The sequence below is a fragment of the Corapipo altera genome, unplaced genomic scaffold (assembly GCF_003945725.1).
Source record: "Corapipo altera isolate COAL_440 unplaced genomic scaffold, ASM394572v1 79, whole genome shotgun sequence".
Classification (NCBI taxonomy): domain Eukaryota; kingdom Metazoa; phylum Chordata; class Aves; order Passeriformes; family Pipridae; genus Corapipo; species Corapipo altera.
This window is the reverse complement of record NW_020884927.1, coordinates 442,851-582,166: the sequence shown is the minus strand read 5'-3', so window position 1 is coordinate 582,166 and position 139,316 is coordinate 442,851. Positions and strand designations below refer to the sequence as shown.

Sequence of the window (139,316 nt, the reverse complement as noted above, 5' to 3'; positions counted from 1 at the left end):
CTCACCCGCCCCTCGCGGGCGGGGCCCTGCTGGGGCCGCGGGCGGCCCTTCCCTCAGACCTTCCCCGAGGCGGGGCGAGGGTGACGCGCACCCCGTGGTGGCCTCGGCGGTGAGCTTCCCCCGGACGCCTCATCTTTTGCTGCTCCGACCATATAAAACCTCAGTGCTCTTGTTTCTTTCTAGCTCAGGGTGAGGCCGGCGCGTCCCAGCGCGCACTGCGGTGTATGCTAATCTCGGGCCGCCCATTCGTCGGGAGAGGAGCTGGGGGCGTGTCCCCGCGCGGCTCGTGACGGGGCTCCGCCCTTCCCATGAGGGGCTGAGGGGACAGGCCCCACCGGGGCGGGGACACGACCCACCGGGGCGGGGACACGACCCACCGGGGCGGGGACACGCCTGCGGCAGAGGTGTGGCCAGGACCGGCTTGCAGCCGGCGTGGGGCTGGGGCCCCTTTGTGATGGACCGCGGGGCCAAAACCTTCCTGTGACAGGCTTATGGGGTTGGGTCCCACTCGTGACGGGCTGTGGAGCTGGGACTGAAACCTGCCCTGTGATGGGCTGTGGGGTTGGGACCCACTCGTGACAGGCTTGGGGGGTCATGACCAGCCCGTGATGGACTGTGTAAGTCCAAGCCTTGTTTGCCACAGGCTGTGGGGGCGGGGGAGCCAAAACCTGCCTGTACAGATTACTGGGGTTGTGGGCCACTCGTGACAGCATGTGGGGTCGGGACCCACTGATGGCAGACTGTGGGGCTGGTGCCCCGTGGTGCCAGGCTGGGGTCCAAGCCCTGTAGGCTGCGGGGCTGCAGCCCACTGGTGATGGGCTGTGGGGCCAAACCCTGCCTGTGCCAGCCCGTGGGGTCGGGGGCAGCCCCGGGGAGGGCAGGGGGCAGCGGGTGAACGTGCAGGTGGCTTTAAAACTCCCCCAGACCCGCAGCCTCTGCAGCGCTGGGGCTGTTGGCTTTTAATAAAAACAGAGTATTGAGGTTGATGCAAACTCGGGGCACCTGCCTGGGTAGATATAGGTGCCCCCACCTGGTTTTCCCTCTTGCCAGGGTCGCTTGCCTCCAGGTTTGGCTCCCAGGACTGCAGAGCTGGGAGTGACCGGCTGAGCCCGGGATGCTGTGCTGGTGTGAGTCGGGCTGACTGCAACACACAATTCCGGTGAGTTTCCTGAGGATGGGGCTCTTAGTTCTGGGGTGCTTCTGCGCTGTGGGTGCAGGGAGAGGGACCCTCACCCTGCTGTGTGTCTCACAGCCCTGTGTGCTGCAGCCCTGCACCCACAAACCTCTGTGTCCCTCAGTCCCAGCTGCAGGATGCTTTGGGCAGCCCTTTGGAAGGGGGCAGTGTGTTGTTGCCTTTTGGCTTTGTACAGGCTTTTTGCAGCCCCCCAGGCCTTTGAGCTGATTTAAAGAGGCTGTGAGTGTGTAAATCTCTCACCTCGGGCTTTAAACATCCTGCTTTTCCAAGACTGAACATGGTTTGTCCTGTTCCTCAGGCAGTCTCTTTTTTGGAGGAAAATGGTAAATGCAGGGCTTTTTCTTGCTTGAGGAAGTTGCAGATCTGGCAAATAATTTTAGAAATAAATCCTGTGTTTTTAGGATTGCTCCTCAGATCTTTAGTTTCTGACTCTACACTTGATCCCCGAGGTTATAAGGAGTCAGATAGCAAAAGTTTTCTGGAGTAGAGTATAAGTAAGCAAATCCCCATAGAGGCAGCTTAGTGTGCAGCCATGCACACGGGGCTCAGGAGGTTCCTTGCTTGAACGTGGCCTGTTGCACTCTCCATTCCAGGGGGTTTGGAGATCAAGAGTCATAAAAGATTAGAGGCTAAATCAGCCTTACCTGGTGCACCCGAGTTGGGGATCAACATCAATGAAGGAACTAAAAAACAAAGAGGCTGTGGGTGATGGTGGTGTCTCGGTTTTTTGTGAGAGGTGATCTTCCATTAGGTTTTTCCTGTGGAAACGTGGAGGTAGTCTGTCTGCTTGGACTAGGGGGGCTGGAGGAGCAGATTTTTTTCCTGTGGGGCTTTGGTTTATTTGGAGGAATCCTGGGGGAACCTGGGTGCCTGGAAGGTTTGCCCGTGAGTTGCTTTCTCATGGCCTCCCGGTGAACTCGAGGTAAACCGGGACTAAGATTCCCTTTTTCTTCCCCGTCCTCTCCTGAGAGCTGTGGAAATGCATTAACCTGATGCTAATTGTTACCGTGACTGATGGCAGCAATTAGGGTCTGTAATCCGAGATCCAGTCTCTGCACGTGGAGTGCTGCAGTGCTGCCTGGGGAAGCTCTCTGCTCAACACCCTGAGCTGGGATGCTTCCAGGAAGCCCTGGGGTGCTCCTAAACGCTACCGCCCTTAGAGGGAGGTGCGTGTGTTCCCTGGGCTGGGCTGACTGTGCCCAAAGCAGTGATTTAATTCAGAATTACACACCTGGTCTGCTGGATTTTGCTTCCTCCGGCAGCATCCTGCTGTCAGGATAGCTGAGAGGAGGCACTGCCGTGCCCGGCATTGCAGTTCGGGCATCTCTGGGCGTGATGCTTCAGTCCCACGTGGGTCCCGCAGGGCATGGCAAGGCCACGCTCATTTAGAGCTGTTATTTATTAAAAGAAGTGCTGGGTGATGACCCTGTCTCTGTCCCTTCAGCTCCCGGTGACATCGGTGAGGCAGCTGGTCTTACGAGGTCACTCATTTCCCTCTGTTTAATGATGTGCCGGCGAAAACGAGCTTTCCTTGCTCGCTGGAGTGTCACTGGGACATGAATATTAATGAAACCCCGGTGGTCCTGTGGCGCTGTCACGGCCGTGGAGGGCTCATTTGGAGCTGCGGGGCAGCGCAGGGAACACCATGATGGAGTGATAATAAAGTGTTGGTGAACTCTAGTCCGAGGTGCTGCTCAGGACTCAGAACTTGCAGGCTCCTGTCACAGCAACACGAGGCTGGGCTGGTGTTTTCCAAAGCAGGGGCACAGCACCATGAGCATTAGCAAGGGAGGGATCCATCCCTCAGACATCCATGGGCATGTTTTGGGTGCTGCAGGTGCAGGAGAGTTTGGTGGTTGCAGCTTCAGGTGGCAAATGATCTGGTTAACAGAACTTAAGTTTTCCGAGGTGGAATTGGGGAGAGGGCAGATGCGATGCAACTTGTATTAAAAAAGGTCTTTTTGGGCTACTGGTATGGAAATCACCATTAGGAATGGGATGTGGCTGTTATATATGTACAAGTGAAGAGCATGATCTTAAATCTCAAGGCTGCTTTAGCCCAGGCAAGTCCTTTCCAGCTTCTGTTACCCTGTGTGGAAAAGTCAGGATAACTGAGCTTTTGGGAATAAAACAATTGTTTTTTTTGAAAAAAGAAGCTTTTTATGTGCAATTGTGGAATATATCACAGAGTACACTGTGCTTTTAAAAAGAGTATATTTAATATCTGTGCTCGAATGGCAGCAAAATTGCTCCCCAAAAGATAAACAGAGAGAGAGAGAGCCACAAATCTTGCTCTGAACCCTTCTGTGGCTCCTGCAGTGAGAGCCCAGGGTCAAGCTGTGTGGGGAAGAGGGTTGGTGACTCTTATTTTCCTGTCTGTGAAGAAGGATCTGCTTCTCTCCTGGCGTAATGCAGACCTGACTTGCCTCTGCTTTTGCTTAGAGCAGTATCTTCCCCTCCCGCCTCAGGTGTTCCCTGGCTATAGAGGTTGCAGGGGAGCCCTTTCTGCAGGGATTTCTGCTGAACTGAGGCCATAAGATTTTGGCAGTGCCTGGTTTTAGTAATGGGCACTCAAATATACACGTTTCCCTCAAAACCTTCAAATGCTGGTGCCTGTAGGAACTGCCCCTTCCTGACCATGTTATATTGCTGTGCAGCCCCTTGCTATGTTGGGAGACCATTCCAAACTCCTCTGAATCAAAAGGAGCACTGCCTTTCTGGCACATCCTGCTGGATGTGGCACAACTGAGCTCATTTAGGCTTAAAAAAAGGTGGGTGTTGGCCTGTGTGATCTCCAAGCCTACGGCCAGTGCAAGCTGTTGTGTCTTAGCAGTGTGGAAAACCTGCTGCAGTAGGAAGACTAATGGGGTGCATTAGGGAAGGATGCACATGGATACAGATACAGCTGGACTTGATGGTCTTAGAGGTCATTTTCAACCTTAGTGATTCTATGATTCATACTTTTCATCTTTGCTAGGGCACACTGGAGACCCTCAGCCCCCTAAGGATCTTAGGAAAAACTGACCTCCCAAATCCTCTCAAAGCTTTTGCCTGTGTTCTGGAGCATAATCCTTAGGAGTAAGAAGCGGGAGGGGCTGCTGTACCTGTGAGCCCTGAGGGATCTGTGCCACTGCTCTTGGAGATTTAAAGGTCTGAAGATGACTTTGAGGATGTGGATTATATTCATGGAGGGGAGAAAAAAGCAAAAAAAAAAAAATTACTAGAAACCTTTGGGTGCATAGGGTAAAAGCATCATCTTTCCTGTCATGCTTGTCTTGAGCAGAGATGGTATCTATTGGTAGGGTGAAGAGAAGTTGGATGCTGTCTGGTGTTAATTACAGAGGGAAAACCACATGAAAATCAAACGAAACCGAATCCTACTGCATTTGATATTCCCAGAGTTGAAGGCCTTGGTGTGTCTCATTAGTTTAAAACCCCTGATGGAGAGAGCTCAGCTTCGAACGGGGAAATTGATATGACACTGAGACCTGGGAGAGGATTAGCTGCCTGCCTCGGAACCTGTCCAGAGGAGTCGAACATGCAAATGTTCCCTGGGAGCAGCTCCCTGCGAGAAGGATGCTGGATAATTAAGGCCCCTGGGACCACGTAGTTGCAGTGAGGGAGGGATAAGGTCTGTGTGTGTGGAAAGGCCTGCCACTGTGTTCTCTCTGTGGGGGAAATACTGCATGGGCTGTACAGACAAGCCCAAAGCTTTGGGTGTGCTTGGCTGCTGGTAAAAGAGATGCTCTGTCTCACTTCTCAGTGGGATTTGTAGGTGCTGGATTAGGATTGAACTACACAGAAATGGCATTCTGGGCCTAATATGTTGTGCTGTCTGGCAGAGGTGTCTACAAGGTGTGTGGCTGAGGCATAAGCCTGGGTTTGGCCAACAGGTGACTTGAGCTTTTGTAGCAAAGAGTTTGGATCCATTCTGGGACCCTGCAGAGATGCTGAGGGCCTACAGCTCAGTGCCCAAACACATCTGGTTGCTGTGCCCCGGTGCCTTTACTCTAATAGTGTGGAAAACAGAGCACTGAGGCAACGTGTGTAGAAAACTGCAACTGCTTTTTTTCGAGCTGGTAGAAGGTGTTTGCCAGGGAATGCAGGCCACGGGATGTGCTGTGCCTGCCGGTTTGCACCTGTGAGCCCCGCTGCTTTGGGCCCTGCTGGGTTTCCCCTGCTGACAAAGCGTTCTGTAACAGCCGTGCGTGGAGAGAGAGGACATTTCCCGTTTGCTCCTGCGAGCCCCGGCTGTGCCGTGCGGGCTCTTTGACGAGGTGCTAATGATGAAGAATCCGCGACTCGGCGGCACGCCGGGGTTTTCAGCAGCACTTTGCTGCTTTTGAAAACAGTGTGTTCGTGGGCTGGCTGTGATCTCTGTGGCAGGTGGAGCTTGCAGACCGTACCAGCATCTCTGGTACTCGGAGGGCAGTCTGGGGCTGGAACATTGCAGTCCTCAGGCAGGATTACTGGAAGGGAAGGCAGGCAGGACCCACTGCTTCCAGCAGGGGGATGGAGGCTGTGGAAGCCTGCAGGGATCTGGCTATCAGCAGGATGCCTCTGCTTTGGACAGAAACCAAGTAGCCAGGAGGTGAGGATTTGTGTCCCTCCCTCGGAGGGAAATCTTATCTCTAGTTGAAGCAGTGACTTGGGGCAGGGATCCTCCTTGCCTGTCCTCTGCCTGGGCATGTCCCAAGCCCTGCTTAAAATAAACAGACCTTCAGGTTCTCTGTGGGAAGAGCAGCTCCAGTGAGGAGCCCCAGAGGAGAACACTTATCCCACCACAGGGCATCGCTCCCGCTGATGTTGCTGCTGGAGAAGAGACTGGCAAGAGCAAGGAGCTGTGCTTTATGTAACTTCATGGTGTCTCAGCTCCCATCTGAGGGTAGCCTAGGTCAGGACTCACCAACTTGGAAAAGATATCAATGAGGAGGACTTGAGACACCAATAAAATCACCCAAAAAGGTGATTAGGAGGAAATTGTCTGTTGTTTCCGACAGGGTAGGAAAATAATGGACTGCAGGTTTAAATCAAATAGCTTTACATGCTCTGTGTGTGTGGGAACTAATTCAGCCCTGGAAACTTGTCCTGAGATTTTGTGGCAGCCAGAAAAATATCATGAACCTTTAAAAAGGAACTTGGCAATTTCATGGCAGATAACTCTTGATGATGAGCCTAAAGACAGCCCTGAAGCGATTTACAGCTTGGGAGTTTGTAAGTGCTGGGCTGCTAGGAGCTGGAGAAATGTCCTGGGAAAACACCTCCACGTTCCACCTTCTGTTCAGCTCTTTGCATTAGCATCAACTCGGTTGCTGTGGGAGACAGGAGGGAGTTAGAGGGACCTACAGTCCCTTGGCTGACGGCTGTCACGAGTGGCCAAGGGTGGGTAAGTGACCTTACCACACTTCCTCTGAAGTGAGACACCACCCCCACCCCCCCTTTTTTGGGAGGCCAGGATCAAAAGAGCCGTTTCAGGTCTAAGACTGGTGCCATGTGTTCCTCAGTACAGGCAGATGCTCGAGTGACTCCTCCAGTGCCCACGCCTCCCTGTGCAGAAGTTGAGGCTGTGTTTAGGGAGTTGCTCGGTGACAGTTCTTCTGGGCAGGTTTAGAGAATTAAACAGTAAGTGGGATTAATAAAAATGCATCAAAATATGTAAACATATGTATGACATCTCTTTTTGATAATGAAGGAGCAGTTAATAAGTATTTGCAATCAATGTTCCTACCTGGAAGCTTTTTCTGAAAGCATTTCTGAGGCTGCTCAAACAACCCATTTATTTCTATCATTTTAACAACCTGTTTTCCCAAGGCAATTGAAATTACTAGCTCAAAGAGCTGTTTCCCCTCCTCTCCACCCACGACATGCTCCATTTTACAAAGCCATTGCTTGGTCTCTGGCTTCTCGCTGTATCCTGAAAGGCTGGGGAAGATCCTGGACCTGGTGCTGGCTGGGATCCTGCTCTGCTGGAGATACTGGCAGGGCAGGGGGGCAGCCTTGAGTGACAGTGATTAGCTGGGTTATAATCACTCATGTGGAGATCCCTACCTAAAAATCGGCTCAGATGGGAACCAGGAGTTGCCTTGATGCCCGACCTGGGTGTAGGTGTGCACTGGAAACACTTGTACTGGCTGAAGAAGCACGGGTTTGGCAGTTTTGGGAGCAAGGCGCTTCTGCTGTCTTCTTGAAGCAACACCTCCCACTGATGTGTCCTGAAGACTTGTAGTACACTTCTTAGTCATCCAACCTCTGTGCCTGGTGCTTTGAGTGCCTTGATGAGCTGTTGTATACATCCCAGTTCTCCTCTGGTGTAGAGAGAGCTCCATGTCCCTACCTGCTGCTTCCAGGGTGTGTGGGCATCATGTAGGTGTGGATGACTACTTCGGGCTGTTGGATCAATATTTCTTCCTCACAGCAGTGTGTGTGTGTGTGTGGGTGGCTGGTTCCCAGAACAATGCTGTGCCTTCTTGAAGACTAGGGTTAGTTTGGGCTGGTGCAGGAATAGTCTAGGTCTCCCAGCACATCCTGACCTGGGCACATCCCAGGACAGGGCTCGAAAAGGTCAGTGCCAAAGGTGTGGGATCATCCCTGCCCGTTAACAGAAGCAACTCACTCTTGGCTAAGGAAAGATGACAGGTGATGAGTGAAAGCTTCAGCTTCCAGAGCTCTTCCCCATGTACTAAGGATTTCAGTTCTCAGGCTGTACTGCTGCCTTGCCTTTCCCTGGGGAGATGGGAGCCCTGTGGCTTTGGTGTTCTGCTGTTCCTTGGGGTTATTCCCTGTCCCCCTCTCTGAGGATGTGTTCGGGCTCTGCTTTGCGAGATAACTAATAGGGCTGTCAGACTCCTTGTCCCAACAACCTGAGAAGACAAATAATCCAACATGTGCAGTCACCTTCCCGGGTCCTGCGGCCCCGTCGGGAGCCGGCGCGGTGACGGATGTGCTGACAAGAGGGGCTGACACAACTGGGTCGGTGTGAGTGTCGGAGGGGTGGAAGCTGTGCCTCCTTCTCCCCTCTGCTCGGCACCCCAGTGCCTCTGGGCCAGACAGTGGCCACTTATCACCCCCTCCTTCAGTGACTGCTCTAAGCTGGCAGCACCAGAGCCTTGTCTAGAGGAAAGACACTAGTCATGGTCCTAACACTCCGCTGTGGAGCTGCCATCTGTCCTCTCCTTGGATGTCGCTGCCAGGGCAGCCTGGGAACATAACCCAGCGCTGATGTTCTGGCAGGTAAACATCTGCTTAGACTGTGCTCTACGCCTCTGCCTTCCCAGCACACCGTGGTGCTGCCTTCCCTCCAAGAAGGTGAGCTTCGTGTACCGTGTATACAGATGTGTGTGTGTATATGTATATATTTTTAGAGAGCTCCAACTTTGTGCTTTGCATCTTAATGCCTCTTTCCTTGCCCAGCCTCCTACAGCCTCTCCTCTCTCATCTGAAGCCAGCCTGTGTGCTGTGGGAAGGGTTGCTTGTTTGGAGAGGGACCGTGCAAATAATCTCATGAGTTTCTCCCTTTGTGGATGGGCGAGGAAAATTTGGCAAAGCAGCTGCGAGTGGGTCTTGTGAGCATCCTGGAGCCATGAGCTGAGAGCCCTGAGCCAGTCTCACTGTGCAAAATCCATTAGCCACAAGCAGAGCTGCTTCTGAGCTCAGCATTCAGTACCTGTTACGGCCTGAATTAGTCCCTAATTTCTGTCCCTTACAGTTAAAATGACTCAGACATTTCTTTTTGAGACGAGGTATTGCTTCTGACTAAGTACCCTACGGTCATGGCTCTACTGACTATTAAATTGTTCTCAGGAATGCAGTGATCGTCTCGTCTCCGGGTCAGGGTGGGCTGGTGCCAGAACTGCGCCTTGCTGTGGGGCTGGAAGAGGCTCTTTGCTGTAGGAGAGCAAATGCTCAGATACATCTGAGGACTCAAAGGCTGCAGGTTTAATAAGATCAATACCACCTCTGCAAAAGATTACATGGTATACTAGGCAGCAAATAGACCACTTCTGCTGGATTTGGAAACCGTTTATGGAGTCTATTAGGGACGGTGAGGTAGAAGGGACGTATCCAGAGTGAATTGCACAGTCGCAGTAGTTGAGACCAAGGATTTTGCAGTCTGTTAAATAATGGAATTAAAATCAAAATAAATGAGAAAGTTGTGTCCAGGAAGCCATACCTGCAGCCACATCAACAGCAGAAGAACAGAGGAGAAAAATGCTGCCCGAAAGATGAGTGTTTGCTCCTGTATCCGTTGGCCAGTGCTGTCCTCTTTTTGTTGGGATGAAGAGAGAGTCAAGGGGGAAGCTTGGAGATCCTCACTGCTCCCACCCAGCAGGCTGTTGGGTCTTCCACCCCTCAGCTGGCAGGTCAGAGGGTGTCTTGTGCTGTGGAACATCCCCTTTTCCCTGACTCCATCCCACGTGGCACACCGTGTGTTCTGCAGCCAGGGTTAATGCTGCTGCCTATTGCAGTCCTCAGTGGGCTGGCTTGAGCTGAGAAGCAGCTTTTGGGAGCAGCCACTCTGTTGGCCTTGTTTGTGCTGCCCTTGTGCTGCCATCAGCTCCTGTGGTGTGCCCTCGGAATAATTAACTCTAATAACACATGAGCAATGGCCTGCCTGCTCACCCTCCCTGCTCCTGGGGAGCTCAGCTCCTGTCATTCCTCCAATGCTCTGTCCGGTCTCATTTGCAATGCCTTGCAGGATGAATTACAGTGCTCCAAGGGAATCTGCAAAATAGGATCACAGGCCAATTGAATCCATCCGCAAAATGCGGGAGGATGATACATGGCCCTACGGGTGGGTTCTGCCCCCTTCCTTTTTTTATTTTATTTTAAAGCTCTCAATAGTAAGAACAACACTACTTAAGGAACAAGCTCTGTGGTGTAACGAGGAGCTGGATTGGGCCTTGCTGACTGAAGGTGGGAGATGCAGAAGGGAAGTAGGGAAGCAAGGAGGGATTCATACTGCCTTCTGCCCAGTCTGGTCCCTCCAAAAGCAGAATAGTGCCTGGGAGTGTTCCATGGGGTAAAGTGTGCTGGATTTAATTCTGGGAGAGGCTGGAATTACCAGCCATGGGAGGGGCGGTGTTTACAGATAAATAACAACATGCCTGAGTCAGTCAAAGCAGCCTCAGTAGGAGCTATGCAGGAGCTGTGACCCACGTGGAGATCTTGGTACCCCACACCACCTAAGGGCACAGGGGCAGCTGAATGCAGCCCTCAGGGTCTCATTTAGCAATTCCTGGCTGCCTGACCCGGCCATACTCCCTGGGGAGCGTGGCCAAGGTTACCCACCCTGGCCCTTGGCCCTGATGTGGTCGGGCTGCCAAGGAAGAGGTTTGACCCCTTTGCATTTTGGGTGGGTTGAGGTTGGGCTGGTGTTACCGAGCCTCCCTTCTCCTCCTCTAGCTGGGATGCTCCAGCCATGGCCCGAGGGGGAAGGGAAATGAATTAAACCCATCTTCAGACACGTTTGTATTGATTCTGTCACATTCTTGCTGCTTGCTGACAGGTGATGGATGGCTCATAATGCGACCGGCACAGTACATTACGTTTCCCATCCAGGGACTCCTAAATCATTTCAAATTTTCAAATTCCCTAATCAATATTTTATCAGTAGCAGAAGAAAGCGGAACAGACCCATTTCTCAAGAGGTAGGAGAAGGAGCGTGTGTGGACGCGTGCCTGCACATACATAGGCATGGGAGTTGGGGTATTTATAATCACAGCTCCGCTGCCCTTAGTACAACAATTATATCTGCAACCAGAAAAAATAAATACACAAGTAGGACCTGAAGTGATGCTTACATTTAAGTGACTTCAGGATAAAGTAAATTAGAGATTTGGGTTTCTGATTTGAACGTGGAGGGTTAATGCTAAGTGGTGTTTGGGCTCATCTCTCGGCCAGTCGCTCCATCCTTACGTGGGGTAGAGGCAGGTGGAAACATGCCTAGTTTTTTGGGGAGGAAATTGGATTTGCAGCCACCTGTAAAGCAGTGGGGCTCAGATCTGTCACTTGGCTTTGAAGCAGTAATAGGGAAATATCCCTGGCAAGCCTGTCTGGAGGTGGATTGTGTGGCCCAGGTGGTTGGTTGCGTGGAATTTTATCTGAGCATGATGTTGCTTTCTTGGGACTGGAGTGCAGTGGGCAGGGAGGGATTCTATTGCTGCCATGATGTGTTGACTCCTGGTGCATGCTGGAACACTGGAAGACCAGGTGGGAATGTGCTTGCAGTCACGTGCTTGAGCTGGTGCCTTTCTACTGCTCTGCTGACACTTGCTGTTGCAATAGGATGTGATCCAGGTGGGACCTGGTGTGATGGGGCTGAATGAGGAGAGAGAGGGAAGTACTGGGGCATTTCAGAGGAGGTGCAGGTGGTCTCTGTGATGTTAGGCTGCTGTGGGAAGAGGCTGGTTCCAGACTGAGACTTGTTTTTGGTGACTTTGCATGTGTTCCACATTGGGCTACCTTCACCTGGAGCTCCTAGTTCCTGCCTGGCATCTGGCTTTCTGCTGGGCTTTGGGGTGGAAGAGTTCAGGGAAGAATGAAGCTGTTTCCCTCTGTTAGGGGGGGTGGGAGTGTCTGTGAGAAGTGGAAACAGCACAGGACTTCATTTCTTTCCCCTTCAGAAGATGACCCTGGTGAGAAAGCCAGGCAAGGGGTGCAGGGGCATGTCTGTCTGCCCCAAGGATGGCTGTTTTCCCCAAATCTTCCCTGTGCTGGTGGTCCTGCGTGTGCTCCCTGCATCCCCTGACCTCTCCTGTTCAACAATCTCTCTCCATTCAATTACTCATTCTCTTAGACTCTTGTTTTTTATTCCCAGGCTGGATGTTTTCCAAGTAAAAGATTTATTCTTAAGCTATTTTTTTTCCTCCCTGCGAAGACAGCCTCCGAACAGCACAGATGTGAGGCTAAACATAACCTTCCTTGTTACTGTCACCTCTCCTCAGTGTTTGCCTGGCTGATCTGGTGTTGTCTTTGCTTCCAAGTGTTGTTTCACAGCTTGGTTGTGGTTTGCTGCTGGAATACATGGGGTAAGCTGGCAGGAGGGAGCAGGGTCACTGGTCTTGGGAGCGTGCAGTGGAGGTCAAGGATGGCACTTCCAAACTTCTGCTGACTTCCTGGCCCTTTCCCAGGCTGTGTGGGGACCCTTGGCCCTTTTGGCTGGTGTGGTGGCATAGGTTGCACAACAGGAGAGTCAGAATCTGGTGGTAGAGGTAGTTTAAGTGAAAAGCTGTTTTTTATAGAAAAAACTTTGTGCCTTTCCAACCTCTGCACAGTTTAGGGGAGAAACACACGCTCTTTCCCCAAGGCAGTGACTGTTTCACCACCAGCAGCGAGGTCTGATGCTACTACGTTTTCTACCAACATTTTTCTCTCTATTCAGAGTTTTCTGTGGGCTCAGTTTCAGAGACTAGATCCCTGCTGTGCACATGTACAGGTGGAATTTGCTGCTATACCCTTTTCTCTCCCTATTGTGCTCAGGGTTTGGCAGGAACAGGAGGGCCTGTGGTTTGTGCTGTCCACACTGCTCCCTTCCCCAGAGGCGTTATGTGTTGCAGGAACCTGGTTGAGTGTTGCAAAAAGACGTGTGGAAATAACTGATTTTCCTCTTCTGAAAGCCTGTGCCTGATCTGCAGGAGCAGAAATCCTTTTGAAGAGCTCCTACCTACTTTGTGTGTACCGGTGGCAGGTTGTAAGGCTGTTCTCCTTTTTCCTTGGTTAAAGATAAGATTTAATTGAACCAGGGCCACGTCGCTGTTTGCTGTGTCATTTCCTGGTCTGATGGCTGTTTGGAGCTGGGTGTGAAAGGCCTGTGGTGCAGTGGAGCTCCTTCAGCCACGCTGTGCTGGGCAGTGTCTGCTGGAGCGGAGCAGGAGACGGGGAAAAAAGCTACTGAGCCTCCCAGAGAGACAAGGTATTTGTCACGGAGCTGTCACCAACCGCTCTTCAAAGCGAACTTGGTCACCCAGACTGCCTGCTGCCTTCCCTCTTTAATGTACAATAGCACAAATTGCTTTCAGCTCCCCACACTTTGGTGTTAACCTCTGCTTGTTCTGCTGCTTTTTGAGGATCCGTCACGTGTCTCAGTGTGAGCAGGACAAGAGTCAAACCCAGACCTTGATGCTTCACAGCTGCCACCTTTGCCATACAGGTCTGAGTCCCCATCAACAGCTGATCTAGACAGTGGCTGTATTCAGCTGATAAACTCAGTCCCTTCAGCACAGGAGATGAAGCCCATTGTTTGGGCACAGGTGGCCTTAAATACTGTTTCCCTGGATGAGAGATGTTCTGCAAAACTGTGTACTTGAGGGGGAAAAACAGGCACCTGAAAAAGTTTGCTATGGAATTGTGTGATTCAGTTCTCATCTTTACAGTCGTTGTGTCCACGAAAGAGCAGAGAGGCTGGGGAAACTTTCTGCAAGCAGTGTTGTGATGTGTAGCTCACACAGGAGAGGATGGGATGAACTGGCTCCCCAAAGGGCAGTGTTTAACCCTCATTTGTCCTTAGGACAAGGAATATGTTCAGCTCCGAAGCTCCAGGACACAGGTCCACCCTGTATCTTAGAGATCTCTTCTAACCTAAATGATGCCATATCTTGCATTGTTTAAAACATACTTTGGGTTCCTGGAGGGTTCTTAGGGTAGGAGTTGGGATTATGTCCCTCAGGATAAAACCCTGTGGCAAGCAGATCTCAGCTTGGCTTGTCATCTCCCTCCGCTGGCAGAGCCAAGGTTTTCTTGCGCCTTGTGCTTTGGGATGGAGCTGGTTGTGGTGGTAAGAACAAGGAGCTGCTTGGGCAAGGAGGACATGGGCTGAAGATACACAGAGACTTCGTGTCAGAGCTGTCACTTTTCAGCCTGACCAGAATACCTTGCAGGGAAGTGAATTTTGGGTAATTTAGCAAAGCAACACAAAGGCTCTGCGTGGTTTTCAAACAAGCTGTGATGGTGTGAAGGGGAAATGCCCAGGTGGTTTTAATATCTAGCTTAAGGGAAGTCCCTCTGTTCATTTGGTCTTGATTTAAAGTGTTCTGAGGAGGTGAAATCCTCCTGCCTCATCTGGGTCTAAGCTGGGTGCTGATAAGCAAAGAGCTGTTTTTCCCTGCCAGCCACTTCTGCCAAGCCAGAAATAGCCTGCCCGAGTAAGCTCACCATAGCAGCATTTCTCATTCAAAAGTTAATAAGCTTTGAAATTGGATTTTAATCAACTAATCTTTGATCCTAGACGCTGGAGCTCGATTAGGAGCGTCCAGTAAACCAAACATCTTTCTTCCCCGCTGTCTCTTTTTTTCCCCAATCTAGCAATGAAAAGGCTGGGAAATGTTTCAGCATTTGAGGACCTGCGTGGTTTTAAGGTTTGTGTTGCCCCTGTTCCTTTTCATCTGATCCATCCCATAAATGAATGGAAAAACTGATCTCTGGTGGACATCTACTCTTCCAAGGCTGTAAATGTCTTTTAACAGCTCCTTTTGGGGAAACTGCTGGAGCTCCTTTCTAACAAAGGTTTGGATTCAATCAGATGAGGTGGGACAAGTGATAGAGGATCTGCTGTGGCCCTAACCATATCCCTCCTATTCCCAGCATCAAAATAGGGTACCACGAATCCTGCATCCAACAGAATCACAGAGTAGCTGATGTTGGAGGGACCTCTGGGATTTTGCCAGGCTGCAAAGGAAATTGTAGCTGGACTTCAGGGTTATGTAGTTACACTTCCACTCAAGGGGATGGATTGGGTTCAGACCTCTCCAACTTGTTATTCCACCTCCCCATAAATCTAAGCAAGCACTCCTGTCTTGGTTTACCCTGCAAACACTTTTCTCTTGATCTGATAGAGTATGGGCTGATTTTATTTTTTTTGAAGCTATATTTAGACTCTGGTGCACAGACACCCGTTTCCCACAGCAATGCTGGCTTAGTGAGCTCCCTGGGGACCACACAGTTCCTCCTGTGCTCCTGGAGTGGTCAAATCAAATGGGAGAGCTTTCTTTTGTCAGCAGGGTAGTCTTGTTATCTTGAGCCACTCCAGACACTGCTGTTTTGTCCAGGGTCAGGGCTGGACTCTGTAATGAGCATCTCATTCCCTGACATCTCAGCACCTGAGCTGCTGGGAGAGTGGTTCAAAGGCTGTGGTGTGGGTTTGCTGCAGGTGGGTTTGGGTCTGACAGTGTACTGGTGCTGGGCAAGCTGATGGTGCTGCCTCTGAGCAGAGTCTCTGTGTGTCTCTGCTCTCCAATACTTCTCCCAGCTGTTCCAGAGGATGTATTTCCCTTGCCCTGGGCTATGAACATCCATCTAGACATTTATCTTCCTTCCTCTGAGGAAGGGCAGCGGAGGGGGTGTAATGGTCCTTCCAAACGCTATTTACAACATAGAACATCTATCCCATATAAAACTGCCCTAATGGCCAGGTTTTACTGTTTCCAATCCTGTTCTGGGGGTTTAAGCCCTGTGATGGTACTTGCCAGGAATATGAACTGTGGTATGTGAGCTTTAGGGGCTGTCCAGCCTGTGCTAGGTTGACGGGTAGCTTGAAGGGAAGCTGATCTACTGGACAGGACTGGCCCTATGGAAAACAGTGTGCTTAGGATGAGTCAGCCTCCCCTGGAGGTGTTGCTTCCAGCCTGCCACAGCCACGTGATAAATGAAAAGTGACATTAATCTACCAACCCCCAGGCCAGTGCAGTTAGAGAGCTGATCCTACCAAGTTATGAAGAGGGATGAAGTTACCCTCGTTGGTGTCCTCCAAAGGCTCCGGGTTTTACAGATCTGGGGGGTGCTGATCCCCAAACCTCCCCAGGCTGAAAGTGGCTTTCAGTGGCCCTCAGCTGGGCTGATCCTTAGAGGGAGTCCAGAGCAGGTTTGATGCCCCACAGAATGGCAGATGGGGTCCCAGAAGCTTTTCCCAGGGCATGCTCAAAATAGAGGGGGTCTTGCCTTATATAGCCCCAGCTGTGAAGAGACTGTCGCCTTGCACAAGGCAATCTGCTGAGCCTTTCTCAGGTTTCTTCCTCCCCTTTTTTCCCTTCTTAATTGCTGTGTCTAGCTAGGGCTAGTTTTCTGCTTCTTAAATTCAGATAAAGAGCTCCTCAATGAACCTCAGCCCTTTTCTGGGTTACCAAGGACCGAAGCGTCCTCACTCTGGTGGCATTTGGTGGTCAGTTATTTTGTGAAGCTTTTTGGAGTGAAGCTGCCCAACTCCATAACAGAGCAGCAGGTCTGGAGTGGCTAAACAGCATCACAGGCCTCAGCTTGTCCTCCAGGCTCTGTGAGATGTGTGAACAAGCTGCCAACAGCCATGGTGGGTGTGAAGACCAAATCCCATGCCTGCTTTGGGATGTGTGAACAGTTGCTTTGACCTTCTTAGGACTTCCCATTGCAGTGTTTCAAGGCCTGGTTTCTGACAGGGCTCTGCCTCTCCTGCCTTGTGTCCAACTCTCTTGCCTGCTTGACCCCAAATCTGAGCATGAAATCAGGTTTGGACACTTCTCCATGTGCTGTTATCATGTGTGTGAGGGAAGACAACAGGCATAGCTCAAAATAACTAGGAAAAGGGTACCAAGCTCTATCCCCTCTTCCTCATCCTCTTCTCCAGACGTTTCCTCCTCGTTACTGCCAACCACTGGAAGGACTGAGATCGCTGGAGACATCCCTTCTGGAGAGTGAACAGAGTCAGAGCCAGCTGGTGAGCTACAACTTTCAAATCTGAAACTTTTCAGATGGTGCTTGGATGGAAAGGCTCCATGTCCAGTGAGTGGTTTCCTTATTTTTTTTCAGGAGAAAGGGAAGGCTGAAGGAACTGTGTTGTGCAGTTAGAGGTAAGCAGCTCATGGTCATGGAATTTTGAGTTCCTGAGGGTCTGCATGAGTTGAGAATAGAGGAGACCCATTTTTTAGTCCTTGTTCCACATGATTTGGAGCAATCTTGAGCTTTTTCTCCTTGCTCGTGGCCTAAGAAACCTCTGATTTGATCTGTGCTCCATCTCACCTAACATTTTGGATACATCTCCTTGAGAAAGATTGGCAATATTGAAATAGAACTTTTAACTGTCTTTTTCGTGGTTGTGTTGTGTTGTGACAAGTTTGGATGTGGTTATGGGAACTAGTAGGAGGATGCTATAGAAATGTCGTGTGCTGTGATTGTGCAAGCCTGGGCAAGTGGGAGGAAGAAGGATGGAAATCTATTGTAAAACCATTGTTCCACGGGAAGGAGAGGGTGTTTCCCTGGGAATGTTTTGAAGGACTGGTGCTCTGTGGGCTGACAGAAGCCAGTCTGTCCGTTACTATGGTTTTGGGGTGGGTCCCAGGGGTCCAACTGGGATGAACCACTTGAAAGATTTGATTATGCTTAGAAGTTTAGACTGGGGACCCACCAGAGACATTATTCTTTATTTTTCTTTTAATGAGGGCAGAGCTTTTCTATATCCTTAAGGACCAGACCCTGGACTCCCTTGCGTATGGATGGCAGCTCCCAACTCTTCCCTGGAGGGCTGGGGCTGTCCTGGGTGAACTATACATTTTGATTGCCCTTCTCCCTGTCCTAGCACAGAGTCACCACCAGCTCGGCCCAGGATGTGTGGCTCATCCCTATCAAAGGACAGAACTCACTGGAAGGAAGTCATGTCCAGGTGGCAACCCCCAGGGACTGGTTTGCAAAGATTTGCCAGAGCTGTGGCAGCCCCAGAGTCACTTAGGTTCCAACGGCAAGCTCTTTGGTGCCAAATCCCATTTGTATCACTGAGAAAAATGGTAAAATCATTGTTAGGTGTTCACTAAAATACTCTAAATTTTACAGAACACGAAGCATGAGTCAGGCATTGAAACCAGCATCCAAAGGAAGGGAGGGAGTGGGGAGAGGCAGCAGGAGTGCTTATGAAATATTTTGTTTCACTGGCAAGAGGACAAGAAATAATTGGGCCCTAAATCAAGGAAATGGGAGAATAGGAACAGCAAATCAAGGGAAATGGTGGAAAATTAGGTCTTAGAGTAGAGAAATGTGTACACATGATCACCTGGTGGTTCTGGCAGAGATATATGCCCATAAATCTTCTCTTTTAACCTCTTCCCTGCTGCTTTAAGGGGAGTAGTGTCAGGCCTGCTGGCATCTTTTCTAGAGACTACTGGATATGGTTTCAACTTGCCTGGTGCTGAGCACCCACTGAGTGACCTGAACCCCCTTCAGAGCTGGAGAGGGAGCTCCCAGGGTGCCTGCAGTCCTTGGGGCAGCCTGGAGACTGTGACCCCCAAGAGAGGATCCGTTGTGCAGATCCATCCTGTGTCTGAGATGGTGTTGGATGGATGGGGTGAGCTATGGAGGACTGTCTTCTAGGGCTGTACTCTGTGTGTGTGTGTGTGAGCAGGTATGTTAGCAGGTATGGTTTACTCCTTGTACCCTGCAAGTTGGTGCAGGTCTTGATTCCTAGAAGGTGAGGTCTAAGCTTTCCCTGTCCAACCATGACTGCAGCTCCATCCCCAACAGGACCCACTAATATAGGATGAGGGGTGTCTTCCACATCTTGACTAGAAGAGCAAGGTAACCTCTGATGTCCTGCATGGAGCTCCTGCTATTAACCTCTGGGCACTGGACATCTCAGCAGGTTCTTCCAGCTGCAAATTCTGCTATTAAAAGAAAATAATTTAAAAAATCCCCTTTATGCCTCCCTTAAGATCCCTGGCTTATTTTTTCTTATAAAAATAATGAAATGTAGAAATAAAGCTTTCCCTGTTTGCTTTCTGCCAGCCCTCCCTCCCTCTGCACAGTGCTCATTAACTCCCCAAACGCTCCAGTCAGACGCGGCCTCCGGTTAAAAACAGCAACCGCCCTCGTGCCTTTGCCTGTTTCCCAGAAGCTGCAGCCAGACAATAACACCGATGGGATCATCTTCATCAGAAGATGTCAGCCCCTCTGTGAAATTTAAATAACTTGAACTTGGAGTCGGAGGGGGGGGGGGAAAACCCAACCCCAGATTAAAAATAAATAAAGAATTCTGGAAAAAAGAAGCCGAAAGAGGAAAGCTGGTGTTTGGAGGAGGGGGGCTGGAGAAGCTGCCTCTCTGCCTGTCCCTGCTGGGGGGCTGTTTTGGGCAGGCAGGAGTTTCTGCTCCTAGATCACAGGTGATGTGAGTTATGTTGCTGTGTTATTGGTTGGGCTCTGTGATCTTGGAGGTCTTTTCCACCCTTAATGAATCTGTGCTTGTATGATTTTCTGTTCGCTCTGGTACCTGGGGGTGAGAGTACTCAGCAAGAGCAGGGTGCTAAATTATTCTGTCGGAAACAAAAGCCTCAGCTGAATGTTGTTTTAAAATAGCCAGCCTGGGCCACGTGGTTTCCAGAGCTCGATTAGGCAGATGAAGACATTGTCTCCTGGATATTTAAGCAGAATGTCTTAAATACCTTAAGGAGTCTTATCTTAAATGTCATGAGGGGTGTCAAGAAATGTCTTAACATAAAAACTGCTCTTGCAAAGCCTTTAATCTGATTTTGTTTGGCTGTTGGTCTGTCTCAGTGGGAATCTGGTGTTGGCCCACCTCTGGCTGCCCTGGGGCAGCTGCTCAAGGAAGGCAAGCCCAAACCCAGGGACTATTAGGGTGGCACTGCTGATCCCCAAGTCCTGCTTGAAATGGATGTGTGCTCAGGGTCAGGCTTCCCCAGGGATGTTACTGCAGGGGAAAAAGCCATTGCTCACTGCTTTGGTGTGGGAGAGCTCTCATCCTATTTGGGCATCTGGGCTGAGGGTCCTGGAGGAATCTCTACTTGTCAGCATAGCTCGGTCTGGTGTTACATGGCCTCAGGGCTGAGAGTGCTTAACTCCATCCTGCATTCCCTTTCAAGGCCTGTACACTGGTTTTTGTTGTTTGGTTTTTTTTTTTCTTTTCTTTTCTTTTTAGTTATCATCACTCTGAAGTGATGCAGAGGAGTGAACATTTGTGCCAGCAGCAGCTGAGGGTGTCTGCAGCTGTCTGGGGCCATTATGCAGAGGTTCAAGCCCTGGCCAGCATGCTGCGTCCTAAGGACCCCCGACTGAAGGCGTGTCCAGGAGCTGTCAGGCAAGACCTTATTCTTTATTAGTTTATGCCCTTTTGAACGTGGAAGATGCTGTTTGGAATGTATGTCCAGGCACAACAGCGTAGCTATTCCCGCCTGCTTTTCCCATCACCTCGCTCTCAGCTCGTTTGTTTGCTGTTGTGCCTGTGTTTTTTTCTCTCCCCCCCCCCTTCTTCATTTCTAAAATACAGAAGTTATTTAGGCCCCGAGTGTGTGGGAGCCTATTGTGCACGGAGAGCTGCAGCACAAAGGATTCCAGAGGCAATCTCCTTCCCTCTCGCCACCACAGGCTGCCCAGCCAGACTCAGAAACACATCTGCAAGTCTTAAAAGGAGCTGTGCTCTGTTTGACTGCAGCTTAAAGCATTGGGAATAGGGGAGGGAGAGGCCTTTCAGGAGCCTGGTGGGTTTTATCAGCCCACTCATGGTCCTGTGGCACAGCTGCAGCCCGGCCCATGTAGATATGTTATGTCCATGAATGCCCATGTTTGAGCTGGGGCTTTAATTTGCAGCTGGTCTGTAGATTAGCAAGGGGCAGACTTTCCCCTTGGGAACCCCTGGTTTGTGGGGTGTGGAGGTGCCTCCCCAGGCAGGCTGCAATTTTAGCACAGGAATGGCTGCCCTGGTGGTGTGTGGACACCCATTGGTCCTGGTTTTCAGCAGGGCTCAGAAATCTGGGTGCAGACCTTAACGAACTAGTTCTGCTTTCCTGCAGTGGCAGCTCTCAATAGCACCGTGATGTAGGGACAGATCTGCTTTCTCAGCAGCAGCTTCAGGTTTTCCAATGCTCCCCTTGCCTGGAGAGGTGCCTCTGCAAGGACCCCATGGTGGCTGTCAAGGGGGTTGAAGAACCTGAGGTGAGTTCAGGAGATTGAACCCGGTATGGAACACTTCCAGGGATGGGACAGCCACAGCTTTTCTGGGCAGCCTGTGCCAGGGCCTCACCACCCTCACAGGGAAGAATTTCTTCCCAATATCTAATCTAACCTGTTCTCTTTCAGTTTGGAGCCACTCCCTCCTGTCCTGTCACTCCAGGCCCTTGTCCAAAGCCCCTCTTTGGCTCTCTTGTAGCCCCTTCAGGCACTGGAAGGGGCTTTAAAGTATCTCTGGAGCCCTTTCTTCTCCCAGCTGAACAACCCCAGCCTGTCTCCATAGCAGAGGTAGCAGAGGTATTCCATCCCTCTGAGCACCCCTGTGGCTTCCTCCAGACCTGCTCTGACAGGTTCACATAAACCTGTGGAAGACCAGGGAAACCCCTCCCAGATCTCATCTCTACATCTGCACAGTTGGTTAACCCCACGCCACAAACCATTCCTTCCAGTCGTGCGAGACAAAGCATTCCCAAGCCTACAGATCAACCTCCCAGCTGAGACGTGCTCTGAAATGTCAGAATTTGGGTGACCTCTTCCATTTCACCTTGGATACTGTTGGAGTTCAGGACTGCACCGAAGTGGGAGGAGGTGTCCAGCAAGTGGCAGGGACAAACAGCTTTAAAAAAGCTCTGTGTTTGCAGGGTGCTGTTTCTTTTAACCTTTAAAGACTCTGCCTTACTTCTTTTCAAAGCCTCCTGCTTTGATTTCCCGTTCACAGTTGTCTTTCTGGCAGCCCCTGGAAGAAAGGAGACATGGACGAGGGTTAAAGAACAGCTGCAGGAACATAATTAATGCTTTGCAACATTTCTGAAGGCCTTTAGCACCTTGCCGTGACCCAGCCTGTAACATCTGTGCGTTGGCAGCAGCCAAGCTGTAAAACTTCCCTCCTCCAAGTCCTGCACAAAGCAACTGTCGCCTGCCCGAGGCGTGCAATCAGGGCAAAATCTTAACAAATTAGTACAAAAGGCAGGCTGCAACACAGATGGCAGGTCCTTGGGTGCTGGGTTTGGCAGTGGTAAGGGGCTTCCAGCTGCTGATCCTTGTTGGGTGTCCAAGGGGGGAGGTGGAAAACCGCTGCTTTTGCGGAGATTTGATGGGAGAAATAGGACAGAGCCAAATCTGAGTGTAACACTAGTCCCTGTGCTTGTTCTTACCCATGCAATGGATGTGGGCTGAAGCCAGAGCCCAAGCCCTGCCTGGTGCTGTCAGGATGATTGCCTGCACAGCTGTCCTGTACCCTGAGGGATGCCAAATGTGTCCCCATTTGGATTGTGTTTTATCAAGGTCTGTCTTTTGCAGCACTTTTCCCTTTATGTGGCTAAAGGGCACCTTCAGGGCTTGCCACCCTCATTTTTATGTGAGCTGTAACTCTGTACAAAGAAGACACAGAAGTGACTCCAATTCCCAGGGGTTCCAGCTACCATTCTCCTTTCAGCCCCAGATCCACGCCACAGCTGGAGTTAACTTGGTGACCAAAGAGAAGATGAACAAAAACCACTTTGTTTTTGAAGATAAACTTTTTTCTTCTTCCGTATTTCCATTTTTTTCTCCCTGTTTCACTGCAGCCAACCCTGCTGAGTTTCCAACCTTCAAAGCCCATTGTATCCAGCTGGACAGGAGCGAGCTTGCCAAGGGGAAGTGTTCATCCTCTGCTCTTTCTGGTTTTCTGAGAGGCCCCTGACTGTAACGGATGCCAAGCAGCCCTGACCTTCACCTGCCTGGAGTTCCCAGCTGCTGCTGTGTTACTACAGCATCTCTGCCTGGTAGAAATTCAGCTTTGTTCCTCATACCTGGAAATTTTATATGACAAGTGTGTCTCATTTCTGATTCTAGCCTCCCTTTGGACTGGGCTGTCTGATACCTGGGAGAGGTTTGTAGATCCAAAAGGCCAGAAAGAAGCAGTAAGTTTCTCTCCTTTGCCTCCTGGTAGCAGTGTGCCAGAGACGCTAATCCAGCATTTGGATTTCAGCCAGGTGGCTGGAAGGGGCTGCACATCCTCAGCACCCTCCTCTGATGGACTATCCAGCATTGCTTCTCTTCATGCCTCCCTGTACTTCTCTTGCCTTTGGGCAGGAAAGAGGTGTTGCTGGAGAGACCAACTTGCTTTAGAGAAATCTCTTGTTTCACAGGTCAGATGAGGATGTTTTGCTGCATCTGTGATAAAATTTCTTCCCTTCATAAGGAAAAGTGGTTGGGTTTGCAGTTGGCTCCCTCCTGGTCATAAAAATGGTGGGATTACTTCAGGGGCAGAGGCTGGGGAATTAGGGCTGAGTAACAGTATGTTCTAACATCTCAGACATCTTTGTTTATGCAGCCTAAGCAATGCCTGGGCCATGACATCCCCGTGGGTTTGGTGAGCCCTACCAGCTGTATGGGCATCTAGGGCACCTCGGAGACAGAGCTCTGGTTTCGCAGCAGATCTGGGTTTGACTCCATGTCTGTTATTACATGCCTGTGTGCTGCTTTCCTTGATGGAGAAGAATGGGAATTACTGCCTTGCTGAGATTCAGTTTGGCTGTGTTTAGATTTCTGGTTCTGAATTGTTTTTTCTTTGCCTGGCATTGTGTTTTTTCTGGAGGTAGCACCTTAGGGTCCTAATTCTGGATCAACTCCTTTTGCTGGATGCTGTGGAAGTCACTTCTTCCTCACCCTACACTCAGTGTTTGTTTTTTTTCCAAGGGATTGGAAGAAGCAATAGAGTATTATTTTATTTTGGGAATTGCAGCTGAAATAGAAAGTGCCTTGCTCTGATGATCAGTCCAGTGTCAGGCATGTCCAGCTGTGCTGGCTGGAAAATGGTGAGCAAGTTGCTGCAGTCTGCATGAAGGTGAAAAGGAGAGAGAATAATCATGGGGGAGTGAAAGCTGAGAGGGCTCTGCAGGTCTGGTATCAGCAGTCAGGACTATGGGGAGACACTCTGGGCTCTGCAGCCACACCAGAGCTGAAGAGGAAATAAATGGGATGCCAGAGAAAAAAGGGTAGTGGATTAATAAGTTATACAAATCGGATTGCCATGACTCCTGCTCTTGGTCTTATTCCCCTAAGCTCCGAGACAGTGATATTAAACATAAAATGAGTGCTGAAACTGTGTGTGGAACGTACACAAAATCCCAAGTGTTTGGTGAGGAAGCTTCTCATTTCTCTCAAGAATATTCTTTCTCTCTGTGCAAATGTATATGCTCTGGGCAAATCCCCTTAAAGTTATCCAAGTTATCCTGTGGTGAAGGCCCCTGAATACTGGTGTTTGAAGGAGAACATATTTCATGTTTGCACTGGAATTTCTGATTGTGGGGGGAAAAAACTCGCGTTTCCAGCCAATTCTCCTGAAGCAAGAAAGCTTTACATTATTCTCCTTTCCATCCTATTAACAGGGTGCTGAGCTCCTGTGTGGCCTACTGACGTGAGCAGGGCAAAGAAACCCTGAAAATAAGGTGTGAGAGCTCTCCAAAGAGCTTCCTTGCTATTCCAGTGCATCCTGCAAAACCCCAGACAAGAGACTTGGAGTGTTTGCTGTGTGCAGGCTTGCCTTAGGAATTCGTACCTACTTTATATCCCTGTGTGGTGGGATCCTCAAGCCAGTGAGTCACTGATCAAACCAGATAATGGGGAACTGACCTGAGCACTATTACTTTTGGGTTGTAGTCATCTCCCTTTGACTGCTGGGCATAAGTGTCCCAGGGATTTCAGGAGGAGATAAATATGCCAGCGAGACCCTGGCTGTGGAGTCAGAGCGAGTGTCTGAGGCACTGCCCATGTGTTCATTCCCAGTCCCGTTGATGTGACAGGGTGCAAAGGACTAGTTAATCAAACTGGAGAAATTAGGTGCCACCAGGCCTGTTTTTCAGTTGTCACCTGGTGATCAGACAGAGCAGCTGCTCCGACAGCCCCAAGAACTCAACCTGTGGTGTTTGACAGTGAATTAAGCAGCAGGACCGTGTTTTCTGCTCCTTTGCTCTTACAAATTGGGACTGAGTCCTCAAAGCCACTATTTACCTGCGTGGGGGAGGAGGGAAAACCGGGGTTGTAAAATAAAATGAAACAGACCAGTCAGGTAATTTAATTCTTAAATCTTATCTCCCTTGGGCTAATCTCCTCCAAGCCATTCTTTGCTCAGGTCAACTGCTTTTAATTAGCAAGCTTCATTGATCAGGGCAGGAGTGGGAGCTGGTGGGTTGCTGTCCAGGTCTTTTTAATTAGAGGCTTTTCTTCCTTGCTGGAGGGATGGTATTACCCAGAGAGGAACCTGGCAAGAAGACCCTGGAATTGTTTGAAGAAGGCTGACCCACAATCACCTTTACTGCAACTCTCCTGGCAGTGTCAGGGGTTGGCGGATTTTCAAGTGGAGAAAGGGGGAGGAGAAAGAATCAAGCCTGAAAGCAGGTTGTGGTAACACTGGGAATTACTCTATAGATACATTTGCAGGCAGGGGTGTGGGAGTGTGGTTTTTTGTCCTTCCTAGGGAAAGGCAGAAAAAACAAGGGTCGTTGCAGACAGCACCAGCCTCCCCAGCATCTTTAGTCTGCTTTCTCAAATGTGCCCAACCACAGGAGGAGTACCTTTGTGAGAGGGAGAGTGGCTGCTGCTATCTCCTCCCTGCCTTGGGGAGGGATTCCCTGCAGTCTAACAAGGTAGAGGTTCCTACCGTGGTTTTTCAGCCTCTTACAGTGGTTCTCTGGGGCACTAATAGTAGGGATGGAGTTCACCATGTAACTGTGCCTTTGGGCAGGGGTGGTGCTGGTGCTGACTGGCTTCTCTAGCTGGTGTTCCCTTAGGGTACAAGGCTAAAAAATGAACCCCTAAACTCTTCCACCCTCCTGAAGGAAGACACTTTACTCTTCTGCCCTGTAAATAGATACTAAGCTGTCTTTACTCCATTGCCAGAAGTGGTTGGACCCCCCTGTATAAGAGTAGATGCCCATACTCAGAGGATGTGGATGCACCAGCATCTCTGCTCTCTGCCAGGTCCCCTTGTGGTACAGTTGTCCTGCATTTTGGATGAATTTGGCACTGGTAGTCAGTTGTGTGGGGACTGTAGATACAAATCCATGGCTGTGATAATGTGGTTGCTGGGTGATAGCACACCCCGCCTCTGGGTCTCCCACAATCCATAATTAAGGAAAATACATCTGATATTAATTAATTAGCACAAATTTGCCATTTTATTTATTTGATCAACTCGGCCATGAAAATTCTGAAATGCAGTTAAATCAAACAGAAAGGAAGTGGCTCGGTATCAAACTATTGAATTAATATAATTATCTTATTGATTAAATCATCAAATCAACCTGCAGCTCCTTTATCTGCTTCACTTGGCCATTTGGGAAGGCATCAGCTCTCAGTCCCTGAAGCACCAGTCTCAGTGCCAAGCCTGCCTTTATATTCCGGTCAGACAGCTGATCCAGCGGAGGTGAGCTCCAGATGAATATCCCACTGAGAGCAAGGCTCTGATGTCCATTACAGCTGTCAACCAAAATTATATATATTTGGGTAAGAGGTGATCTCTCACCCACTCCACTGTGAATCTTGGAATGGTTTGGACTTCAGGGGGCCTTAATGACCATCTAGGTTGTTATGCTTCAAATTCCAGGGGGGAAAATGCTGGTGAGTCGTGACTTTTCAGGGTTCCACAGGCAATAGGAATACAGGCACCTGTCTTTCAGGCCAAGGGCTACATCAGGGGCTGCTTTTGGAACTGAGGAGGTGCTCTTGAAATATCCAGTACATTGTGTGGCTCTTTCTCTGCAATGGGCTTTCTGTTCTTGCATCTTGAGGGAAAAGTGTGTGAGTGGAAAGGTATTAGTATTATTACGTATTATTATTAATAAATACTAACATGGGCTGTCTTAAGGAGACCTCCCCAAAAGACTGATGTTCTGCTGCAGGTACTTTTAACCAGCAGGTTTAGTTGCTCAGCTGTTTAGTGTATCACACTGGTTCACTGTCTGTCTTACACCTGTCAATTATGAGACCTTGCTAGTGATCCTGATTCTTAGTGGCTCACCAGAAGTGTGAGGAAAGAGCTATGTCACAAAGAAGGTATTTAAGGTAGAGACTGGCAGCTGCCATGTGAAACATGGGCTTGACTTTAAATTAGGGTCAGCTTCCCACTGGAGTAATCCAGGTCTTTAACCAGGCATCCAGCCTGGCTGTGATTAGTCAGAGCCATTGTGTTCTGTGAGTCCACCTCTGTTGACCCTGCAGGATTTCCAACTTGAAAACATTAAAAAATTGCTGCAATTTGGTGCTAAAATTATCATTGAGCCCCACAATATTTAATCCTCCTTAGGCAGTTGCAAGAGGCAGTTGCTGTCTCTGCAAGCAGATAAGTGTAAGTTGGTTTTAGGCTTTGAAGCAGTGCTGAGCTTGTGTAGGAGTTGGACAAAAGATTGAGGCTTTTGAGAATGTCCCTGTTCTGGGCTGTTTCCTAGTACCAGTTTTGGGCTGTCTCAGGGGTCCTGCAGCCACCTCATTGTTGATAAGCGATGCCATTTCATCCTTATCATTCCAGCTGCCAGCAGCGAGGATGACTCATCCACAGCTCTGTTGTTGGAGGGTGAGTTTAGCCTCCGACTGTGCTGTGAGGAGACAATAAGCAGGACGGGTTCCTGAAGAGGCTGTGTTGTTCCTGCCAGCTCAGGGCTGCTGGCTGGGGGCTCAGGCAGGGACAGTATTCACTGGGCTCTCTGAAATCTCACTCCTAACACGCCTCAGTGGGGGGGGGAAGCGGTAAAAACCAAGAGGCACAATCCAGGTTTGGCTGTATGCCGTGCTCAAACTTCTCCATGGTTCCTCCTTTCCCGGGAAACAGTCGCTCTGCAGGTGAGGCGTGAAATGCATCTACTGAAGAAATTGAAAGAGACTGGCTCAGCAGGGGAGGGATTCGAATTCTGTCAGATTTGGGGGGGAGGTTTCCAGCCTTCCTTGGATGCAGATTTCCCAGGGGTGATGCTTTTCGTCCTGCATGTGATTTTTTGCTTTTGGCAAGCTGCCCTTTGGCGCTGCGTGTTGCTTGAGATGAAAGGCTGGAATGAAGCATGTTCTTAACACTTAGGAAACCAGCTGTGTTGTCAGATTCACCTTGAAATGCTGATGAACAGCTTTGCAGGGGCCAACACTTGTGTTGCTCTGCATTGTCCAGGCTGCTGCCTTGGCTGCAGTCCATAGATGTGAGGAAGACCACGGCCTCTCCTCCTGGTGGAGAAAGCAGCAGGAGAGACAAGTTGGCTGAGGACGCAAAGAAGGAATGGTTTGGTTCTAGCCACAGTTTCTGGAAATCTGGTTTAGCATTTGAGCTTGCACCTTCTGTGACGTGCCAGTCCCACCTGGGCTGTCCCTGAGCAACACCATTTCTCCTGGTTCTCTGCTAGAGAGATTGGTGCCAACTGATGGGACCTTCCTGTTGTCTGTCAGGATTTGCCTTCCTCTGATGATGATGTGACATGGAAGCTTCACCATGAGGAGACTCTTTGGAGTGTCTAATTTCTAGGTGGATGGGAATGGCTGAAAAAAACATAATTTGGAAATGTGTGCAGGTCAGGGGCTGTGAGGATATCCTTGGCCTGTGTAAATGACATTAAGGTCAACATTTCTGGCTCTGTACCAGCAAAGTGATGATGGGTTGTTTATTCCAAGCATCTGCAGGGTGAAGACCTTTCTCCTGTGGAAGGTCTCTCTGTAGTGGGTGTGCATCACTCAGGTGCTGCCTGGTGTGATCCACAGAATCAGTCTGGTGTCAGCTCTCAGATTTATAACCCTGATGCTGTTATGGTACCCAGACTGCAGTGTTGTCATGAGATCTCACTGTACAGACCACCTCCCCTTCCTTGATGCCTCGCTTGCTTTCACTGGCAAATTTTAGGAGGTTTGTGTAAGGTCAGATGCCTCTTCTTACTCTTCCTCCTCCTCACTCTCAGTATACCTGAACAGCATGAATCTGACAGGTTGATCTGCCCCAAGAAGACCTGTCTGTTCCCTGTTGGACATCACAATCCTTTTCCCTCTTTGCTCCTATCAGCCAGTCAAGGTATGTGACAGGGGAACGCTCTGACTGCTGGACCGTGTTGGTGCTCAAGCATCGCTGGGATATGCATGAGTTGCAGGCAGGAAGGTCCCCCAGAATGCCCCTGCACATCCAAATGTGGCATCTCAGGAGGATGCAGTGGTATTCTGCTCCCTTTCCTCATCTGTATTCCCTCACCTGAGAGCAGATGCTCCAGCACAGCATTCAGTGTTGGTACTGGCACTGCTCGTGATATGGCACCTGGTAGTGGCTCTGAACTACTCCAGCCCTGCAGCATCTTCCTCCTCCTTCCCTTCCTCGCCCTCCTTGGGCTGCCCACGTGCCCGGACAGGGCCATGGCCGTTGGCCCTGGGAGAATGCTGAGGCTGGGCTGCTCTTTTTTGGCAGAACAACAATCTGTGCTTAGGTCAGCTGTAAATTTAATCGAGCGGTGCAAAGGATTTAGTGCACCTTGCAGATAGAAATTGCCTTGGGCTGGACAAAAGAAATACACATGCCATTCCCTTTCTCTCCTCCTGTGACAGCTTAGGCTGTGGTTGTTTTTTTCCCCTTCTTCTCCCCACTCCATGACATACAACTCAGATATTATTTGCATCTCAGTGTGTCTCAAAACACTGTGAGGCTTCTTACCTAGTGATGATGAATTCAGCGTATACAACCCAGCACTGTGATTTCCCTCAGGATCCTTTGTAATAATAATTTCTGTAAATAAAGGCTGGAATCAGGATCCCTGCTGTAATAGGATTTTGTTTGTGCAAGGGTTGGTAGCTGTGTCCCCCTGACGCTGCCCTGTGTTAGGATCGTGGGATGTGTCACAGTTTTGTGAGTTGGTTGGGAAGGGTGGGCTGGCACAGCCTTGCAGGGAGGGAGAGGAGTAGGACTCACCTTTGGGAAGTATTGGGAAGTTTGGAGACCGCAAAACTCTGTGCTGATGAGCAGCTTTCAAAGTGCTGGATCTTGCCAGTCTGGTTTGTATTCCTGACAAGGGTGCAGGCTCTCTGCAAAGACCCCATGGCCAAGGTAAAGTTCTCCCATTCCCTCTAACGTGCCAAAGCCTGCGAGCCTTGGAGGAGAGGGAAGCTCCTGGGAGGACAAGGTCTAAACTGGCTGTAGCCTCCCTTGCTGCTGCTGTGACTTCATTATCTGTGTGGAGCAATGCTGCAGCCTCTTCACTCACCTCTGGACTCATGGAACTCACAATTCCTTGTGCCAGTGACTGCAGTGACCCACACCCTGGAGCAGCTGCCTCGTCGAGAAGCTCACGTCTGTAAAACACAGACCGTTGCTGAGAGAGCAATTTGTCAGCCCCTTGAACGAAGGGTGCAAGAAAACGGTGCACTTAATTATACCTGCCTGGAGAGAGGTGGGTGAGAAACACGTGTGATCACAAGCCTCAGGGGCTGTGAGATCTTTTGTCGCTGTTCTAGCAGGGAGAAGCGCATGGGGGGAAGCACACACGTGTTCACACGTTCACTCTGCTACCCCTGCCAGGTGCAGTAGTTCTTCCTGTGCTGGTGGAGGGACGCTGATGGAAATTTCTCTTCATTAGTTGTGCTGGAAGTGACGGGGATCTTTGTGCCTGGGCTGCTGCAGAGCGTCATCGCCGCAGGATCCTGAGCGGCTGCGGGTGAACGCGGCATGTTTTCAAGATACACACCTTAGATATGACGGTAAATTAAGATTTCTAGTCTTGTGCTGGCTATATCTCATCCTGAACTGGTTCTGTACCCAGGTTAGGTGGGCTCAGTACCGCCCAGTGATGTGACGAGAGGCTGAACTGCTCCTACACCACGGAGGTGAGAGGCTTTTCCCCAGGCAATCATGGTGGCAAAGGATTTGTACGGAGCAGCAAGTTGTGTTGTTCTCAAAAATAACCAGGTGCCAGAACCGTTTGTCACCACTGCTTTGTGAAAGGTGTGCTGGCACTTCATCCCTCCTTGGTGTCACAGGGAAGGCTCAGTTAGCTCTGACAAAGCTAATGCACAATGCACACCATTCACAGTGTAATTAGCGCCACAAGTCTTGCTAATTGCTGAGGGTTTTTTGTCTTCCCCCCTCCCTTTCTCCAGCACAAAATTTCTCTAGTTATCTTGGGTTATCATCATGGTAGACAGTGTGCTAAGCCTGGATGCTCCTTCTGAGGGCTGGTGTCAGGAATAATTACTGCCATAGTAAGCTGATCAGCCCTTCGTTATTAGCTGCTGTTGTTGTTACCCGACATTGATTAGTAATTTGTAGCTGCCAGTGCTTTCCTCTGCCCTCAGAGCCGAGTGTTTGCTGGGGCTGCTCTGCTGTTTTGCCAGGGACAAGTGAGCATTTTCCCCCCCCCTCCCTTTCCACCCATCCCGGAGCTCCTCTACCTACAGTTTGGTTTTTGAGTGTACAGCTCATGGCTGGGAGAGCAGCACCAGCCCTGTCTGAATGCTGACTTTGCAGCTGAAAACTGCTGAGGGTCCCAGCTGGCTGCGGTGGTGGAAGATCTTGTGGTGAGTGACCCAGCGGTGGGACAGTGTTTGTAATTTCAGGTTGAGAGCCTTGCATTGATGCCCTCAACCCCCCCATCATCCCTGAGTCCTGCCACTTGGAGAGGACAGCAGGGACACCACCATAAATATTGACTGGCTCCAGAAACATTCCATGGTGTTTGTAGCTGGCTGCTCAACGTATGTTCATGTCTGGGCTGGTGAGCAGCAGCAGCAAAAGTGGGATTTGGAGGGGAAGAGGGAGAAAACACAGCTGTAGACTCTGTCCTGTTATGAGATATTCAGGGTTGTTTTAAAGTAAGGCCATTTAGTAACTCAAAAGTGCAAATGCTTCCCACTCTCGACCCGGGGTCAGGGGTCCTTGCTCACAGTGCTGGCTCCCTCTGTACTCTCCCTGTGCTGGGTCTCTCCTTTGTCTTTTGGCTGTTCCTCCCTGGCTTCGTGAGCCACGTGCCATCACTTGTTTGTCTGATCTGCTGATCTGTGGACCAGGTGTGCCTGTCCAAGCGGGGTCAGAGAGCAGAAGACAGGCTTGCAAGTCTGTGCTGGGGTGGAGAGGGAAGTTTTGGGAAAAGAATACAGGAATGCAAGTGCCTTTTGTGTGATCTGTGTCTCTTGTGCCGGTGTGATGCTGGCTCACATGTTGTCTCAGGACCTCAGCAGCAAATCTTTTGAGTGTTTTGGGTTGTCTCTTGCATGGTCTCACTCCAGGAGACGCTCTCCTGTTAAACACCGGCACGCAAACAAATGATAAAATAATGCAAATAATCTACCCTGGGCCAAGCCCAGCAGTGCTGGCAGGGGAAGGGAAAGGGGATTAGCTCTCCTCCATGGAGGGGATGTGGAGGAGGTCTTGGGCTGGCATAGAGCAGACCAATCTCCCCATCCCTCTCCGCCAGCCGTGCTGCCGGTGCCGGGAGGCAGCGAGTGCAGCCACGCCAAGGTCTGTAAATGTCCGTCTGACACAGCAGGTATAAATCAAGGATGGGCAGCCAGAGACGGCGGGGAACGCGCCTCCTCTAACCCCTACTCTCACTAGCATCCCTGGGATGCCAGGGGGGTGGCAAGGGGCAAAGCCTGATGTCACTTCTTGGCACTCCACGAAGACGTTATTCAAAGAGACGGTGACCTCTCCTGGCACGCAGAGCGCTGCCGGGGACCTCCAGCCCCGCGTCTGCGGCAAATCAAATGATGTGCTGTGGGAGGGGAGGGCTGGGACTCAGACATCCATCACCAGCCTGCTGACCGTGGAGGAGAGGAAGAGAAAGCTGCCAAGAAGCCTCCCCTCCGTCAGTCCTCGAAGGCGCTGGTTGCTTAAATCCCGGTATGTCTTCTTACTCATCCGTTACTAACCACGGCTCCCTGCACAAGCACCTTAATGGCTGCCTGGCCTGGACCAGCCCTAATTAAGGCTGAAGAGTGGTTTCTTTTCAAAACCTGTGCTCAAGTGTGTTTTTCTGGTTTCTCACCTCCCCAGATGAGATTTCCAGGGCTCAGGCTGGGCGATTTTTCTCTTCTTCAGTAGTTCCAGTGATTCACCAGTTTAAAAACGTGAGAGGACTGCAGGATACCCGATGAGACTTTCTTTCTGATCAATGCATTCAGGGGATTTTATTATCTTTTCTTTTCCTCCCCAGAGAGCTCAAGCTCTGAGGTGGCTCAGGTAGAAACCTGCAAACCACAGAAATTAATCTTTGCTGACAAAAGCTTCTCGACTAAGCACTGGTCTGGATTTGAGGATGTGCTTGATGCTCCCAGGTGAGCTTGCAAAGGTGGAGGGAGCACTGGAATGTGTCACACCACTGTAGTGGTGGATCCTACTCACCATGGGGCAGAGTTAGAGGGGTCCAGGTACTCTCTGGGTGTGACAGCGACTGCATAGTAATGCAGCCTTTGCTATTGCTGGGGATTTTGGAGGGTGAGACCAGCAGGTGAAGTGCCAGAGATCTGCACCTTGCTTTCAGGCTGCTCTGTAGAGCTGAGAGGTTTCTCCAGGTTGGAGGCTGCATGCTGCAGTTCTTGTTCTTTGCTGGTACAATCCAGTCTGCAGCTGATGGATTCAGTGGGCCAGCCTTGGTTTACCTGAAATGAGGATGTTGCCTTTGACCTCAGCGGAATTCCCTGGTGCATTCTCTCACCCGTGGTCCACCCACCTTCTTGTCCAGCTTGCCCCTGCTGTTGAGGCCACCATCTCAGCCACAGGAGCAATGCTGGGCCTTGGCTGCTGGTTAATGTGTCATTGGAAAGGACAGAGGCTGCTGTGCTTTCCCCCTTCCTTCTGCATTGGGGTAGATGTGATTTCTGCAGCACTGAACACACCAGTGGAGGACACTGCGGGCAACCCTGCAAGTGTCCCAGCTGTTTGCTGCCTGAACAGTGTTCCTCTCTGGAGAACCTGCCTCTCTCTGCTGATGAGGATGTGCTGGTTGGTGTGCCACTCTGGTCTTGTCTGATAGAGACAGCATGTGAGAGGCTGTTAACTTGGAGAGCAGTGTGGGCCAAAAAATGTTCTGGAGAATGTCTTCCTGTGGAGTATGGGCCTGATTCAAAGTGCTGAGCCAGGTGCTTTCACATCCATCTCCATTTCACAGGCATCTCCAGTGGTGTATCCCCACAGGACATCTTGGTCACCTCAGGATGGTCTGCCCGTGGGTTAGGGAAGATTCCCCAGCTCATGTCTCTCCAGGTGGGTTGCCAAGGGGCAAGACAAGCCTTCAAACACCCCAAAACAGGAGGAATGACTGTTACCTAAGCTCTGACCAAGTTCTCCTAAGGACAAAAGAAAGAGCTGAGTGTTTTAACATCCCTGAAAGCTCTCTAAGCAATGATGATTGAAATCTCATGGAGTCTGGCCCATGCTGCACTCCCAAACCTCAGGTTTCCTGTCCCTGCTAGCAGCTCTCTTCTACTGCACAGGTGCCTGGGGAGCATGGAAATTCCTCCCGGGTTCTCCCAAGCCCTTCCACAGGCAAGGCAAGGGGCCTCTAGATGGCAATGTTTCTGTTCAGGAGGCCAGCAGCTGCTTCTCAGGCGAGCTCTACCGTTCCCTTTCGTGCCAGGCTTTGGAGAAGCTCCGAGATTAACTCCAAGCTGAAGTGGACAGCTTAGCACCCCGCTGCCTCTTATTGCTTCTTCAGTGAAAGTGGCTGGGATTTTGTGACCCCAGGGGACCAGCGGTTTGAGCAGGCTGGACAGTAGTTTTCTGGCTGTCCTTCCCCTCCACTTGATGAAATTGGCTTGGGCTTGATCACTTGGAAAACTGCCTGTTGGTCGAGGAGGTACCAGGGATTTTGGAGGTGATGGGAGTCCCTTGCTGTGACTGGAAGCTGCTGGTAAAGGGCTTAGTGTTGTTGATGATCAGCTTGTTTCTCATGTGTGCTTGAGGATGTTGACAGAAAAGTCTGCTCCTCCCAGTGTGTGGAAACAGGGCCTTGTCTTTGGCTGGAGGAGAGCTGGGAGCTTAGGGAAGGAAAATGTTGCTGGAGAAGGGACTGAAATCGCTCCTGCACACTTGGAGCTGTCACTTGCTACCTCCTTCCTCCCTGCAACGAGCACTGCTGAGTGCCCAAGTGAGGGGGATGCTGGGCTCAATACCCTCCTCCTTTCTCAGGGTTTCTGCCGTGATGCTGGATGGAGACCATGCCTCAGGGCCTGCATTTATCTTCTCTCTGGGATGCCAACGTGACAGGTACTTTCCTTGTCCATCAGTGTCAAGGGAGAAAGGATGTAGGGAGCCAGAAGGCTGCTGTCCCTCACTGGCTGCACTGACAGCCTTGCTTCAAGCTTGGGACTGAGCTCACTTGGCATCTCCTGACCACATTTTATCATGGACTCAACCCAATTTGTTTTCAAGAAGAGGAAAGGAAGACCTGGAGAGCCAGGGATGTCTTCCTGCCTCTGGGCACTGTGAAATGCAGCATGTGTAGACTGGAATGCTGTAACTCTTCCCCTCTTACACCCCTTCCTGGGAGCTGGCAACAGAATCCAGCCCCTTGCCAAGGTTCCCCAGAGAGCCAAGCAGGGTGGAAGGAAAGAACCGTACTCAGCAAAGGTCTGAGCAGGGGATCAGGCCACCTGTTTGTACATGTTGTGGCTCCCCAGAGTTTTATGAATCCATGTACGCCCTCACCTTGTGAGGACTAGGTTTGGTTTGTGGACCAGAAATAGACCCAGATCTTGCTTGAACCGGTATGGTGGTAACAGCTGACCTAGGATCTGAGGCCTTTTGGTGGTGATTTGAGCTAATTCCTACTGCTTCAGCCAAGGGAAGTGTTGAGATGTGTGTCACAGTGTTTCCTACCTGCATGGCTCTCCTCTTGCTCTCTATCCCTTCCCTCTCCCCTATGCCTGCCTGGCCTGGCTCTCCCAGCCTGGCCCCTCACCCAGGGCTGCTCATGCTCCTCTTTGCCAGCGCTGTGGGGGAGCCTGGAGCTGGTCCTGAGCGGTGGAATGATTCTGGTGCTGCAGAGTATGGAATGGGTATGGGGTTTCAGGGGCTGCAGGAGATGCTGATAATTTCCCAGCTCTGCCACAGCAGAGGAAAAATCATTCCTATCTCCCTGTGCATATTTCCCTCAGTGTAAACCAGACAGTGATCCTTTTCTTGCCTCCTTGAACTGATGCCAAAGGAGAGAGGCTGGCTCCTCCTTGCTTTCCCCCCAGCATGGATAATAGTCTCTTTGAACTTGGCGTGCCTATGCCAGGGCTCTCCAATCCAGGAGACTTTAGACCCTGGCTTTCCAGGAGCGTGGCAGCAGAGGTGAGCTGCCTGTCTCAGCCTCTCCATGCGCTCAAGGCCATGTGAGAGCTCACTCCCTGCTCCAGCCTATGCAGAAGATTTCTCTGCCAGTCCTGCACCTGCAGCCTGGGAAAATGGCTCCAGTCATGCTGCAGCGGGCATGGACAATTGATTATAAGCGGTCATAGATTACCTGGAGCAATGCTATTAAATTTAATACACTTCTGCACCGGCTCTTGGGGCTCAGCCTTGGGTTGTGTAACTGACATCTTGTTGGAAAGCATTTTGGGGACATTGCTTAGGGGCGTGAGGCAGAGACAGTCCACTGCAAAAATCGAGGGAAGATGATGAGTTTCTGTAGAGATTTATTTCCTGCCCAATAATTGCCCAGAAAAGCTGTGTAAACCTTCTCTGTTTGTGGAACAAACACTGCAAGAGTTACTGCTCTGACCTTTTTTTTTTTTTTTTCCTTTTTCACTGGACAATTGTCTGTGCCCTTGCTGTTCTGAAGCCTTGATATGCTGCTGGCAGATTTATGCCATGTTGAAACCCACTTCTTATTGCCTCAGAGTTGATTGGAAGTAAGGAGACTTGTTTGCTGACAAATAAACCCACTGCCATGCACCCTGCATGCCAAGCTGGGGTTGAAGTTTAGAAGTCCTCTTTTCCATGTCAACTCCTTGTCTCCTGTCACTGTGTCACCTGTGAAGGGTGAGGGACCAGCTCTGAAGAGGATCAGCAGTGGATTTAGGCAGAACTGAGATACCTAATGAGCAACCAATACTGTGATGGAGCAAGGCCACTGCTTGCTGTGGGCTTGGTGCCTCCCAAGGGAAGGGCTGTTCAGTGTGCAAGTCCTGCCCTGGCTTAACGAAAGCTTGTGGCACATCCCCCTGTGAGCACTCTCACATTGATTTGGCAGCTGCTAAATTTGGGAATAAATCCACTCTCCTTGGCAGCAATAGTAAATCAGATGAGGCATGTCCAGCAAGGGTTTGGAGTCCACTGCAAAATGCACTCAGTCTGTTTGTGGTTCAGAGCTTGCCCATGGTGAAGAGGAGCTGGTGCTAAAGCTCTCTAGAACAAACCTCTGAGTTGAAATCCTGTCCTGGGTGAGATCCCAGGAGTTTGTTAGTGCTTTTGGAGTTTTCATCACTCTGAAAGCCTCTGATGGTGGTGCTAAGTGCCCCTTTTCCCACTGTATCAACAAAGAGTTGATATGCCAAGGGGGTTGTGTAGTAGCCAGACAGCTTGGAGAGGTTGTACAATGAAGGCCACTTAGAATCATTGATCCACCCCTTGGATGCCACACAAGAGCAGATGCCACTTGCAAACCAAGCCTCAGCTCCTCATATGTATTAGGTGACTGGGAGGTCCATCACTACTGGGACCATTTGGAGCCTGTGTCCACATTCACCCTGCTGTAAAACTGCCCTGGCCAAGCAGAGATGGTTCTGCCTGTAAGTTTTGCTCTTGGTAATGCAGGATTTTTGTGGTAGCTGGTAAATGTCAGCCCTCATTACAAAGTATACCATCTCGTGGGTGTGTTTCTCCTTGTGTACAAACCTGTTGGAGGCTCCTGGTGCCTCACGGAGTGTCTGGGCGGAGAATCACGCCCATATGTGTGTATATGTGTACGTACCCGTGCACTTCCTCCTGCAGGTGACAGGAGAGTGGAGGGTGTGGGTTTTAATCCGTGTGTGTGTGTGTGTGTGGGCAGCCCTGCTGAGGCTGTTTGTCAGCTGGAATCCCAGCACAGGGCTCTGCGGCATCAGCCGCGGCTTCCTCTTTGCCTTCTGTCACGTTTGGAAGGAGGGAAGATGTAGCTGAGTCTCGCAATAGTAGGTCAAAACATACTGCAGCACTAAAGATCAGAGCAAAAGCTTTCTTGTACAAACACATGGTTTTATTCATCCTGTTATTTTCTTTATCAAATGCTTACTTGCCTTTACAGAGCAGCTTTGAGCCCCAGGGAAAACAAGTGTCTTGCCAGAAGGGAAGCCGGGCTAGCGACTGGAGTGGGTGACAGTTGTGGAAAATGGGCAATCTGGAGTTTTATTCCTGATTCTGCTCTGGCTCCTGTACTCCAAATCTCTGTGAAGAGCTTAAGAAACGAGGAGCAGGGGCTGTCACCAGATGTGTATGCGACACACAGTGTGGTGGCACCCCCAGAGCACCCTGGGCACAGCAAGAAATGCCAGTCATGACTGCAGCTGTTTGTGGGTGGGTGCCAGTCTGGTTAGGGTATCTCCTGGTTAGGGGGCTGGAATGAGCTCTTTTATCCCGACAAAGCTCTGCCTGGGATTCTTCAACGTCCAGACGTGTAGACAGCTTATTTTTAAGGTCTCGTTTGAAAGATGTCAGCTCCCCCTCCCTGCTCTTCCCCAGGCAGCGAGAGCAGAAAACTAAATTTATCTGCATTGGGACAGAGAGAGCTGGAGTAAACCAGCCAGGCGCTGCTCCAGATCTGCTGGGTGGAACAACTGGCACAGAGCTGTCTGTCTGTCCGAGGCAGAGATGCTCGGGTGCTGCTGATCCTGGGCTGTGACATCTACACTGCATTTTCCATTCCAGCCCCAGGCTTTCAGAACTTACTGGAAAGTTTACCTTGTTGGGGTGGCATTTTGTCAGTCTCTGGGTTCACTTTTTTATATGTGAGGCAAAGCAGTCCCTCTGCTTTTTGAGGAGACAAGTGAGGAGCTACAATCCTTGCCTTCCTTCCCAAGACCTTGCGAGGACCCCAGGGTGAAAATGCTGCTGGAGAAGAGGTGAAATATTTTCAATTTGAGGGTAGCTGCTTTTTTGGGGTCATTACTGATTGGTGGAAGGGAACACAGGGCAGATGTTTAGATGTGTACTACACACTGCCTGAGAAAAAAGAGACTCTTCAGTGTATCCCTTCCTGGGGCTATCTGGGGCATGAGCAGGTGGAGAATCAGTGGGATCAGTTTTTATTTTTCACCTCCTAAAACTGGAGCATCCTTCTCTGTCAGACTGCTGCTAATGAGTTAGTTAAACAGCATCTCCTTACTGGAAACTCTTCTCAGTCCAATTAAGATGTTGCAACATGTCAGTTGTGACAATAAAAGTGAATTAAGGCTCATTTCTCCTTTTTTACGATGTTTATTAGAAGATGGGAATGCTCGTTTAGAGGAGCTAATCATGGTTATTTATTTGTCAGTGGTACCAAGAAGCCCCTGTGCAGGCTAAAGACCCAGTGCCAGATGCTGTGTGTGCTCACAGAAGGAGTGGGAGCCAGCCCTGGAGAAGGGATTACCACGTGGGAAAAGCCCAGGTGAGGTAGGGAGACTCCCATGGCCATTTAGCCGCAGCTGCAGGACTTGCTGCTGCTTGGAGATGCTGTGAAAGCTACTGAAGTCAAAGAAGGCAAGAGGAGAATTCATCTCCCCTCTCAAACTGTTTTGATTCCATGGCTCATCAAGACTTAAAGCAGGCTCTTCCAGGGGATGGGCTGCTTGTCAAGGTGCTTTCCAGCACATCTAACAGGGAAAAGGAGTTATGTTATTGCCTTGAGGAACCCAGGCAGAAGGATACAATAGAAAAGGCCTGTGGGAAGGTTCAGTGCATCAGCTTGTTTTCAAGGAGAGTTTGGTTTCTGCTTCTCAAAACCATTTAATTCCATCCTTAGCTGATAAGCTTAAAAGATCCAGCAATCAAGAGCAGAAATCCAAGGACCTGGAGGCATGGAAGGCTGAGAAGCAGGCCAGGAAGGAGAACTCCAAACTGGTGATCTTCCCATGCAGAGAGCCAAGAACAGAGTTGACCCTCAGTGCCTCTCCCTGTGAGGAAGACTCCGTGCCATCGCTGGAGGAAGGGGTAAGGGTCTAGCCCCCTTGCCCTGAGGTTTGGTGGGGCCCTGTGGGGAGGAGCTGCCATGAGCAGAATTTACTGAGGGTAAAGGGGAAGCATTGAGGACAGAGAGACAGATTTTCCTGCAGGTCACAGCAGTCCCATGCTGAGATCAGTTGTCACCGAGCTGTTGGCTGCTGGGCTCTGTCCCTGCCCTGTGTTTTGGGCCTCCAGGTGCTTGTCTTTCAGCCTGAGTTCCTGCCTGGCTTGTGGGCTCCTTCATCAGGACTTTTGGCTTTGTGCTGTTGATGCTCATGAGTGTCATCCAGACTCTGGATCCATCCTGGACTCCAGCTTTGCGTAGACACGGGTTGGGGTTATGAAGGTTATTGTGTAGAGGACAGAAACTGGGGGCTTTGAAGATCACACTAGAGGTGAGAATGGAGAAAGCTGAGGGGATGACTGGCTCCCAACTCCTTTGGCAGGATGGCCAGGCTGAGGTGAGCCAGCAGCAGCCAGCCCATGTTGGGGACTGAGACCTCCAGGCTGGGCTCCTGCTTGTGACCACACCAGCACAACACCCTGGGGCTCTTCTCTGTCCATGAACCCGCCGTGCTGTGTCACAGTGGGCTGAATCTCTGTCTGGATCAGTGTAAAAACATCATTCTTCTTCCTTCAGTCCTGCAGCTGTCCATGTTTTGAAGTTAAGAAAACATTTAAATGATTTAAAAAAAAAAAAATACCCAGTCTCGGTTTATCAAGGGAACTTCTAATGAGCAGAAGGGGAGGGGGAACAGACACAGGAAGGGCAACAGAGACTTAACAGCCTGGCAGAGCACTTGTCATCCTGACAACGCAGTAAGTTTCAAACTGGGCTCTCTCCTGACGTTTGCCTGAAGGTATATTTAACTAGTGCGGGAGATGCTGGAGCACAAGTGTGCACCTTTGAGCCCAAGGAAGCCTCAGCGGGGGTTAGCCGGCTTTGGGAAGGGGGGAAAGATGGGCTCCAAATGGAAAACGTGCCTCCTTCCCTCCCTCCCTCCCTGTCTGTCTGTGCGTAGCCAGACTGCAGGGCTGTGCTCGCAGCTTGGTGAGAGAGGATGCTAATGAAGCGTGAACCGGCAGCGCTCAGTGGCAGCTCCGTGTATCTGCCACCAGCCCACCTCTTCCTTTCATTCCTTCTGAATTTGCATGTTGTGTTTGACGAATGGAAATGTGGGCTTCGCTTTGAAGCGGGAGGGATGACAAATAAACAGATAGGATGGGAGCTCAAACTCTGCTTTCCCAGGGCTGGGCTGAATTGTCAGAGGATGCACAAGGCTTCTGGGAGAGATTTGCAGCCTTTGAGACTGATGGAAAACCCCAGGATTTGCAGGTTAAAAGGGGTGCAAAGATGGGGTCTTTGCACGGCTCCGTGCTCTGCCCAGAAATCTTTTCCGTGTTTGTTTTGTTTTGGTGGTTTTTTGTTTGTTTGCAGAATTTTTTTATTTTGGTTTGGGTCTGTTTGTTTTTTTTTGGTTGGTTGGTTGGTTTTTTTCCAACCCTGACTTTGAGAGCTGCTGTTCTTCTGTGTTGGGTCTGAAGCTCCCAACCCTTCTCTCCCAAGAGCTTCCAAAATGCACCTCCCACCTCCCTCAAACCCCTTTCAGCTCTCCCTGCTGCAGCAGGATCTGCTCCATCTCTCCTGTCCAGGTACCTCTGCTCTTCTTCCCCACAGCCCCTGGCACTCACCTCCCTTTTTTTCCTCAGCTTTCCCTGTTTCAGTCAGGCCTTTACTCACTTTCTGTCCCCATACCCTGTGCTGTGGGATTTTAGACACTGAGATATGATCTGCGTGCCCAAAAATCCCAAGATAGTGCCTACAGACCCCAGGCGTGTGTTGAATCCACATTACAGGCACTTGGGAATAGAAATCCTCCTCTTCCAAGACTCGCCAGCTACCAAAATCACAGAACTGATAATGTTGGAAAAGAGTTCTAAGATCATTGAGTCCAACTGTTATCCCAGTACTGCCGTGTTCACCACTAAATCATGTCCCCAGAGTAGTCCAGGCAGCCACAGGAGAGCAGGATGCTTTATGTCTGGCCCTGTGTTGTGAGAAGTTTCCGTGGCAGAGCTTAAGGCTGATGCACTGATATTAGATGCTGCTGAAAAGGGATGTGAGGTTTTTTTAAATTATTTTTATAGCGAGTGACTTTTTTGAGGAGCATTTTTGAGGAGCAGACTCCCAACTAGGAGGCAGAACAAGATGGGCATGTGAAATGGGGGTAATGCAATGAGCCAGAGCATCTGCTGCCTTGGAGGGTCTGAATTGTCCTCCTTGGAGGGTCTGAACTGTCCTCTTGTTGCTTTTATCACGTCCCCAGACGTCTCATGGCACCTCACCTGCCTGCAAAGGAACATCTGGAAGGGTGCAAATGCCAATCTGTGTTTTTACTGGCCCTGCAGAACAAAGCCAGCATCAGTTACAGCAGGAGGAGATGGAAAGAGAGTGTTAGACACTGGAGTGCCTGGGAGCCTTGCCTGGAAATAGGTGTCCGCAGCAGTATGGGAATGGGCTAAATCAGGGATGTTATTCCATGCCCTCCCTTGCAGCTGTATGGTTTTATCTTCCTTTCTAGATTGACTTTGAGATGTAGGAAAGTGTTGAGATCCTTCCCACAGGAGAGATTTGCTGAGGTCCTTAGCTGGTACAAATCAATCAAGCTCTAACTCACAAAGCACCCTGTGGGGACGCAACTTCGATAGGAACCTTCCCTCTGAAGTTTGATTTCCTTTTCTTCCAGCCACATATTTTCCTCTTTTCATCGCAAAAATAAAAGCTGTGAGAAAATCTGGCCAAGCCCCGGAGCTGGTCCCCACCTCCGTTGTCCCAGCCTTCGTGCCCTCCATCAGAAAACTGTGAGTCATCACCTCTTGGCTCCACCAGCTTTGTAATGTTTCTCTTTTTCTCCTCCTCATTCCCCCATCCCAGCTGGGGTGAAGAAGTGAGAAAGCAAATAGGAATAAATACCTCCAGCCATAAAAGTGAAATAAATCAATATCTCTTCTCTGAAGCCAGAGATGCTTAATAGGCAAGGATCACTGCCAGATTGTAAAAAATGTGTTTAGTGTGCGGCTGGGGCAAGTTTAACCCTTGGACATAAACAGCTGAGCAGCTTCTCACATCTCTGAATTAAATAACTTTAACTGCACAGGGCTGTGATTAATAGAGGTGCCTCTGCTTGGGATGCACCAGGTATTTGGTGCCTGAGGATTGTCTGGGAGGTTCGGAGGGAGAAGTTGTTGCCAGGTCACTTCTGCAGGCCCAGTGATACTTTTTTTCATGAAGGCACAGCTCTATTTGCAGGTAAGGGAGCTCCTGGGCAATGGGCTGAGCTGGTGGGATTTCAGCTGCCTTTCTCAGGAATTAAGGACTCTTTTATCTCTCCATACTGCCTTTCTGTGGTGGGAAAGCAGAGGAGCAAAGCTCAAATGAGGTAGTGATAGGATATGAGGGAATGGCATGAACATGTGCTAGGGGAGGGCTAGGTTGGGCATTAGGAAAAGGTTCTTCACCCAGAGGGAGCTTGGGTGCTGGAACAGGCTCCACATGGAAGTGATCAGAGCACCAAGCTTGACAGAGGGGAAGTGTTAGTCCTGCTGTTAGTCCAGCTGGTTTGGTGAGACCACCTCAGGAATAATGGGGGGTACTCTGGCCAATCTTTCTGAAGACCAGTGAAGTCAAACGAGAACAGGGTATAAAGAGCCCTGCTCAGAAATTCAGAGGTGTGAACATCCCATCACACAGAGTTTGGCTTCACAAAATCAAGGCTGAGAGGTGATGCACTTCAGGAGAAGAACTATTTAGAGATGCTGGCACCAGGACAGCTATTTATGGACTGTCCATGAGCTTGGGAGATTGGTGACAAGCCAGAAAGTACAGATCCCTTCCAGCAGTCATGGAACAGGGAAGTGCTGGGACTGATTTAAAGTGAAGTTGAGCAGGAGTGACTATTTGATATAACTGCAGCACTGCTCAGAGGCTGGATGCAGGGATGTGGGGTTTCTCACTGGTCTTATTTACCATAGTCTGTGTGCTTTTTGTTGGGGCTCGGAGCTCAAAGATAGCCAAGGTATTTCAGAAGAGGATTAGGGTCAGTTTTCCACAAACCCTTCTTGCACCTCTATAAGCCATTTGTTCTCCTGGCACAGTCTCACACTCACTTAAGTGAGTGCTGCCTGGCACACACGTGTTTTCCTGAACTACAGAAGAAGCCTTTTGCTGTGGAGACCCACATGATGGAAATTCACTTGGTATTCAGGAGCTGGGGACATCTGGCACAACTCTCAAAACCAGCTTGTTTCCATGCAGAAGGAAGGCAGGTTGAACTGGGAAAGGTGATCCTGGAAACAGTTGTGTTTGTTTTGATTTTTTTTCTCACAAGTAGAGGAAATTCCATCTCTTGCTAACATAGCCTCTGCTTGCCACAAGTTTGGGAGTTATTAAAGTAGCAGTGGAACAGGCAATTCCAAATGGACCCACTTTTGCTGTTCTCCCATGGAGAGTATTGCCCTTAGTTGGGACAGAACAAACACGTTGAGGTTGTGGTTCACATAAAGTGGGCAGGATTTGCTCCATCACTTGTGCCAGGCATTCTTTATGGGCAGGGGGGGAGAAACCTGGGTCTTAGGCCAAAAAAAGGGCTTTTACTGACTCTTGATATGTTGCCTCCACCTTGCTCCATGGTCTATTGGTGGCTCCTACTCCTCTCTGCCAGATTCCAGTTTGGACCTGGAAGTCCCTGTAGTTAGAGCAAGGGGGTGTCAGTGGTAGTTCTCCACACCTAAATCCACTTTAAATAATTAAGGCTGGGAAAGACTTTTCATATCAAGTCTAACCATTAACCCAGCACTGCAACTTCTTGTTCTCAGTCTCTTGATCCCCTCAAACAGGAAGAAAGGAGGGACAGCATTGCCTGAGTGAGGTCTGTAAGAGTCCACTGCCTCCAGGACTCCAGTGTTTTGGGTGAGGTGTCGTCCTGTGGGCACCAAACATCTGCGTGGCTTTGCGTGTGTCACTCCTTCCTTGCCCCCTCCTCCACCTCCAAACGTGGGAGAAAATCCTCTTGTTGGTGCCTGCAGAGCTGTCTGTGAGAGCCCAGCCACGGAAGAGCTGGTGGATTGCTTTTCTACCCAAGGCAGTCAAAGTGCTCCTGGTGGGATAATCAATCTCCCCAAGAGCTCCCCCAGCCTGAGGCGACCGCCCTGACTTTATGGAGTGTGGAGCATCTCCCCTGCAGTGGCCACGAGTCCCCCTTCCAGGCAGCAGCTCACCCGTGGGATGGGGAGCGTCTGTGTGTGTGTTTAAAGGTCGTAAAACGCTCCGAGGAGGAAAGCTCTGGCCGTTCCACGTGCCGACGGGACAGCTCCCGGCACTCCAGCTTCCCTGGCATAAAATTGCAGCAGGGAGTAAATCCTGGAGAAATAAAGCTGGTGGAATTAGCCCAGAACCTTGTGCAGGAGGTGGGAAGTGTTTTCACGGTGTTTCCTCCTCTCTTGTGGGTACTGAATCATTGTGGGTGATTTTTCATCTTGGCGCAGGTCAAACCAACCAGGGCTCCTTGTTGGTTGATCCCAATGAGGGAGGGAGGCCCCTCTTTGATGGTCTGACAGTACCACATTCCTCTTTTGTTTCCCAAAATGGTGAGAAAATGCCCTAGCAGTGGGTTTTTTTGGGGTGTCGTTTTGCTTCCTCTCTGGAGTTTCTGAGGCTGTGCCCGAAGGCAGGTGGGGTTTGGGGGAAGGATGTTCCCCAGTGTCAGCCAGCACTGGGCTGGGTATACTCTGCCTTGTTGGCTCCCCCAGGGCAGGAGCCATCACCCAGGCTGGGATTTCTCCCGAGGCTGGGAAGTAGCTGCCAGGCCAGATCTGGTATGGGGGAAGGGAAAGACTTGGTTTCTTTGAGTATCTGAGGGTGGATTAAGTGGAGCGTTCCTTGTTAGCTAATTGAAACAGTCAAAATGTCAAATGAGGCATTTCAATAATAGTGATGTTTAGGAGCTTTACGTTTTTATTTCTGTCCCTCTCTCCTTTGTATTGTGCCTTCAAGACATGGGGACCTAAGTCTCTGCCTTTACAGAAACCCTCTTAAAGAGGGGCTTCAGGGTGATGGGGCAAGGACTGAAGCCGTTTTAATCCCCTCCAATTCCAACATTATTGTGTTTCAGCAAATATTTTGCAAAAGGATTTTCAGGCTGAACTTCAAACAGGCAAATGCCTCACTCCAGTGACTCGGGGAGCTTTGCAAATTTAGAAAAGAAAATGAAGATTGTTTTAGCTGACATTTAAACCTCTTCTCTTTTCCCAGCCTGTCAGGAAGCTTCATACACTTCTGGTCAGATGCTCTTTCCCTGAAGAAGAAAAGGATATTTATAGCCAGGTAGGACCATAAAGGGGAAATCTCCAGGCTGCAGCACCTGTCAGAGGAGGTTACTTATGGCCCCAATAGCAACAGCCAACCTGGAACCCACTACAGGGAAGCAAAAAGGGAATGGTCCAGCCCTTGGCCCCGCAGGAGGGTTCTAGCCCAAGTGATTTGGGCTAATTCCTTGAGGGTGAAGGTAGGCTTGGCTGGAGTGTGGTATTTTCTAGGCAAATGTTTTCCTTATGGCTCACTGTGTTTTTTGCCCTTCTGAATCTTGGGGAGTGTTGATACAGGGAGACCTTGAAGTGTGGACCATTCCTGGGACTTGGAGAGGTAGGGAAGGGGTTAACTAGAGATGCCAAACCCAAAGAAAACCAGTTTATCCCACAGAGACGCTGTGGCTTCCTTGGCCTGCCTCATTAGGAGTTCCTGAGGGGCTGATGGAGCACCTGGCTGCAGGTCCTGGTTCCTCCTTGCTCGCTCTCAGCCAGAGCTGAAGCCGGGCCAGTGATGCCAAGCAGTGAGCAGCTGTCTGAGCTGTGTTTGGAGCAGTTTTCTCCCAGGGATTAGAGTGATTGGGGTTTCTTAAGGTAAAGACAGCGTGCAAAGAAAAAGCAGCATGTCTGGGGACAGCACAGCTCCTCTGCAACCTGCTCTTAACCGCAGCTTGTTCTACACAAAGAGTTTTTGTTGGCACGTCACCTCCGATCCAGCCACCGGTCCAGAAGGATGGGAGCTCGCCATGTGGGGCTGGAAGGTGGGGTTAGGGTTGTTTTTTGTGGCTGATGGGACTGCACAGGAGGTTTTGGCACAAGCATTTCTGCAACCCGAGCCCTGGGGCTTGCTCTGAGGCCCCAGGTAGGACACTGAGGGTATTTTGGTGTAGCACAGTGCAGCTGGATGAATGTTGGTGTCAGGCTGTTATTCCTGTGTGGTGTTGGCTCATTGGACTATAGTGTGGAAATCTGTGATGAGCTTAAACTAGACCTGGGAACATCTCCCATGGTGGAGGTCCCTCGCTTCTCTTTTTGACCAGTATGAGCTGATCTTTTTCTGTGTTTTGCCGTGTCTCCCTAGATTTTAAGGGAAAGGAATGCAGGTGCAGTGTCCTGAGAGGGAACCATGACGTGGTCTGGCCAAGAAGGGTATGGGGACCCATTCTCCATGGAATGCAGGTGTAGATACCACAAAGAGCTGTGTGAGATGCTGCAGGCACCCTTTTCTTCTAGGAAAGCCACCTGGGGTGAAGGAATAACAAAACCCCTCTCACAGACCGTGTCTCATGGAGGTGAGACCCAGAGGGATCTTCCCTGGAGATCACAGGCTGATGTTGCTCCTCTGGGCTGTGTAGAAGTGGGAGAGCCCAGGACACTGTGCAGGATTATGGTCTGGGGGACATCAGGTTTGCGCTGTTGGCTCTGCTTCTGTGTCCCTTCCGATCCCAGTGCAGTCCTAGAGCTGAGCTGCTCAGGTTTTCATGATCCCAGAAAGGAAAGAAACAAATCTCTTAAACATTGAGCTCTCTACTGGGGTTTTCCTGCCTTCTGCCCACCCTGGTGGATGTTAACAAGCTAGTAGATCTAGACCTGCTGTGCTTTGATAGAAAGATTTATTTTTAGGGCCTTGATATTTAAAATGATCTGTTATAATTTCATGCTTAAATAACACTAAATAATGTTCCCTGTTTGCACACTGTAATTGGAAGAGGCGAATAAACCAAACAAACCAGCTATGACTGAGCTTCCTTAGTATTTTCAGAGTGAAACAAAGAGTAAAAAACAAGGCCTTGGCCAATTTAACACTTTGGGGGTATTTTCTAGTTGGCATTTCACTTTTTCATTTTCACAGGCCAAGAAACACGAGAGTTCTAAAGAGCCAGTGGCTTCTTGCCAAAGAAAACTCAGTTGATCTTAGATTGAAAAAAAAAAAAAATGAAAAAAAATTAGAAGTGAACTTATTGTTTGTTTTTTAGGAACTGGCAGGGCTAATGACTCTGGAGGTGCCATGGGATTTTATGCGAGCGCAGAAAAGGCTTAGAAAATATTCAGCAAGTTCATTTAGGCTCCTTTCATGCTTCTCAAATCCTGAGGCTCCTTTTATTGCTGCTTTATGTCAATTTGGCACTGTTTGATTTCGCTGCTGCTCTCGACATTGCTGTGATGGCACTGCCATGCTGCATGTGGAGCAGGTCCTGCCCTGATCACATCCCTGGCATCCCACATAACCTGCCTGGGCTTTTAGGTGATTGAATTAAAACTCCTGCCTTCAGCTGACCAGGTTTGGGAATAGGAAGTTCAGGCCAAGCTGCCGTTACCTGTGTGCAAAGCCACAGGTGGGTCACTTAAGCAAAGAGACTTTGTGATTAGTCATGAATGGGTTGTGTTCCCTTCTGGAAAACTGCCATCAGCGAGGGAGTATAGCCCGGGCTGAGGAAGCTGCTGCACATCACCTCATTGGTGTGTCTTTATCTCCGTGCCAGAGTTCAAGAAGCATTTGGACAATGCTCTCAGGCACATGCTGGGATTCTGTGCAGGGCCAGGCATTGGACCCGATGGTCCTTATGGGTCCCTTCTAACTCAGGACTGATTCAGTGATTCTCCTGTTAAAAGGACGTGAGTAACTTTTCCCTCTCTGTCCCTGTGTGTAGATGCCCCTTGGAGTGTCGTTGCTGCAGGTTCAGGCTGTGGCAGTGAAGGTGCCGAGACTCCTTAGCAGCCCTGCAGCCTGCTCTCGTTTCTTCCCTTTCCCTCCAGCCCTCCCTCTGTCCCGCCTGTCTGGGTGTGAGCAGGCTTCCCCCAGCACCTCCCCTCCTTCCAGGCTGGCAAAATCCTTCCCCATCTTCCCCTCCCTCCTCTCCGCACAAGCCTCGGCTCTGTTTGTGCCCACATTAGCATTTCTGCTGACTGCAAGGATCGGTTTAATTTCATGGGTGTCATTTCCTTCAAGAAATCTCTCTCTGAGCAGCAGCCCGACGAATGCCTGATAAAACATATTTTCCTACGGTAATGATTTTATGGACCCATAAGTCATGAATTTATTATGATCTCAGCCCCTGCTGCTGATTGCTGTAAAATGCAAAGTAATTAACAGCGAGCGGTAGCAGCTATTCCCACCTGGTAGCGTGTTCTTGGGTACGCTGATGGCTTTGATTAAAGTAATGGCTAAAGTGTACAGCCCGGCTGTAAAATATTAGCATGATTAATGCCGTATCCCAAATAAGAAACAAAACTAATGGGCATGGTTTAAGGAATTAAATATATATATATATATATATGTACATTCCTCTCCCACCCTCCGGCTATTGTTCTGGCTCATTTGTGCTTTCTTTTCTGTTAAATAATGTATGGGCTGGAGGACCGGGGGCCAGGCTAGAGATGCATATTGCAGTTTCATAACATCTTAAGTGCTTGTGTTAATTTTTCACTCCTTCCTCCTCTTTCCCCTCAACCTGCCATCTCCCATCGTGCAGGGGGAGAAAGATAATCAAGTTTCCCGAACTTGGCCTGAAGTCAGATGTGATTTGATTTGGATTGCAGACAGCCCCGGGGAAGTGGCTGGGAGGCAACTTGGAGAGTTGGGCTCCCTCTGTGGCCTCGAAGGAGAGAAACCCTGACGCTGTGTTTGCATTCCCATGGCTGGGGGTGATCTCCGGTCTGTCTCAGCAGCCGGGAAGCCCGTAAGGTTTCTGTGCATGGAGGATAACCACATCTGTCCAAAGGCTGCAGTGCTTCTGCTGGGAAAAGAAGGCTTTTGCTTTTCTTTTTCTGAACAGCTTAAAAAACCACCAGTGACTGGATCTGAGTGGAAAAAAATTACTGAAAATAAGACCCGTGTCAGATTTCTCCCCGCCACCCTTCCCAAAGCCATGATAAATTTTACTTCTGCCATTTACCAGTGGGAAAGATTAGAAATTACTTGGGCTTGGGGATGAGAAGAGAAAAGAAAAGGAATTAGGCTTTTTTCTTTTTTCTTTTTTTTTTTTTAAAGACAAACACTTAAAAAATTTCATTTGGAAATGGAGAAAATACCCAATTGAAAAAAAAAAAAGGGAAAAAAAGACTTTTCTGACTTATCCATTTTGATCAGCTCTTCCAGTTTCTGAAGATGCATACACCAATGTCATCTAATTCCCTCTGATCTGCCTCTACCTTTTCAGGTGTATTGATCTACTCTAGTTTAAGAAGCTCCCGACTATTGGAAAGAAGAGTTTATAAATAACTACAGAGAAACAGGATTCTGTATCACAGGAGTTCCAGCTGGGCTGCTTTTGTTTATCGCACAACACACATTTTTTTTTGGAACTTTTCTTAACCAGGAGGTTGCAAAAGGAAGCTCAGCATGCCAATGTCACTGAGAATTGTTGTGTTGTGTTGTACTGTGCAAACGGTGTTTTCTCCCTCTTGGGATGGAGAGATTTCTGGGTTTGTTTTTGTAGATAAGATATAAACTCAGTGGTGGTTCTGCTAGTAAATACAAGTAGCCCCAAGCTCCGGAATGCATCTTGTTGGTCCCTCCAGTAATTTGACAAAGTATCCTTCCAGCAACCTCCTGAAAGTACAACACAAACAATTTTGTTGATCCTTCAGTATCTGAAACAGTTGTGGGAAGGGATGCTGGGCTCCATCAATGACTCTGCACAGCGGCCACTGCCCTGCCAGCATTGGTGTGGGTTTTGGATGTCTCACTTCTGTTCAGGAGTGGTCAAACCAAGGAATTAGATGTGGTACCAGGAGGGTGAGAATGAAGCTGTCTCTCTAAAATTGCCCCTGCTGGAGTTGTGACTGCCTTTATTGGGAAGAGTATAGGAAACCTGTGATCAAAGGGGGAGCTTCCATGCAGAGGGAAATTATTCAGATTGAGACGTGTTTGTTGAGTAGAGGGGCAGATGGGGATGAGTACAGAGGAGAGGGAGGTGATCAAACCATGTACAGTCCAGAGAGGAGTAGAAGAGGGGGCATGGATGGATTTGGGTTCTGAGGGTTACCCAGTGGACTCATTAGGCAAAAACTTTAAAGAAAATGAGGGGAAGTCCACTTTCCTGACATGCATAAGTACATATGTATTTCATCACCACGTCCTGCTGTGGAGTCCAAAAGGGGAGAATTAGAGGTGAAGCAGGACTAGATCATCATGGAAGGCAGATCCGTGGGGATGCTGGATGTAGCCAAAGGGTTTGCAACAAGAAGAGGGCCATAGATATCCCATCCCTCATTTCTTTTCCCCTCTCCTCCCCTCGGCAAGGCTGTGGCCATGTTTTTGTACCTGCTGTGTCCTCTTGTCTTGACGCCGGGGCTTGGAGGCTGGGAGCTGGAGGATGTGGTTTGACTGGCAGCACTTTCTTTCCTCAGGAATGGATGTCCCATTGTCTTCCCCCAGCACATCAGACTGGAGCCATGAGGGAGCACAGGGCAGGTGATGAAGGAAGGGCGATGATGCCACATCGTGATTCCCACCAGAAACATCCAGCCTCAGGGACGTGGAGGGCACCACCAGCCCTTGGGGCTGAGGCAGTGGCCTCGAGAGGTAAGAGCCATGTGTGTGAGTGTCATCCCAACTCTGAGATGTGAGGATGCTGTGTGGTGGCTGGGCAGGGGAGGCAGACCCTTTTCACCCCTCATTTGGGCACTGTTTGAGTCAGCTGCCGTGGTCGGGCAGTGTGGCTGCAGGGTCATATTTGGAAGGCTTTGTCAGCAGTGCAGACATGTTAATGATGTTTGAGGAGTCATTTCTGTGGGAGACCTGAGAGCCAGACAGCTCTGCAAATCAGCCCATTAGTATTTTTAAAAGAAAACCTCCATCCTATAGGAACTGCTTCGGCCTCTGGAGATGTGCTAGAACTGTATCCCAGACTGCACCGCATCCACTTCTATTACATCTTTCCCTCTCTTCTTTTATCTACCCCTGTTCCTTCCCTCCTGGCTACAGCTTTCTATTGCTATCCTATCCAAAACACACTTTAGCTATTGCTTTGGAAGTTTGCACAAGGATAGGTTGGCTTTTACTTTTTCCACCCCCCCTCCGCTCTCCTTACTCTTTTTTGAAGATAATCACCCTGGTGAAATTGAGCTGTAATTCAGTTGGCAGTGGTCAGATTGAGCTGAACGTGTGTGCTCCAGCACATCCCCGGATTCTTTGCATCAACAAAAATGAGCACAGACAGGCACAGAGAGAAGGAGAGATCGCGTGGCCTTGTTTAAAACACACTCGCGCAGCAGCGTCAGCTGCCTGAACAAAAGCTGCCTGTCTCCTCTTTGGAGGTGGGTGAAAGAAGAGGTTATTTGGCTTGATGTGCACAGAGAGAGGGGGAGATGGCGTTCCCCCCCTCCTCCCCCTGCCATCTGCAGCTGTGTGGCAGGTAGAGCTTGGTTTGGTAGGGAGGATTTATAGCTGTCGTGAGTCAGTCAGTGTGTCAGGGTAAATCAAGCCTGACGTTTTTAACATCTTCCCCACACAAAGGGAGGGGCGAGGGGAAATGGAGGAAGCAGTTGTAATTTTATGTCTATATCCTGCTCGACTAATCAAGGTGAGCAAGAGACATGCCAGCCAGGGGAGATTTTCCTCTTGTTAGCGTGAACATTTCTTTGCTTTGGCTTTCCCCTTCCTTTCCTGGGCTACCGTAGCAATCTCCTCTGTCAGGAAAGAAAGATCCAGCTGATCGATGCTAGAGGCTCATAGACAAATGATTCTTGCTCCTCCAGACTGTCTCTTGTAGTATGTCTCTAATTAGGTAAGTGAAAACTCATGGTAAAACATGTTTTGGCAGAGGTTTGGCTACCTTTGACCCTGCGTGCTGCCTCCTCACTCCTACTGAGACCCCAAACCCTGATGGCAGTGCTGTAGTGTACCATATCCTCTCCTGCCCTTCTCAGGAGCACCTTGCTCAGGTTGGACAGGCCTACAGGTGGGCTATGGAGAGAAGGAATATCTGCATCATACCTGGAAGGTAATTCCAGGGGATTTCCAGCAGCAGCATGGAAGAGTTTAAGGAAGAGTTGTCTTGGTATGCCTCTTGTCTTGCCTCAGGCATGTGCTGCTGCAAGGCCTCCCAGTGCCTTTTACCTTGCTGCCAGCACAGGCTGCCTGCTCCCATACCAGGTGGGCTAATTTCCTCTGGTGAGCAAGGAGAGGAAAGGAGGCAAGACAAACACATAAGTAGGTGCTGCCCTTCCTCTGCCACAGTCCAGAGTACTGGTGTAACATACTAGGAGCATCCTGGTTTGAATACTGGGGTTAGCAGAATGCTCTACCTTTTGCCAGAAGTGATGATCCAGTAGGCTGGAATGCCTCATAGCAGGGAGCAGGGTCTCTCTGCAGGGAAGGACCTGCGCAGCCAGCCCATGGCACAGGTTGTCCTGAAGGTGAGTGAGGCGGATCATGCACAGTCCTGAGCTGGAGCTGTTGAGCAGCATTAAAACCTGCACGCTGGGTCCATGTGCCATCTAGGCAGGGCAGCATTGTTAAAATTCCTCCTGTGCACAGAAGTGGACTAAGTCATCAGCATAGGGCAGGGAGCCTCCGAGTTCTGTGGGCTTGTGCTGATTTACACCAGCTGGGGAACTGGGCCAAATCTGTCTCGTTCAGTGAATGATCATTCAATTTTTCTCTCTGCTATCAAGCCCTTAAACAAAAGCCAATTGAAATCAATGGGAGACTTCCATCATTTTCAGGGTTATAGGCCTAAAAAAATTGGATGCTTGGGGAAAAAGCAGGCAGGGGAAGAGAAAGGGAAGAAGGAATAAATGCTGCTGTAACATTATGGCTTACAACGGAAACAGATGGGAGTGAGAAATGCTTTCGTTACGATTCTCCAGCAGCATCAATTCAGCAAAGCTGTACATGGAGATGTGAACACTGCAGAGCATCCTTCATTATGTAAACAGCTCTATGGGTGCAAAGGGAGCCCGTCCCTCTGTGAATCCTGTCTCTGCGTGTCCTATTTCTATATGTGATTAAGTTCTCTGCTCTTCCATTGCAGTTAGGGTTGTTATTAGTGGCAAGCACATGTTCCACAGGCTGGCTGTTCCACACAGAAATGCAGGAAGAAGCGCTGCCTTCTGCTCCCAGAAACCAGCAGGATTTTTTTTCGCCGTAGCTGGAAGAGGGGGAGGTTAATATCTCAGCAGCCTCTGGCTGTGTTTTGATAAAATCCTTTGTCCAATGACTGCAAAGCGTTTTGCACATACAGCAGGGTAAAGCCCCTTCAGACAGGTATTATCTGGCCTATTTTTACAGCTGAGAATTCGCAGCCTTCGGAGCCATCTGAAGGCACTGCCTTCACCTTGTGATCTGCTCGGCTGAATGAATGTGTCAGGATCGGTCCTTTCAAACCCGGCCCCAGTTCGAACACAGCCCTCCAGTCCGCCTGGGCACGGTTAGATCCTTCCTCCCTCAGCCTCCCCATCCGTATAACAGGTATGACAATCATCCTTCCCCCTGGGTAAACATTTCATTATGCGGTGCTGCCGAAGTACCTCGGAGGAGAGAGGACCTACAGATAAGTCTGCATTCTCATTTTGGCTGTATTTGTGTGCGTGTTTTCTGCTTTAGCTGCTCTTCTCTTTCTTTGCCTGCTCATTAGTTCTGCCTGAGTGCAGGACCTCTCCAAAAAATGCAGTGTTGGCAGCGGGCATGAATTCTTAACGACTGCTGTCTCTAATGACAGAATCTGGGGCCAGGCAGTCAGTTTGCTTGCTGGGAGAAAGGAGAGGCAGATGAGACAGTGGCTCTTCCCCTCATTGCAGGGTGAGTCTGCAAAATCACAGGAGGATCTGCAAAATATGCTCAGGTCTTGGCCTGCTTCTCATGCTGCAAGGAGAATTGCTTGGGATGGCAGACGGAAAGAGATGCCTCTCAGGCTGTTGAATTTGTTTTTAAAGCTCACTCTGGCCTCTCTCTCCCTACTCTTCTACCCGAGCAATCAACAACAGATTTTGGATTTTCAGCCAAAGCTGAAAATCTTGAGCCTGACTTGCCCAGTGCCCTTTCGTGTGGTCCAGCTTAATGCAGAGGGAAGTATTAAACGGGGGAAAAAACCCACACAAAACAGCACAACAATCAATTCAAAGAAAAAAAATGCCAAGGGTTCAATTTTACCAAACAGGAGAAGGACTTCTCCTAATGAGGAGCTTAAAATTTATTTTTAGTAGTGGTTTTGTTGCCTTTCATTCCTATTCTGTCCTTGATTCAAAGTTTCCTCGACTTTTTTGCAAATGCAGCTTGTAACATGAGTTAGCTTCTCTTTTCACTTTATTTTTTGTTTAGAGCAGAAGGAAGTCTTGGCAAGTTATAAGAGGTAGAGGAAGGGAAAGGCATGTGAACCCTGCCTGGGTGCCATTCTTTCTTTTTCATTTAATGTCAGGATTAAGAAGCAAGAAAGAAGAAAAAACATTCAAAATCCTGAGAGTTCTTTGAGTTTTGATTCTTAAAAGCCAAACCAAGGAAAACTAAATTTTTTAGTGGAGGTGAAATCCTGAATTTTCAGTTTGGTGGATTTGCGCTGCAGTGTCATCTGGTGGAATTGTTTTGTTCCTGATGAAATCTCAGTATGTGCTGAGAAAATGTCAAGTTAATTCTGTGCTGTCCAATCCCTCTGAAACGCTCTGGTTATTTCTTTCAACTTGTCCTGGTTTCTGCTTTCCACCACCATCCTTGCAGATGCCTTTTCCCACTCCTACTCTGCTACATTAAAATTGCCACAAGAAGACAGTTTAAATGCCCATGAGGTGTTTCCTTCCTGGATGGACTAGTTGGGGTTGAGATCTTTGTGATTCCCAGAGCTGTTATCTCAAGCTGCCTTCCATTTCACATGCTGTTGCTGGAAAGTTTGCACGGTTTAGCTCAGGGTACCTCTCTCCACTTATTATATGTGGAAGGGTAGATTCTGGCACTGGGATATTCCATGTGGCCCATGGAGGTCGGTCAGGTAGATTGGATCCCTTCCTGTGGCTTTGCAATAATGGAAGTTCAGCTTCCTTGGTGGCTTACTGTTCCTTGTAGCTCAGATCAGTTAAATAAATAAGTAAATAAATAAAATTAATGGGATCCATTTGGGGAATCTTCAGAACCACAGGTAGATCTTTGATTTGGAGGAAAGAGAAAGCTGGGAGGTGTCTTGCCCATGGATTTTGCTTTCTCTCTCAGTCCCTTCTGTGCCCATGGGCCCAGGGAAGTGAACTGGTGTTCAGCCTGGTTCTGATAGACGAGAGCACGCTGAAACACCAGTGTCTTGTACTTCTGCTGATGGTCTTGACAGAGCTGTCTGAAAATCAAAGGATCTCTGCAATCTGGAGCTCCCTTCAGAGCTCTGGGAAGGCTTCTTCTACATAAAGTCTGTGATGGAACTGTGGAGATGTGACTTGCCCATCCCTGGACCAGAATGTTCTGCAGAAATGTGAAGCACCCTTGATGCTGCAGACCAGCTCTGGGATGAAATATCCAATATCCATTTGTAACGAGGTCTTTGGGGATCCCTTCTCTGTGTCTTGCTGGCAGGCAGAAGTTCCCTTCTTGTCTGTGTACCTCCAGCCCCTCGAGCAGATATGTTGATTCCACATTCCTCCTGTTCTGGAGGGCAGGTTTTGATATCCTGTCATAATTATTCACGAGCTATGATTGGAGCCCACGCTCAGAAACACTATTTGCATCCAGGGAGGATCTGATTATAATTGTCACAGGGAAGTTTGTTTGAGATTGATCCTGTGGCAGCCTGAAATTTCTTGGCGATGCTCCTTGGGCAGGAGAACTTGGCAGGCACAAGGTCCACAGAAGGGTAAGGAAAGGGACTGGGACTGTCAGGTTTGGGGATGGAAACTGCTTTTTCTTCAGAGAAGATGGATGTGGTAGGACTGCTCAGATGGAGAAGGAGCAGAGCAGTAGAAACTGGAATTACCTGACTGATCTTCAGGGTACCACTGTCTTCTCCACTTGAAAGGCTTGAGAAGGAGGCATGTTTTGTTCAGGGTGGTTGATTTAAATCACCCATTTTAATCATGTTTAAATCAGCAAGCAGGAAATCTTGATTTAAAAACCACGTTTTAATCTTGTATTTTAAAGTTCATTTCCTAATGAAACCTGGTTTCTCATTGGTTGGCATAATTTGGTACTATTTTTGGCAAAGCAAAAGGGGACGCGACACCCATGCATATTTATTGGCATAACTGTATAGCTTAACATATAACTGTTCTCACTTTTACATCTTTTTATTACATTGAAGAAATGGAAAACATGTAATTTCTGATTTATTAGCCACGGCTTCGTTTTTTACACTTGTCTCAAGCTATACAAGGACAAAAATTAAAATGTAATTAAAAATGCATGAAGAAGGCAGTTAGAAAGTTTGTTGTTGGTATCACAGAGGGCTGAAATGAGCCTCTGCAGATAATCTACTCCGTGTGTTGGCATTGAGGAAAGATCAATTGCCTCTCTCCCCCCACGCAGGTGTTTGTTTAACCTTTACGTAGAAGTCTCTGATGAAAAGTTCTGCAACTTCCCTGTATCTGTTCTAGGGAGAAAGTTTTTAGTCTTTTTTTTTTTTTTTTTAAATGTCTAAGCTTAAGCTTTCTTTGCTCCGAGTTAAATTGTTTCTTCTTCTGCCACTGAACACAGAGAACAATCGACTGCTGTCTTAATAACCTGCAAGCTACTGGAGGATTGTTATGCCTCTGTGCCTTAGTCTTCTCCTTTTTTCTTTTTTTTTTTTTTCCCAGGCTGAATGAACCTAGTTCATTTAACCTTTCCTTGCCAGCTCTTCCTAAAGCTGTGATGGTTTAATTTCTTCTCCTCCGGACTACCTCCTGCTTTTTCATCTCATTCTGCATCTGCAGTGAAATGACTCTGGGGGTGTTTCAAGAGGAGAAATTGCTTGCCATGCCACAAACTGTGGAACTCATTGCTATGGGATACTGTGGATGCTGAAGTTTAAATGGGTTTGGAAAGAGTTTAAGCAAAGTAATGAAAGATGTTCCTAAGCTGTGCATTGCTGAAAGGCCTTGGTAGATAGGGATAAGCAAAGGGTAAAATGCTACTGCTCTGTCTTAAGGTTTCATTGCTGGTTTTGGGGTGCCACTGCCCTAAAGGGGGTTCTACTGCCACCAGTGCACTGCTCTGCATCCATGTCATGCTGTTGTGATGTCCTGGGAGCTTGTTCCACTACTGTGTTTCAGAGAAGTACTGGGACGTGCCCAAGTCCTCCCCCAGAGCTCCTCTTTCCATGCTTCCCAACCTCTGCCCTCCAAACCAGCTGTAAAAACAGGGGCCAGCTCTGGCTCGAGCGCGCTGGGAATCAGAGCCTCAGAAAACTGGGGTGGCAGCAGGGGGTGTACGAGTTTCCTGGGATTTGAATGTTAACTAGATGCTTTTTGAGTAATGTTCTGCTCCTTCCCGTGGCAAACACAGGTGAGGGGTGGTGCTGGTGACTTTCCCTGAGCACCACAGTGGTTGGTGCTGCCCCAGCCAGTCTGGGCTGGTGCTGTAAACAGCCTTTGGGAAGCAACATCTCTCCCTTCCCCCGAATGTGCTGGATTCGACAGCTCTCCTTTCATCTGTTCAGAAAGTGCTGAAGTGTTTCTAGCTGCTCTTCAAAAGCAATTCTGCACTGCCCAGAGGGGGCTGTGATTCACGTGGGGAGCCAGGAGGAAATGATGCTCCTCGTCTCAGCAGATGTGTGTGAACCACACCACTTCTGGCTTCAGCTCCTGAGCAAGGTGTAAATGTGAGGATGGAAATGTGGTGGCAAGGACTCTGTGGGTCATCAGCAAGGTAAGGTGCCCCAGGAAGCCATCACTTCTGGAAAGGCAAGGTTTAAGGAGAGCACTGCTTAGCCCTGTAGCCTCTTCGAGGGTCTTCAAAAAGGTAATTGGAGTCTCTGACTTTCCTGTTTGCCGAGACCTCATGGTGCTCTGTGGTTTTCATAGGAACACCGTGTAATTGAAGGTCTTTAGATGACAGTCCCTCTTTACTCCCATCATTCTTGGATTTCCAAATCCCTTTTTCCTTTTCAGTTTACCTTGTGGAGGGGAGCACTTTCTAGAAGGACCCTGTTTGAGTTTAACTTTGCTGAGGCCACTGGAGCACAGCAGGGATGGGGTGGGTCCACTGTTCCTTGGGGGATAATGAGGCCATGTCAACATCTATGGGGAAAGCTGGAATGTGGCTGCTGGTGGGCCTGGAATCATAAAATCATAGAATCCTGGAATGGTTCAAGTTGGAAGGGACCTTAAAGATCATCTAGTTCTGACCCCCACCGCCAAGGGCAGGAACACCTGGGATGGGCAAAGCAATAAATTGCTCAATATCTCCCAGGTGATGATCCCAAAAGGAGAATGGATGTGTCTGAAAGAGACTTGTCACACTTATTTAATCTCTTGCACCCCTTGAAAAATATTTGCACTAAGAGATGTCTTTGTTTCAAGAAATAATAAAGCTGGGCAGCTTGCAAGCCGCGTGCCTGCCTTCTCCCTGGTGTTCCTGTGCTTGGCAGTGCCTTGGCTTTTGCTGGAGGAGTGTGGATCTGTTTTTTAACTCTTGCTGCTCTGTGAAAGTAGGAGAGCATGCAGAGATTGAACAGTTTTGGAATCTGCAGGTAGGCAGGGGGTGCACACCAGTCCTCTTGTTTAATCTTGGGTGCTGAAGGTGATCAGAGCATTTTATAGAGACCTTTATCTGTTGGCAGCTTAATTAACTAATGGTCTCAGAAAGCTTTTAAAGAACAATTGATTTTTTTTCACTTCAGTATCATTATCTCTGTCCTATTGGCACCCAGGCAGCTGTGCAGGCTTTCTTGGGTGCTGAAAGCTGGTCATGGCTTCCTTTCCCAACTCTGTTTTTTATCCATAGGTTTTTGGATTAGAGATTTAGCTCCAGAGAGAATAAAATCCTCTCTGTCTGTAGCTGTGTGGGGAGCACGTGGCTGCAGCTGTAACAGCCTTAGAGTATGAATGGCACAGGGTGAGGGAAACACGATCAGCATTGTTCCACTGCTGCCTTGCCTCGCTGTCTGGGCTCCACACCTGACCCGAGGACACACGTGAGAGCACTGCAAGATGTTCAGCCCTTCATCACGTTGTGTCTTTTCCTTGCCTCTGGGCTGAACCCAGGCTTTTTGGTTACTAGTTCTTGCAATTTTGCTGGTAGCCCTCCTGGTGATACATGTCACGTTGAACTCCCGTGTCGTGGGTGCATGTGACAGAGAGAATCACAGCCTTTATTTTAATAAAGCTTAATTCTCCTGCCTCCACGAAAATATCTATGTAAGAAGACAAAGCTGAACCCTCAGGTCTAGATATGAGAAGGGTAGGGGAAGATCTCCCCCTGGGCTGTGTGTGTTTAAGCCCTTTCCCAGTGCAGGGATGTGGGCTCCTGGGACTGTTGGATTCGCTGAGACTTCTGCAACAGGGATTGCTGGGGTGAACTGGGATTTGATGAGAATTGAAGCTGGCTGTGGAAAAAAAAAATTACCTGAACTCTCCTCCAGCTTCATACTAGGTTGGGTTTTGAATCATCTTTGCCAAGGGCAGAAGAAATTCATAATGGCAACTGGGGCCAGAGCAAACAGCTTTGAGACTTGGTGGAGGTCCTCCCCTTCTCCCATCCCTCCAGCTCCCCCAGACACCTGCTTATTCCTCCTTCCATCCACCCATCAACCCAGTGGCTCATCATCTGGCCAGTGAAGCACATCCACCTCTGTTCCCTCTGTCTGTCCCCCTTCCCTTCCTACAGCATCCGTGATCCTCTTCCATCATGGTAGACTATTTTCTGGAGCTGAGGGTGGTTGGGCCAGCCCTTCCTGCATCTGGTGCTCTGCAGCAGAGGAAACTACTTCTCTTTTATTAAAACACAGTAAAATAGGCCAGCACACATGGTGGCATTTCCATGCAGATGAGATTGGGGTCCTTCAAGCCTGGAAGTGAGCTGAACCATTCCCTTTGTCCCCACAGACTCTGGGATAATCAAAGTTGACTTTCTTACATGTTTTAGTCCCTCTGTGGGTTCTTCTGTGCTGCTGGTGTTTGGGGAGATGATGCTGCTTTGTTTGAAACCCAGAAAGGGTCATTAAATCAGTTTGGCTTCCTGTATGGCTGGGTGAGAGCGCCCCAGAAATGTAATGGGCTGCTTTCATGGGCAGCTCATGCTTGATATTTATAGAGAAACAGTGAGAAGACCCTGTTTCTTAGTCCCTCCTGCTGTTCTCTAGCTGGGGCTGAGCCTTCCTGTTAGTAAGTGAAGTGCAGACATCTCTTCACAGTAAAGGCAAAAAAAAAAAAAAGAAAAAACCCCTTTGCTTTCCTTCCCATCTTGTCAGGAGCACCCTGCTGTGCCCCTCCACTTTCTTCCCGTCTCACAGAGGGAACGGATTCTCTCTCTCCTGGCTGTGCTCCTCACTAGAGCACTGGTTGCTGAGCATGTCCATGCAGCCCTACTGCATCACTTTAGCTGGCTTTTAATAGCTAGCAAAAAGCAAAGTGCAATGATCTGGGGGGGGAAGAGAGGGGACTTGGAAGACCTGGGGTTAAGTCTTCGTTGTGCTTTGGGTTTACTGGATAGCCTTGGAAAAGTCACTGCTGTGCATCAGCTCTCTACCTGTAAGCATCAGTGTGGTCTGGCCAACTTCTCCAGTATATTAAATGGTCGTTGTGTGTTGCTTTTAACCATATTCCATCCACGGAGGAAAATATGTAGGTGTTGAAGCAAAGGTCACTTTGAAGCTGAGCCTCAGCCGTTTGTGTTTCTCAGGTGCTTTCAGTAATATGACCCATGCTTTATGTTACAGGCTGCAAATACTGCAAAAGGCTATTTTGAGCCCTGCTAACTTTAATTGAGATCCAGGCTCCTACTAGTCCTTGCAAAATGAGCCTGACACTCTGCACTCTGTCGTTCTAGTGGGAAAATGGGTTTCTTGAGCTTTTCGGCTGAGCTTTGGAGGGACGTTTGTGGTCCGAGGTGTCACCGAAAGAACAGGGGCCCTGGCTCTGCAGGGCTTGTTGGATGCGTGTCAGAATTCTGCTTTCATTTTCTCTCTGGCCACGCAAGAAACTCCGGTGAGAAATTGCTCGGTTAAAAATTCGGAGGGACGCTCCATGGCAAGCCCATGGGAGAATCCATTTCCCAAGCCTCCTCCTGTCTGCAGGGGCTATTAGGAGATTCATTTATTCTGCCTGAAGCCTGCAGGTTTATAAACACGGGCTCTTTTCTTCAGCTGAGTTGAAAGGAACAACTTCCATTTGATTTCCTTTGGGACCGGTGCTGGCTGTCTCTATCACTCAGTTTAGGAGTGCAGCAGTGGGGAGAAGAGGGGAGGTGGGAAAGCCAGGGAGGCACTGAGAGGGTCTTGGTTTGTGCTGGACTAGGAAAACCTGCATTGTGGCAGGGATGGGTAGAAAATCTCATGACTAAACTTATGCTGCTGCAGCATAGAAGGATTTGCCCCATTAGAACTCTTACTGTAGCATCCCTGGGGTAGGTGGGTGGATGAGGAAGGGGTTGGGGACTTGACTGGGCTTTTAGGCTCAGCTGAACTACTCAGCTTTGGAAGGTGGGGGGAAGGGGCAGCTTTCCCCGGGCTGGTGCAACACCTAGAAGAAAACACTGGCATTTCTGGGGCCTCTGAATGTCACCAGTGTGTTGAAGATGTCTTTGAGCTCATGGTTGAGAGATTCTACCACAGGGAAACCCACAGTGTCTGAGAGGTTGCAGAACTGAGGCTGGAGAAAACCTGTGGGATGGCTTCTCTTTCCATTTCCTTTTTTCTGTGCCATGCTCGGGGAGATTCAAATACTCTTGGGACCTGTTCAGGTCTGAGGCTTCTCAGTCAGTCTGTAGCTGGCGGGGACACTTTCACCTTGCAGGATTGAAAGGCTTTTCACTGGAGCTCCTCACCCTCCTGCACAGGGATCGAAGGGTTGTGCTCCCTGGCTTGTGAGACAGAATGACTGCAGTTGCTGTGAGAGAGCAGGAAATCATCTCTGTAAAGCTGTCCAGAAAGCCTTGAATTCAGGTACAAGCCTCATGTTTATAGGAACATAAAAGGAACCATGGAAACTAAATGTGGGTCAGAGCACCCGCAGATAGAAAAATCAGAGGGGTTGCAGTGTTACCTTAATTTCTCCACCTTTGGATTTCTTGTGCTGGTTTCAAACCTGCCTGGGGTCCTAGGCTCCAGGATCCATAGGAGGAAGGAATTTTCTGGGGAAGGCAGTGAGGAAAAGACCTCATCTAAATGCTGTTCCACGAGGGTCATGCTGCTCAGTGGTACGTGAGATGTGCTGGCTGTGACGTTCCCGTTGAGCCCCAAGGGAGATCAGGTGCCTGGAGAGGAATGAGGAGCCTTACACGCACTGTTGACATGGAACTTAAACTTTGCTTCCTCCCGTTCCCTTTTCCTGGAGGATTACCCTGTGCAGCTCTGCGTGCCCTCCTGGGCCCTTCGCAATGATTCAGCTGCTCTGCAGTCCCCAGCTTCATCACAGGGAAGCTTCTTCACCTAGCTGCTGCCAGCATGCTTTTGGCGACCCTGGGTGTCCTGTCAGCTGTTACAGGCCATTAAAGGATTTGTTTCTCGGTGTATGAAAAGGCTTAATTCAATTCTCATTCTCTCCTGGCATTCCTCGGAGGTGAGCGCGTCCCCTCGGCATGAATCCTCCAATGCCGCTAATTGACTTGAAAGTAGCTCGTGTCTCCTTGGAAATGTCACCCAGCCCTTTTCAAGTGCAATTCCAGGCAATCAGGATCAATATGTTTCTTTAGCTAAGGGTATTAGCACATGACTGACAGCCCTGCGGCATTAGCTTATTCATATGGACTTCCAGATGCTCATTTTTCTTCCCTGTCTCAGCTCCAGCCCCAGTAAGGAGGGAAAGAACTTGGAGTGGAGCCATGCTGTGAGCTGCAGTTGTTCACAAAGCACAGGTGGGTATGGTGCTGCCTCTCCCACCCCAGCCCCAAATCCACAGGGTGCTCTCATCCCTGTCTCTCATGCGTCACCCCATCCACTTGTTCATCCCATCACGGCCTCGAGATGTTCCAGAAAGGAATTTCTCCATCCGTGTCAGTCAGCGTGGTGCTTCGTTTGACAAAAGAGAAGGTGTCAGTATATTTTGGCAGCACCTCTGCACGGAGAGTATTGTCAGTGTAACCATCCCTCCTCAGGTCCCAGCCCCCTCGTGCTCCCAGGGAGGCTGTGGTCTGCAGCAGAGGATTTCCCTTGCTTTCCTCATTGTGTGGCAATGATGGGATGGTCCTGGTGACCAAAACGTTTGGGATTTCATTACATTTTTCATCAAGCAGACATTCTTCTGCTTTCTTGCCTCAGAAATGTTTGTGAATTCCTCTTCCCAGCACCCTGTGAGGAAGGGGAGTGCTGCTCTCTCTGCTTAGAGATAGGGGGTGAAAGCACTGGGAAATGAATTTAGAGGAGCTTATGAAAGCACTTGAGGCAGTGCTTCTGTGAGTGAATTCAATCTGAGCCCAGGTGCCCTCTGCTTTTCTTGCCTCCCCTTGAATAAAAGTGCCACGTACCAGCTCTGCTCCTCCGGAAAGAATTCCCACCCCTTCTGCACCCCACCTGTGCTTCTTTCCTTGGGAAACAGAGTGGAACATACCCCCCACTTTGGGAAACACTGACTTCAGAGGACTTAGAAGCAACAACTCAGAAACAGATCATAGAATATTTCAGCTTTTCAAAGAGACCAAGAGCCATGTCCTAGGTGAGATGACATTTCTCAGACTCGACTCTTCTGGTTCCCTGCTACCTTGCCCTGCAGCTGGTGGTGCTCCCAGCTCTCCAAGAGCTGCTCCCTGGCTTCGGCACTTGTTAGAGCCGCAAGGAAAAGAAACCTGAAGTTGGCTCCCAAGAGGCAAGTTTAACATACAGAGGAACAAGGTGTGCTGCACTGGAGTGCTGGGAAAACTTTGAGGGCTTCTCTGCCACGCTGTGAATTGGAGCGCAGGCTGGTGATGGCACGTCATGTGCTGCCACCTGGGATTTGTAACTGCTGCAGAGGCAGAGGTGGGGAATCTGTGTCAGGGAGCTGCTGGGAGCATGATCCCGAAAGGCACATCAAGAGATGAACGAGAAAGCCTGGAAGTTTTAATCCATGAGGCTGCCTGGATAATACCTGCGCGTGTGTTTGAGTGTTGAGTTCCCCTGAAGCGAGCCAGGAAGGAGTTAAAACTTGCCCTGTGAGGCAGCCAGAAGAAGTGCATCCGAAACTCTGGCAATCAGAGGCAAGCAACAATTATTAACGCCTCGGCATTTAATGTGGCAGATCGCTTACGCCCCCAGTTATGTCGTGTGTTCAATTCCAGAGCTCTCGCAGTTGTCAGTCAGCTGGTCCATAGATCATGGCGACCTTAGCATCGTGTCAAGGGGCTTCACTCCATCAGGGATAATGAGCATATCCCACCAGCTCCTTCCCATCATTCATTTGGGATCCAGAAGTTCATCATGCAAATGACAAACAATGTTAATTTCCTGCAAATAATTCCTCCAGATGTCCGCAGGATTCCAGCACTCCTTGCCCAGAACAGTAAAATATGTTTGTCTTCCTCCCTATAATTCATCACCAGGCTCACAAATCTCCCCCAAAGTCTCTATAAACAAAGCGGGAAGCAGAGTGCTGAGGATAATAGTTCACTGCAAACATGTCTCCTAGTTTCACCACGCTACATGCAAGAAAAGGAGTGGTGGAAGACGTCCAGAAGTTTCTTCTCATGTGAGCTGACTTTGACTGCATTTAGTCTTGCAAAATGCAGTGAGTGTGATGGTCTGAGCCAAGCCTCACACAAACGCAAGTCAGCGTGTGAGCAGAAACTCAGGAGGAATTTTTCTGGGCTTAAAATTTAGGTCTGGCGTGCTGGAATGGCTCAATCTGGAGTGAAACCTGCTGCAAAAAACCTTGTCTTCATCACTAGGGGACTCTCCATCAGATCCATGCTTTATCATGGATCTGTATCATGCTGTGTTTTCTGATGAGTACTAAAGCAAATAGCCAGAGTTTGGTTCCTTCAAGAATTTCTCAGCTCCCTGGACTCCAGATCCAGCCAAAAATACATGAAGAGCTCAAATCCATGGAGATTTGAGCCGCAGAGCACAAGAAGCAGTTTTGGCTTGGACAAATTTGGAGAAATGATACAAGAATTGGCTCCAGCCAGTCTGTCTGGAACAGAGCACACCCCAGATGAGGCAGACAGAAAAATGCCTGTATTTTTGACTCACAACAGAGGTCAGCAGGCATCCACAACCCAAATCCAAGGAGGGTCGCAAAAATCCCATTTCCAAGTAAAGTTCAGGAGAATTTGAGGGCACCCAGCTTGGCCTTAGGCTTGAAAAGCCTCTTTTGGGTTTTATTTGGTTGGATATGTAGAAATATACTCTTGATTTGGTTGGGTATGTAGAAGTGTATGTACTGTTTTATTTTGCTGGACATGGACAAAAACAAGGACATCCCAAACTTCTTCCTCCTCCGGCTGCTGAGAGCACCCAACCACATGCTCCTGCCTCCTATTGACACCCATCAGCTGTTAGAGTCAACCTGCAGGGCTCAGTCCTGAGTCACAGCATGGAAATGTCCTGATCTTGGAGCAAGACTTGTGTGTGCCAGAGGAGAGAGCATCCAAAACTCCATGGGAGGTCTTGCGAGGGCACAGCTGGGCGGGGTGGGTGAGTCACCTTACAGAGAACAGGTGGGTATTGTTGCTCTGCTCTCTGGTTTTCCACCACTCCAGCAGGCCCAGCTTTGCTGTGGATTTTTGCTCTCCATTCCCCAGCTCCTACCAGCCCTGGAATCACGGGCCCGCTCCCTCCCTCGCTGACCTTTTCGCACTGGATGGGTTTTTAAAGGTCCCTCTGAGCAGCAGCTGCCGTGTGGCTTTTTGGGTTTTTTGGTGTTTTTTATGATGGGCCTGGAAATTAATTTCTTTTTCACTGGCACTGGACTATCCATTCCCCACGTCACAGTGCAGAATGAGCTCGTAACTCTCTCGACTGCCTCACGGCTGAGTTATGGGGTCTTCTGCAGCGTAGCCCAAAGGGTTTAATTTAACAGTGGATATTTGAAGAAAGCAATGGAGTTCTGACAAGTGTGTGGTACTTTTGCTGTCTGTACACTTGGAAAGCTTTTTTTTTTAATGTTTGACTGAAAGATTCCTTGTTTTAAATTAAGCTCAGGATTTCTTGTCCTTTCCACAGGTAGGATTGGTTTTGGGTGGTTTTTTCCCTTTCCTTTTTGTTTGTCTGAAGACTGTAACCATGTCTCCATCCTCTCTACGCTCAGCATCACAAATGCTTTCCATCCTTCTTTGCCAGCTATCTCCTATAGATTTCCAGTCACTGTTGTCTGTCTCCTCTGGACTGTCTCCAATTGTTCACACCGTCTGGGAGATCAGCATCCCAAACTGGACAACATGTTCCAGCTGAGACCATAACAGGGCAGAAGGCACTCAAGGGTAATTTGGACTTACTTACACATGACATCTTCTTTGTGCTTCGATCCTGGTTGCCCTTGGCGTGATCTTGAGCCTGTTTTGGGGCAAGTGGGGTGAAGTGTTTCAGTTACTGTCTGGGCCACCTGTTGTGGTCTCCTTGTTGCCGTACATGGGCACTAATAAGGCCATCTGTCGTAGGAACCTGTGTCTCGGATTGGGGATGCTTGGGTGAGCTAATATGAAAGGACAAAAAGCGCTGGCTGCTCGCAGGAGCTGGAGCTTGTTAACCCCCCCTGCAGATGCTCCTCCATACACTTCCCTTCATGAGACCATTTTAATGTGCCTGTTAATGTGCATCCTGTGCTGAATCCCACCTTAGATGATTTGCCATGGCTTTCCCAAGTGTCTGTGTGCAGCCGGATTGAGCTTGTCTTGCATGTCCAGAGACTGGAAGAGCCACCAGTGACTTGGATTTAAACCCCTGTATAAGATATGGTTTGAGGTCAGTCCCTGGCCATGCCACTGGTCCCTTTGCTGCCTGTTTAATGTTCCTTCCCTGTGGGAGGCAGTTGGTGATGTTGTGTCCACTAGAGCACTCTTCTCCTTGCAGAACTGTGGAGGAGCCATGGGGAAAGAAACCAAGTCCTTGCTCTTTCCTCATCCGTAGCTCTGCCTTTGTCATTTTCCCTCACAACCATCAGCTGACTCATGCTTTTTTTTAAGGCCCAGCTTGTTTTTGGTCCCCTTAATGAGTAATAACATCTTAGTGACACTGTCCTGTGGCTTCGTCCCTTGCAGGGCAGCATCTAATCCTGTGGTGTTTGCTCAGTTGAATGGGTCACTAGTTTTACTGGACTTGCATAAAGGACATGATATGGATCTGAAGGGCTGGGCTCTTGTAAGAAGGTGATTATAGACTCACAGAATCATTTAGATTGGAAAAGACTTCTAAGATCATCGAGTCCAGCCATTAAACCAGCACTGCCAAGTCTCCAAGAGTCTTGGGGACTAAACCATGTCCCCAAGTGACACATCCACATGTTTTTTGGACACTTCCAGGGATGGTGATTTCACCCCTTCCCTGGTCAGCCTGTTCCAGTGCTTGAACACCCTTTCAGTGGAGAAATTTTTCCTAATATCCAATCTAAACCTCCGCTGGCAAAGCTTGAGGCCATTTCCTCTCGTCCAGTCCTTTGTTACCTGGGAGAAGAGACCGACTCCCACCTGGCTACAACGTCCTGTCGAGCAGTTTGTAGGGAGTGATGAGGTGCCCCCTGAGCCTCCTTTTCTCCAGAGTAAACAACCCCAGCTCTCTCAGCTGCTCCTCACTGGACTTCTTCCTCCATCTTGGCTTTGGGGTGTGGAGAGCAAAACTGAGGCATCCAGCTGTGAAGCAGGATGGCAAATAAGAGTCACAAACAGGGCAGGATTTGATCCCAGCCTGCCTGCTTGTAAGCCAGCCCACCTGGAGGTGGAAGAAAGAGCAGGTTGAGCTGGAAAAGGTGAGTAAGAACCCTCAACCTCTTGGGGGAAGGAGGGACTGAGGTCCTTGAGTTGTTCTCCTCTTGTTCAGGACTGGGCCTAAACTAGAGCAGGGATCTGACAAGCCCTGAAGACCTTACAACATTCCAGCAACCGGGATGGAAATGCAGATTGACTGTGATGCTCTGGTGTAACTCCTCAGGTGATGCTTTGTGTAACCTCTGTCTCAGTGGAAATGACCGGAGACCCTGAGAAATCCTTAGTGTTTCTCAGGATTCACCCCCAAAATGAGTAAGTAAATCAGTGTAACTGGCTTGCCTTGCCTTTAGCAGTGTGTTTTAGGCAATCATCTCTTTCTGGAGTCACTTGGACCCTGTTTGCAGTCCGAATACTGACAAGTTCCATGGGACAGCCCCCGTCTCCACCTCAAACGTGTCTCCTGGAGTCAGACGATTAGATGAGACTCTTTTTCATCTAAGTGCTTTTTTTATCTTTCTAATCTGTGGAGGGAAGCTGGCAGATATCATCTTTGAAGGTAAGGAAAATGGAGCCAACGTTTTGTATTCCAGAAATCTCATTATTTTCCGACTAATATGCTGATTTTAGATGCTGGGGTTTGGCAGTGACACAAAGGTCATTGCTGAACAAAGCAGAAGCAGGCCCATCCTGGAGAAGCCTGCATGGGTAAAATATGCATTTTCTATGGATGGAAAACATGAATTCTCTGGGTCATGTCAAGGAATGAAGCATGGTGGGTAATTTCCCTTTGGCTCTGACTTGATGAAAGCTTTTACGAGAGGAAAAAGTGTGTTTTAAGAAGTTACTTGATACTTATCTGTCCACAGTGCTTTTCCCAGGCTGGATTTGGGGAGGGATTATCTCAGATTTTCATTTAGTTTTGAAATCCTGGGTATTGGTTTTATAAACTAAAACCCCTTCGCAGCAGGTTGCTTGTTCTGCCTTGTTGTTTTAGCTTGATGCATAGGAAGGAATTTAAATTTCCTGAGCGGATGGGGCCCGGGCCTTGCTGGGGTAAATCGGCATCGTTCAAATATTTAAAGGCAGATGCATCAATACTGGCAGCTGAGGATCTGGCTTACTTTGATTAAAATCTGATTGAGATTACTCAGCCTTGCCAAGGGACTTGGATTACCAGTCTATAAAAAGAAGAGGAGGAGAGGAGAGGGCATTAAATATAATAATAATCCAATGAAGGACGTGAAACTCAACTCACTGCAAATTGAACAGTAATGAAAACGTCCTCCTTAAGCAGGTGGAGCAGCAGGGCTTGCAGGCAAGCAGTGGGCTTGGAGCTGGGGCTGAGGTAGAAATATTGCTCCTGGGTTTCTCATGGGCATGGCCTCATCTTTTAAAGGCAGATTTTTTTTTTTTCAAAGGAGGGCCTTGCTCATTAAAAAATCCCCGCGGAAACATTGCGGGAGGAGATGTGGGTGACAAATCCTTCGGAAAATCCTTGCCTCTGCTTCCTCAGGAGACCTGGGCTAGTGCCAAATCTCGCTAGCAAAGAGGTGATTGAAGCTGAGGAACAGAAAATCAACTCTCTTACAGATTTCAGAATGTGAAATGTGCTTTTGTCTTTAGGGCTTCTTACAGGGGTTGAATTTCAACACTCTGCTTCCATTGCAGCATTTTTTTTTGCCCTAGCTCTTCATTCTTTTTTAAATGTAAAGAGTATTTAAGGGCTGTTGTTAGGCTGTGGGATCAGGCTCAGTGGCCAGCGACTGATGGGGACACTGCACCAAGCCCGTTGCTTACTGGGCCGTTTCAGGAGTCTGTCAAACAACTTGGCACGTGTCTGGATTTCCCAAGACTTCCAATGTTTATGGTCCCTAAACCCTGGTCTAGTGGAAGGTGTCCCTGCTCATGGCAGAGGGGTTGGAACTAGGTGATCTTTAAGGTCCCTTCCAACCCATTCTGGGGTTCTATGGTTCCCTGTGCTCCTGTGAAGTGCTGTAGCTATTGGTAGGGCTGGCACACTTGGTTTTGGAAGCCCCCAGACCCCACTGAGGATAGCAGATTTCTCCCTCCATTTTATGGAGCACGCTGGCCTGCTGGGATGGGAAGCACATCCCTTGCTGATCTCTGTAGAGGACACATGGGAGGAGATCTATGGAAGTTGCAAGGTTTGAGTGTCCTTTTGTATCCAAGACAGGCCACAGTGAGCTGGATGCACGGAGGGCTATCTTGTACAGGACCTCTCCACAGAGACTGGAAGATGCTTTGGCTACGTCAGAGGGCTCTGGGAGCCTGGAGAGTGGGGGTGGGGCTGAGTGGCCTTAAAATAGAATATTAGAATCCTAGAATGGTTTGGCTTGGAAGGGACCTTAAAGATCATTTTGTTCCAACTCCCCTGCCACGGAGGGGTGACATAAGCTGAGGCATCTCAGAGTGCTGAGGGGAAGGCAAGGGGGTGGTTGTGGGACCTCCTGGGCAATTACATCCATGGATGGTCAGAGATATCGCCTGAGTGCCCCGGCAGTGATGCCAGTCTGTCTGGGTTTCTTTAATCAGAATCAGGGTCAGATGAGGATAAGATTGTGTTCTAATAAATATTTGTTAGCGAGTGCTTTCCCTTCTCCCCCCTCCCCCTCGATATTGTTAATTTTCCTTGCGGTAACACGTGTGTTCTTCAGCTTCTGCTGCTCCATGTGTCGTGCTCCGTTACTCCGTCTCACTCGCAGCCACGGAGGGAGCGGGAGGAGCACTGCCAAGGCTTTTTCTGGGAATTCGCTCTGGTCCTGCTGCTTCCCTGGGAGTGCTCAACCGATGTGGTTTTTTTGCAGGGGGAATAAAATGCTCAGCTGTCAGCTACCTGAAAGGACAGTGCAAGACCGAGGCAAGGACCAGCTGCTCCTTTGGCTCCGTGTGCAGGTGCCCACACAGCCAGGGTAAGCTTTGGACGATGGCTTTTGGGAGAGGAAAGTTGCTAAGCAGTAAAACGTGACCTTCTTGCCCTGTTTTAAAAGATGTGAGGCTTTGCTTGAGGCATCCTTAAAATAAAGGTAGATCCCCCTCACCTTTCCCGGGTGGGGAAACCACGGGCTACAAACAGCTGTGATACTCCGTGGAAAGGCACCCCTCTCTTTCTGGAGACGTGACTATGTTTGCACTGGGTGTGAAACAGTGTTTAAAAACATTGTTAATTGAAATGCACTGGCGAACACGTTTTTCAGACACCTGCTTTCTTGCTAGAGACAGGATTATCCCTTCCCAGACTGAATGGCTGCAGGGAAGGTGGAGCTGCAGGCAGTGCTCTCTGCAGCGCCTGGGCCCTGCGCTGGTTAATGTGAGGCTGAATTTCTGATGACTCAGAAGGGAGCTTGGCTGCCCCTCAGCTGTTTGCAGATCTGAGGATCAGTGGGTATGAACCAGCACTGCGTTGAACAGAGCTGGGACCAAAAGCCAACTCAGTCTTGAAAGTGCCTATAAAAACAAGCAAGGTTTTTAGGGTTCCCAAGTGTCATGTTTGCACATGGCACTCGCAGGCAAGTCCCAGAAAAATAATGAAGTGGATACTAGGCAGGGATTCTTGCTGTTCCCTTCAGTTTCTTTCAGGCCATGTGAGGGAGTGGGGGAAATTTGAACCATCTGATGTATGTTAGTAATGAGAGAGATGAATGTTGTGTATAAACAGGGGCTTTACCACTGCAGGAGCTGGTGATATTGAGTATCTTATACTTTCTGACATATAAGTCCTTCCTGGTCTGGAATCTTCTGTCAAATATTTTTGCACACAAAGCCCAAGGAATATTGGATGGGAAAGCCCCCTTTCCTGTGGGACATGCCTGGAAGCCTTTGCTGCCAGGCCATAGCAACTTCAAAGCTCTTGGCCACCAAAGTGGGCCAGAATGACACAGGATTGGTAAGCAGTGGTCTCTGGTTTGTGTAGCTCCATGACCCACCCCTGTTCCTGCAGCACCTCTGTGCTCGCTCAAGGTGTTTCACCTCAGCTTTGAGTTATCTTCAGGTTGTTCTCTGAGCTCCTGGGCTGTGCTTGACCCGCTGTCCCACCTGGATTTCTTCTCTCTGAGGTCTCTAAGAATTGGACAGGGCAGCTGCCCACACTCATTTGTAACACCCTTTCCTTCTTCCCTTTTTTTCCCCCTGAGAAAACAGGGTTAACGTGGTTTTGGCTCCTTTTTGCCCACTCCTAATAACTTTCCAACCTGATGGCTGATTGCAGCTGTTCGTGCCAGAGATCTTAAAGATAACAAGTTCCTACCAGCTTGATATAAATAGAAGGCCAGGGAGAAGACTTTATCTTTGCCCCTCTATGCAAGAAGAGTTCAATCCTTATCAGTCCAAGGGCATCTGTGTGTGAGAGAAGGAGGAAGAGAGATGTTATGAGTGCCTGTGGGGAAAACTGCACTTGGAGACAGTATTCTACTGCATCCTGGGGAATCCCACCAAGATGTCTAAATCCATGTAAATGGAAGTACTTCTGGCCCTGCAATGGGCTGAGCCCTGTGTGAGGCTTTCTGCTGTTTGCTTTCACCACAGCCTTTCATCAGATAATGAAAACAGTGATGTGCGTGGTGTTACCAGCCTGACTCTGAGGAAGAAGGCCTGGAACAGGAGCCTGGCACAGGAGTAGAGGGTTGCAGCCTGCTTCCCAAGGGGATGAGGCTATTTTAGCCTCTGGCTAGTTGATGGGCCATCTTTCTGTTGCAGCAGCACTTGCTTTCCCTGGAGGATAATCCCTGTTTCTCGGATGGGCCTCTGGCTCATCACCCAGCTCCTTTCCTGCCCTCTTTGCCTTCTACAGTAAGCTGTTTAATCAAGGGTGTATCAAGATCCATCTGTCTACGCTGGTGTCAACAACTTGGCTTCAGGGACATTTTAAATCATTTTCTTACTGCATTGTGTAATGGATTTTGTTGCTGAGAGAATGGAAAGCAGGGCAGCAAAGGTGTTTTAATTACATCTGATTGTGGCATCTTGCAGACTTGCCCTGTCAGTTGTTCTGGCACAGCACCATTTAGAGCCTGCTTTTGCCAGCACAGGCATGTTATCTGGGGATTTACTGATCACAGAGGATCATTGCTATTTTTCACTCCTGCCATCATCTTGGGGCTGTGTCTTCTTTCTCTAGCTTGCTTTTGTGGCATCAACTTCTTCCACATTAGAGAATTTTAGTCCTTCCTTATCATGTCACTTGGAAGCAGTGAAAACCACAGTCACCTGCCTGTTGTCTGAGTGTCATATCTGGGCAGAGCAGAGGTGCTTTGCTTGCTCTAAGAACCTGTGTTGCTGCAAGAGAAACGTCCCTCTGAACCTTTCCCCAGCTCACATCTTCGTTTCACAGCCTGTCAACATAAAACCAGCTTCTCTTTTTCTGAATCAGGCAGGGGAAGATTGAAATGGTGTCTCCAGCAAGACTATTTGGAAGAAGGAGGGAATGAGACAGGGAAAGTTGCTGGTCTTGCTGGGCTGGGACACCCTGATCAGACCCATGGGGCCAGATCAACGGGTGGAGTAAATCCTGGGAAAGGCAGGAGTGTGGTAGGTGCAATAAAGCACATTTTTGGAAGTGCTTGCTCACCACACAACAGGAAGTACAGCTTGTACACGTTGAAATGGCAAGAGCTATTGTACCTGTCCGTGTTTTAGGTGTATTTGCACTGACACTCGGGGCTGGTGGTTTGTGCAATGCTGCCTGTGTGTTTTCTGGAGCATTCGGCAGGTAGCAGCTCCCAGTGCCCTTACTTTGACCTGCCTTCCCAAAGCGTTTAACAGGCAGTAACTGTTTGAATCTAACGTGGGGTTTGGAGGAAGGAGAGTCTGAGGAGGAGGAGGGTGGAGTTAGTGTCATTTTTCTGTATAACTGCTAATATGTGCTTCTTACCAGAGCTTTTGGCTCTGACTTAATAGGTACCAATCCACAATTTTTCAATGCTAGAGCGTGTTTGTGGTCCTGACAACACTCATCTGTGTCATTTCCTCCTCTTAAATAGATATAAGCTCAGCTGCAGATTAGAAGTGCTTTGTTTGTGATTTCTAGGTGCTCTACACTTGATGCATCATCTTTTGACAGACACAGGGCAAACTGTGCTCCTCCCTTCTGGCCTGGGTTGCAATGATGGATTAAGTAGGTAAGTAATAGAGTGGTAATGAGATAACCACTGACATCGAGCATTAACGTGGGAATAAATGAAGTTACCATCCAGAACTAATGGCCTGAACTATCACTGGGTTGTAATTAATGAAGGTGGTGGCTGAGATTTACAGGGATATCTTAGGATGCTGCTTGCATGCAGCTTTGGGTTTTATGGCTTGGTTGGAGAGAAATCAGTTAATGCCAAGAACTTAATGAATGGGCAGAAGCTGTTCTTTGTCAGTTTGTAGTGCCCTTTTTGTGGAAGAGGCCAGACTGGCACATGTGGATTATCTGCCTTTTCATTACTTCAGGATGTGGAAGAGGGTGGGATGCTGTGGCCCCTGACTCTGGGTCACTCACTCTTTCAGTGCAAGGTATCTTGTAAGTCTTGTTTCTTCTGTTTTATTAGGGCAGATAGCAGGAGCCCTGGTGCAAACAACACATTTGAAGTGAACCCATGGACGAGTTTGCTTGTATGTAGAAGAGATTGCAGATGACAGGAATTCTCCACCCAGGACCTCTGAACTGAGCAATGACAAGCTGCCCTGTTCTGCCCTGTGAAGGTGGGACATCTGGTTCCTTCTTCAGGTCTCCTCCTCCCTGTGGCTCTGTCTCCTGCATGTCACCCCCTCCCTTGCCCTGCTCTGGTGTCCATGTGATCCACTGATGGCCTGCACCTCTGCATGAGCTTCCTGGAGCAGGAATTGAGGTGTCCAAGCTGCACACAGGCAGTGTGTCCCTGCCCAAGACCCATCCCTGCCTGCTTCCTTGGCATGTAACCCTGCCAAATGCTTCTCCATGTGTGTTACACTTAGGAAGTGGTTGCTAGGCTCTTGCAGGAAACACAGCAGAGCAGTCAAAATTCTTCATGGTAATTGGTAGGAATACTCCAGTCACCTCACTGCTGCCTCCCTCATCTTTCCATGGCAACACTCTCCCTACAGCAGCCCAGGTGCTTGTGGTTGGATATAGTAGGAGTTTTTGAGCTCTCTGTCTTCCAAATCGTCCCTTGGAGCATGGAGGGAACATCTGTACTTTTAAAGGATTGGCATCATGTGATACATCAAGCAGCTTCCCTTGCTCTCACCACATTCCTGTTTTATGCTGTCAGAGACAGAAAACTTTGGAAACATGCCTGAATTGAACCCTTGCATATCTTTTGTGGAAAGAACTGTTGCCCTGTTTTTTTGCAGTGGGAATGTAAAGGTGCTGAAAGAGTCCTGAGTGTTTCTCTTCCTTCCCATGGCCTGAGCCATCACACCTCTCTGTGAGCAGGAGAAAGGAGTGGAACCACACTCACAGCATCTGGTGAGGAGAAAGAAATTCCACTTGCTGTGCCAGCACAAGCCAAGACCCAAACTGAACCAAGAAGGGACAGTGTATTCAGGGATATGTATTTTCCTCCCCCGGCCTTGGGAAGTTTATTGCCCTCCACAAAGAACACAGTGTGGTTGTCGTTCCTCAGCAGCCCAGGCGGGCTGTTAAATGACAAGGGAAGATTACCCAGTCTGTTCTCCAGAAGGCAAGTGAGTAGGAATTTTCCTCCAACTGATTCAGGACAAAGTTAATGTAGGGAAAGCCATTAAAATTAATGCTGGTAAACAAGGATAAAAACCAGCAGGGTTGTAACAAAATTTGGATCAGATTGGGTTTCCCAGCTGTCGTGCTGCTCGCTGTCTTAAAGGCAGTGGGCAGAGGGAGGGGGTAAGCTGAGCTCATGAAGCTCTTGCTGGAGGGGGCTGTGAGGTTGGGGCTGGGGCATCTGGGCTTCAGTGCCACCAGCTTTGTGCTCCAGCACTTCAATCCACTCGGGTGTACTGTCATTTTCTGGGAAGCAGTGATGCTGTTCTGTGTGATGGTTGTTCCATGGGGTATCTGTTCATGGTATGGTTATCTGCTGCTCTCCAGAGGCTGCCCTCAGCATTCAAGCCCTGCTCTAGATCTCTGGGAACATGCCCACGTGGTTGCTGGCAGCAGGTGATTTGTAAGCGTGTTTGGGAGCAGATCTTGGGCTGTTGGGGCAGTGACTTGCTCCAGGAAGATGATCCTGAGTTCAGATGGGAAAGGTGCAAAGGGCCACAGCAATTCCCCTCTCTGTTTTGACTACTCCAGTGGTAATGGGAGCATGCCCAGGTTGGGCAGAGTGAGGGTTACTGGGGATGTAGGTCCACTGTACCTGGAGGAAGGCTCAGGTTTGATGCCTGGTCTCATAGCCATGGTAGGTACAGGCTCAATGGGGCCCAGAGCATCCCAGGGAAAATATCCTGGCACAGGAGCTGTGTATCACGGCAGTCCTCTAGGCAAACAGCTTTTTCCAACCCCACAGCATACTAACAAAAGCCAGTCAACTTTTCCAGAACTCCTGGCACTGGATGTTCAGTTGACTTGACACTTTGGAATAGGTCAAATCCAGTATAACCAAGCCAAAATTTCTAGCCCCAGAAGTGAAGCAATGGCCCATATTTTCAAAAGCAGTCAGCCATTTCCTTGCAGTACCTGAGAGAACTGGATATTATGTTTGGAAAGAAAGAAGGTAACAGTCTCATCTCTGAGCACAGCCATCTTCAGCACAGATGAACAACATAGATGCCAATATCCATAGAAAACTTCCCAGTCCACCAGTCAGGGAAAACCACAGCAGGAAGATCCTTTGATTCCTCAAGAAGCATCATATCCCTTATATATCTCCCTGATGAGGCTGTGTTTGCTCAGATTTCACAATGATTTTGATGGCTCTGTCCTGAATGGTCAGGTTTTGCAGGGTGGGTTGGATTTTTGTGGGATCTCCACGCAGCAGCTCATCACAGAACAAAGTGAAGCTGCTGAGATGAGGAGCTGTGATGCCTCCAGCCCAGTGCAGAGAGCTGGAGCTGGGTATCTGAAGTCATCTTCATCAAAGAGGTGGAGGAGAGTCTGGGCAGGTCAAGACTGATGCTGGAATGGGAAGCAGCATGGAGGGAGGCCAAGAGCTCAAAAAGCTCTTCTTTTTGAGCCCTCATCCCTGTGAGAATCTACAGGCTGCCTCTACAGGGAGGCATCAGCCCCTTTTCACCAGTCAAGCTGCTGTCAGGTTGGTGCCTCAGAGGTGGGGAACTTTCTTTTCTTTTTCATGAGACTTCACCAAAGAATCAAGGTAACAGAATTATTTTTCTGTGACTATGTGAAACACTTTTTTTTTTCCTTTGGATTATTTGAAAACTAAAACTGTTCATGGGTTTTAAAATTCATGTCCCCTCCAGGTTGCTTTACTTTGTTTTGTTTCTTATTCCCTCTCCCTTATTCCTCAGAGGGAACCATCCAAACCTACACAGTGTGTTATTTCTTAAGGAAATGCAATCGTTTTCCAGTCAAACCTAGGCTAGAAATGCTTCTGGTGATTCATTTGTCTTGGGTGGAACAGAAACCAGGCTGATTCAGTGAGAGTTTTCTTCTGTGTGAAGACCCACTTGAGCGGGGGAGTTCTTTCAAAAGCTTTTTATTGAAAAAATAGAAGTTTTTATAGGCTTTGTCTGGGAGACCTGGGCTCCAGCCATTCTTTTGTTGCTGCTTCTTGTATGGTGCCAAGATCTGGAGCCTGGTTATCTTGGTCCCAGCTTCCCGTGCCTGCTGCTTTGACAGTCACTGCTTCCTCAGGGTGGGATGAGTAGGATGATGGTGATGCCATCTTTGCCTTGACTGCTCTTTGCACCACAAGTCTTTCTGAAGAACAAGAGTCACATGGGGGCAGAGCTGCCTTGAGTGCAGCAGGGACCCCCTGGTGAGGGGTCTGGGCCCTACATTCATTGTTAGGGTCTCCTCAAGCTCCTTACAACCAAGAACCCCTTTCTGAGGTTTCCTAGCATCCAGCAAGGTTCAGAGCCAGCCACCAGGAAGGCAGATTCAGTGGCAATAACCACCACAAGCAGTTCTCCCACTTTTAAACCAAGCCTGTTTAATGGTGTGCTCTTTGAGACACAGCTTTCTGTTCCCTCAGGCAACAAGGAGCTGTGGGAAACCCCCAGGCAATGGCTGAAATCAGATGAGCTGATATGTCACATCCCAAGAGTAATCCTGGTTTTTGAGGGCCGTTATTATCATCTCTGTGGGATGTCCCAGAGATAGCAGGACTAGCAAGGGGCCATCATGGAAACAGGGCTGGCTGGAGAAGCTCTGGCAGCAGGGATGCTTCACGGGGGACAGGAGTGGTGGCAAGTGCTGGTGTGACTGGGAAGAGAGCACACCAGGGGCTGGAGAGAAGAGAACACCCCTCCTGTAGTGACTGCTCTTCCAGCTGCCACCTCTGCTGTCTAGTGCTGGCCAGATCCATGGTGTAACTGCTCATCTCCAGTCCCTGCCTCCTCTGTGTCCCACGTGCTGGTTTTCCTATAAATAGTCCAGTGGGAAGCCACAGAGCCACCGCAGATGGCCCCCAGGTCCACGTGCAGTCTTGTGTGAGATCCCAGATAGGAGCTGTCAATTCCTTGCCTCGAGCCACCCATGAAACCTCATTAAAAATGATGTCCTCTTCCTTAACCCCCATCCCTTCCTCGCTTCCCATTCTGACTTGCCTGCATTCAAGCACCCTTATTAAACATGCACTTCTAAGCAAGGAGCGCTGACTTTCCCTTAATTGAGGCATAATAATTAGAGCATTAACACATTAGGAGGGTGAGACAGCATGTTTAGCTTTTGTGATTAATTATCTGAGGATTGTAATAAGTTGTTAAGACATTAATTACTCTGGCATGTTTATTGCTCTTTATTGCAGAACAGACACTTGGTGGCTGCAAGTGCTGGTTCATCTGGCAATGGAGTGAGAAGTGGGCTGGAGGGAGGAGACCACCCACCCACCCACCCACAGTGAGCTGCTGGTGGTGGGGACAGGGCAGGGGCATCCCCTGGGTGTGCCTTGGTGACCAAATAGGTTTATTTCTAACAGATGGATTTAGAGGTGATATCTAAGTCCCTTAGGGCAATCCAGGGACCTGGAAGGTCCTTTCTGATCTTTTAATCTGGATTTTTCTCCTCTTTTCAAATGCAGTGTTTCTTTCCTGGTGGTTTGAGCTCTCCCTGATTGGGCTCTTTGCGTTGCCGGGTTTGGTCAGTGTGGCTCAGTCTCTGTCTGGATCTTACCAGGAGGGTTGTCTGTATTAAAAACAGGCTGAAGTTTGGAGTGTCAGCAGTGGGCAGGGAATGAACCAGGACTCCCGTGCCCTCCCTCACCCCTCCATTGGATGAATTTTCTGCTGGATTTTTGGGAAGTAAGTTAGGGAAGGGTTTGGAGAGGTTTGAATTGATATAGCCTTCTCTTCACACTGCTCTGTGTCCCCTAGACAACTTCACGCTGGTGAGTAAGATTGAGTCTGATGGCTAGCTGAGGCCTGGAGGATGAGTAGTTCTTGTGTGTTCCTGAAACTCTGAGAAATAGAAAAGGCAGCCAAATCAGCAGGATGACATGGTGGGCCTGTTCCCAACCTTCTGCTCTTCCCATGAAATACTCCTGCTGAGGGACCCTCCCTGCCCCTGCAGATATCTGGGCTGGGGAGAACACTGGAGACACAGAGGCAGCCCCAACCACTGTCATGGGTAAAGAGATTTGGGAAGGTGATGGAAGACAAGAAGACAGGGAAGCTATGGGTGCAGTGTGTTGATATCAGTTTCCTTTGGGACCCCTGGACCTGATGTTTCTGATTTCCAGGCTGTTCTGTTATTGCAACGTGGGCTTGTGTCTCGGACAGCAGCTGATGGATGCAGGGGGCAGGAAGGGGGGCTTTCTCTGTTGCCTCTTTTTAAAGTTAAAAATTTAAAACATCAGTGATGATCCTGACTAGTCTTTATCCTTCCAGGATTGACCCAGTGGTCACTTTCCCTGTGGCTTCCACCAGCTTAAGCCAGTGTCACTGTCACTCAGTTGTCTGGATGGCTTGGGAGGAAAAATCCCTTCCCTGTGTACAGTCTGGGATCAGTCCTGTGTCAGCTGAATGTGATCTGCTGCCTTCAGCCCCTCAGAGCCCCAGCCTGCCTCTCCTCAGCCCAGCCTGGGATTGGCATTCACTGTCAGGTACCTGCTTCCTGCATTCAGAGTATGGGACGTGTCAGCCCAGCATTCCCAGCTCGGCTCTTGGGGGCAAGGCAGGTCCTGACTTATGAGTTTTAGCATTAAATAGAAAATTTCCTCTAGATGTGTGCAATAAGACAATGGCACTGACCTGTGATCCTGGCATTGAGCAGCGTTAATGACTCCCCTTTGCAGGTAATAAGCAGCAAATGTACACATTTTGGGGAGATCTGAATATTTTTTTCTTCCTTTTAAGACTGCTGTCTTCCTAGGCCAGACTTAATTAGTAGACCTCATTATTTCCTGAAATGTAACTTGACTTCCATTGAATGAGAATTGTTCAGTGGATGGGGAGCAGCAGAGCGGTGCTGCAATATTCATATTGTTTTAATTGCAACATTAACATTTCATGCCGCTCTTGGCACACTTTCAGGTGCGGCCCTTTAGCTCAATACCACATTGTGAAAGGCTGGATCAGAACAATTAGGATGGAGTGACTGGATTTCTGGATTTTCTTTCTTTTTTTTTTTCCTTTTATTTTAGTGAACATAAGCTTGGATTCAGTTCCCATCACTCCTTTTGTTGGGCAGAGCAGGGAGTCAAGCACCCCTGGAGTGTAAATCCTTTTTTTTTTTCTTTGGAATAAGGGATGTGCTGTAGGGCATGTTTGAATTGTCCTTTTGTGGAGCCGAGGCCCCGCAGGTACAAGCGATACCAGGCTGATGGCACCTCCTGGGACTTGACCTTTGCTGGGTGAATCAGTCAAGTCCCAAAATGAGTCTGGCCAGCTGGGCCAGTGTCACCACGTGTGAGCTGAAGAGAAAAAGGCTGTTTCTCTCTTCTCAGTTACTTCCAGGGCTTTGGAAGGCCTGAGGCTGGAAATGACGCTGTGAACAGATAACGACTGGGTCAGTGCAGATCCTAAATGAGCACAGATCCCTGCTCTGTCCACATATTGCATATAGGGTTTGGCTTTCCTGCAGCAGGGTCAGACAACCCTGAAATGCTGAGCTCAGCCTCAGCAAGCTCTGGTCACCTTTGCTGCCTTGCCAGGTACCCTACGCTTGCCCTTAAACTTCCCCATATCAGAGAGCAGTGAAGAGTGACAGGAGTTCCTGGCAAAAGCAACTCTGGATTCCACCCTGGAACAGCCTAATGAGGGTCTCCTAATTAGGTCACTGGAAGGGGCTGAGCAAGGAAGGCCAGCCAGCAAGCCTAGTCAGTGGCTTCTTGGTGTTGTTCTCCAAAGGTTGTATCACACTGTGAGATATGTGAACTTTAATTGACTTCAAAGGAGAACCAAGAGGCTGTTGTGTCCCCTTCAGCCTTTAAGAGGAAGAGGAAGGGTCTCTGTGGCTGCCTCTGTCCTGCTGAGAAAGGATAGCTTGCAGATCCATATGGGAGCTGGTGTGTGGGTCTGGTGGACAGCAAGGACTTGTGTATGGAGGAACAGGCTCCTTCTCACTCACAGCAAGTGCCACTAATCAGTCAACCTGCTAATGGGTAGCTTGACATGTAAGTGATCCTGCTCAGAGCTCACCGGGCGGCTGCTCGGGCTCTGGGCTGCCTTCCTGGCATTTGCTGGCAGCAGCCTGTGGATGAAACATCATGCTGGAAGGTGAAATCTCTGTCAGTGTGGCAGAGAGGCAATGGGAGGGTTGTGGGGAAAAGGAAGCTGGTCTGCCCATCAGTGCTTCTCCTTGGAGCCGGGCGTGTCCCTTCCACTTTAGGCAGCAGCTGAGCTCAACCGTAAGTGTGGGACAGCAATTAAAGTTGGAAATGCAGCAGGACTTTGGCTTGGCCACTAGAGGAAAGGCAAGGGAAGGGCACATATTCCATTTTCAAGGGCTTTCCAAGGGCTAACATGGCTTATTGACTGGCTGGCTTTCCTATGAGCTAAAAAGGCTTGAAACCTTCTCCAGCTAGTACTGTGTGCAGTGGGATCCATGAGATCTCATCTCCTGCAGATGTACAGTTTGGGTTTGGAGTCTCTGGTGTCTAGTAAGCTGTTTGTGCTGAATGGAGCATCTCCCCTTCCCGGGATATTTATAGCCTCTCTCTCTCCCACGCAGATTGTCTGATGTCTAATAAGGGATGATACACTACAGTTTGGAAGGTGCTAATGATGTCTCTCCTCTGATAGTCTATTCCCATGAAATTTATAGACTCTGACTGTCTCCAAGACCTCTGTTTCTCTGTCACATCAGGTTGAAATCTGTTTGCAGTGTCAGAAGTTGCTGGGGAGTGGGCAGAGGACAGACTGATGCAGCAGGATTGCATATGCTTTGCACTTCTTAGGAAACTAGGCTGAAAATGTACCCAGCTCTGTTTCCTGCAGATCTGGGGTGGGGGGCAGCTGTGGCTCAGATCACGGAATTGTGTGTTTGGGAAAGCAAGCTGGTTGTGTGGGAGGAAGGTGATGAGCTCAGAGATTACCCAGGAGGAGGAGTGCTCAGCCTCCACTGCCATGCTGTGGGTTCCTCAGGCACATTCGAGCTGCCTGGGGTGACCAGCAAGTGCAGAGCGTGGTCTCTTGTGGGAAACAGCCCCTGAGGAGGATAAACGAGCCAGCCCAGAGCTCGTGGCTGGTGTGAAGAATTGCCTGGCTAAAGGATAATGAATGCCACAGCAGGAGACAGAGCGTTTCTCTGAGGCCATTCATCCCCTTTATCACCCCGCTAACAAGCCCCAGAGCGCCTCTGGAGAGAGTTCTCTGGAGCAGCACCATCCCTCAGCCGTGCTGCTGGCTGGGTGCTGGGAGTCAGGGGCACGGAAAACCACAGACCACCCCCCCAAACAGCAGCCCTGAATTTGGGTGTCAGCAGTGAGGACAGTGCTGTGGCTTTGCTGGTGTGGAGCCCATGCCCTTCTTCGTGCTGTGCTTGGTGCCACCTGAGAGATCTGGATGTCAAAGCCAAGCATCCGTCTTTTTTTTAAAGTACTTATGGGCAGCACCTGCAGCACCTTTAGGAGCATTGCTCGATCCTAACTCCCAGCTTGTCTGAGATGTAAGATTTATAAGATTTATACAAGACCCAGGAGGAGTTTGGGGCCGCCGGCACTGAGGTGAGTTGGTTCTGCTTCACTTGCAGCACAGCTGAGCCCGTGCGTGAGCCTTGTGCGAGGAGGAAAGGGCAGGAGTGATGTGCTCTTGGTAAGAGCTAATAAAAGCTAATTCATCCCTTTGCTCCGAGACAGTAGGAAGCATTAGTGGCTGGCTGAGTGCCTCCTCCACTGCGGCAGCGTGCTGGGTGCCTCCGCCTTCCCCCTGGCTGGGAGCAGAGCGTGTCCTCCCGTGGAGGGGAAGGCTGGAGCTCTCTGTGGGAGCTGCGCCGTCTGCAGCTGCGTCAGCAGGCAGCCCATGGGGCTCTCTGTAGCTGGCATCCCTCCTGGGAAGAGAAACCAGCCAGAAAACCTGGGCAGGTGGGTCTGGAAATGAGGATGGACATGCCTCAGGTAATCTGGACTTCTGCTCCAGGCAAATGCCTTTGGCTCTGCCCCAGGGCTTGGGCTACAGCTCATGGAAGCAGAGCAAAGCACCATCCCGGATTTAGCTGGGCTATAGGAGACCCTCAAAAAGGCTGGAGCCGTTTGTGCCCAAGGGGGTGAACAAATAGGTTGGAATGCCTTTACCAAACAGCTTGTGCGCTCACCTTGTGTGCTGCATGTGCAGGTACGTGCTGTGCCACCCTGCATGCCCACCTGCCAGAGTGATTTGTGTCTGGGGCACGGGGCACAGTGGGTGAGCATCAAGTAGAACTAATTGCCAGTAATTAAAAGTGTTTTCCTTTTTTCCTCCTGTTTGTTTTCTTAATTTCTCCTTCTTATCCTCCTCCAGGTTTGGCTGTTGGAGGATGCATTTTGTGTGGTCCGTGGTAAGAAGAGAAAGCAAACAGAAGAGTCTGTTGTATTTGTGTGTCCTCAACAAATGCTGGTGGTGTTTTGTAGGGGCAAAAAAAAGAGAAGAAGAGCTGCAAAGCTTTGCAGATGAAGAGGACCGTGATGAGCAATTGGGTTGTTCCAGTGAGGGCAGCAACAGCAGGGGAGCAGCAGTTGGTGGGGATGGTCTGGAGTGTGTCTGCAGAGCTGTGGAACAGAGGAGAAAGTGTGTCTTGGAGCTGGGTGTCTCCTTGAGAGTGAGCAGCACAGCAGCAAGAGGATTGTAACCCTAATTTTTTCTCTCCATTTTTTTTTCAGGAGGTCTCCAAGCATTTTAAAAGGAAGTTAACACCACAGATTGGAAAACTTTACATTTTGAGGCTTCAGTGACTGGTTTAGAGCCAGCCAGAGGAACCTGTGAGTGCTGAGCCCTCACATTCTCCTCCCAAACCATCTGCACTCCAGACCTTGGCCTCTTTCCCAGGCCCCTGTGCTGACCAGACTGATGTTGGGGAGCTCACTGGAGGCCAGTCTTGTCCCATAGGGTGGAGGCAGGACATGTTGCCACCTGTGGCCACTGCCATCAGCTGGACTGGCTCTGGGAGGGAGGATGCTGGCACAACAAGTGGCCCTTCAAAATGAGGTTGGATTTATAGGGGTGCACTCTAGTCCCAGTCTGTGAGGCCCCTGTTCCTGCCCTGCCCTCTCTCAGCATTTTGGGAGGAGTTCACTTACAATTTCAAAACATGTGGTGCTTTTTCTTCTTTTTGCCCAGCACCACTAAGTGTCGAGTTGAAGGGAAATACAATACATCACCTTCCTCGTGGGCTGCCATTCAGCCAAGAGTAACAGAGATTAGCCTTCAATCACACGGGGGCCAGAGCTGAAGGAAACCTTCCCGAGGACACGCTGGAGAAACATTTTCATTAGTGGAGGAGAAGCTGACGGAGATGGAGTGGCCCTTCACCTCAGCTGCCAGACCTCTCGCCTGCCTGGCGTTAACAGGACAGGGAGATGCTAATGGAGGATCTGGTGCCAGCTGCAAGTCTTTAAGTGCTGTCTGCATCCAGATGTGAGGAACAGCTGTGACACAGCAAAGCAGTGCTTTTAGAGCCTGGTGGGGGTGGCTTTGTTTTGGGTTTTTTTCCCTGCCTGTGAGCACTCACTGCTGGAAGCAAAGTGGCTCTCAGTTAAAAGGGAGAAATGGGTGCTGGACCACATACCAGAATGGATACCCTGGCATGGGCCAGAAAATGATGTCCTTAGGGGATAAGGTCCATAGATCCAGGAGATATCATGGTCTCTGCCTCCTGCAATACGTTTTGCAATTTTAACAGGACTGCCTTAGTGGTAGTGGAGGCTTTCTCTGCTCCATGGAAAGCTGTTCCACAGCCTGCTGTTGCAGGCATTTGCTCTTATTTTGCATCCCCCCAGAGCAGTTGAGGTACCCAGGGTTCACTTTTGCTATTGATGTCTCCTTTGTGTTGAAGAAACACCCCCTGGACCCCAGCTGGATGCCTGGCACAGACCTGTCTGTCCTGGTTACTGGGAATTAGCCAGCAGGATCCCTGCAGCCACATCTGCCGTCCCCCACCACCTCACCTCCCTGGGGCTGGCGTGCTCCTGACAAAGGCAGGCTCCATCTCTTTCACTCACAGCTGAAGGATGCCTTGCCTGGTCCTGTCTTGCAGGTTGGAGGGAAATCGTTTTAATTTGTGTGGCACATTCCTTTGGGCGGGAGGTGGGGGGAGAAAAGAAACAAAAAAAAAAAATCCAGCAGAAACTCTGGCTGTTCTGGGTATTTTTAGCTGTTTGCAAAGGACCATTAATATCTCTTTCTCTTTTTTTTTTTTGTTTTGTTTTTAACTCCCTGCAGACCGTTCTCTCTCTCGGGGGCTGCCTGTGGTGCTGCATTAACAGCACATCTCTGTGGTGAAGGTAAGCAGGTTCTCAGTTTTCTGAGAGACTCCCAGGGAGCCTCATCTCTCCTCTTCCTGCATGCCCACCGTGTGCACAGCCCTCTGAGAAGGGGCTCCCTGGCTGGGAGGGTGAAGGCTCAGAGATATTCACACCTTCTGGGATGGGTTTTATCGGGAATGGGATTTAAGCTTCCTGACAGGGAGGCAGCACAGCCTGGCAGCCAGGGAATTGGGTTGGAACGCCAAATCAAATGTGGCTTCTGGTTTTGGAGCATTCTCACATTAAGGTACTTCTCATATCACCCTTCTCCCTTTCAGAACTGAGTGCAGCCAAAATGAGAGGAAAACCTGGCTCCTGAGCATTTCCCCCCCCAGACAATGCCTTCACCTGGCTTGTATTCCCTTTTCTCCTACAATCTCAGCTGGCTGAGTTTCAGTGCCAGCCTATTGAAAGGAAAGGCACGTGCTGGCTTATGGAGGGAGAGAGACCTGAGACAGGATAAATCTGGAGGCAATGAGATTGGGGGGAGGCAAGTCAGCTGCTCTGACACTTTTATTATGGAGCCAGGCTGCTTGGGAATGAATCTTTCTTGAAATGTGTTGCTGGATGACATTTCTGCCAGGTCTCGGCAGTAACCTTCTCCGAGCCTTGCTGCCCAGCTCTGTGCTTGCCTTTTCTTGGGACAGAGAGAAGGAATATCATCTAGAAATGCCACAGGCTCCATACACCTCCAGTCAGTTTGAAGACACATGGACTTTGGCACCAGAAGCTCCTCAAGCTTTGGTGACTTACAGCTGCATGTGCTGTTTTGCAAAGGAGGTGTCAGCCCTTATGTTTCTCATTTCAGAAACAATGAGGATATAACGGAGACCAAGATGAAATCCTCCCTGGAGTTGCCAAGAATGATGGATAACTGCAAGAAAATATTATTCTATGACTCTGGAAAAGGAAGATCTACTTTCTTAGTAACCTGGTAATGAGGTAGTGGCTCTGCTCCGTGCAGAGGCTGGGAGCCAGGGGAGATTTGGGGTTACAAAGAGGGCTGGACAGAGTTTGCTGCCCTCTCTGCTCCTTTCCTGTATCACTGTCAACTTAGATTTCACATCAAGAGGGTGATGTTATGCCTGGCGGTGACAACAGCAGAATGTCACTGGCAGAGGTGAAATCTTTCCCTCTGTGAGGGTAATTCTTCCTTTCCCTTCCCCTTGGCTTATGTCAAGGACCTCTGGCTCTCTGTGCTGAGTGGGCCACGCACACATGCTGCTCAGGGGACAACACATTCTGTGCTGAGCTTCACTTTTCCTGCTATCTTGGTAAGCAGCTCTGTGTCACTGATGCCTCTTGGCTGCGTGGTGACCCGGGACAAAGGGAAACCCCTTGTCACTGTCTGAGAGAAATTGGGGCCATTGGAATCTGCCATGTTTGCCATCATGGCAGCACTGCTCAGAGTGCTCCTCTGCCATGCTGGCACACTTATATCATCGTCAGCTTTGCCAGGGATGTCCCTTCAGAGACCATTTGTGCTCTTCAGGGGCCAGATCTGAGCTAGGTCAGAGTCTGAGGGGCAGACTTACACATGTTAAAGGGTAATGTCCCCCACAGGCTGTCTCTCACCTCCTCTGAACAGCAGCTGATCTTGCAGGAGTGTGCCTGTGCCCACCCTCTCTGGCAGCCCCTCTGCCAGCTTCTGTCCCCAAGGGCCGGTTCAACAAAGCTTAGTGTTGTTCTGGGTCCAGCTTCCATTTTCTAGCTGGTTATGGAGGAGAGGATGAAGGTTGTTGCTGCTGCTGCCAGGCCACCCTAGAAAACAGGCAGGGGACCAGCCTCTTAGTGCCCTTAAAGATCCAAGAGTTTAATCTGACCCTGGTTCTCTCTTAGCCCTGAACCTGTTGTGTCTTTTCCAGCTGGTGCCCGAGCCTTTCTTTGTTATTTTAATTTTTTTTTTTCCCTTTTCTCCTCACCTTATGAAAAATGGCTTTCCCATCTGCATCTGTCAGGAGTGTGCCGAGCCGGGGGTACGGCTCAGTGAATATACAAATGCGCGGTTGGACCGTGGCCCCCCTGACAGGCTGGAGATGAATTCCAAACGTGCAGGGAGAAGAGCTCCTGCTGCCTCTGATGGTTGTTTTTCTTATCCCGAGGAGGTGTGAGAATCGCCTTTGGGAGCAGTGCTTCCTTCTGCTCCTGTTCTGCCTTTACCAAGGATCAGTTCTCTGCCATCCAACATCAGACCAGCCCTCTCCTCGCTCCCACGTCTCAGCTGCTGATGGCAGTGCTGGAGAAGGGGGAAACTGTTTTATCCTGCTTTTTACTACCATCCTTTTTCCCCTCCCTTTTGCATCCCACCTCCTAGGCCGCTGTTACAATGCAATTGGCAGGCTGGGGCTGGAGGGCACTTGCCTTTTCTTACTGATCCAGGTAGAGGGGAGGGGATGGTTTCATATAATCATTGAATATCCTGAGTTGGAAGGGACCCAAGGATCATTAAGTCCAACTCTTAGACCTGCACAGGACACCCCAGCAATTCTACCCTGTCCTTGAGAGTGTTGTCCAAACACTTTTTGAACTCTGTCAGGCTTGGAGCTGTGACCTCTACTCTGGGGGCCTGTTCAGTGCATGACCACCCTCTGAGTGAAGAACCTTTTCCTAATATCCAACCTAAACCTCCCCTGACAGAGCTTCATGCTGTTCCCTTGAGTCCTGTCACTGGTCACCGGTTTGACCTTACCCAGGGGGCTTAAAATGTAATTTTGATTGGAGTTTTTCAGAGATGTTGTGCGTGACTCCATGTAAGATGCACTGAAAGCACCCAAGTGCTCCTGCACGTCTCAGCCTTCCCCTGCTGCAGGTGACCAGAGCTCTGGGGCTCTGCAAGGAGGAATTCACCATCTCTGAGTTGTGGAACTCTGCAGGGTCACTCAGGTACCCAAAGAGAGATGACAGCCTGCCCTGACAGCCAGGAATTTGCTGAGCTCTTTTCCTGCCTCTTGGCTTTCTGCAGTGAGGTACACGAGCTGCTTCCCTGGCCTTGATGTGCAGAGAAGCTTTCAGCCAGGTGGGCTCAGAGGAGCAGGCAGGTAGAAAATGAAATGAGTGTCTCCATGCTCTTGCCACAGCTATCTGGTCAAGGAGGGGAACTTTCTGGGTGGGCAGACCCCCTCTTTGGCAGGAGGAGAGAGCAGGCAGCTTGAGCTGAGCTGGTTTTTTTGACAAGCAGATGGATGTTCAGTGGGGACCCAAGAAAACCCTCTCGCTCCAGGCTATCTGTGAGCCCTCCAAACCAGAGCGTTGTGCTGACACAAAAGCATCGCTCCGTTGATGCTCAGCTTGAATTGCCTCTTCCAGGCGCCTGATTCGGGACACAGCGACCGTCCCCTCCTGCCACCAGCTCCCGGGAGGAGCCAGCTGCCTGCCTGCAACCGGGGCGAGGATGGAGCCGGAGCCGTGGAGCAGCGAGGAGGGAGGGAGGCGAGCGACGGCAGATTCCTCCGGCATCTCCACACCACGGGGCTCTTGGCGAGCGAGTGCTCGTCTGCTTTGAAAGCTCTTAGTGCTCCTGCAGGTGGGAGCCAATTTGTCTGCTTTCCTGCCCAGGTGCCATCTGTTTGTAGGATTGCCTGTGCGGTGGATGAGCACGACGGGGATGGCGAAGCGAAAGGGCTGCTGGGCTGGGAAAGATGAGCCTAAAACTTTCCTTGAGTATCTTCAGCGCTTCTGGCTGCCGTTGTTCTCTCTCCCCTGCATCGCAGCGGGGAAATCGGAGCCTGTCATTTGCTGTTCCCGGAGCGTAGAAGGGAGCTGAGGCACTGCTAATAGCAAACTATCATTCTAATGCTAATTTCCTACCATTAGCTCAGGCTGGGGGAGGCTCAGCCTGGGTGGAGGGAAGCCATTAGCAGATGGAGAAGGGGAGATGTGTGCGGATTTGTTCTGCACCCCCAGAAGGGATTTTCAGAGGGCAGATGATTAACCACCACTGGGCAAATTGGTAACAGTAGCTAGGTTCAGTCTCTGGTGGACGTGGGAGGGAGGGAGAGGATGCTTTGTTCCAAGCTGTCCTTCCTCTAGGGATTTCCCGAGTGCTTCAGGCTTTGGCTTGAGTTTGGGCCTAGCTGCTTGTTGCCAGCCCTCTTGTGTTGTGACCCAGGGGATGCTCAGAGCGCTGGCAGGGGCTGCAGCTGGTGGCACCGATGTCCTTTCAACAAAGGAGCCTAGCAGGGTTGGGTTTAGCTGCTGTCTTTTTGGGAGGAGCTTCCCAGTTCAGGAGCCTGGACATCCGTGTTTGGTGGCAGGCTTCAAAGCAGGGAAATTTTGAATCCACCCTTGAGATACCCAAGAGCTGAAAAAAGAAACCTGTCCTTTTGCCCCAAGCTGGAGACCTGTCAGGAGAAACCAGGGCCTGAGTTTGGACTTGTGAAGGAAAATGAACTATTTCCCTGCCCTTTCCAGAGGTGAGCATTCCTACATCCAGCCTCTTCATCAGTCTCCTCTAGACAAGTGGAAGAGCCTGTGCTGCTCCCTGCACTGGTGAGGTACCTGGGAGCTTCTGGGGTGTGTGTGGAAGGTGATTGGCTACAGTAGGACTGTAGGGCCTGTTTGGAATTCTTTGGGCAACAGTCACAGAGGTTTCTCTACCATTCCTAGACCAGCTTGGAAACCTTGGGACTAAAGGGGTGCAAGCTGTGCCTGGCTGGGAAGAAACTGGTTGCCTGCTACTGAGGACAGCGATGTTTGAAGGCAAGGGCCCAGTAGTGTCCTGATCTTGGTGTGACACACCTCCTGAAGACCCAGCAGCCTGTCTGTGGTGATCTAGACCAAGACCATTTCAAAACTCCTCTGTCATCTAGCAGAGATGCAGTGGAGGGACAAAAGCAGCCACAATAAACCAGGAACTGGTTAAATGGCACAGGGGGAGTAAGGCAAGAAGGGACTATCCTGCCAGGAGGACAATAGCACAAGACTCCATTAGCAGAACAGCACTGCTCACTGTGGTTACCAGCTATCAGATCCATCCCGGTGTGGAGCATGACTCACTGTTGTTTAAGAAGCTATTTCCATCTGAAAAAAAGGCTCCTACCTTTTCTAGAGACTCTTCCCTGCCTTGTTTGAAGAGAGAAACAAAAAAGTGAAGGGCTACTTTTGCCTAGTCAAGGAGGCTCAAATAAACTTTCCCTCAAGTAGCTGAGCAAGGAAATCAGAACATTATGTGTTCTCGAGAATAATACAATCAAAGTAGTTGTGGGGGGAAAAAAGTAAGAATAAAATAGCATTGCTTTTCCCAGTTCAGCACTTTGAATAATGAGCTTACAAGCCAGAGGCAGAGCTCCCAGGAGAGGAGCTGTGTTCAGGAGATGGACACAAGTGTCTCGGATGGGCCCGGATCTGAAGCCGTCTCTCTCTAATTTTCTACATCAGTGAGAACACAGCACAGCACCATCAATCATAGTCAACCTCCCCTCAAAAGCCACCTCCTGCCTCTCTGTATGGCAGGTCCCCCTCTGCTCCTGTCCCTGCTGGGGACCGCAGGTGTCCCGGACAGCAGTGCTGCCGGCACATTCCCTCACAGGAGGGTTCTTCCTCCTCATGTTTGAGCCTGCTTGTGTTTCTGCCTTTCTCCTTCCTCCACCCCTAGCACCTGTTCCTCGCCGGTGCTTCATTTCCAGATGTGTTTCCCCCTCCTGGAGTCAGGAAAGGCCAAATACTCCTTTAATCCCCGATGAGGAGAAGGTGTGGAGCTACCTGTCCCAGTAAACCCGCTGTGTGCTGCCAGGGGGCGGGGTGGGTGTGGTTTTGGTGCCTGTACTGCTCATCTGGGGTCGAAGAGGTTGGACTTCACAGCTTCCCTGAGGCCATCAGGGCATGTTCTGGGGATTGCTGAGACTGGGACTGGCTCCTTCTCCCCAGATCTGGGCATGGAGCACCTAAAGGGATCATCATTCATACTGGGCTGGTGGTGGGATGCAGCAGCTTCTGGTCCCTCGTTTCTCCTTCTGTGAAGTCCTCTCTGCTCCTTCCTGGCCTGGCCAGGTGTTTCTGCCAGACCCAGGGGCACCAGTTTGGCAGGAGCACTGGTGATGGGGCTCCTCCTGGGCAGGCCAAGGCCAGGCACTTCTAGGCTGGCCAGAGGGTGATGGGATGTGGGTTTGTGCTTGTGGCTGTTCCTTCCTCTGGAGCGTGGACACAGCTGGTGGGTTCAGTGCCTCTTGCTACTTCATCTGTCTCATGTGCTCTTGCTCAGCTGTGGTGGCTCTCAGACCTACCAAAGCCTGGCTGAATGTCATGACACAAAAGTGGTTTTCCAGCCCTGTTTCTGGCTTCATGGGCTCAAGCACTAGCTAGAAAACCAAAGACTGAGCTTCCTTCTTGAGCACAGCCCTAGAGAGGAGCATCTTCTGAAGAAACTCTTGCAATTGCCACCTCCCTCTCAGCCTCTTCACTGGCTTCTGAGAGCTGCAGAGCATCCTTGACCTCTGTCTCAGGCATGGTTTCCTGCATGTATCAGCCCTGCTCCAGTGTTGTGGAGCTATTGCTGGCATCTGTAATAGCTGTGTTGTTTACTTCCCAAGTGCCTGCCCTTTCTGTAATGAGCTGTAATTCATCCTGGTTTATACAGGGCTCGGAGATACCTGGAGCGAGGAGGGTGTGCCATTAAACCACCTTCTAGGCTGCTCTCTGGACCTGGGATTGCTGATCTCCTGGAGATGTAAAACAAGGAGGACAAGGGGGACCAGATGGAAATGGGGAATAATTACCTTGCAGGGTTTTTACCCAGGGCTGGTTGGGTTGGCAACTGCTGTGAACTGGCACACAGGTGCAGATGGATGGTTACTGCACACAGGGCAGAGGGATGAAAGATACCTTTTTAAAGCATCTGCCTTCCTCTCTTCCTCTGCTTTATAACCTGTTTTTATAGAGACTGCACAAGGAACACATTTTTTTTATTAGCAGCTTGGGAGTGGAGAGTAATAAAGATTAATTTTTTTAAATAATTCCTTGCATTATCTTTTAATTTCCTGTGGCAGGGTTTGACTTTTAAATCTGCAAATGGTCTTTACTGCTAATGTGCTCATCAGTTCAGAAGCAGCAGCCAAAGGAGCTGTGGGACTTGGTGAAGGTGGGAAAGGCCCCAGGGTTGAGCCTGGAGTCCCAGAAGAGGCTGTTCCATGGGCTATTCCCTGGCCAGAAGGACCCTTTCAGGTCCACAGCTGTATCTCCATCCCAGGAAGACTTGCAGAGGTCTAATCTGTACTGCAGCTCACGGTGTCCATTTTGCTTCCTTCCACTGATGGTGATGGTGAAGCTCCCATGAGGAGAAGGAGGGAAGCCTGGTGGCCATGTGGTGCTGCTATGGGTGATAGATCTTTGCTGGCCTCCACCCAGGATGGTGTGTCCTGCTGGAACCTGTGCTGAGCGGTGTGGGAGGGTGGGCACAGGGGTTGTTCAGACCAGTGGCCTTGCTGGCATTAGGGGAAGGTGGCTACAGGACTGGGGAGAGGGGAGATGTCAGGAAGGGGGTGAAGTGTGGGAGAGAAGTGACCACACTCGGGATCTGATAGAAAAGACTCTCTCTGTCCCCTGCAGCCACACTGTCCTTCCCAGCCTCCACGAGCACAGAAGACCTGATGCTCTGCTGGGCTTTAACCTGCTTGGGAGACTGGTTTACACTGGAGCTGGACAGAAGTGATGCCCAGCATGCAGAGAGCCCAGCCCCAGCTTCCTTTGACCACTGACCTTCTTCTCATAGCTTGTTCTTCATCACATGGCCACTCTGGTGGCTCAAATTTGCTCTGAACTTCTGATCTCCCTGAGGAGAATGTGAAGGAGGCAGAGAGCAGCCGTATGGAGAACCAGCCACTGTGGACAGGAGGGTTTTGGCTCACACAGGTACGAAAGCAGCTGTAGCTCAAGTGCCTGGTGTGGGCTTTGGGAAGCTGAGGGAGGAGGGGAGCACAACTGGAGCGTTGACTGAGTCCTGGAAAGGCATTTAATGGGATTACATCACTGCAGTGTTGGAACCAGGACTGGGATGAGAGTTTATGGAGGTGCCTGGGAGCACTGTGACCCAGACTGCTCCTGGCTCCCTCTGCCAGATGCCATCTGGAGCAGGCTCTGTGCACGCCTGGGTGTCTGTGCGCCTTGGCAGCCCTGATGGCCAGCTCTGCTGACCCAGCGTGGGAGGGCTGTGCTCTCCCTCCTCCTAGTGCTTGGAAGAGTGTGTGTGGGATCTCCAGGCTTGATCCAGCCTGATCCAGCCTCACTGCTGCTCCCACACCTCCCCTTGCTCCTGGGAAGAGGAGAAGCCCACCTCAGCCCATCCCCAGGTCAGTTGGCCCGTGCCAGGTCACCCGTGTTTGTTGGCATTTCTCTGGGCAAAGCTGTCCCCGATGAGGTCTGGGTTTGTGGGCACAGTGCAGGGGATGTGGAAGGGCTGCCTTTGGATCTGTGTGACTGCCTGGCACCAGGAATCCTGCCTGCAGCAGTAAATGTGGTTTGGGTTCTGGTTTTGTACTTTGGCAGCAGGCTGAGCTCTCATCCTGCTGGCCAGGCTTCATCCGACTGGAACCTCTGGTGTCCAAGGGAGTGCCAAAAAGCTTTGGTGCCTGTGGCTTGTGCATGTTTTGAGTGGGAAAGCATTCCCCAGCCCTTTCTTTGGATTCTCCATTTATTGAAGGCTTGGACCAAGAAAAAGGACCCTGCCCTCTGCCAGTAAAAGATGACAGAAGCACGATGTGGGTGCTCCTGATCTCAGGGGGTAAACCGAGGCACAAAGAGGTGAGTTGATGCCTGTACAGCTGCCAACCCCCATGTCCCAACGTGCTACAAATAACTACAGCTCTGAGTTGTGTTTTTCAGCCAAAAGAAGCATCATTTTTTAAAGTTCCCAGGCGTCAGGAAAACAGGGGGGAGGGGGGTGCAGTTCCTGATTGTCAATATCTGTCCAAATGCAGAAGCCTTTGCTGTTGTGGTGGGTTATTTTTTTACCTTCTGAAGTTAGAGAGGGAAAAATGGAAATAAAAAGCAACAGGGAGAGAGCTGTTAAAAAGCTTAAAGCTGTCACAAGGCATTGGTTAGTTTATGTGCAGTGAAGTATACAAACAAGTTTTCAGCTTGTTGGTTGCAGCCAAGGAGCAGGCTTTCTTTTTTGTGTGATAAATATGTTTTATGGGTCTTTTATGGGATTTTTTTAAAATGCCTGTCCCAATAAATTATTTACCAGGGTAATAAAAGATCAAGGAAATTGTTTCAACCCTATCACTGAGCATCTAGATCCCAAACTTTTACTGGGGTGGAAGGACCCTCTGAATTCCTGTGTCCTTATGAAAGATGGTCCAGGTGTGCTACAGTGTTCTTCTGGAGGCCAGGTCCCTGGCCACACTGGCACTCCATGTATATCCAGGAGGTCCCAGAGGCTTGACATTGGTTTTCCATCCCCTCAGCACCTATTCCTGGAGATGAATAGTGTTTCCCTCCGCCGCTGCAAATCTCTTGATAGTGTCTGACTCTTTATTTAGGCTTCCAAAAGGCCTCAGAAGTTTAATGGTCCTTTCTGGGGTGAAATGGGAGGTAGGAATTGCTTAGAGAGCAGGGAGGAGTTTGAAGAATGTCCTCAGCTCCTGCAGCACGGGCTGGAAAGGCAGTCATGTCTTATTGCAGGCAGCAGGGACCTCCTCCCACCCCAGGTGGCTGGATGGGTTTGTTCCTCCTTGCTTGGTATCCACCTCTGCACAGGGGAAGGGACAGGTTCTGCTGGCTTGGTCTCCATGGCAGACAAACCCAAAATAGCCTTTGCAGAGGTGAAATAAAAATTGATGCCGTTTTTCAGCCACAAAGTCTATAAATACGTGTTTTTTGGGCATTGGAGTAGGCTTTGAGGTGTTGTCAGTCCCTCTCTCTGCTCCTCTCGAGAGGAAGGAAAGGGCTGGGGATCCTATTAAAGGTTCTCCCCCCCCAGGACAGGGTAAATCCTTTGGCTCCAGCCTGGACTTTCTATAGTAAGTGGAATTAAGTGTTACCCCTGGTAGGGTTTAAAAAACATCCAGTTGTTAATGTGCTGGCTTTTGTGAGGACTCTGGTTGGGAGAGATGTATCCCTGTGTGGTAAGCTGGTCATAAATAAATTTAGATGGGGTTTTAGAAGCAATTTCTGAGGCTTGAAAGAGATCCTTCCGGAGTGGCCCTCAAAAGGGCTGGTGGGTGGGAAGGGACAGCCACTGTTTCAAGATAGCTCTCAATATTCATGGGAAGGATTATTCACTCTGAGGCTTTCCAGAGGGGAGAGTCCTTGTGTATCTGATGTGTTGAAGCGAGACTGGATTGATCTTTGTTTGTCTTTGGCTGTCTTTGGCTTATGTTAATCCCTCGCTTCAGGGTGTCTGCTCTCCTCTGCAGGGTCCAGGGAGGAATCCTCTTCTCCCTTGGTGCCTAATTTGGCACCTGTGTTTGGTGGTGGCCCTGTCTCTCTCTGAGGTAGTGGAGAGTGGCCACATCTGGGGACAGGGAGCAATTTCCTTAGTCAACCAACAGGGAGCACAGAGCTTTATTTGGCTTCCTTCTGGTGCCTGGAGGCTTCCTCAGATCTTACAGTTTTGTGAAATAATTCCTCTGCAGTCATGAGGCTCTAGGAAATTCACAGAGCTGCTAATCTTCCTTGTTTGCTTCCTATGCTATGTTACAGTGGTGGCTTTTGGACTTCCCTTGGGCTGGCCCTGCAGCCTGAGGCATGGCTGTGTCTCCAGGTCTATCAGAAGCACTGGGATGGAGACTCTGGGCAGCTCCTGGATGTCCTGTTCTGCCCTTCTGCCCCTCTCATCTGAGAGCTGGGCCAGCAGGAACAGCCCTGTGGCATCCATTCCCTGGTGGCTGCCAAAGTTCTGGGGTCTGTTGGCTGCACCCCAGAGGGTGTCAGTGCTGGTGCCCACTTTTGTGAGTGGGCTAAGTCAGGCTGAGGGCTCCAAGCCCATGAATCATTAAGGCTTTAGCCTGGGAAAAGCTTAAATTAGTGCTGTGTGTTATAGTGGGGGATGTTTGCTGGGGTCAAGGCCCTGCGGTTTGGCTTGTAGGCTGGCAGCTGGGGACCAGGTTTTTGAGCAGGCTTTGCATCACAGGGAGCAGAGGCTGGAACAGTGTCTGATGTTCGGCTTTAAAGAAGAAAAAAGGACTCATCTCCCCCCATCCCTCTTATTAATTATAAACACGTCCCACTAGTTTGGGAACGGATGCCATAAATTTAAATGAGGGTTGAGCCGACACAGGGCAGGTGCAAGAGGCCCGGATGGTGTGTGTAGGCCAGGCTTAGAAAGCTCCTCCTGCTCACTCCAGACTGTGCAGCACGACTCCTCTGACTTCGGTGGCATTTCCTCCTGGCTCTCCTCCTCGTGATGGGAATTGGACTGCACGTAATTGAAAAGGATGGAGCGTCTGCCAGCAGACTGTGAGCCACATTCCCCTTGGCAGCTTGAGCTTGCTGGTCGAGGACGGGGGAGACAGGCTAGGGCAGACACCTGTGTTGGGGGGAGATGAGCCTCAGCATCACGGGGATCCCAAATCCATCTCCATCTCAAGCTCCCTGGCTGTGGTTTCCCGCTGTGCAGGGGTTGCCCGTGCCTGGAGGGGGACTGATGTCTCACGCTGCTGGTGCGTGAGCAGTAATTTGCTCTTACTCGTGATCTCCCCCACACTGGCACCAGGACAGACATGTGAACAGCTGCTCCTCCAGCAGCTTTCTTAACCGAGGACTTGAACTTGAAAAGCATCCTGTGATCCGTCCGGCTGCTGCTGACCCCGGGCTTTGCACCCCTGCCCGGGCATCAGTCAAGAGCAACTGAAGGAGGTAAAAGGCTCCTGGGGTTTGTGTGGTCCTGAACACTAACAAGAGCTCATCACACACGAACGGTGCAGGGGGCCTTGGTGTAAGGCCAGTGATCAAGATGCGAGGGCGTTGTAAATCCGGCACCTACAAAGACGCGGGAACAAAGCGGGGCAGGATCTGCATTTCAAAGAGGGTTGTTTCTGCAGCGCTGGAGCTGCCGTACTCCTGCTGCCAAGGCAGAGACCAAGCTGTTTGAACTGCGGTCTCTGGGAGCCTGTAAACCACCAGCTCCACGCTCAGGGCACGGTTAAAGGAAAGCTGTGTGACCCCGCACTAATTGCATGGTGAGCTGAGGCCTGTTGGGCACAGCTCTGCCTTACACGGGCTGCAGCAGATGAAGATGTCTTGGAGCTGGGCTTTGCTTTCAAGTGTTCATGGTCCCTCACTCGGCTGCTAATGACAGAAGCGTCCCTGCCACCGACTCATAGAATCAGAGAATATCCTGAGTTGGAAAGGAATCACAAGGATCATCGAGTCCAACTCCTGGCTCTGCACAGGACAACCTGAGTCAAGGCTGGCTGTGCCAGCGCTGGGAGATTCTCTTAGGGAGAACCAGTTCCTGCCTCAAAAGCTTGTGGTCCAGGCAAGAAGGGCAGTCATGGGAGTAGAAAATGAAATAAGATCCAGTGGTGATGAAATGATTTGGTTTTGTCTTCCAGTTATGGCAGGGATTGAGTCAGGAATGACTGGACACAGCCAGAGCTTGGCCATGGTCTCTGGACACAGTGGCCTCCTTCACTACAAATGGCTTTTTTTTTTTTTAATGGGGTTATTTTTGGCTGTGAATTGGTTTTTTTCTGTTGGTATTTTATGGAAGGGGAAATTCTAGAGTGTGGGTGGTTTTGAGCAGTATAGCACCATTTGAATTTCTCTTTGCTGGCCAACTTGGTGGGAGATGGAACATCATCTTCCCAGCATTGCTGGCTGACATCACACTCCCAGGGCAGCTACTTCCCTGGGAGAAGAGGGAGCACCAGCAAATCCCAATTTCTGAGTGATTCCAACCTGCCCTGCCTCGCACGGAGCCACGACAGTCCCAAGGTGATGGGTGAGCAGAGCTCTAGGTTCCTTGGTGGCCTTGCTGCCATCAAGACCCTCCCAGATGAAACCAGGAGCAGGATTTTGATGTCTGGTTTTTGTTGGAACCTTGTGTGCCTCAGAGGGACTGGTAAGAACAATTACAGGGAGAGATGCTTCCTCTAGGAAGCAAAGTTAAATAGAGCAAGGAGGTGGCTGGACATAGGAAGTGAGGCAGTTCAGTGTGTCCACCCATCACCAAATTGAGTGGGAAGCAAGGATGGTTTTGTGAATAAAACTCTGTGTGTCCTGATCAGGCACCTGTCCAGGTCACTGCTGTGCAGTTATTTACATCTCAGAGGGCACCACCAGGGAAACTAAAAAAAAAAAACAAACAAAAAAAGGAAAGAAAGAAAATGCCATCTGTGTCGCTAAACCCCCTCAGTTCACTTGGGCTGTGGTCCAGAAAAGCACTTAAGCGTGTGTGAACGCCTCCCTGGGCAGCAGCATGTGGCATCCCTGCCCAGGGCAGGTCAGAGGGGGCTTGGCTGCTGATTTTGGGAACCAGGCATCACAGAGAGGAGCCCCTGCCTCTCAGCACCCTCATGAGATGCTCTGCAAGGTAACCCCCCTTGGCCATTCCTGATCCGATTGCAGCTCGGCTGCAAAGTTTCTGCATTTTTACTTTTGTTCCTCAGTTAAGTGGCCCTGCCTGTGAGAAGTTGAGACCTTCCTGGAAATGAGGACTCCTTCCTACTGGGATGGCTGGAGACCTGCAGGATGTCACCCTCAGGCAGGGCGTCTTTCCTTGGAAAAACAGGTACTTTGGGGTCTCTGGGATGTTCCTCTCCAGAAACACCCAAGCCAGGTGGCGTGGGCTTCTCCTCTGGCTCATTGAGGTAATCTAGGGAGCAGAAGGATGATGAGCAGCCCCACAGCTGAGATTCAGAATGGCCACCACTGTGGTAACAAGGGGCAGGACAAGAATAGACATCCTCAAGTTGCACCAGGGGAGATTTAGATTGAATATTGGGGAAAATTTGTTCACTGAAAGAGTGGTTAAGCCCTGGAAGGGGGATATGGTGAATCACCATTCTTGGAAGCGTTCGAGAAACGTGTAGGTGTGGCACTTGGGGACATGGTTTAGTGGTGGGCTTGGCAGTGCCGGGTTAATGGTTGGATTCTATGATCTTACAGCTCTTTTCCAACCTTAATGATTCCATGATTCCACGATTGCCAGGCTACCCTGGTCTGCTGTGACAGGGCACGTGGCTGAGTACCACTCTGGTGGTCGCTGCCACCACCGTGGAGACATCACAGAACCCACCCTGTGCTGGCTGTCACCGTGCAGGGCATCACACCACCAGCACCACTTGTGCATTTGCTGTTTTACAAACCTTGGCCGGGTCGTTAGTGGAGGAAGGAAATAAAAAAGCAAGGGCTCCAAATGGGTCCCAGAGGGAATCCCTGTAGCAATTAGCTTTATACTTGAAAACATATTTCCAGTCTTTACTGCCTGCTCTCTGTATTTGAAATAATTTTCTACCCAATAAACTTTAGTAGCCCCCAAACATAATTTCAGCGGAGCATTAATTAACAACAAGGTGACCCAGTGGTTCACAGCTGAGCAAAACCTGATGCATCTCAAGGCAACCAGGCAGTATTTCCTTGGGGCTCACCAGAGCAGCACGTGGAGGTAGGAGCTTTATGTAGGACATTACCTAAGGCCTGGCTGGCCCCAGGGCAGTCTGGGCTCTGAGGTGCTGACAGGCACCTTCTGCACTGGATGATCACACTGGAATTCAAGACTTGCAAAGCTCTGGTCTGTTGTTTGGTCCTTCGTAAAGAATAATTTTGGATATCTATTGGGCTTGAAAAGGTCACTAAATCTGAAAAAAACCCCACTTAAATTCCTGGTGCCTTGTGGCAGGGAGTTTCAGGGGCTGGACATGTGCACTGTATCCCTTGAGCTGTGGTGCAATTGCTCGCCTTCCTTGTGATTTCCGTCCCTGTGGGTCCATTAACCAGCAGGACCAGCTGAAAATCCTTGGTGGCTCCTTGCCTGCTGCTCCCTTGGCATTAATTCACCCTGGAGGGAAGCACAAGCCTGGAGGTTCCTGGTTGCTTCTGGGGATCCAAGCCATTGGATCAAAGCCGGTGAAGGCTCCTGGGCTGGGGAAAGCACCAGGTGGAGAGAAGGAATACGGACTCGCTGTGCCACGTAGTGCTGGTGCAGCTGGAGCTGGGCTCCCCTGAGCTCAGTTAACCCAGTCCTAAATTGCCTCTGGGACTTGTTCCCACACAAAGAGTGAGTGAGGATGTGGGAGCATCTCCAAGGAGATTGGATCTGCAGGTCTGGAGCTCACTGTGGGCTGGTGGAGAAGGATGCACTGGTGTGATACCTTCAGCGGGACTCAGCTGTCCATCTGGGAAATGATGAGCCATGACCACCAGGGTGGGGACCCTGCTGGTTGCCACCATTGTGGAGGTAACCAGGGCACGGATCCAGTGCTTCCCAGTCTCTGAGCACGAGGTGAGCATGTAATCTCCTGCTTAACAGGGAGGGGAGGTGGCATTGCAGCCTGCTGCTGCTATCTGGCTTTTCAGCTGTCACGGGCTCATCCTGCTTTATCTGTTGCATGTGAAATATCCCACGTAAAGCTACGCAAAGCTGCAAAGCTACCGTAATCCTTCCTAAAGCCACCCTGCCCTTCCCTGCAAATATTACATTAGATATGCTTATTAAACTCACTCAGCTGAAGTTTTTACTTCCAGCCGGTGGTGATAGTCTTGAAATGCCATTAAGGTGATAATTATATCACATAGTCCTTCATCCAGATTTTGGGTAGCAATTGTTCACACCCGCTGCCAGCTATTTAAAAATGGTGGTAGGTGCAAGGGAAGGTTGTGGCTTAATGGGTGGTGAGATTCCAGCTGGATAATGTGCTGGTGCCAGGCTGGTCAAGGACCCCCTCTGGCTACATGTGAATCAGCACCCCACACGGGGTGAGATGATGGGTGGGAAGTTCCCTGTCCTGCCCGTGCCCATCAGGGTTGTCCCTATGCCTTGGACATTGAGATGGTGCCATTTAATACCTTCTTAAAATACCTTAAGTTCTGCTGGCAGAGTGATGGTCTTCATGCTCAGAGGAGGAGAAAAGGAAGGGAAGTCTCTGACATGAGGCTGTTGTGGCTCATTCTTGCTATCCAAAGTGTTGTGGGATCCAGGTCCCTCTGGTTTGCCTGGTTTATGAGAAGCAGCTGGTTGGCCAAACCCCTGGGTTGGAGGTAAGACACAGAGCCATGAATATCACTTTGCTCCTGGCTCCTCCACTCAGATGGAAGGCTGGATTGACTTCAGTTATTTCTATGAATCTTACGTGGAACTAATTCCCACCAATTCCGCTTGAATCTCTGGGGGGTAAGAAGTTGCAGTTTAAAATTTAGCAAAATTGCAGTAGGTGGTTATTTTCTGAGTTAAGTGAACTCTGTTTATCCTGCAGTCAGCTGTAATCCCACTGCCTATCACCCATCCCACCCCGCTCTGCCACAGCCCTACTGAAATGATCTGGTTCTGGGTAATCCCTGTGAACCTCCTGGGTTAAAATTGGATTTGGCAGAGATGAAAGCTTCCCCTCACTTTGCTGGTATCAAGTAAGAGCAGAGCACAACCTGACACCCTGGTCCAGTGGGATTTGTAAGGCTCAAGACTCCCAAGATTTGTTGAGGTGTCTCCTTGGGCTGCAGTGACCCTTTACTTCTAGTGAAGAAATTGGTTCAGATTTTGCATGAAATGGGGTTGCTCTCAGTGACTTTGCCAGATCCTCCTCCTCCCTTGGCCTCAGTGAGATACCAGGGAGCCTGTTAGGCTGCTGGGTGGCTTGGAGAGGGATCCAGAAGGGAAAACAAGCCAGGAAGGCTTATGGCTGTGGGCTGAGGTAGCACTTCATTCCTGTACCTCAAATCCTGTGTTCAGTTTTGGGCCTCTGACTACAGGAAAGACACTGAGATGCTGGAGTGTGTCCAGAGAATGGCAGTGGAGCTGGGGAATGGTCTGGAGCACCAGTCTTGTGGCTGAGGGAGCTGGGAATGTTTATCCTGGAGAAAAGGAGGCTCACCTTGGGGGGAACCTTGTTGCTGTCTACAGCGACCTGAAAGGGATCATAGAGGTAAAGAGATGGACATGCCCTGACCCTGGGCTCTGATGTTGGGCATCCCATCCTCTGCCTTCACCTCCCCACCTCTCTGAACCTCTGAAACATAAGTTGCTGGCTTGCTACCACCAGCCATGGGCGGGGAGTGATGGGTTAGCATGACACTGATGTAAATTTAAAGCCTTCTTTTGCTCTCTCTGCTGGCAGCCCTGTATTTTTGGGAAGAAAGAGAATGGGAAACAACTTTTTTAATGAAGTAGAGCATTTAAATTCTCTTTATATTTAGTCCTATCTGGAGCTCTTTACCCAAATGAAGCAGAAAGCATTTACAGCTGTATTTTCCATCACACCAACCAAGGAATATATTCATTTGCACCAACATGGCACTCAATGAAGCGGAAAATAAGCTCCAAAAATTGCTCTCTCTCTATGAAACCGTCTCAATGAGTAGGAAAAGCCTGCTTGGATCCCACTGACCAGTCACTTTGGTTATGATAAAAATTAATTTGATGGAACACCTGAGCCATGGCAGAGCAGAGGCTTGGCCCTGGGATCGCTCTGTGGTCCAGGTTCGGGGCTGGCTCCTCCACTGCGGCTCCCACTGCTCCTGCTGGTGGCTTTGCTTGTCCAGGAGACTTGGTGGAGACCCTGGTGGCTCCAAGGGCTGGTCACTGGTGGCACGTGGAAGCACAGCAGCCCATGTCCCACGTGTCCTGCTCCACACGGCCGCAGGAGGGGCCAACGCCAGCGCCGTGGCAGGGTTGGCCCGTGGTGGGTGACATCGCTGCCCCTGCCCACCGTGCACAGACAGACTCCGAGCAGAGGGGATGGGAATGGTTCCCCCTTCCCTGCGCTGCAGCCCGGGGAGGACGTGAGCGGAGCGTTAAGCAGGTACTGACCGAACGCCAGCGGAGGGTTCTGCTAATTGCTTGTGATGTCTCGTCCAACTCCATCGGCAGGAGCAACAATTGCTACTGGAAATGTGATTAATAATTAAGCACTCGGCGCTGGCAGGTGTCAGCAGGAATCTGCAGGGCCTGGCACCCCCGCCCGGGTGCCTCCCCCTGCCCGCACTGGAGCCGGCAGCGCCGGGTGGGAAGCAGCCCCTCGCTGCCTGGATCGATACTGGGCAGGAGGTGATTCCACACCTTGAAGAAATAACTCACTGTAGGTGTTTCCCCAGCACGGATGAAGGCTGCTGGCTGTCAGGCAGCGGGATGGGGGCCCAAGGCTGCCTGCCCAGCTGGTGAGAACTGCGTGTAGTCCACACCGAGCATTTCAGGGATGCTTCCCAGGTCAATCCATCTCCACCGAGGATGTTCTGTGGGCATTTTCCGTTTTTGCTGTACAGACAGAGTGACTTCAGGTGGAGACAGCTCTGCAGCACTTCTCCACAGTGGTGGAGGCTGGGAGCATCCCCTGCAGCTGGCACAGGGTGGCTGGGCTGCAGTGGCTGAATGATGATGCCCTGTCCCAGCAGTGGAGGCAGCTGGGGATGATAGGACACCACGGAGATATCCTAGGCCTAGCTGGCAGAGAGCAGCACCTTGATGGATTGGATGTCCTGCTGAGATGCTGTCCTGGCTCACTGCAGACCCAGGACCCCCTGTATCCCCACTTGCAGGCTCCGCCAGCATCGCTTTCTCTCGCAGCGTTGGCTGCTGCTTGTGATGACTTACAGCCTTCTTCAAGCTGGCTTTTATTTTTAATTACATTTTGCCTCTGAAGATGGGCTGCTTTGCTGGTTCATTATTTTCCACTGCTTTTTTTCTTTTTCTTTTCCCTTTTCTTTTTTTTTTCCTTCTTTTTCCTTTTAAAGTCCAGCAGAGTTTAGGCTCCCTGAGAAATAGCTTCACCCTTTAGAAAAGTGCAGAGCCTTTTCCCTGAGTAGCAAAATGTTGATTTGCTACCACAGGGTTGAGTGATGGTGATTCCCTTATTAAACTGCACTTAGAGGCAGAGACTGTCAGGCAGGGATGGAGAGCTTCTCCGATAAGTTGGAGCTATTCATTATTAAATTATCTTCATTCACTTGAACATCTCATTTTCATTGAACTAGATGAAAAGTGCTCAAAGGCAGCTGCTGCGGCGGCTTGGAGGCTGCCAGGAGCAGCATGCAAATGTCACTGCTGGCCTTTCTGGCTGCATCTGACCCTTTCCATTGGATGGATGGGCCTCGTGGCTGGTGTTAAATCTCCTGGAGTGGCACCTGCTGATGGCCTGACCTTGCAGATCTGATTCACCAGCTCTGAGAGCTGGAGTTTGAGGAGATTGACCTCACCAGGGAATAAGGTAGCGTAGCCCCTGGGTTGATGTCTGGAGTTGGAAAAGATGATCAAGGTGGGTGTCCCCAATAACTGGGGGCTGGTGTGACCTCTCAGGAGAGCCTGCCCCAGTATTTTGAAGGCTATGTGTCCTTCTGGGGGGCTGCAGCTGAATGTGGCTGAGTTCCTCCTTAAGCTTGGCTTCAAGGACCTTGTAGGGCACGGGAGCTCACCCAGGGGTTGCCTCTTGGTGGTGGGTTGTGCGGTTGTCCTGCCGACAGTGACCTTTGTTGGTCACCCAAGTAAGAGCTTCCCCCTCCTGCCACCACCCCTTCCCCACCTTCCCCCCTTTTGTTGCTCCCTTTCTCAACAGCACATGCTGGGCAATCACAAGCCAGGCATAAAGGCATGGCTCACACTTAAACGTGAAGCTAGCCAGACTCCAGGTGCTCTTGGGAAGCACCAGCAATGGCACTGGCTCCCTGCCTGCCTATCCCTGCACTTGGTTTGACCTCTGCTCCTGCTGCCCCCTCCCCACCTGGGACATTCCCCCTCAGGGCAGCCACCGGCCACATCGGGCCCAGCTTTAGCCCCCAGTTGCAGATGAGCTGTGTTGTGTCCCGGTGGTTATTTTTGTGGGAAGATGCCATCTGGCTGCCTGATCTCTGCTTTCACCTTGGCATGAGTACCTGGCACCCAGCCCCGTCGCTCGGCACCGAACCAGGGGGCTGCTCTCTGGGCCTGCCAGCCCAACACTCTTCATGGGGCTTTGTGGAGTCTGAGCTGCTTTAAAGCTGCCCCCTAGGAATGGGAGGCTTTTGTTTCCAGGCAAAAGACTTTGGACACAGCCACGCTGTGCCCAGGCATCACTGATCTCTGTCCCAGTCGTATGTAAAGTTGCATCTTTCCCTAGGAGTGCTCAGAAGTAGGACGTCTGGCTGCTGCTCAATCCTGAATCTCACAGCATTCCTCTCTCCTGTGACAGCCTACAACCCCACTGGTCACTGAAAATCTCTTTGCTTCGCTGCCCTGGGCTCTGTGAAGTCCTCACCTCCTACCCACCACTACCATCTTCTTCCTGGCGAGGAGCCGTGGGCCCCTTGGACCAGCTCCCCAACAACTGTTGCTTTTCCTTGCCAGTGAATCTCGCCCGAAGAAGCCGCTTTGATCAATGTACTTGGATTTCAGCCCTCAGCCTTGATCAAGGTAGGGGGAGGGACGAGAGAGGGAGTACTCGCAGGGTCTTTGGGGACGGTCTGGAAAACGAAGCTCATTCTCCGAGAAAAACCTGCTTCAAAGTAAGAGGCGTTGCTGTCAGAATAAGAGTGAATCAGGCAGGCAGAGGAGGAGGAGGAGGAAGGCTGCTGGGTGCCCAGAGCCCCAGCTGGGATAGGGCTGGTGTGAATCCAGCACGTGGCATTGCTGTGGGGGCTGGAGCTGCTGATGGCAGAGGGCAGAAACCCATAGTTTGGGAGGTGGGGAGGGGGAATCTACGTCTGCCCCTGCGCTTAATTCTGTGGCAAACCAGGCTTTCTGTACTCATTAGCTTTTTTGGCTCTCCCAGCTTCCCTGGGGGACCTTAGGAGTGAGAAAGTTTTCAGAGCTGAGAACAGACTGTGTTTGCTTCTTTGGGTCAGTGGTTTCCTCCCAGTCTTTAACTGGTGGGGATGGTGCTGCAAGTCGGGTGTTGCAGACCTGAGGACAGCTCTGGAACAGGGGCAGGGTGGACAGAGCACCCCTTTTTTGCCAGCAGGGTCTGACTGTTTCAGCCATAAGGTCTTTGTGTGGGATGAAGGGTTGCATAAGGCACTGCTCAAGGCTGGAGCAGATCAGAGCTTCTGGTTAATGGAAATTAATGGCCAGGAGGAGACTTCCAGAGACTTGCTGGCTTTGTTTCCCCCACCAATGCCTGCAGGAATACTGTGTCAGCAGCTGTGGCAGGGATGGGCCCTTCCTTTGAGGGCTGCATTACCTGGAGAGAAGCATAGGACCGAGCAGAGATACAGAACCTGGAGTTCCTCATGAGCAGGGAAAAGCCCTGGCCAGAAACCACCCTCCAGCAACAACCTTCCTTGCTCCAGCAATCCTCCTCCGTTCCTGCTCCCTCTCCCTCTCTCCCACCTTGCTCAGGTGCACACACACACACCCCTCTTGCATTTCCTTTTGGCTACAGATGGCAGGCAGGAAAACCAGCCAGCCAGATGTGTTTTTCATACCTCCCAAGCCAGACATAACTAAACATTTACATTTATTACCAATTAGAGGGGAAACAGACTGTAGTTTTATGTACTGGATGTGTCTGGATATATTTCGGTGTGTGACCTTACTAAAACAACCCCCTCTCCTCCAGCAACTAAATCTCTCTTGGTTTGGAGCAAACCCCTGGCAAGCACCTGTAGCAACGGACCCCATCCCGGCATTCCATCACCCTGTGATTGGATGATGTGGGTGCTGTAGCAGCCCCTGACACTCGGCCACTGCACAAGAAAGCCTGTGCAGGGGTTTGATCCTGAGTGATGTTGTGTATCCCCAGGGCCCAGAGTGCCATGGTGGAGGTGATATCCATTAACTCCATGTATGGATGTGACCACAGTGCAGTGGTCAAGGGAGGGCTCATGAGTGCCCGGGGCCCACGGCTCCCAAGCCAACATCACAGCAGCTCTTTAACGATGTGTGAGCCAACAGCAAAATGCAAATAAATCCATAACCAGACTCTGAGCCTTGCTGAGAGCAGGAGGAGAGGGGGGGATAAATGTGCGTGGTGCTAGTGATGTCCCAGCCTTTACCAGCAGGGTCACTACGGGATTGATGTCCTAACAAAGACTGGATCCTGGCTGGCAATGGTCCAGCCCTGAGGTGGTCACAGTGCCACTGCCATGGGCTCACCTCTGCCTGACCAACACCTGAGCCAGGGTTGTTTGAGGCACAGGGGTTCAGGACAGAGTTTGCATGTGCCCACCAAGCCTTGGACGGGCCGACAGACTCCCAGTCAGGTGGAGAGGAGGACTTATTGTTTCTAGGGGCATACTGGGTTTGCTGTACTGGGTCAATCACTCCTGCCCCTGGGCAATGGTTAAGATGCAAAGAAAAGCATCTCAGTCTCCTTCTTCAGGTCACCTTGGCAAGAGAGGAAGGAGAAATGTGTGGTGAGGCCAGGGCATGTTGGACAACAGTATTCTTTAAACGAGATTGTCTCAAATTCACCCTGATACAGGTAAAATGTGCCCCCATCACCACTTTCCCCCCCACAGCCACCCAGCTGGGATGCAGGATGCTGCAGGCACTGACCCTACTCAGCCTGTCATGCTTCCCCTACCTCCCCACAAGTCCCACAGCCATTGATTTATGCAGCAACATCCCAATTCCTTCCTTGCTCCCACTTTTTTCCCACAGGGTGCCCGTAACCCTCAGGCAATTCTGTCTGAAGTTCACCTCTGGCTGTGCTGCCCGGATCCCTGCACCCGCCTCTGCTGTTGCTCAGGCAACAACCTCTGGGTTGGACACAGGGTTCTATTTCCCTCTTTTTTTGCAGGATGCTGCTGCTGGGGCAGCAGCCCAGACGTGGAGGGAGAGCCATGGGCGATGCCGTGCAGCGGTTGTGTGCATCCCTCCAGGGATGCCGGGGGGAATTATTCCATCGTGGGGAGCTTCAGAAATGCAATATTTCACCAGAAGTCCATTAAACTGTTCAAACAGGTGATTAAGAGAGGGGTGATGATGCAAATCGGAGCAAAGCAGGGGCAGATTTCCACCTGAGCCGTGGCTGGAGGGCTGAGGTCAGCTCTGTGAGGGCAAGATTAGGAATGGATAAAGCTGAGATGCTGAAGTGGGTAGGAATGAAGGGCTGCAGTATTTTGGGAGAGCTGTTGGAGAGTGGAAGGGACCAGCTCCAGGGTGGAAAAGGTCCACCCCAACCTCAGCCCATGGAAGAACACATTGATATTCTCCAGTAAGGGCTGCATGGAGGGGCAGCATCTATGGCTCCATGCATGGATTTGTCCCATCATCCTGCTGATCAGCAAAAGCAGGTGATGGTTTAACTGGAGAGCTGGATTTAAGATTCAAAAATAAAGTATTACTTTTTTCCTCCTCTCCCTTAACTTTGCTGGAGCGTGACAGGGTGGGAGCTCTTGGCAGCTGGGATGTTAAATGTTTTTCCACATGGTCTCTTGATTATTAATGGATTTTAGCACTTGACAAAGTACAAATTAGGAGATAAAAGCTATTAGAAACTAATTTGGGTAATCACTGATTCTGTTCCCCCAGGGGCTTTTCTGCGAGCACTGCTCCCATCGCCACTGCCGAGGCTCAGGAGAAAAGGAATCTCTTCCTAAGGGAGTTTTGTGGGCTTTGGGGGACCCCCCCGATTTACAGCCTCCTGATGAGATGACTTGGATGGAGCAGGCACAATCCAAACATCTCTCTTCTTCCAGCAGCCTCCTGGGATTTATAGTATTTCCCACCCCTGGACACTATTTGGGGTGGTTTATGTGCCATACTTTTTTACTGTTATGTTGGCGAAACACCCATAGAAACCAGTTTGGGAAAACAAGGTGGGAGATAAATCCTTGGTGGAGTGGGCTCTCCCAGTGATAAAATGGGCTACAGGTGGAGAAATAGGCCCCTGAGACCCTTTATCTCCCTCAATTCCCATCTCCCTGAGTGGATCGATAATGCCAGGGGCAAGGAAAAGGAGAGGAACTATCTCAGGCAATCATATTAAGGGAAAAGCTGGAAGGTGGTAACCGGCGTAGCAACCACTGCTGATTTTGAGGCAGATGGTCTGGGAGGGTTTGTGTATCCCAGGAGGGTTTGTGTACAGAGAAGAGGATGCCTGTAGGCTGGGAGAACACTTTTAAAAATAATTTGACTGATTTCTCTCCTTCTTTCTTTCCATCCAGTCAGTCTCTGCTCCTGGCATGTGTAGCAGGAGCAAGAGGTCTGTCTTGCAGATTCGTCTGGGATATTATTCCACAGAGCTTTACCCTCTAGCAAGATCCCTCCAAAATGTATCCTGTCATCCCACCAAAATTCAACTGTCTCAACCTTTGATCCAGAAGCACAGCCCAGAGGTCCCCTGGGAGCATTGTGGGGGGTTCAGTGTCCCAGGGGGGTTCTCTCCTGGGACCACTGTCCCAGGATGGGGGGTCAGGGTCCAGCCTGATGAGGTAAGTCCTCCAGCCAGGCTCCTGGCCATGAATCAGCCATGCCCCTGGCTCCAGCAGGGCTGATTTACGCTGGCTGAGGTGCCAGCCCAGGGCAGGGCACCCGTATTTAATGCATGGTGGTACCACTGTTGGCAGCAGCAGCTCCCAGCCCTGAGCCTGGGGAGGAAACAGCAATTTGCCGTCGTCATTCTCGGTCCCCAGCAAATTTCTCTGCTTGCAGAATGGGATGCTGTGAAGAGGCTTTATTTGATGGTGTCTAAAGAGGTCTCCCCAGGGTCTCCTTGAGAGCTGGGAGCAGCTGAGGGCACTCAAGGAGGCCAAGAGGTAGTGCAGGCGGTGGGGTTGGGGGGGTAAGGTTGTGCTTTTCCATCTTTGCTTGAGGAGGAGTCAGTGGGGAAGGAAGAAGGGAGATGAGGAACTGGAATCGGGGATTCCTGAGGTCCCCACCAGTTTGAGCCACCCCAGGTCCTCACTGGGCTCCTAGTGGGGACACAGAAGGGTGACTGGGATATCTCCTGCATACCTGGGTTCACAGAAACTTCCCTCTTACCTGCACTGTGCTGCTTCTCCTGCCTTCTTCAGAGACTGCAGCAGGAAGCTGAGGAGGAGGAAGAGGGAGGAAGAAGATGAGGTTGTCATCATTTCAAGAGCCTATTAATTGTCCCCTCATGCTCTCTAAGAAGTGGCCATTTACCACAGGCCCTGGAGAGAAAACACCAGGGAGCATGGCATGGGAGGATGAGAGCCTCGATGGATTTGAAAGAGGAAAAACCCAGCCCACCATTGGCAAAGGGAGAAAATAGACCCAAAGAGAGAGAAGCTGAAAATGTGCTGAAGCACCTGATGACAGCCCAAACAGCAGGAGAAGGCTCCTGCCTGCCAATTAATGAGGCTCTGGTGCTAATTTGCCACCTTGACTGCACTTCTGATCTTGTCAGGAGAAGGGGGAGGAAAAAAAAGATGAGGCTAAAAAAGAGGTTTTGGCTCATCTCTTGGCTATGCAGATGCCACTGGGCTTCAGAGAGGCAGTGGGAAGCAGGGAGGCTGATGGCAAACCCCACCACCCATGAGCCTGGAGTGTGAAGAGAACCATGACAAGTTTGTGGGCTTGTGTTGGCAGCTCTGGAGCAGGACACTGCCCAACCAGGGGATGCTGGTTTCCCAGGGATCACATCCCACCATCTGCTGGGTTAGTTGGGAGAGTAAGTGGTGATCCCATGCGTGCCCAGGGGCATCTCTGGTACCTGTGGTAAAACTGTGTTATGAGGAAGAAGCTGGAGCAGCCCCGTGCTGGCATGGAGAGGTTTGCAGGCAAACTGGTATCGCCTGCCTCCCCCAGAAATGCTGTCAAACAGCAGAGCAGATCTGTTGGCAGCTGCCTGGTGGTTCTGTGCACCTAACAGAGCCAGAGGAGCCCTGGGTAAAATGCTCAGCATGAAGCCTCCTGCCAAGCCAAACGTGTGATTCCCACTTCTTGCCCATCCTGCAGCCCAAACCAAGAGACCATGGTGATGGATTTCAAGCAACATCTGCACCAACATGCATTTTGCACGCAAAGAGAGTGTTACCCTCCTCAACCCTCCCTCCTCTCCTGTGATGTTTTATTCCCTGCACATTCCATGTTCTCCCAGGCTGACACAGCATCAGCTGGGAGCTATGAGAGCATAAACTGAGGCAGGCTGGAGCAAGGATGCAGATTTAGCCCCACAGCATCTCTCCATCCTGGCTCGTCATGGAAAAACTGTCCTGGCTGTTTCGGCACAGCCTGATGTGGTGATGCCCTCGGCACACAGGGCTGGAGGCTCAGCCAGTGCTGCAGAAAAAGGGTGAAAACAGGAAGGGGGAAAAGGGTGTCAGTTAGACAGCTGGAGCTGTGAGCTGTTTGGTTCAGCTGTAGCCCATCACTGGCAGTCTCAGGGCGGGACACGGAGGTGGGACCAGCCCCCATCTGGGAGCCGTGAGCTCTTCCTGGGGAGAGCTCTGCAGATAACCCCCTCCTGCTGCTGGGCCTGGGGGTGAAACATCCCAGCCTTTCCCTGGCCTCCTTTTCCCTGGCAGAGCTGCTGAATAAATGTGTCCAGAGGGAACCGAGGTGTCTGCAGTCAAGCAAGTGAGGAGCTCTGCTCGTTATTTAAAGGCAGTTTTCTGGCTTTCGTGCTGCAGAGAATCTCCTGTGAACATAGAGCCCAGGTAAGGATAAACCCAGTTTTTAAAACCTAATGGGTTTGACGCTGAATTCCTGGTTCAGGGTGGCACACTGGCTGTTTACATCCCGAGGCCAGACCCTGCTGGTGCTGTGCAGCAGTGACCCTCCAGCCAGCTCTGCTGCCATTGGCGTTGTTCTTTGCAGGGGAAAGCACTGCAAGGTAATCAAATGCTGACCTCCAGTTATTAACCTCATCCTCTTAATCACCTCCATTGAGTGCCTTAATTGCCCAACAGGGATGGGAGGACCTGGCTGCTTCCACCTGAGATTCCCATGCAGCCTGGCAGTCCCTTCCTGGGACACGTGCACTGCTGCTGCTCTTCCTCTAACTCACACACTTACCCCCCAAACCCCCCGAAAAGGTAGAAGTGGTTCTCTCCCAAAATACAGCAATTTGGCAGCAAAATTGAAGGAACCAGCCCTGTCTTTTCCTCCAGTGGGTTAAAGAGAGTGTGCAGCCCCATGGTGTTGGGGGCTGATGGTTTTGTCTGTCCCAATGGGGTGCTTTGCTGAGAAGGTGCTGTGCCAGCTGCCAACCTTGGAATGTTGTGCACCGCCTCATTCCTGATGGGAATTGGCAATTTTGGGCCAAACTTTTTCTTTTGGTCCATAGTTGATGGAATCTTGCTGGGGGGAGAGCTGTGGAGAGAGGAGAGTGCAGACTTGGGGGCAGCTGCTGAGGATGCAGAGTTGACAGCACATCTCTCCAGCTGTCTGCCTCCCCCTCTCTCCCCCTTTTTATTTTTTGCATTAGATTGAAAGTAAAGAGCCTTCATCCACCTCTGTCCTTGCACAGCTGCCTGTCTCTGGATCCAGCACCAAGGCAGAGAAGCCTGGGGTCCATCCCTCAGTGGGTGCAAGCTGCCCCCCCACGCCTCAAGGGGCTCCATGAGATTCTGCCAATCATCCCAACAGCTCTTGCATTCATGTTCAGGTGGGTTTAGGATGTGAGACTGGTTCAGGGCACTGAAAAACACAGTAGGAAATGCTCTGTCTGGAGAAGACAGAGGGTGGAGTAGAGAAATGTTAGCCTGACACATGGCTCATGTGATGATGGGGAGAAGAATCTCCCCGTCATCACATGGTTTGGGTTGGAAGAGACCTTAAAGCTCACCTGGTTCCAAACCTCCTGCCATGGACAGGGCACTAGGTTGATCAGAGCCCCACCCAACCTGGCCTTGAACACTTCCAAGGATGGGGTAGCCACAGCTTCTCTGGGCAACCAAGAAGCGATGTGAAGGCCCAGGAACATGCATAGCAGAAGCCAAAATAGCCTTACTAGCTGGGAAGCCTCCCAGCAGCCCTGCCTGCTCAGGAACATTGCCAGCCTTCCCTCCTCATCCCTGGGCTGATGTCTCCTGGCTTCCCCTGGGGAGCAGAGATGATGGCTTTGACTTCCCATTTCCTCCTGGTGTGTTTAATTGCCTGATTTTTTTCTTTTTTCCTTTAGGACTGGGACGCAAGGGAGGAGAGGTGGGCAAAGGAAGACAGATGTGTGGAGAAGAGACATCCAGCTGACAGATTGAGGGATGCTACAGCCACAAGAACCAGGTTGATGGATTGATAGATTAGACAGGGAATATAAATAGCAAGTGTGGTTTATTTATCCCAGTTTTATTTTCCTCTCACCTATCTATTTATCTCTCCTGGTGTTATTTTACTCATGTTTATCTCTTTATCTGCCCAGCCCAAGGATGGAGGAGAGTCGGGTGACAGAAGCAGGATGGATGAGTTTGGGTTACCACTGCTTTTGCAGCATCCAAGCAGGCAAGTCTTGACAGGCAGGGAGGATGAGGGAGCAGGCTCAGATCTACACACTGCTACACTTTTCACACTCCTCTCCTTTTCCCTGGACCATCCCCTGTGTCCACACCTCCTGCTTTGCGGATGCTGTGGGTCAGAGGGTTGATTCCTTCCTCTCCCTAGCTCATCCTCATCCTAGGAATGAGGGCATCCAGTGAAGCAGTGAGCTCCACTTGTCTGGGTACCCATCGTTCCCATCTGACAGACGGGCAGCTCCACTGCTTGATATTCCAGTCAGGCACTGAGCACGGCAGTGGCAGCAGCACCGGGAAGGAGGGAGAGAGGGAAGGAGCCTCACAGCACAGGAAAAGCCAGGGCCAGGGATGACAGTAACTGTTCTGTTCTTTTCTTTCTTTTTTTTTTTTTTTTTTAATCTCAGTTGGTTTTGGTTGCTCTTTTGCTCAAAAAAGGCATTTTTTTAAAAAATATATTAAACAGATACATTTTACTAAGATGTCTCTTGGCTGGAGCCACTGACAAGAAATGACACTCCCCAAATAAATAAGCTTAAAAAAACCCCTCCCAAACAAACCAAATAAATAAATACATAAATAAAACTTTTTTTTTCCTTTTTTCTTTCTTTTGCTTTAGGGTTTTTTGTTTTTTTTGTAGGGAATTGTGGCCCAGAGGTCTCCGCCGGTGTCTGTGCTGGCAGCGTCCATGGTGCAGGTGCCAGGTCCTTCCCACACAAGGCAGGGATGATGCCTTGGTGCCCCAGCAGGTGTGAGATGCTTCTGAAGAGGGCCCAGGGGAGATCTGCTGGATCTCAGGGCCCTGCTGTGCTGTGGACCCCCACCAGCACTGTGTGCGAGGGTCTGGCTGCAGGATGGATCATGGGGGATGTGGGTGCAAAGGCGCCTGTAGAAACCTCTTAAAAAGACTACAAAAGTTGGGATGACGAGGAGGCCGCTGCCGGGGGATCCTCACGGTGGGTGGGGCGCCTGCTCCAGCAGGACCAGCAGCTGCCTCTGGCCAGGCCACATCCCCCTGGGCCATTGGCACATCTCCCCGGCCACTGATGTGGCGGCTGTGCTGGCATCATCCCTGCACCTGGAGCCAGACTGTGCTGCACGAGCCATCCTTCCTCCACAGTCCCCTGGCACCCTCCATCCGCTCGAGCCCCGTGTCTCTTTGGCCAGTCGCTGGGTGTACCATGGAAGCACGCGGTTGGCACTAAGGTAAGGCCTTGATTTAAATTTTTTTTTAGGGTGGTTGTTTCCCCCCCCCTTCCCCAGGAAGTCCTTTCTCCCAGCCCCCTGGCTCCGAGGCCGTTAGCTGCACAGCTTGCCTGTCTCCTGCTCCAGGGCGTTGGGCAGCCTGGCGTTGAAGGCTCTCAGAGAGGACTGGATCCTCGCCACCTCGTTGTTGGCCAACTTGAGCCGGTGGCGGAGCAAGCATGTGAAGAGGTCGAGGCGGGTTTTGCCAGGGGGTGACAACCTGTTCACCCGGTCCCTGATCTCCAGCAGCTGGAGCATGGCCGAGTCCTGGGAGCCCTGGGTGTAGGGGTAGTCCAGCTGGAGGATCAGGTCACGGATAGCATCCGGCTCAAAGGGCAGGCTGTAGCCGAAGACTTGCAAGCTGTTGATTTTCATGTACCCCAGGTTCTTGGAGGGATCTGACATCTCCAGGGGTTCATAGTAGATTGTCTCATTGGAGCTGTCATCCAGGGACTTGATGCGGCTCCGCAAGTAGACGTGGACCGTTTCAAAGAAGGTCTTCCACTTGTTGCCCAAGGTGAGCGTCCAGTTTTGGCACTGGGCAGAGGCATCTACGTTAGTCCTTTCCCAGTCTGGGAAGCTGCCCTCATTGACGGGCATGAACCAGCTCTCCGAGTGGCTTCCCCCAAAGGGGTTGACATAGATGGCCATGACGGGCTCCAGCGTGCTGTTCTTGGTGAGGCAGATCTGCAGGGAGAGGGCCAACATGACGTGAACCAGCCCGGGCTTGTACTTGTTGCTCTTCAGGGTCAGGAGCATGCGCTTCCTCCAGGAGGGGTCGAACCAGCTGCCCAGGCGCATGTCGTTGCTGATGAAGATGGAGTGCACCTCGATGCGGCTGTCCCGCTTCTGCAGGAGGTACTTGAGCTCCAAGTCCTGCAGGTCTGTCTCCAGCCCCAGGTAGTGCTCCAGCGAGTCGGCCACCTCGGGGCGGCAGAAGCCCTGGGTGAGCACGTAGCCGTGGTTGCATGTCCCGCAGCGGGTGCTGTTGTCCTCGGCACAGCTGGCACAGGCTGGCCCCTCGCCCAAGGCACACGGAATGGAGCCCTGGCAGGAGGGCTGGTCCGAGGGACAGGTGCAGCTGTGGCTTTCTTCCAGGAAGGTCCCAGGCACGGTGGTCTCGCTGCAGTACAGGAGCGACTGTGCACGGCTCCACCAGTAAGGGAGGGACCTGATGGAGAGCAGACACAGAAGGAGAGGTGCTTACTTGGGACACAATTGACTTTCCCTAGGGATGGAAGAGCTCCCCACTTTGTGTTCATCTTCTGCTCCGCTGGTGGCCCCCTATGAATTGAGCCCCATTTTCCACCTCCAGGTTTGGACCCCCTCTCAGGGCCACATCCCAAGGTGGCATGGCAGAGGCATGCTGTCTGCTCATCCCCAGGCACCCCTCCAGCAAGGCAGGAGCTCCTCCAGTCCCAGCCACAGGGCAGTGGGCTGTGGATCTGAGCCCTCCTCGGGCAGCTGAGCAGCATCCCTGGCACGGGATGGGGATGTTGGGACACCCTACCTCTCCTTCGGCAGCTTGAAGCGCGGCTGCCGGTGGCAGCGCTTGCTGAGGTTGAAGAGCCGCCGGATGAGTCGGTAGGTTTTCCTGGAGAGCAGCTTCAGGCTGGTGCCCAGCTGTTGGTAGCGATGCTGGACATCCAGATCCATGGCCCAGAAGTGGGAGATGGCCGTCCTGTTCAGGAAACGGTCCATGGGGAGCCTCTTCACCAAGGCCTGAAACTCCTCTGTGCAGAGAAAGAGACGGCATCAGGAGAGCAAGCAGTGAAGGTGAGGCTGACAGCCACCTCCCTCCACCCGAGCTCCGAGGTCTTCACGGTTAGATAACCACCCTGGAGCCCCACCGCCCAGCCTGGTCTGCTCACAAGGGGAAGGAGATGCTTGGTAGGGTCTCCCCAGCCTCACCTGACTCCTCGAACTGGCCGTGGTGGCTCTCCCAGGCTCTCCAGAGCTGGGCTAGGCTGCTCTCCAGCGCCTGGATGTCGGCCTCGGGGCAGTTGCAGCGGGGGAAGGCGGGCTGGCACTGGCAGCGGCAGTCGCTCCGGCGGCACACCAGCTCCCCGGCCGAGCTGCAGGCGATGTAGCTGAGGGCGGCCGCCACGAACCTCTCCCGCAGGTAGGAGGGGAGCACCGTCTGCAGCCCTGCAAGCGGGAGGCAGCCCCGGGAGCGTCAGGGCACCCGCAGAGCCCCTCAAACATTGCCCGGGCGACAAGGGCATGAGCCTCCTCTCCGCCCTGGGCGCCCACCCTCGCACGATTATCATATCAATTTGCTATGGAGCCGCTTGTCTGGGCTTTGCATCGATCTTGGCTCCTCTTGGCAGACAAGCAACAACCTCATCCTGCCCAGCTTTCATTACTTTCATCCCCTCTCCTCCCCAGCCCTTAAATTAAAAGCAGCATCTTGTGCCTGCATCCTCCCCTACAACCCCCTATGCACCCACAAGCATCCCACGGTGGCACTCGTCCATCTCCATGTCCCCACCAGCCCAGTCCTACCTTGGAGCTGCACTTTGTTCTCAGGGCTCTGCACCAGGACGGAGCTCACCGAGTCCAGGTTGTCGTAGTTGCTGCAGCCGAGTGGCCCTGTCCGTGTTTCGGTCACCTAAGGGGGGGTGTGCAGGTGGTCAGGGACATAGGAAAGGACCCAGGGCATGTGCTACTCCATGCCCAAGTGAGGCAATGCTTGGAGAGGACAACTAATTACCTGCTAATTGGCTTGTTGACAGGCGGCAGCCCTGCCTGCAGCCCGCTGAAAAATGTGCCTTTATTAGCGTGCCCAATTTCCCGGAAATAACGGGAAGGTGTTAACTTTCCGTGCTCTGCCCTATCTGGTGATGCTGTTTGAGGGTCTCAGCCAGCTTTGAGGGGCCACTGGCGAGGCCCGGGGCTGCTGCTTCCCCGCTCTGCCCCTTCCCTCCCTCCCTCCCTCTCTCCCTCCCTCCCACCCTCGCCCACCTTGATGGCAGCCGTGGCAATCTGGATGTGGTGGAGCCGCCGGAGTGTGCTCTCCCTGTCGATGAAGTAGGAGGCTGCCAGCTGGTGCAGGGTCTCCAGCGAGACCCCCGAGCTGTTCCCAGCCCCCACAGCGGGCTCTGCCCTCCGGCTCAGCTTGCGCTTGTCCACAAAAATGGTCAGGGACTCCTCTCCTGGGGGGACACACAATGCTTTTGGGAGGCTGCTGGGGTCCCCACATTCCCTTTCTTGGCTGTATTTCCTCCTGCAGTGCTTATTTTCCCACTCTCCCTCCTTTGCACGCTCCTTGTGCAAGGGAAGTGAGTTGGAGGACCCCCAGCACTCACCTCCCAGCGTGGCAGCCAGCAGGAAGTGGGTCCCATACTTTTTGATGAGGCTGTCAGTGATCTGCTGGGGGCTGGGCCGGCGTCCCAGCAGCCGGATGTTGCGGATGAATTCGGGGGCCAGGGGAAGTGGTAGGCTGAAGAAGTCTTTCCTCTCCAAGGCCAAATTATTCACCTTCCAACGAGCAAACTCTCTGCGGGAGGAGAGCAGCAGTGGGGAGACAGTTTGAAGCAGGTCTGGCCATGCCACATGCATGCTCTCCCTTCTTCTGTCCCCAGTTTCCACCTCAGGACGGGTGGTGAGTAGCTGGAAAACTCCTCTCAGGATCATTCCGACCTCCCCATCGGAGGGGAAGGATCTGCTGCGTGCTCGCCAGGTATGGATCCAGCCAGGACAGAAGTGCTGTCCCTCCCTAAGCCATTGATGCTGATAACGAGCTACAAGCAGCGGAGATGCCTGATATTGATTAATCCAGCACCTCCGGCAGGCATTCATCACAGCCCAGGGCAGGGCTGGGCCAGATGGGTCTCATCCATCCTCCAGCCCCACGCCTACAGATCCAGGTGAAAATCCAACATCTGGGAGTATCGTGGTGTTAAGTATAGGCAGTGTTTTGTTGGAAGCTGGAGGTGCTGGGATGCAGTGGGTTGTAGCCTCAGAGGCTGTGAATGGGCCCCCTGGCCTCGCCTGGCCCCAGGGAGCAGCACCAGCCTGTCACTGCCTCCAACAACTGATGGTCGTGTAAACAACTGGCGGCAAATTTCAGCCTAATCTTTGGCATTTTGCTCTAATTAAAACCAGGCGGTGGCTTTCAGACAGTTTAATTAGGGCTGGTGAGGAAAGCGAGGGAGAAGGAGAGAGGGGTGGATGGTTGCAAAGCAGCCAGTGGGCTTGGTGGATGTCAGGTTGCCTCCCATCATGATCTTTGGGCCTAGAAAGTGGGATGTTGGTGCCAGTAGCGGAGCTGGGGGGGATGCTGCCTCTCCCCTTGCAGGCACATTCCCTCAGGACTGGGGCTGGGGTGCCAGTTTCTTCCATCCCATCCCACAGACAAAGCAAGTCCCGGAGGCTGATGGCATGTTCTTTGCCTCAGAGGAGGTGTGAGGCAGCTGCTGTTCCTTCAGGTCCTCCTTCCCGTCCCACCACCGTCACCAGCAACATCCCCGGAGGATGTGGGTCCCTCGGCATGGCAGTGTCAGCACACAGGAAAGGGGAGAGAAGCTCTCTGGGGGTGCCAGGCTGCATAACAAGGCTGCCGTCCCAGCAGCCACGTCAGCATTCCCAAGAGGCAGCGGGCAGGCTGGAAACCCCCAGGGCTCAGCACTGGTGGCGAGGAAAGGAAGGAAAAAGGGCTTGTTGGGAGGTGACAGCCCCACTTAGGTCCTGGAGGTGGTGGAGTGGGTTTCCCAGGGCGGCTATCATGGGGTGACCCTTTGCTGCAGTCAGTGGACCCCAGTGCTGCCAAATCTGGTTCTCTGCTGACAAGAAACCCCCTCCAGCTTTTACCCCACACATATAGCGTCCCACTGCAGCAGTCCAGGGGGTGATGGCACTGGGGACATGCCAGAGAGTCAATCAGGGTGGCTTTTCACATGCTGGTCAGTCAGCAGTACCCCAGCCCCAGATGGCTGCAAGTCCAGGTAGGCTCAGTAACTTGGCACAGAGATGTCTCTGTGCATGGCAAAAGGACAAAGGGGCTGAAGGATGAACGCCATGTGCATGCTGGCCCTTCTGCTCTCCCCAGTTTCCAGTTCAGGGCAGATCAGTAGGTGGAGGATGTCCAAAGGGGCTGGAGTATGCATGAGACCCATCCAGCCCAGTGGGCTCTGTGCCTAAGGGCTGATTCCATCCCAGCCTCTGCACCAAAGCCCGCCTGGCTTAGGGCAAATCCTGTCTGGAGCCCAGCCTGGCCACACCACGAGCATCCCTGGGAAAAGCAGCATCTCACATCCACCCACCCACTGTCTGTGCTGATGGGCAGCCTCCTCCCACACACTGGGGTCAGCTCATGTGGATTAGGGAGGGTCTGCCGTGCCCCCTGCAGCCCCCCACCCCACATCTCCCTCTCGGGGTGCTCATGGCCCCTCTCTCACCTGTAGATCCTGTACCTGGTGGTGAAACCCTGCCGGTAGCGCTCCATGAAGTCCACGTACTCCTGGGCTCGGTAGAAGGGTCCGCGGTCGGTGAGGAGCCAGTCGAGGGGTGCGCGGGTGGAGGAGGAGGAAGATGAAGAGGAAGGGGTCGAGGGGGCAGCATGCTGCTGGGGCACTGTGCTGCCCGCCCCGCCGGCCACCCCCCAGCGACAGCACGCGCTCAGGGCCAGCAGGGCCAGTGGCCACGGGAGCATCGGCGGGGGCCCGTCAGCGCGTGGGAGGTCCTGCTGCCCCATCCTGCTGCTGCCTGGCAGGATTCTTCATTCTCTCACCCCACGGAGATCCTCCAGGACAGCCCTGCCCTGCAACACGGAGCAGGGAAGCCCGTGAGGACTTGGATATAAACCAGGAGCAGCCACAAGCTTTGGAATGCCTGCTGGGATGCTGACACGGGGAAAGCTGCGATCCAGGGAGGGCGTGGACCGGTTGTGAAGTCCTGACTAATAATGGCTGTTTAAGGAATTTGTGGCTTTTTCTTTATGTTTTTCTCTGCCACACATCAGCCCATCAAGCCGAGTTTGCTACTGTGGTGGGACAGCAGGGTGACTGTGCTCCACATTTCGGGGCTGCCTGTCATGAGCGTGTGCAGCTCATTTCAGGGGGAGGCTAAAAAATAACAGTCATAGGGAACTGGAAAAATGAGCTTCTCCAGGTATGGATTGAACCATGTGTGGTTGATGTTAGACTTTTCTTTGTGTCCTGCTAGTGGCTGAGATGATGAATGGATGGAGGTTCACCCCAAGGGTGAGTGAGTGGCTGAATGAATGAATGGGTGGATATTCACCCCAAGGATGGATGGATGGATGGATGGATGTCCACCACAAGATTGGCTGGGCTTATTGCAGTGGTGTTTCAAGTGCAAATGATGTTTATCTCGAGTCAAGGCCTTTCCACTTTCAAAGTCCAACGTGGCAGTATCTGCAGGACTAAAGACTGAGTTTTTCTGGAGGCAGCAGCCACAGGGCCAGAGCCTGAATTTGTAAGTGAAGGTGGGAGATGGGGATCTGCAAGGTCTGGCCAAGCCAGGGTGAGGCAAGGTGTGCTGTCAGGCAGCAAGAGCTGTTTGCCTAAAAGCAGGGACCCTGTCACTGCAGTGCTTCCAGGGCAGGTGATTTTTATTCCAGGAAGGTGGCTGGTGGGGGCCCGGAGCCCAGGTGCTTGTCCCTGCTGAGCACATACCAACCCCGCCTTCTCCCAAACGGGGCTTTGCCAGATGAATCATCATGCTTTAACATGTAATAATATGGGTTTAAAATTTTTTTTCCTCCCTCTTTTCTATTTTTAAACCCTTAAGGGTGCCCTTTGATTACGTTTTCTCAGCTTCTCGCTCAGCCCTCGAGGCTGGGGCCCTGTGAATTTTAAACAAAAGCTGAGATTTTCGCATCACCAGGTTGGGGTGCCAGGGCAGTGGGGCGGGCAGGAGCAGCAGGCAGGGCTTTTTCTGTCCCCCCACACTATCTTTTCGCATGTCACCTTGGTTTTTCCTGTCCTGGCAGGGAGCCACATAACGCCCTGGCAGTTGCCTCCTGCTCCTGGCAAGTGGAGTCACCCCAAATCCTGGCCCAAAAAATCGGGACCCCATGCTGGGGTGGGATACAGGCAATGCCAGGTTGGTTTCCTAACTCTGTGTCACAAGTGTTGGAGGGGGCATCTGCCACCCCCAAAATGTGGCAGGACCTGATGCCGGCTGCTCACAGAGCTGCTCGCGCGCTGTCACGTGTGGGTGATGGCTGAGCAGCTGAGGCACTTTGGCTGCTCTGTAATCCTCCCTGCCTGCTTCCCTGCCTGCAACCAAAGCTGGCCCAGGGGGGAAGCAGGCAGCCTGGGATGCAGTGTCTGTCTGAAGCAGACAAGCACCTCGCTCCCCTCCTCAGGAATATCTGCTCAAGGATCAGGATTGAACCCCCCTGACCCTCTGCTGCCCTGCAGCCATGGGTCCTGCTGCCTCACTGATCTGGGACAAGCTGCTGTGCCCTGGAGGCAATGGTGGGAGCCAGGGTCTGGCAGGAAACCCTGTGGATGTTTTAGATGATGACCATGGGCTAAACTCTCCGTGATTTCAACCCCTTCCCACATTGCAGGGAGGAAAGCAGTACTCTGGCTCTCAGCTGAGAAGCCAAGGCGAAAGCATCCTTGAACAGCATCTTTCTAAACCCTGCCCATGGAAACACACTGCTTGGAGCATTAAATATGGCTGTGACAGCAAAACACCTTGTTTAAATATCTGGTGCACTGGGAGCCTGCCTGTTGCCTCACAAACAGGCTTGGCACAGCCGATCTCCTCATCCCGTCACCATCCATGGATTTTAGGTGGCTCCTGACCCACTTCCAGCTGAGGTGGGACTGGGCAGGGGATGCTCTCTGGCTGGGTCCCTTCTCCCCTCTTCCTCCACCTGGGTCTGTACAGCAAAGGGGATGCTTTTCCACAAGGTCCATGGGACATTGGCCTCATCCATTGCCACTTCACACCACCACAGACTGGTATGGATGGTCTTACACCAGTCGCCCCACGGCCTTCCCTGGTGTAAATGAGGACATGGGAGTATCCTTTCTTTGATTCAAAGCACAGAGGGGGTTTTTTAGTGGGTGGACACGCCAGGCAGAGCACTGTCTTTTCCAGCAAACCATCCTGGGTATTAACATCTTCCCCTTTCCACCACCACCCTGGGGGATACCACTAAATGCCTTCCCCAAAAGGGCCTCCCCATGCTCTCCTTCTCCTCCAAACACCCTCTCCCACCCAAGCACCACACCTAAGGCAGGAAGCATCTGGGTGAGCATTGTGGAGATGGATATTAGGGATAGAGCCAGTTTGGGTCACCTCTTTCCTTAGGCTGTGGTCCCTAGAGCAGCTAGACCCCAATGCCTTCCCTGGAGGGCTTGTCCTGAGATTCAAGGCTGAGCATGAGACGTGTCCTTGTGGAGGCTTCATGTCGTATTACAGAGCAATAAAAATAGTCAGGATTGGGCATTTCCAGCACTTGACTGGGGTCAAACTGGTGCAAAACCAGTGAAGGTCCCCTTTGGTATGGAAGCAAAGTTTGCAGCTGTGCTCAGTGAGCTTTTATTTACACCTCCCTCTTATTTACACCGTGTGTGCCGGCACCTCCGAGGTGGCTCCTGCTTGGGGACACGCTCTGACGCATACCAGCATCCTTGCCAACGGGAACTTGAAGCCCCAGGTCAGGCAGGAACAGCCAAGGAGAGCCTGTGTGGAGGCTGCACTGAGCTACCCAGCAGCTTTTCCTCAAGGAGCAGCTCTCCTGCACCACCCTTAGCTGGGCTGATTTATTTCCTATAGATCAGGGGTTATAGAAAATAAGTATGTGCAGATGTTGCGATAGCTCTGTATAGTCCTTAGTCCAGACAGCAGGCTCTGATTTTGCTGGGGGGGGGGGGGCTGCACTGCTGCTCTGTGGGGTTGGGGCAATGCTTTTTGGGGTGCACCTCCACGTGCTTACACCAGTATCCTCCTGAGATGCTGGGGAGAGTAAAGCTCTTTGGAAATGAGTAACCCCCTTGACCTTACTATAAGCTGGAAATAACTTTCTAATCACTTTTCCTTGATCCAAAAGAATGAAGATTTGATGAGAAGCATCTGACTACTCTTTTTTTCCCATCCTTTTGATTTAGGGTTTTGCATCACGAAAGTTGGAAAACTTCCAGCTTGCTAATTTTTTTTCCCCCTCCTTTTCCCCCTTCTATAAAAACTCCAAAGTGACGGAAGGAGAGTGCCAACGCAAATACTCTTGGCAAATTTTCCCAGGACCACAACCTCCTTCCTGGCCAAGTCCTCCTGAGCTTGTTGCAGCCCTCAGTGTCTCTGTTGCCTGCAGCAGAACACCCTGGTGCCTCTCCAGTGGTGGCTGATGCATGACCCAGACTGTCATTCATCACGAGCTGCATCTTAAAAATAACTTGTGGCAATTTCTGGAGATGGCAATGTGTGGTGGGTGTTCTCATCCAAAATGGCTCAAGAGAGACCAAAGCACTGGTATGAGGTGTGGATGGGGATGCCCAGGTGAGCTGCAAAAGCCTCTCTACTGCCCTTGGAGCTGGCAGTGGCAGCGGCAACATCCTCAGCACAACACCGGAACTATGCCAGGGTCTTGCTTGCTTCCATGCCGACAGCATCTCCAGAGCCACGTGCTCCACCACTAATCAGGCTGAGTTCGATAATTAAGATGTTAGCTAATTGTTAGGGACATTAGCATTGATTTCTGCCCTTTCATGCTGCAGGAGCAGATTTAGAGATACAGAAACTGGGAAGTGTGCACTGGGGAGAGGCAGCAGTGGTATTTGCCAGGTGCCATGAGGAAGAACAGGAGGATTCCAGATGGACTCTGGAACTACCCCTTGTACACGCTGAGCTGAAGCCCAGAGCAAAAGCGAGACCCAACATCTGTGCCAGGTACATGATACCTTTTGGTGGTGGAGCTGTGGGATGTGCCCAGTCACAGGCTGGTCCCTGGGGTGCAGGGAGAGCAAAGGTGCATCCGTGTGGGAGTGATGGGGAGGGGTCTCAAGCTCCTTGGGGATGCCTTTTAGTGGGAATGAACGTCAAACCTAGTGACTGAATCCACTTTCTCATTAAATGTGGGAAAGCTTTATCAAATTAGGGCCACTTAAGAGAGCCTGGGCAAAGGCTAAGTGCAGTTTAGTTTCTGAAGTGGATTGGCTCAGCTGAGCCTTGTCTATGAATCCATGCAGGCGCCCAGGGCACCTCTTGCTCTGCTGCTTGCACCCCCCGGGACAGAGAATCCCAAAGGGCTCAGTTTTGCTGGATTCTCCCATTGCTCTGGAGCCACCAGCCTTACCTGGGGCTTCGTGGCACCCAGCTTCCTCACACCCTGCCTTGCCTCTCCCTGCCTGCGTCGCTGCCCCCTCCCCGGCTCTGTGTGGTTTGCAGCGAGCTGCATCCCCGGGCTCGCATCCGCACGCTCCCAAGGAAGCGCCAGGGCCTCATTGATCTGCCGGGGTAATTAAGTGAGCGAGCCAGGCACCGCCGGAGCGACAGCAGCGTGGTAATCACTGGCAAAGTGGGCACGGCGGGGTGCTGTCAGCCGCCTGGCACCCGGCCCCGGAGACACGGCTCCAGGCGGCGAGCGTGGGGACAGCCACCTCGGAGCCTTCCGTCCTGCCGGAGCAGGGATGCTGAAGATCACGGTGGTGGCTGTGAACTGATTCTCGCTGGGCTCCCGCAAACCACCCTCCGCAGCCCGTTCAGTCGCTACAGCCAAGGGACTTTAAGTCACCGCCTCCCTCCCGGCTCATGAGACCAGTTAGAAAACCTGCAAGACTCGATGACTTGGGTTCTTTTTATTAGCTTTTCTTCATATCCTCGAGAGCAAGACACTTGAAGATGAGAGTAAAGGAAAATAGCAGAAAATCCCAGGACTCGGGGAGCCAAGGATTTGCATAAGACATCAAATGAGATGAAGCCTGGGCTGCCACCAGGGGAGACGGCAGCTGCGTGCAGTGTGTCGTACCAGTGCCATGTGTTCTGCCCTCTGGCTTTGCACACCCGAGACTTTCACACCCACAGGCGAAAAAGCCTCTTAAGTAAAGCAGTGTGCAAAATACAACTCCCCCGAGCGTGGTGACAGCAGCAGCAGCCCCGGCTTCCCCCACCTTGTGCTGAGGTCTCAGCCCAAAGCATCCCTGCAGATGGATCGCTGGGGCTGGGGGAAAAAGAGCACCCCTGCAACTCCCTCCCCAGGGAGGACAGCTCCTGCCCCTCAACGGACCCCGCAAGCCCAGTACCAGCCTCCTGCAGGAGCTGGAGGCAGTGCAAGGTGAGGACCGTTCTCTCCCATCCCTCCCTTGCCTTCACGCAGGTGACAAGTGTCACGGGTGGGCAGTGATGCACAGCAGCAGCTCAGCGTTAGCGGCACAGGATAAATAAGGTGGTGGGTGGCTGGTGCTGGGCAGAGAGAGGGAGGAGATCTGGGCTGTCAGAGTGGGGCCACTCCCCTTCCCAGAACCCTGCTGCTTCCCAGGTCTCCAAACTGTCACCGAGCGGCCACCAAAGACAGCTCCGCTTCGGGAAAAAGTGCAGGGGCCTCCTTGCAACATTTCCAGGGCTGGCAGGGACCCTCCTGGCTGCTGACAGAGAGGGGACACTGACATCTGCCGGCAGCGCCCGGGCTCACCCTGCCCGGCCCCGGGACCACAGCGGGGGCACCTCGCGACCCGCCACCGCTGCTCCAGGACAGCGACACGCGGGTCCCCTGGGAAGCGACAGGGCAGGGTGGGCACTACTGCGCCGAGAGCTGACGCTCTCCAGTGCTTTAAAGACCCAGAGTTTTGTTTCCTGCTGAAAAAATGTGTGTTTAGGGAAGGGAACGGAGCCTCGCAGCGGGAACCTCCCGATCCCTGAGCTGCCGATGCTGTGCCCCGTAGCCGCCCGCGGCGAGAAAACACCTCCCGACGGGTCACCCGCTGCTCGGCCCGGTGCTCCGGTGAAGCGGGGCCCTGCGGGGATGAAAATGGGGGGAAATTCCCCCGACTGGCTATTGATACAGCGGTGCCCACCGGAGAAACGCGTGTTTAAACATTTCAGGAGGCATCTCCTCCGGTCCCTGCGGGCGCAGGGTGTCTCACCCGGGCATCTCCCACTGAGCAGTGCCCGTTGCATACAGCAGCAGGTCCCAGCATCCCGGGCATCCCGTTTATCCCGGCAGTCCGCCAGCACCCGGTCCCACCGGGCCGGTCGCAGCTCCCTGCACCTGCAGCGCCCCGCACCGCGATGGCTCCCGCCCGGGAAGGGCTCGGTGCCTTCCCCGACTCCAAACCTCGCCGGAGAGGCTGCAAAGCGACCCCAGAGCAGGGACACAACTTGACCAAGGTCACCGAGCGAGCCGGCGGCGGTACCCGGCATCTCCGCCGTGCGGGGCCGCCACGGCTCCTTCCCCATCCCACCCCGGGCGGAGTCCCTACGCGGGCTCACCCCGACCCCCAACTCCCCTCCGCGACCCCGCAGACTCACCCCAGTCTCCGGCTCAGCGCCGGTGGGGCACCGGCCGCCTCTCCGTGCCGTCCCGCTTCGATCCGCTCCGCCTCAGCGGCCCCGGGCGCTGCCCCGCCGCCGCCTCCCGGCCGTCCCATCGCCAGGCGGACAGGCGGCCCCGGGCGGCGCCGCCAGCATCGCGCGATCGCGACTGTCGCGACAGGCGCTGCCGGTGCCGCGGCCCCGCCGGGTCCCGCCGCGCTCCGCGGGCGCCGCCGCCGCACCGCCGATAATATATGCAGCGGCCGCAGCCAATCAGAGGCGCTGCCGGCCTCCCCGCGCCTCCCCATTGGCGGGCGGGGCGGGGCGTGGCCCGGCGGGCGCGCGCGGGGGTCCCGGAACCGCCGCGTTCCCGCTCCCGCCCGAGGGTCCCGAAGGAGTGACCGGGATCGGGGCGTCGTTGGGTCATGGGTTGGTTTGGCTGGGAAGGGACCTTAAAGGTCACCCAGTCCATCCCCTGCCATGGGCAGGGGCACCATCCGCTAGCCCAGGTTGCTCCAAGCCCCGTCCAACCTGGCCTTGGACACTGCCAGGGATGGGGCAGCCACAGCTTCCCTGGAAACCTCATGCGTTGGTGATCAGCAGGAGGATGGCATTGGTGACGCCAGGTTTACTGCTCTTGGCTGGTTTTTGTTTTTGTTTTTGTTTTGTTTTGTTTTGTTTTTTAATATATGTTTTATTTATCCACCTGTATTCCTCATGCCTCCCACCAAACTCTTCTTCCAGGGACACCACTCCTGGAGATGCACCCAGTTTCCAAAAGGGGTAGCCAAAAAGACCTTCTTGGAGACACCTTCTGAGTAATGCAATTGCACCTTTTTTATGTGGGGGGTTTTTTTTTTTTTTTTTTTTTTGGATAAAATAGCTTCTTTTAATGAGTTTGTGTGTCCCCCGGTGAAAAAAGAAGAGCAGCTAAAGGGCCTGGCAGAGGACATCCAAAGGGATTACCTTATGCTCCCCCAAAGCAGGGCCATGTCTGTTACTCTTTTTTCCTTATTTTTTCCCCTGATTTTCCTGGTTTTTCTCAGTTTGGTTTTCCCCCCTCCCCCGATTTTTCCTAATTTTAACTTGTTTTTTCTGGCAGCTGCAGACAGTTGGTGCCGAAGGGGGACAGCGCTGCTGATACACATCCCACTACATTCTCACTGGTTTAGTTCAGTGCTTGGCTCTGACTGTTGAATACAGGTAATTTCTGGTAAGCACGGTTTTTCCTTCCCAGAATATCACGGAAGTTATAAATACGGGGTGTCAAAAATCAGCCTGGGGAAAAGCACCCACTGTGGCTCCTCTGCTTGGGGTGTCTGGGGCTGTCCCTCCTGGATCCCAGCCCTGGGGCATGTTAAGCTTCACAGCTGGCACGGATGAGGGAGGAGGAATTTGGGAAAACCCCTGCAAGGGGAGGAGAAGAAGCTCTACAAAAGAAAAACACAAAAAATTGCAAGAGTTTTTAAAGTAACGTCCTGTGTGTGGTTCCACACAAGGAGACAGGGTGGAGCTGTGGGGTGGGAGCTCTGCTTCCAGGTCAGCAATGCCTCCATACCCAGCTCCAGAGGTGTCTGCCATCAGGAGATTCCCCAGGGAGGAAAACCACACCAGCATGGTCGTGTATTCCCGCTGGCATGGGGATTGGGCCTTTCCCCCAAACTGGAAGAGGAGAACGTTTTCCATCAGAACATTTTGGCTGCAGGGATGACCACAGGTGCTTGCAGGAAGGTGTGGCCGTCGGACAAAGCTGCTGCTTTGTGCTCAAAAAGTGAAAATAAAAAGCATCCAGTGCAAAAAGAGACAGATCCAGCAGGTTTGGGGTTGGCTGTACTGCTCCATATATGTACGTATATGCTTGGGGGATTTGGAGGTCTGTGAGCTTTGGGGTCCATGACTTCTCCTGGGATTTTGGAGGTCTGGGATTTTAGAGGTCTGTGACTTCTTCTGGGGCTTTGGGGTCCATAACTTCTGGGATTTTGGGGGTCAGTGACTTCTTCTGGGGCTTTGGGGGTCAGTGACTTCTTCTGGGGCTTTGGGGTCCATAACTTCTCCTGGGATTTTGGAGGTCCATGACTTCTGAGATTTTGGAGGTTTGGGATTTTGGAGGTCTGTGATTTCTTTTGGGGTCCATGACTTCTCCTGGGATTTTGGAGGTCTGGGACTTCTCCTGGGATTTTGGAGGTCTGGGATTTCTCCTAGGATTTTGAAGGTCTGGGATTTTGGATGTCTGGGACTTCTCCTGGGATTTTGGATGTCTGGGATTTCTCCTAGGATTTTGAAGGTCTGTGATTTTGGAGGTCTGCAATTTATCCTGGGGACGGGGGGTGGTACCTGCACGCTCTTCCCAGCGCAGAAGCAGGCAGAGGTAGCCGGGCCGGGCAGTCCCCGCATCCCTCCCGCCACCGCATCGCTAAAAACCGCAGCTCTCCCGGTTTTTCCAGGGATGGGGGGAGGAAAGGGCGAAGCGGAGGAGGGGGGAGGCGGGGGGCCGGGAAAGCCGATCCGTGCCGAGCCGCGCCGCACGGGGAGGCGCCGGGCCGCGGTGCCCGCCCCTCGCCGCCGCCTCCCGCCCGGCGCCGGGAGCGCGGCGCGGGGCTCCAAGATGGCTTTGGCCGGGCTGTGCTCGCTGCTGGCCGGCTGCTGCCTGGCCGCGGGCAGCGGCCCCGCCGAGGCGGCGGCGGAGGCGGCGGCCAAGGAGCTGGAGTGCAAGCTGAAGAGCATCACGGTGTCGGCGCTGCCCTTCCTGCGGGAGAACGACCTCAGCATCATGCACGGCCCCTCGGCCGCCGAGCCCAAGCTGCTCTTCTCAGTCCGCAACGACTTCCCCGGCGAGATGGTGGTGGTGGACGACCTGGAGAACACGGAGCTGCCCTACTTCGTGCTGGGTGAGCCTGCGGGAGCGCGGCGGGGCCCCCCGAGCATCCCCTGCGGCGGGGCTCCTCCCTGCCGCACCGGCGGGCGCCCTGCGGCTGCTCGGCCCCGGGGCCGGTACATCCCGCTGCAGCGTCTCTGCCCCGGTGTCGTTTCACCCCGCCGCAGCATCCCGGCCGCGGGGCCGGTTCACCCTGCTGCAGCATCTCTGCCCCGGCGCCAGCTCACCCACTGCAGCATCACGGCTGGAGATGCTGCAGGCCTGGGGCGCCTGGTACATTCCCAGGTTGTCATCCGCGGGGCTCGTCCCCAGCTCGATCCATGGCCACCGGCGACTTGTGCTGGCAGGAGGCCCACAGTCAGCTCCCAGCGTGCCCAGCTGGAGGTGAGGGTTTCTGCTTTGTCTGCCCCTGAGCAGAGTCACCTTTCCTGCAGCTTGATGGAAAAATACTCGGGTGCCCAGTGTATCCCAGTCTGCCTGTGTGTGTGCTGCCTCCAGCACTCCTGCTGCCAGGTGTTGGGCTTTGGCCTGCTCACATGGTCTGGGTGGTTCCCACCTGCTCTTCACCCACTGTATGAGGCTCATCTGCCCTTATCTCATGGACTCCTTCAGCTTTCTTCCACTAGAAAAAGCCAACAATTTGCTCCTTTGTTTATGCTGGGATCAGAGCGAGGCCTCCACCCCTTGTGCTCAGGGATCTGCTTCCCTCCTCACCATCTGGAACAAGTCACTGAGATGTTTAATTTTGGGTGATATTGGTGCAGAATACCAGTTCCCTGCCCACACATAACCTCCTGCCCTGGGCAAATGCCACCAATGCTTTTGTAGCAGGCCCACAGTGGCTGTGCCACCTCCTGCAAGCCTTGTCCATCTGTTGCTCCTCTAGCAGCACCTTGGGTGTCCCATTAAGTTTTTTAAATGCCACGCTTGTTTGGATGTTGGCCCAAAAATGAGGCACTGTGTGTTGCTTGATGTGATGCTCCTCTCAATGCTCCTCTGTACCACCCTTGTGTGTAGCGGTGACCCCAGACTGGGTTTTCTCCCCAGCAATTCATCGCCTCCATGGCCTCTGGACCCTTCCATGTGCTAAAAAACCCCAGTCCTGGATGCTGGGTGGGCTTGAGGCAGCTCTGGCTGCTGAGTGGGCATCCCCCTTCTCCTGGGAGGAAGGCAGAGGCAGGCGTGGGGCTGCTGATGCCGTGGGGGAGGTGTGTGGGGACACCCAGGGATGTTTTGCTGGAGGCCAGAGGCCGTGTGGGGAGGGGGCCGCAGGCTGTGGTGCCCCCCTGTCCCCCTGGTCCAGCCCTGTGCTGCGGGATGCTGCAGCGGAGGCCGGAGAGCGTTGCTGTGGCAACAAGGCAGCAGCTCTGCGGATACGGGGGACGTCGGCATGGCCGCCAGCCCTGCGCCACCTTGGTGCCCCAAAGGCCACCCAGGCTTGTGCTCTGGCCCCCTCAGACCCAATCCCGAGGAGCTGGACCCCGATGGGCCCCAGGGCCTGGGGCGCTGCCAGGGGGGAGCATCTGGACGGGAATCGGGAGAGGGTCCCTGGGCACAACCCTGGCTGGTGCTGTGGGATTTCCCCAGGGATTTTTCAAACCCATGAGGATTCGCTGGGCTGTGCAGTAAAGGACCCTGACAGGCCTCTGCTGCACCCATAGCTTGCACTGGTGGTGCTTGGCAGGGTTTTGCTTTTGCCTCCTTCTGCTTTCTGCTGCCAGACAAATGCAAGGATGACTGGCCCCGTGCCAATGCACCCTGATATCCTGGTGGTGGCTGGGCTCCCCGGGGCTTTGCAACCTGGGACACTGGTTCTCCAAGAACCTGGGGATGCATGGGGCTGTGCCAGCCCCCAGCAGGCAAGGGTTTGGGCTGTGGAGACACAGCGGGGATCCCAGTACAAGTCTCCCTGCCTGGAATGCCGGGGCTGAGGGCTGAGCTGGCAGGGTACCCTGTACCTTTCAGGCTCCCTGTTTGCCAGGGTTTTGGCTTGGTGACTTCTGGGAAATGCCACGCTACATCTTCCTCTCTCCTGTGAAAGAAGAGCTTGCTCTGAAGCTGGTGTGGCCCCTTTGCCATGTGTGGGTGTTATTGTTGTTGTGCTGCTTTACCATGAGTGGGTGTTGGTTTTATTATTATTAGAATCATTATTATTATCATTATTACTACTACTGTTAGCCTGGACACTGGCATGGCAGAAGCTCTGAAATGCACAGGGGTCTTGCAAGACCCAGGCTTGGTGACTAAGAGGCTGAACCTCTGGAACTGGAGAGCCCTCAGCCTAAAAATCCCAAGAGCATCACTGTGCACTCAGTGGGGACATGGTCAGATCAGTGTATGGAACTGATGTGGGTGGTAAGTTGTGTTTCCACAAGCCCTTGTGCATGGGCTGGGGGTATGTTTAAACATCCTTCCAGGAATGTGGCTTCACACAGTGCTGCTTGCACCGTTCCTGGCAAACACCAGACCCATTTGTGCCCACCTCGTTGAGCTTGAATGTGTCAGAGGGCTGGATAATCCCCACACCCACTCTGAGCCTGGTCTGGTTCCGTGTCTGAACTGGGGGAAGCTGGGCAGCTGCTCCTTCTCCTCTGGTGTCTTTCAGATCCAGGGCTTGTGCACAGGGAGCAGGTTCCCAAGGGAAAGTGAGCTGCCTCCCAGTTGGCAGAGTTTTGGACCAGACCCAGGTGCTACCCCCTCATCAGGGAGGGCCTGGGTTTGGGCTGGGAGCACCAGGAAGTGCTGCACAGAGGCTCATGGCAGTGGCACCTTGGCTCTGCCACATGGGCTCTCAATCAACTCCCCCGGGGTCTCCCCATTCCACCGTTTCCCCACAAAGAGGGTGGGAGCACGTGGGGAGGTGGCTGCAGCAGGCTGGGATCATGGCAGGGGAAAGGGTGAAGGGAGCATCTGGAAAAGGGTCTGGACTGGGGAGCCCAAGGGTGGTAGGCTGTCATCCCACTCTGATGCTGTCTGTCCCCCTCAAATTCTCCCTAAATAATTCAAGGGCTTTCAAGCTTGGCCAGTGTTCATGGACACTGTTGTGAGTGGTTCCCTTGCCTTGGTGGCACCTCCCTGCCACAGCGACCAAACCAGGCATCCCACTGACGGGCACATGGGTCAAGGTTTTTCCCCCAGCTAGAGATGTGCTGGGGTGTTTGGAGAACGGGGTCTTTGGAGAGCCACGTATGGTGCTTGTTAAAAATAAAGTGCCGGGGGAGGTGTGTGTTGAGTGGGGCATCCCAAAACCGGCTCTTACTCCTGACCCCTGATGACTCCTGATGAGATGCTCTGGTAACATAAATTAATGATGAGCTCTAACTTTATAGTTATCTTAACACTAGAGGGTGAGGCATTGCTTGCTGCCTGCTTTCCATGTGCCTTATTTAGACCTCATCCTCCCTGTTGTGGCCATCCTGGTGCCAGAGGTGGGCGCGTTGAGTGTGTTGGTGCTCAGCTCTCCTAAACATTGGGACCCTGAATCTACTCGTGTATTCTTCCAAAAGCAGAGGGACAGTGTGTGGGACTATTACCTCTGGTTTAGGAGGGGAGGAGACACTTGGGCAAAGCTTTCTGCTGCTTTGTAGCTCTCTTTGCTAATGAAGAGAGAGAGTTTTAATTGCACTGGCTGCCTTCCTGTGCACGTGCTGCCTCACTGAGGAGCAACTTGGTGCTCCCACCCATAAATCTGCCTTATGTACCTGTCCTCAGAGGGACTCTGACAGCATTTCCCTGTTTTGCTGTGGGTTTGCTGAATTTTCAGGAAGCACCAGTTTTCAGGTGGGAGCCGGGATAGGGCCACTTGCTGGTGCACACCGAGCTGCCTGCATTTAAAATCTCCTGGTTTCATCCTGCTTTAAACCAAGGAAACCTTAATTTGGAATGGTTGCCTTTCATCTCATTTTGTGTTTGTTGCATTAGCTGTATTTTTTCCTGAAGGGAGGAAGCATTTCGCTGGTTGGTGCCCATTAAGAAATGCTAATTTGCAGCTCAATATTCCCTGTCCGCTCACCTTCACACCCCCTTCTTCCTCACTGCTTGGCTCGGCGGCATCCAGCCACATTTGATATGTCATTAACTGGATTCACAGTCCTGCAGGCTGCTAATTTTTTTGGGCCCCATCCTTCTCAGCTTATACAGCAGCGAGAGGGGTATTTATGAGCACCCTGGCCTCCCTCGGGCTCGGTGGAGATTTGCGATGCAATTAAAAACCGCGCCAAAGACGGTGCCTTTGACTCCTTTGCCTTCTCTGTAGTGCAATGAATGTTTGAAAAGTGAAGTCTTGAAATACCTTTTCGAGTGTAAAATTGACTTGAGGAATGGGAAAGCGCAGCTGATGTGTTGAACTCGTGCTTTCTGGATATTTCAAGATCTTGAAATACTGGGTGTTTTTTGCATCCTGTTTTTTTTTTTTCCCCCTGAGTGTGGAAGAGCTGAAGGAGATTTTTCTGCCTCTCCAGTTTCCAGCCCAGCTGCTGTGCCCTGAAATAGGGCAGTGCAGCCCCTCACCCCCAACTTCCCGCTCCCCATTACCCTCCTGGGAGCCTCAGCAGCAGAGGATGGGAGACGGTTCTTAACTTCAGTGACTTTAATAGATTATCATAAACTCCAGCATTAATACAAGCTGTCATGATTTCAAATTATCTTGCTTTTAAATAAAATAGATCCATTTTTAAATACAAAATCAATTCTAATTTTTTAGAGGGGTGAGATTTTTCAAAGGCACCAATGAGCTGGGCATATTTAACTGCCCTCGAATATCTCCCCGAAATATCTAATGAATTTTTTTTTTTTTCTTGGTTAAATCCTAGCTAAGCTTTTTGGCTGTAACTTCCCTGGGTTAATAGCAGGGTAGCACAGGGGGGTTGTGGGGCTGTGAGACAGATCACAGTGGGGATGTTGGCTGCTGCTAATTGGGACGACGGGCCACCACAGAGCCTGCCCTCCCCGGCTCTCCTTCCAGGCTGCGCAGGGACGCGGCCAGATGTGACACCCGTCGGCTCTCATCCTCATCCCACACATCTCCCCGCTGCTGCAGACTGCAGGACATGGTGTCCTCCCCTCTCTGTCCTCAACCCCCAGCTCCTAAAAGGCCCTGGAGGAGGGAAGCAGGAGCCGAGGGGCTGCATGGTTGCATTATCCCTTTTTTTTTTTTCTTTTCCAATTCCACGTCTAGTGAGAAGAGCATCCCAATGAATTTTTTTCCTCTCACCTGGATCTGATTGCTGGTTGTGATCCCAAAGCTGTTGGCACGCGGGGCAGCCCTTTATTCCCAGCTCTCTGCGTTAGGAAAATGGTTTCTGGGGTGTTGCAGTGCCAGTCCCCAGCTTGACTTAATTCCTAGGGGAGACAGTGGCACCCTGGCATCACCAGCAGAACTCTCCTTCCCCATCACAGGGACCAGGACATGACAGAGGGCTACAGCAGAGCTGATCCCACCATGGGACCCACAGCATCGCTCCAGTGCGAACCCTGCACCTGGAAATAGGTGTAATGGTGAAATAATGAAGCCAATATTAAGAAATTCTTAAGTACCTAGAGAATAACCAAGTTAAATTATACCAGGGGAGCTCAATTGCCTTGCTTAGATTGATTGAATTACTAAATGAGCCTGACTAATGGAATGGAGTGGATATATCGGACTTTTACTCAAGATCCTGAAATAATTTCTCTAATAAGATTGTGAGCCATTAATTGAACTTGGCTTTGATCCTGGACACTGTCACATGCTCTGAAACCCGCCGGTGTGATCTATGTGCCTGGCCAGGGGGGAGGCTGCCGTCATCTTCCTGCCGGGTGGCTTGGAGGGCAACCAGGGAATTTGCCTCAGGGGGTCCCAACCAGGAGCTGCAGTGGGGAAGGGACTCCAAAATGCCCTGTCCCAGCAGCCCTCCTGCCCCTTGGCAAACAAAATCTGCCTTGGCAGTGGGATGCACTGAATTCCCTCCTGCTTGGGGTTTATATCTACTGAAAGTCCACGAATGTTATGTTCTTCCTACATCCTCATGGAGTGATTGCTGCTGGTGGTGGGGCATGACTGTAGCATCCAGAGTGCTGCTGGGTGTCCAGTCTGCTATGGGAGATGTTTATCACCAGGGCCTGGGGGCTTGCAGAGCAAAGCAGAGAGGGATCTGTTGAGGAGAGCATCCTGCCCTGGACCTGCCCTGGAGCACCTGGTGGGACAGGACAGGCTCATCTAATAGCAATATCTAATAACTTACTAATAATTGGTTACAAATTGCTGGTGGGACCCCATTCCAGCCCTTCCTCTTGGCCACGCAATGTAAACCTGACCTCTCCACATCCCTCTTCCAGCTGAAGGATGGGGCCAGAGGGGTGAACCACTGGAGCACCGAGGGCACCCCCGTGCTTGATCACACGCCCTCCTCCAGGCAGTGCAGCCCAGCACCAACTTCAGCTACAAGCAGGGGCAGCCCTTAAAACCCCATAATGGGGTGGAAAATGCCGCAGGAAAGCTGGCAGCATCCCAGGGAGGAGCAGGGAGTCTCAGGAGGGAGGCACAGGGTGCACTGCCCCATCCTTATGGACACCTTGTCCCCATGCTGTGCCCCATTGCTCTCTTGCTGGGCACAGAGGTTTCAGTGGCACTGTGGATGCACAGGGCCTCTTGTATATTTTTTCCTTAGCCAAGGGGGAAAAAAAGTAAGAAATAAGGATTTCGTCTCTGGGAACCCGTTGCCACAGCAACCGTGCATCCAGCTGGCTCCAGCGGCAGCGGGGCTGGGAGGGGATCTCACTGACCCAGAAAGCAGTGGGGGGAGTGGGATGTGGGGCTGCTTGGCCTTTCAGGGGGGTGTCAGGGTCTGGCAGGGCAGGCAGGGAGCTCAGCCAAGGGGGCTGCAGGGGGCCTGGTCCCAGGT

At 51.2% G+C, this 139,316-nt stretch overlaps 2 protein-coding genes and 1 long non-coding RNA gene across 9 annotated transcripts in view; 2 read left to right on the top strand and 1 right to left on the bottom strand.

Annotated features, from left to right (window-relative positions):
* Positions 1–46,513: 46,513 nt before the first annotated feature.
* LOC113954363 lies at positions 46,514–85,777 on the top strand. Of its 3 annotated transcripts, XR_003530179.1 has the most exons (7): positions 46,514–46,575; positions 51,909–52,083; positions 72,264–72,368; positions 75,482–75,572; positions 75,987–76,140; positions 85,453–85,489; positions 85,563–85,777. It is a non-coding gene; the product is annotated as an uncharacterized LOC113954363 (long non-coding RNA). The 3 variants fall into 3 exon arrangements; XR_003530181.1 differs by lacking the exon at positions 85,453–85,489; XR_003530180.1 differs by lacking the exons at positions 46,514–46,575; positions 51,909–52,083 and adding an exon at positions 54,799–54,972.
* Positions 85,778–116,319: 30,542 nt separating this feature from the next.
* Positions 116,320–129,763, bottom strand: BRINP2 (BMP/retinoic acid inducible neural specific 2). Of its 2 annotated transcripts, XM_027658557.1 has the most exons (8): positions 129,558–129,763; positions 122,510–122,871; positions 120,419–120,609; positions 120,075–120,265; positions 119,616–119,721; positions 119,022–119,258; positions 118,621–118,843; positions 116,320–118,281 (listed from the first exon to the last, which is right to left on the bottom strand). In XM_027658557.1, the coding sequence occupies exons 2-8, from the start codon at positions 122,803–122,805 to the stop codon at positions 117,165–117,167; spliced, it is 2,361 nt and encodes a 786-aa protein (XP_027514358.1). In that variant the 5' UTR covers positions 122,806–122,871; positions 129,558–129,763; the 3' UTR covers positions 116,320–117,164. The 2 variants fall into 2 exon arrangements, with proteins under 2 accessions (XP_027514358.1, XP_027514357.1); XM_027658556.1 differs by lacking the exons at positions 122,510–122,871; positions 129,558–129,763 and having other exon boundaries at positions 120,419–121,547.
* A 2,392-nt stretch (positions 129,764–132,155) lies between these two features.
* The window catches only part of ASTN1 (astrotactin 1), a 58,870-nt gene continuing 51,709 nt past the window's right edge, over positions 132,156–139,316 (top strand). For all 4 annotated transcript variants that reach the window (XM_027658452.1, XM_027658451.1, XM_027658449.1 and 1 more), the window contains exon 1: positions 132,156–132,448. In XM_027658452.1, the coding sequence (XP_027514253.1) occupies positions 132,166–132,448 (283 nt within the window). In that variant the 5' untranslated portion in view covers positions 132,156–132,165. The remainder of the gene's footprint in view (positions 132,449–139,316) is intronic.

Coding starts and splice junctions, on each gene's coding strand:
- BRINP2 (XM_027658556.1), bottom strand. CDS start 120,911: ATGAATGCCTGCCGGAGGTGCTGGATTAATCAATATCAGGCATCTCCG. Junction 119,722..120,074: donor TTGCCACGGCTGCCATCAAG/GTGGGCGAGGGT, acceptor ACCCCCCCTTAG/GTGACCGAAACACGGACAGG. Junction 118,844..119,021: donor CGGCCAGTTCGAGGAGTCAG/GTGAGGCTGGGG, acceptor TTCTCTGCACAG/AGGAGTTTCAGGCCTTGGTG.